Here is a 110,238-nt window from a genome sequence, read left to right as displayed (position 1 = left end):
AAAGACTCAGTAAGCAACCCTCCACCCCAAATAATTTCCCGTCCCTGCTTTATGATGACAACAGGAGACAGAAAAATGCGAGTGGCAGAAACAGTCTGTTGCAGACCAAACCGAGAACCTAGAGCCACCCACCTCGTATGGAAACACGTGCCTGAGCTGTAACAGTCTGTTGATTTCAGGTCAGCCTTGTCAGCCATCTTCAGACCCACATAAGACAATCAGGGAAGACAATCATCCTCAACTGCAGGGGATTGCTGATGGTGATGACTGTTGCACTGATGGATTCTCATGTCCTGCTTCAGGATGACCATCTTCACCAACTGGTGAGAGGCCAGGACAAAGCCTTCCCCCATCCTGAGAGGCCTTGGTTTGGTGTGTTATAGCAGTGGCTGCATTAGACCCTTGACACTACGTTAGCTGGATAACCTAGGGAAGGAAAGAGGTTCCTGTTCTGTCCTGAACTCCAAAGTACCCAGTTACTGAAGCAGGCAGTCAAGCTGCCAGCAAAACTGTCCCAGATGAGGGCAGTTGCTGTGTGACTCAACACTTGGGTTTCTCAGTCTTGTGTTGTTTCATTAAAAACCACTGTTTACAGTAGTGAGAACCCATGTGTTGCCAAAAGCAGCCTATTCATTCCAAATGTATTAGTCTTTGTGGCCTGCTAGCTCTGGGAGTTGGGTGTGGCGATGGCCCCTGAGGTTGCTGGGATATTCACAGTGTCCTGCTCTGAATCCTTGGACAGAACTGGGTTTTTTCCCGATAAACAAAGGAGAAGTTTCTAAATTGTTAGGTCCCCCTGCCCTTATGCTCTATTTGGGTGTAAAAAAAAGATTATACATAGGCATTTAACAGGAAGGGCTGTCTTAACACAGACATTAGATTACTGTGATATTCCCCATAGCAGTGCCCTGCCAGTGCCAGCTGGGAGTCCCACAGTATGATCTTCACTACAGCAGTGCCAGCTGCACATTGATGTTGGTGGTTCACTGTTCTGAACCATTGCACAGCAACAGGGTGGGTTTGCTGAATAAGCAGTAGCTTATTAGCTGGCAATATATAACAGTGGGGTGTGGCCCACTGCTAACTAACATGCCCATGGGCTCAGAACTGATTACTGAGGAAGAGTAAAATAAGTATATTTATTTCCAAGCTATGGTGCTGACTATCTGCTTTTCATGGGAAGGTGGAGAGGGATTGGCTGATGGACTCACCTCCTAAATGTGAAAGATGCTTGAGTAGACAACACCTGGGAATGGATTCCTGCTTTGGAGGCCTGTGTAGAATGTGTTGTCCTGCCCCTTCTGTTGCAGACATTTGAATCAGTGAAAAACAAATGCAAGTAAGTGCAGAACAACATATCATGATCCAGTGCTATAAATAACAGAGCAATGAGGAAGTGAACACGAGTTCCTGAGTCCTCATGCTCCCCCCCCGTTATTCCAACTGTATGTGGAACATTTCACTTCCTGTCTTAAACTGTAGATGCGAGCCATTAAATAAGTGCTGTGAAATTTGTAGAGTGGGCTGCATTTCAGTTAGAGGTATCATGATACATTATAACACCTCATGGGACCAGGAGAAAAAATCATTAAAAAAGGATGTTTGCTACAATGGGGATACTCAATGTGCTGCATTATCATTTCGACAAAGGAATTTGGGTTTGGTAAAGACAGGGTTTTTATAAGCAGGATTTGGGCTAATGCAGCTGTAGTGAAGTGCAGTGAAATATCGTGCAGTGAAATATCCCTACCTTTATCTCCTACCCATCTGCAGAACTTAGAATTGCAGGGGGCTCAATTCAGTCATGTGCTGAGCATCCCCAAATTCCAATGGGCTGTGACATACGACAGGATCAGGCCTTTCATTTGAACAGAGTTGTGTGTTCCTTCTGGTTAAATGTGATGGCTAGGAAGACATATATGGGGGATTTTGAATCTTGGCTGATTTTCAAGTATTTCTATAACTCATATACCTCTATAATGGGTAAAGGTGCAGTGCATTTTCCCTATGACAGTCCTAATTTTCTACAATATAGAATTCAGTGTGGGATCTCAAAGTGTTTGGCAAAGATGGAGGGGTGAAGACTGGAGGAAAGGGAACTGAACTGACCTGTCCCAGGTCACACAGCAGGTTACTAGTTAAGCCAGGAACAGAAGGGTGGTCTCCTGACTCTCTTGCTTGCCCATATCTTTAGACAAAGCTGGTTTCTGTCCAGTAAACCAGAGATAAGGGAGGAAATCCAATATTCCTCCTAATAGAGTTTGTTTAATTGTGAGTTTTGGAAATGGTGTAGTTCTGGTTTCTTTCCAGCCACCACGAGGCTCTTTGCATGGAGGCAAATCTATAAGTAGTTCACTTCTGGAAACGGCCTTTGCAGAAAGGGCTCTTGTGTCATCCTTACATATGGCTGTTTCCAACCACCGGGTTTAGTAATCAAACTAGGATGACATCCTGTCCCCCTTACAAAAGATCCACAGTCCATGCTGCAATCTCTAGCGGATGTGCCCTGCCCAAGGCTCAGCACGGGGAGCTCCCTCAGCTTCCTTCTTTTCCCCAGTACCAAGTCCATGGCCCTAGGATTAGTGGTTCTGGACTCCCAAGCTTTGCCCCAGCATTGTCTGCTGGCAGTGAGTATGACACAAGAGCTTGGGAAGCCCAGCCTGCCTAAATGTGTACAGTTGATACTGTGCTTACTCCTGAAGCCTGTGCTGCTCTGAGGCAGAACAAGAGGGAATTGTAAAGTGGTGGGTTGATTAAGGGCATAGGAATAAATCTTAATCAGAACCATCCTGGATTCCCCTGACAGGAAAGCCTATCAGTTGATGCTGCAAAAAGGAACATGACCCAAGGAAACTTGACCTCAGGTCATAAGACATGAGGAATTCAGTGCATCAGAAGGAGCCCAGCCTAGGTACATCAGCAGCTGACTGAACACTGGTAGAATCCAAAACTACTGCAACTCAGGGGGGAAGATGGGGCTAAGTGACTGGTGTTTCCATCTATGGATTGAGGAGGGTGCTGAGGACCAGGACTTCCGTATTCTGTTCCCAACTGGTAATGAAAGCTTGAGCAAGTCACTTTATCATTCAGTGCCTATGTGACTCTAGCTGAAAATTTAAGGCAATGATGCAGCAGCAGCCTACCTCATGTGAATGTAGAGGTGAAGGATGTTCTAGTGCATGAGGCTAGGACTTGGAGGACTAGGCTCAAGTCTTTGACTTGTTAGACCTGCTCTTTTCCTCAGTTTCGCATCTGTAAAGTGGGTCTTATAGCCATGTACCTCACTGGGTTTGTTCTGTCAGGAAGGCTGGAACAGGACAAGAACCACGAACAGGGACACAGAAACAATGCTTCCTGCAGGAAGTGTTCAAGGAGGAGTGAGTCCTTTCCTCAATGACCACTCTTGACTCAGGCTTCTAATGTGTTATGTCTATGTGAAACATTTCAACAGGAGAAGTGAGAGGGTACAGATTTGTCAGGAATATGAATAACTTTGGGACTAAATATTGGATAGACTACAGCAGTGGCTTTCAACCTTTGTCATTTGTACTCCTAAAAAATTTCAAATGGAGATGTGAACCCCTTTGAAAATTATGAATGGTGGTGTGGACCTCTTTAAATTGTAAGTGTGGGTATTCACATATTTTTGATTGATCATAGTCATCTTTCACAGACCCCTTAGACATAGTGGGTGCAGACAGAAGTGTACTTCCCTGCTGTAACTGAGAATGTTTTGCAGGAGGCATTCTGAGTTACAAGAACCCCTAGAACAAACAGAAGTTCACTGTTGGTTTGCAGGGGCGGGGGAGAGCTAGCTGCTGGCTGCCAGGCTGCAGCTAGTTTCCCCTAGCAATGGCTCCTCCTCCCTGGGAGGCTGCAAAGTTTTCAGAATGGGAGGTAGAAAAGGGAGAAGAGGGAGCTCATTCTAGGGGTTCCCCAGCTAGCTCTGGAGGGTGGGGTGAGTGAATTGGAGCTCCACCACCACCCTCTCAGGAGGGCTGCAGTACACCCAGCCCAAGGCTCCAAAGCATCATCTGCCATAAGGACTTCACTGATTCCATGCTGGAAAAAACCTCTAGGACTGAGGAGAAAGGACTGCCAGAGGTGGTGCTAGAAAAAGAAGAGGGCATGGGCTCCCAGGAAGGTAGAAGCAACCAGAATAAGTCATCATCCCCATGTGCAGTGCTTTGCCTGGAGGACAGATATGGAGCATTAGCAACAGAGGAGGAGAAGCACATTCCATTGGTGGAAGAGGCCAGGCCAGGAATCCCCAAGGTGGGGAGGATCAAGACCTGCCACAAAGAAGCAGTGATAAGTGGTGGTGGTCGTAGACTCCCTTCTGTGGGGGATGAAGAGATCCATCTCCCAGCCTGACCTGTTGTCCCAGGAGGTCTGCTGCTTGCGTGGAGCCTAGATCTGAGTTGTCACAGAAGGATTATTGAGACTCGTTCGACCCTCTGACTACTATCCCATGCTGCTCATCCATGTGGGCACCAATGATATTGCCAGGGCTGATCCTGAGCAGATCAAGAATAACTACAGGGCTCTGGCAAGGGTGAAGGGAACAGGAGCACAGGTCATGTTCTCCTCAGTCCTTCCAGTTAAGGGAAAGGGCCCTAGCAGGCAGGAGCAGACCATCCTGCAGCTGTGTCCTAGGGGAGTGAGAAGGAGGGAGCACCTGTTGCACCTCTGGAAGTTCCCCCTGCAGCTGGCATGGGCTGGCAGTACTGCAAACAGGAAGCCCACTGGGCAGCACGACCTCTCAAACCATGGCAGAGGTTTCCCTGCAGCATCTGAGCCCTCACCCACCAAAGGCAAGGAGCCCTGACAAGCCCCCACCCATGCGAGCCGTGGTCAGCAGGTACATGCAGGGTAGCTAGGGTGGGACAGAGGCAGCTCAGGAGGCATCAGCGGGACCTGCCAGGGGAAGGACCCACTGGGGAGCTTGGTGCTGTAGCCTGCCATGCTGATATGGCTTCGGACACTGAAATCTACAGCCGAGCAGCATCAGGCCCCTATAGGTCATGAGGTGTGAGTGAATGCCCCACAGGACATTATAGAACGTGGCCAGGCGCCAACTGATCCAGAGCCCAGTGCTCTTGGGAGTATAACTCCAGCACAGAAATTACATAGTGGCCACACAGGGTGCACTACACATAAGTGGGGACACCAAGAAGAAGTACCAGATGCAGGAAGCATCATTGCCCTGCTCATTTGCATCCTGGTGAGAATTTTGGTTCATGTATTGTTGACTTGCTAGTTTTTCCCGATTGGAGACATCTAGAAGTATATTAGCAACAAGAGGAAGGTCAGGGAAAGTATGGGTCCCTTAATGAATGGGGGAAGCACCCTAGTGACAGAAGATGAGGAAAAGGCTGAAATACTCCATGCCTTTTTTACCTTGGTCTTTACAGGCAAGGCCAGCTCTCAGACTACTACACTGAGAAGCACAGTTTGGGGGAGGTGAGCAGCCAACAGTGGTGACAGAACAGGTTAGGGATTATTTAGAAAAGCTGGACATGTACAAGTCCATGGGGCCAAATGCAATATATCTGAGGGAGTTGGCCGATGTGATTGAAGAGCCACTGGACATTATTTTTGAAAACTCATGACAACCAGGGGAGGCCCTGGATGACTGGGAAAAGGCAAATATACTGCCCATCTTTAAGAAAGGGAAAAAGGAGGATCCTAGGAACTACAGACCAGTCAACCTCACCTCAGTCTCTGGAAAAATCATGAAGAAGGTCCTCAGGGAATCCATTTCTAAGCAGTAAAAGAAGGTGATTGGGAACGGTCAGCATGGATTTACCAAGGGCAAATCATGCCTGGCCATCCTGATTGCCTTCTATGATGAAATAATTAGCTCTGTGGATGTGAGGAAAGCAGTGGACTTAATATACTTTGGCTTTAGCAAGTCAATTGATACTGTCTCCCACAGCATTCCTGAAGCAAGCTGTGGAAGTAGGATCCAGGGAACTACAGGCCAGTCAGCCTCACCTCAGTTCCTGGAAAAATCATTGAGCAAGTCCTCAAGGAATCCATTTCTAAACACTTGAAGGAGAAGAAGGTGATTAGGAACAGTCAGCATGGATTCACCATGGACAAATCATGCCTGGCCAACCTGATTGTCTTCTATGATGAGGTGACTGGCTCTGTGGACATGGATGTGGTCTGGTGTACCTTGATTTTAGTAAGGCTTTTGATATGGTCTCCCACAAGATTCTCACAGGCAAGCTAAGGAAGTACAGGCTAGATGAAAGGACTGTTAGGTGGATAGAAAACTGGCTGGAGCATTGGGCTCAGAGCGTGTAGTCAATGGCTCGATGTCTAGTTGGCAGCCGGTATCAAGTGTGGTGCCCCGGGGGTCTGTCCTGGGGTCAGTTTTGTTCAATATCTTCATCAACAACCTGGAAGATGGCATAGAGTGCACCCTCAGCAAGTTTGCAGATGACACCAAGATGGGGGGAATAGTAGATATGCTGGAGGGTAGGACTAGGGTTCAGAGTGACCGAGACAAATTGAAGAACTGGGCCAAAAGAAATCTCATGGGGTTCAACAAAGACAAGTGCAAAGTCCTGCACTTAGGACAGAACAGCCCCAAGCACCAGTACAGGCTTGGGGCTGACTGGCTGGGCAGCAGCTCTGCACAACACGACTTAGGGGTTACAGTGGACAATAAGTGGAATATGAGCCAACAGTGTTCCCTTGTTGCCAAGAAGGCTAATGGCATACTGAGCTGCATTGGTAAGTGTGTTGCCAGCAGGTCAAGGGATGTGATTATTCCCCTCTAATCAGCATGGGTGAGGCCATGTCTGGAATACTATGTCCGGTTTTAGGCCATCTACTATGGAAAGGAGGTGGACACATTGGAGAAAGCAACAACAAATGTTTGGAGGCTGGGGCATATGACTTATAAGGAGAGGCTGAAGGAACCAGGCGTATTTAGTCTCCAGAAGAGAAGACTGAGAGGGGATTTAATAACAGCCTTCAACTACCTGAAGTGGAGTTTGAAAGAGGATGGAGCTGGACTGTTTTCAGTGGTGGCAGATGACAGAACAAGGAGCAATGGTCTCAAGTTGCAGCAAGGGATTTTTAAGTTGGATATTAGGAAAAACTTTATCACTAGGAGGGTGGTGAACCGCTGGAACAGGTTACCTAGAGAGGTGGTACAATCTCCATCCCTGGAGGTTTTTAAGGCCTGGCTGAACAAATCCTTGGGTGGAATTATCTAGCTGGGGATGGTTCTGCTTTGAGCAGGTAGTTGGACTAGATGACCTCCTGGGGTCCTCTCCAACCCTAATTTTCTATGATTCTATGATCCTATCTGGACTGCAAAGAAATGTACTGTAAAGAGGTGCTGTCTCAGTATTATGAGTTGCTTTCTGAACCCCCAAAGGCAACTGGGAAAGCATGAAGGAATTGCCACAATTCTTGCGCCTTGTAATAGAGATGGGAAGGCAATACTGAGTACCAGTTTCTAAACTTAAAGCCACCAATCAAATGCTATCGCTCTCCTCATCATGTAGGCAAAATGTTGAGGCCAAAGACCAATGAAGCAAACATTTCATAGTGAATTTTTTTAAAGTAATTTTTTTTGTGTCGCTAGCTAAATCAGTCAAATCAATTCCAAATCCATGACTCATTCAAGAACCCAATGTGGCCCTGCTACTGGCAAACAACCTCCACTCCCACCTGGGGCTTCAAATGTTTCCAAATCATTTTGGCAGACATCCTACATGCAGGCCCAAGCCTAGAGGCTTGAGGTTCAGAAGTCCCCGAGTTTTGCTCACCTTCAGCCATATGGCCACAGGAGTAAGCTAGGGTACAGTCTTCCATTTCCATAGAGTGGGCATAAAGCCAAGATCTTCTCATGGGAAATGAATGTGGGAGGGTAACTACACATTACCTCCATAGGTACTACCCTAAGCCAGAAAGGTGATTATCCCTTGTCCCTGGGAAAACCACCGTGTTGATCATGGTATTTTCCCTGCCAGGTGAAAATATTTATCAGAGCTTATCTGGAGAATAAGTGGAGCAGGCCCCATTGGCTCTTTGGTTCATTGGCTGAGCTGAAACAAAAGTCACTTCAGGTTGACTCAAATCAATTTTTTAAACAGTCTTTCCCCAGTGGAAGAACCTCAGCCCCTGAATCATTTCCTGTTGAACAAGGCATTTTGTTATTTTTACTTTATTTCCTGGAATACATTTTGCTACATTTCAAAACAAAATGTCTGCAAAAAGTCAAACATGGAACCATTTCATAGGGGTGACATGCAGCTTGTTTGGGCTTGTTTGAAAACATTCAGCTTCCTTCAGCCAAATCAGTACAACAGATTTACTAGTGAATCACCAATCGTGTTAGGCAACCTGAATCTGCATTTTTTCATTAAATAAATTAGTCAGCCAAAGCTTATGCCCAACCTTACCATCCATTATGCATAGAAAAGGAGAGTAAGTAATCCTGAGAAAACCCCTGTACTTCTTACTCAGGAAGAACTTCTAAGAGCCTAAATCTTAACCACCCCTTAATCACAAAAACTCATCCCGGTCCTGTGAAAATATTCTGTCTGAGTAAGTACTCTATTATTTTACTTACAAAGGGGATGGAGATTTGCTTGAGAAAAGTCATCAGAGTCTGAGCTCCTTTGAACAAAGCACTCTCAGCCCATCAAACTTTCTGGGGAGATACTAAACAGAAGGAAACAGATTTTCCTGTTACATTCATTCAGTGGAATTTGTCCAGTTTTACACCAGTGCAAAAGGAGCAGAGTTTGGCCCCCAGACAGAGGCACCCTTTGTCTTTGATAGGGTCCTGTATGGCCAGGATGGTCTTATTCTCTTCTGTGTCCTGGAGATCAATGGGAATTTCTACTGGATCCCTCGTATATCTGATCTGGGAGCCAGCACCATGCTCTCTCTCTCTACAACTCTTATTCTTTGCATTTGTTTTTGCTCTCTGGATCTTTTGCCCTTCAAAGCACTGATACTGAGGTGGAGATGCCTAGTGTATCAGAAACTGCTAAAAAGACCCTTTTGTGAATTGCGGGTGAATGTAGTCTGAGTGTAGGCTGATACAGCTTGCTTTAGGCTTTGGCAAGTGGAAGTGCCTGGTTGTTGTGGCATGTGGGCAGAAACCTGCTCCCACTGAAGGCAATAGCAATTTTTAATTTTTATTTATTTATTAAATTTTCTGTGTTACAAGCCAAATTAGCCAAAACAAATTCCAGATCTGAGTGTCAGTCCATATGCATAAGTGGCCTTACTACAAGCAAACATTCTTCACCCCCATCTTGGGCTTCAGATGTTTCCAAGACCTTTGGTAGGCATCCTACTTGCAGGCCCAAACCCAAGGGCTTGGGGTTTGAATGCCACTGAATTTTGCTTGCCCTTAGCCATAAGGCCCCAGGGGCAAGCTGGGAAGGAGTTTCCAGTGTCCTACATTGAAAAAGGGCCATAGTTTCATAGTTAGTAGTGTTGGAAGGGACCTGAGCAGATCAAGTCCGAGCCCCTGCCATGGCAGGAAAGAGTACTGGGGTCAACCCCAGCAAGGTGTTCATCAAGCCTCCTCCTTAAAGACCCCCAGGGTAGGAGCCAGCACCACTTCTCTTGGAAGTTGGTTCCAGATCCTAGCTGCCCTGACAGTGAAGTAGTGCCTCCTGATGTCTAGCCTGAATCTACCCTCTGCCAGCTTGTGACCGTTATTCCTGATCACTCCTGGGAGTGCTCGGGGGAACAGGGACTCCCCCAGTGCCTGCTGGTCCCCTCTGACTAGTTTGTAACAGGCCACTAGATCCCCCCTCAGCCTTCTCTTGTGGAGGCTGAACAGGTTCAGGTCCTGTAGCCTCTCCTCATAGGGCCTGCCCTGCTGCCCCCTGAGCATGCGAGTGGCCCTCCTCTGGACCCTCTCCATGTTGTCCACATCCCTCCTGAAGTGCGGCGTCCAGAACTGGACACAGTACTCCAGCTGCGGCCTGACCAGTGTCGCATAGAGGGGGAGCATCACCTCCTTGGACCTGCTTGAAATGCATCTGTGGATGCATGACAAGGTGCAGCTGGCCTTCCTAACTGCCTCCCCACACTGCCGGCCCATTTCATCTTGGCATCAATGATGACTCCAAGATCCTTTTTTGCCTCTGCACTGACGAGAAGGGAGTTCCCCAGCCTGTAGGTATGGTGCTGGTTCTTCCTCCCCAGGTGCAGCACCTTGCACTTGTCAGTGTTGAATCCCATCCTGTTCTCATCTGCCCACTCCTGTAACCTGTCTAGGTCTGATTGCAGCCTATTCCTCCCTTCTAGCATGCTCACATCCCCCCACATCTTAGTGTCATCAGCAAATTTGAACAGGGTGCTTGTTACCCCCTCATCCAAGTCACCGATGAAGATGTTGAACAGCGCAGGCCCAAGGACCAAGCCCTGGGGGACCCCACTGCCCGCATCCCTCTAGGCCGAAAATGACCTGTCCACCACCACTCTCTGGGTGCCGCCCTCCAGCCAGTTGGCAACCCATTTGACTGTGTGGGTGTTGACACCACAGTCCCCAAGTTTCTTAATGAGAATGGGGTGAGAGACGGTGTCGAAGGCCTTCCGGAAGTCCAGAAAGACTATATCCACTGCTACCCCTGTGTCTAAGGATTTGGTGACCTGGTCATAGAAGACCACCAGGTTGGTCTGACAGGACCTGCCTCTAATGAACCTGTGTTGGCTGCCCCTAAGCATAATCTCCCCTGCTGGCCCCTTGTGGACACGCGCCAGGATAATTCTCTCAAAAAGCTTCCCCAGGATTGAGGTAAGACTAACTGGCCTATAGTTTCCTGGGTCCTCCTTCCTCCCTTTCTTGAATATAGGAACTACATTGGCCCTTTTCCAGTCCTCTGGTACCACACCAGAGCACCATGAGTGCTCGTACAGCCGTGCCAGGGGTCCCTCACTGACCCTTGGCCTGGTTGCGCCTCCCCTGGGGCCTGAGTGGGGCCTGGTGGTGGGGGTTGATCAGGTCCCTGCTCAGGAAAATGGAGGCAAAAAAGTTGTTAAATAGGTTAGCTTTGTCGTCTGGTGTGACGACCAAATTTCCTAGCGTGTCCTGTGGGGTGCCAACATTACCTGGTACCTTCCTGACTGCCCCCCTGCATCCCGGAGCAACTGCAGTATAATCCTTCCTGGTGATAGCCCCTCCCTTCCATTAGGTGTGCGCCTCCCTTTTAGCTAGAAGGCATTCCCGGATGCTTTTGGTGAGCCATGGGGTGGGGGGGGGGGGCATATTCTGCTTCACCTGAGTTTACTGTCGTGAAAGGGCTGCAGTGAATTGTGCAAGAAAAATGTTGTCCTCTTGTGTCTTCATCGTATATTTGTGCCACCCATGTTTCCCCAGCAGCACACATACCTCCTTTGGGAAAACGCTCTCATTCATAGATTTACAGCAGAGTCACTACATGGCAGGTTTATTACAAAAAGTTTCCCGCCTACTTTTGTCTGGATCTTTTCAGCATCCTTTTGTGGTGTCTCAGAGGCTCTGTGCCATGGTGCCTTATTTCCTCCAGATGAGAATCACTAGGATGAGATAACATTTGGAGACCAGGAGACATCTACAGTGAGGGTGTGTTAAAGCACCAATAAAAATATCTTCATCTCTGGGATTTAACCTGCTCTGCTTGTAACACCAGGGACATTAAACATCTCTGCATTGCTGCCCCTGTATCTCAGGCATCACCATAATAAAGAAACCAGGCAGCTATTTATGGAGAACTAAGATTATAATGGATGTATCTGGGGCAGATTTTGTGCTGTGCACTTAGGCACTTTCCACTGAGGACAGAAAAAGAAGAAATGAGCTTATACTGCAACAAGGAGGATTTCAATTAGATATTGGGAGGAACTTTCTAACTGTGAGGGTGGATAAGCACTGGAACAGTTCACCTAAGGGGACTGTAGAAACTCTGTCACTGGACATTTTAAATGCAGGTTAAGTTTGACTGGGATTCCTCCTATGGTTTTAAGGCTTACGGTTAAACTTGCTTCATAAAGAAGAAGTCCCTTTCTAATGAAGTTTCTTCCTTGTTGTCCTTGGTTAAATGCGTTTTCCCAGAATATAGGAAGATGTATGTAGAAGGTAAATCAAACATCTCAGAGTGGCAGGTACCCACCAGAAAGGTTAGTAACCACCACAGACTCCATCCCCAGGGAGTTATGGAGAGCAGTGGAGTGCTTTTCCTTAACCGCACCTCTTAACAATGAAAAAAAATGTTTAGAAGTCTTGAATATATTATTAAAAAGCTCATACAAATGCATCAAGGCTCTCTGCTTACAGCACCAGGAAATGCCAACTGGCCTGTAGCACAAACTTGTGAGAGCATGCTTTGTATTCTTGCTATGGCCATAAATGGCTTAAGAAAAACAGCAGAGTTCAAGCAGCTTTGGAAACCCGCAATGTTACACATAGCTCTGCTCCACTGAGTGATCAGAGCTTATCTGCAAAGGTCAACAGTTCTTTCAGGCATGGGCTATGTTTTATACAGTGCCTGGAAGGCTAGGCCTCTGGTCCGTATCTGGGATGCTTATTGATTATTGTCATAGATAGCTAATGTTAATAATATGACATTATTTTCCTGATAGATAAGTCACTTAGGGCCAGATTTTGGAGACCTAAGCTATGCTGACATTCCCAGCTATTCCAAACTCATGGGCTAGACCTCCTCAACGTATAGGACTGGCTTAAACAAGTATGGTCTTCTAAAAACCAAAATAATTTAGATTATTTTCTTTATTTTCTGAGCCAGGGTGGGGGGAGGAGGGAGGAGACGAGGTTATGTTTTCAAGTCTTTCTCCACCTGTAGGAGGGCTTTAAAAAGGAAAATGAAAGCTGGAACATTGTACACAGGCAGCCTTTTCCTTTAGCTCTAAAGAGCAGAAAAGCAGGGCTATTCTGATCAGTGCCTTAGTTGTCTTTTTAAATATTTATGTTGACATGAAGAGTCGCTGAAATGGTGATTCCTTTCTGATTTATTTTGAAAGCAGCTTCCTTATAAGAACTCCCCCAGAGCCCAGATCTCATTATCCCATGCACCAGCATCTCCTGTAAACTTGCAAAGCTCCTTAGATTTGAAATCATATCTCTCCAATGATTCATTTAAAAGCATCCAGCTGGTGATATTCAGCAGAGTGCTATACTGTGCTGTTTCCAACAGCTGAAGGCTTGGTCCACAGTCTGCTCCCATTCACATCAGGTTTGAAGTAACTCCATTGACTTCAGTGAAGCTGGTCTGAATTTACAGTAAGGGAAATTAGAGAAAGGTTCAGTTCACAGAAGCAGAAGTAAAGAAATGGGCAGAGAGCACTCAAGCACCATTACTGAATACAGAGAGTCAGAAGCAATAAGAGCTCAGTTTTTAATGATTTTACTCTGATCAGTAACAAAGACCATAGTGACTCTTCTGTATGTACATACACATAAATACAAATGCAGGTATATCATTGGCTTGGCAGAGTTTCTCCTGATATCCTCAAGTCTATTCTGATCAGCTTTTTATAGTCCAGGGTCTCCTGGATCACTTAAATTCCCATAGCTGGGATTTTCCTCTCTTCTTCTAACAATAGTTATACTGTACCCAGAGATACAGCTGCAGGACACACAGACAAACCTGCACTAGGCTCATGCTAGCCAGTGTGGGTAACCATCACGGTGAAGCTGGGGCAGCACAGAAGGCCCAAGCAACAGCCTGTGCAGCTGCAGTTTCTCTCCTGTTGGAACATGCTCCAGTTGCACCTCCCAAATGCAGTGTAAACATTGCCTCTGTGGCCTGCACCTGTGCATTTTAACCCCATCCACCCACCCCAACATCTGTTCTACTGCCATTACAACTACTCCTCTGAGCTCCCTCCCTGCCATGAACAGGAACATTATTTTCTATCTAACCTATGCTGCTGGATACTGCAGCATCTCTAGTTCTCTATGAAGCCAAGGCTACGGCTGCAAAGCACTTCTAACATGCATCTCGCTTCTAACCTGGAGACATCCTCACATGCTTCTAGTACAAAATATGTCTCCCTCCTACATGGAAAGGCTGCCACACTGGATTCAATGGCATGAAATTGCTTTGTCCTGGGGATATTTACCCTTGATGGGGCCAAAGTGTGATACCAAAGGCACAACACCATTTACTATGGAAAAAACAATGAGAGAGCCTGTTTCATTAGAAAACCCACCAAGCCCAATGTCTGCTGGGACAGGATTTTGGGGCTATCTCTGTAAGGAGCTAGCTCCTGATCTTATCCAATACTCAAGTCTCACATGCATGTACAGCACCTAGCACAATGTATCCTGAATCCTGTAGCCACTCACTGTCATTATCATTTACCTTGAGTCTCTGATCAAGACACCCAGGATCGCATGCCCTCTTGTTTCTGTGGCAGACTGTCCTTTCAGTGGGCCTGTGCTATGTGTCACCTCTTGAGAAATGGCTATTGCCAGAAGGACTTCCCAACAGGTCAAGCAGGACTACTTTACTCCAGTTCTTACAGGCTGAACAGTCCCCATCTTGCTAAGGGTTACTGCAGTCTGATTTCCACTGACATCCCATTGTGCATAGCTTTAGTGCCTTTCCCCACATGTGTCTGTTCTAGATGAAGGTGTGAGGAAGTCTTCGCATTTAGCTACTTTAGCTTTCTTCCATCCCCAGAGCCCTGAATCTCCCTCCAGTTGTGAACAGGGAACTGCTGAGAGTTACTTTTGTACTGCCCGGACCTGGAGGAGTTTAGTAGACTCTAAGGCAGAGTGATTGAAGGACAAAATATAATGGGAGTTAAATTCCTCTCTGCTGCATTCCCAGAAGCCCAGAGTCCCTGCCAGTTCGGGTCTTGAGGGAGTATACGTGTGTCCATTCAAGCAGTTAAATAATAAACATTCCAATAGGCAACATTTCTCCATATTGCGATTTCAGGGAAATGATCCCTTGTAAAGCAACAGGGATGTATTTGACTTGTTGAAAAATTTTCCACATGCCACTAACATCTGAAGCCCAGCCCAGATGCCCCTCTGTTGCTCACTGAACTGGACTAAGGCAAATCCAGCCTCTACAGCTGCTTCTGAACAGCACTAGGTTGGGGAATGACTTTGCCTCCTGGGGTCTGGGTTTTACATTGCAGCTTGGGACTGAAACTGCAGGTGGACTGTTTTAATGAGCACCTGGAGTGGTTAGTGGTAACCACATCTCTCCCACTGGGTATTGCTCTTCCTTTTCCTGCCCTCTGGCTTTCTCAGGCCTCCTACACAACCCAGTCTAATTTACTGCAAAAGGCAGAACTCCTGGCCCAGCCATAAAACCCCTGCCATAAAGGGAGTGGCTTTGAAAGGTTGTTCAAATGAGACTAGAGTGCTAAATAAAGATACACAGCTGTATGCTCAGAACACATCTACCCACTGGTTTCTATTCTAAATTAAAACACTCTATTAAGGCAATAGGAAATGGCTTTGGCTTTTGGACCCAGCTGGATCCTCAGATCATCTGACAGTGATACACCCATGTCAGACTAGCTGGTTTCTTATGAACACCTACATATCCTATTGTGACACACCAGTAAGAGAACTGGGCTGTGCAGGCAGCTGTTGTATTCCTGGGACGGTTACAGTTACTGAGCTACCAGCAACACCTGCTATATGCAACTATTGCTTGGCAATATAGGCTTAGTGCCAGATCCTTCAGCCCTTCCCCCTGTGAAGAACTACACTGACTTCTGTAGGACAACTCAGGGGAGTAAGAGATACAAAATCAGGCTCTCTTTGCTGCTGGAAAGTTAAGCATCTGTGAAATAGTTCATGGAGTAACCCACAGCCTGACCCTGTGTACCAAAGTGCCTGTCCCTACCCAAGCGGTAGGAGCTCATCAGAACGCTGAACTTGAGCACAGCACCGGGATCAATGTGAGACAAAGTCCGCCATAAATTCCAACAGCAAAGGCTGCCCAGCAGTGGCACATCTGAGTGTGTGATGATTGTAAAGCATCAGGACTGGATTCTGATCTTGCCTACAGGGGTATAAACCCAGCATGACTCCATTCACTGCAGTGGAGTTGCCTGAGATTTACACCAGTGTAAGAAAGAACTAAATCTGAGCCCCAGTATCTCACAATCAGAAGGACAAGTCTTAGAGTATGGAGACAGTCTGTGGTTCTCTGTCTGCTGGGTAAATAACAGGGCCCAATGTAGCCCGTACAAAAAAAGGGAGAGAGAAAAGACACTGCTGTTTGCTAGCTAAAGAGTCCCTCAGTTGGCACCACGTATTCCTGTGGAGGCAGGAAATGGCACAGGCAGAGCTTTCATAGTCACAGGACAACTCAAAGCAAAGGGATTTGTGATAGGGTTTTCACCCCAAAATATAAAAGGGAACCGATCAGGCCAAATAGTTTGAGTGTTTCTTGGGTCTGTCAGTTCTTCTGCCTGTAGAGGTTGCTTGTCTGTCCAGTGCTGGCCACTGTATACCAGGCACAGGGGTCCCGCAGGAAGCTAAGACCACTCTGAGGAACAGGAAAGAGGCTTGTTGCAGTCTGCCAGCCATGGATGGATTTCAAATCAGATTAAGCCTGCAGCTCTGCAATCATGATGGGAATTTCATTCTCAAGAAACAGCAAATATATTTGGAAATATATGGTTTCACTAGCGAGACCAAGTGAAAAGTTTTGAGCCTTAAAAAAATCAAATCAAATCAAAGGTCACTACAATGTACAGTGTGCAGCACCCCCTCCCACCCTGCCATGCTTAAGGACACCCCCAGACACTCTGCATGCTACTTCGGGTCTCCTCCAGGAAGGCTAAAATGTTACTACTTCTGCAAGCTGCCACCACACACAGGGAAACAGGAGCTGTCGGAGAAACAAGCAAAAGTGAGTCAGTCCCACCGGCAGGTAACTAACTAGAAGGAGGCAAAAATGGAAATATCGCCTCCAACACCACTTAGCTAGAAGAATGGAAATAGCATTGGTGCTGGCCAAAACAGGTTGAAAAATGGAAACATTTTCACAAAATAACTTCTAAATAATTTTTTTACAAAACATTTTCTCCTGCAAATCCAAAAATGTATTTACTGTGCAGTAAGGCATCTACACATGTATTACTGTGTAGTAACTAATTGGGCGTAACTTCGATACCTGCCTGATGCAGGTATCAAATTTATGCCCAAGTTGGCGTAAGTTGCCATAGTTACTATGCTGTACAGGCATGCACGTGTAGACACCTGTACTGTGCAGTAATTTTCTGTTACTGTGTAGTAACCTAAAGTACTGTGCAGTAAATATGCATGTGTAGACAGACACACCCAGTAATAATCTCCCAACAACTAAGGCATCCTCTCCATCTAAGAAACCTCTTGAAGATTCTGGATCATAGATGAAGCTATAATCCCTGCCAGCATCTGCATAGGAAACCTTGTCCCTTAGTCTGACTAACAGCTGCTGGCCACAGTATGTATGGCTCATGAGTTTGATACAATAGGAGTGGCCTCCATCAGACAAAAAGGTGGGGCCACGTGGCTCCCTGGTCTAACTCCATTAGTTATGCTCTACTATGGTCTGTATGAAAATGCTGAGGGTCAGACTGGGATGCAGGAAATAGTGCTGCTTGACTCAAGCTGCACCCAGTTACTGTAAACCCACCCCACAGCTCCAGAATAGCTAGATGGCTCTGTTAAAAATGATACTCTGTGAAGCAGCAAATAAACTTGATTCTGACTCATCAGTAGGCTTCACTGTGAACTGGGGCAGGCCTCAATTCCCAAGACCAAATATGATGACCTACTTTATGAAAAGTTCAGGTCAATGGGTTTACTCTAGTATCATCATTTTTGGTTCCTCACTGCCTTGTGCAGGTGGTTCAGACAAGGTTGCTGTTATTCCTACACCCCTAGAGAAGAGATCTGGGGATACCTATGGCCTCTTTTAGAGGCTAGCCTCCAGGAATGAATGCTAATAGAGATGCCTGGTAAGAGCAAGTATGTAAGTCCAAATGATACTGATGCAGAAAGGAGGAACCATTATTTTAGTTCTGGTTCCAATCCATAGCACTGTTTTGTAAGCTAAGGTCAAACAGGTCAATAGGAAATACTTACCAGAATCTGCCCTAGATTTTATCAGACTCAGGTTGACCAGTCATGTCAGTCCTGAAAGAAAAAATAACAAGCTCAGACAAACAATAAGTGGCAGGAAACCAATCAGCAAGACATACAGGGAAAATATCTGGGAGGGGGGAGGGTCATTTAACTGGTCAGCCCTTGACAGAGCTGCACTGTACAGACTCCTATTGGGTGAGTGCTGCTTTTACACTCTACTGCTGGGGCATTTTAGTACATATTGTTCCCTTCTCATTGACACAGGCTCAGAGAACTTTACCAAGTCACTACTTCCACACTGGTGCTTAAATTTTGATCTTAGTTACATTGGTGTAGCTCCAGAAGAAATCCATGGACTTCAGTACAAACTCTGCTGAAACCAAAATCAGACTTTTGCCCAGCTGGGGTTCATTGCAGCAAGCCACCATCTTTGTGGCTCAGGTTTTCAAAGCAATTTATGGGATGTAGATGCCCAATTCCCAATTGTTTTAATGAAAATAAGGAGTCCAAATCTCTGAGACAGCTTCGAAAATCTGAGCCTATTTGTCCAATAATTGTTCACTTGCTGCTGAGATATTATTACCAGGTAGTCAGAACATCAGGGATAAACTTCAGCTCTTTCTGCAAAGCACTATGGGACCTCTTATTTAGTTGCCACCAGACCTGGAAGAAGGGATTTGAAGTTCCCTGATCTTCAGCACTTGATTCAGAGGCTGTACCCCTAACCACCATGCTCAATAGCTACCAGTGGCCCTTTCCTCCAAGAATTTGTCCAATCCCTTTTTGAAACCAGCTAAACTGTCAGTGTCCACAACATCTTGTGGCAATGAATTCCACACTTTAATTACATGCTGTGTGAAAAAACTTCCTTTTGTTAGTTTTAAACTGACTACCTACTAGTTTTATTTTATGACCCCTGGTTCTTGTATTGTGAGAGAGAGAGTACATAATAAATTCTTATTTACTTTCTCTTCACCATTTAGTATTTTGTAAACCCCTATAATTACAGTGCATCAGAGCAGACATGATTAGAGTCTGTTGGAGTATGGTAATTACCTTGAGCTTTGTGTGTCTGATGTATCAGCATCCCTACACTTCAAAATGGCAGTGGAGGCAAGTTCAAGAACTCCCACCACCATTTTGAAGCACAGGGACACTGATACACAAGATGATGCAGCAGTTTAATTAGTGCGGCTCTCACAGCCACTAATTAAAATGCGCCCCTCCCCCACTGCACATGTAAAAGTGCCCAATAGGCCTACCTTCTTCAGTCTCTTCTCACACGGAAGCCTCCCCTCCCCCCCAAACCACTAATCATCCTTGTTGTCCCTCTCTAGTTCTTCTACATCCTTTTTGAGGTGTGGGGACCAAAACTGGGCACAGTATTCAAAGAGTAGATGCACCCTGGATTTATAAAGGGACATGAAGTCTATTAAATCTATAATGACACTTTCAGTTTTCTTTACAAGTCCTTTCTTAGTAATGCCTAACATTTTATTTATCTTTTTGAGAGCTGCTGAAAACTGAGCTGATATTTTTAGCGAACTGTCCACAGTGACTCTCAGATATCTTTCCTGTGTGGTAACAGCTAATGTAGAGCCCATCATTGTGTGGGTAAATATATAATTTCCTGAGTGAATGGCATTTTGGGAGAAAAGCTCACTTGGCAAGCCTTTCCAGTGACATGATCAGTGTGAGTTGATGTTATTAATCAAGGCTCCATGCCCATGTAACATGATCAGCAGTCCTCCCTCCTTTTCTGACTCTGTAGTTATTTAACTCCAGGGGAAGTCTGCCATCATAAACCAGGAGGTATTTTGTAGGTTTCAAGAAGATTACTTCAGCTATTGAGATCACTTGGAGACAGAGCTGACTTCCCCCAGCAGCCAGCTTCCCGTTGAGAATGGAGACGCTCCAGGAAGATAATTGCAGGCCCCTATATGTACATATGAAATCATAGGATGATTTACTACAGGGGTGGGCAAAATGTGGCCTGTGGGCTGGATGCGTCCTGCCAAGCCACTCTGTCCAACCCATGGGGCCCCTAAAAATTTTAGAAAATTAATATTAATCTGCCCTGGGCTGTCTGTCATGCAGCCCTTGATGGCTTGCCAAAACTCAGTAAGCGGCCCTCCACCCAAAATAATTGCCCACCCCAATTTAATAGACGCCCATTCCGCCTTAGTTTCCTTAAGTGCTAAATGGGGAATTTCCTCCAGCCCCCAGGTTCACATGGGAACAGGAGGCTTAATTTGTTAGTATTTGTATTTGTTAGTATTTGTATTGAACTTTGTTATGATTGGATGGAAGGAACTAGAGAACCCTTAAATCTAATTCTTTAATAGACTTTGCTGAACCATTTCAGTGCACCATTTAAACAGGACTCTAGCTGGACAGGATTAACTACAGCTTGACTGGCCAGCATGAACCAAGCCAAACCATATTATAAACCATCTGTGATACTATGAGCAACAAGATGATGTCTAAATGGCTGAAAACAGCAGCACATGACTCCATCAACATTACAGTCCTGTTTAACTGGTCATAGTCATACATATACGTTAATCAAGTCTGCTCCAACATGCATGTACATCTTACATGCTGGACCTATACATGTACAATGTACATATACAGTATTCTATGTAAGACACACCAGAACGCACATGTGCACATGCACAAATCAAGCTCTTACAATCATGAAATGCTATAAATGTTCTTAGAATGTATATGCGTAAGAGGTGAAGCATAACTCCTGCCATTTATTTTATATAAACAAATGGCCTGACAGTTTCTTTGTGTTTTCCCCCTACCCTTTAGCCCCTGCTTCTCCAATGATTTTCTTGCTATTCCACATATCAGATCTTTAATTTCTCTGATTTGGCTGGAAATCTTCAAAGACAGTGACATCACAATAGGATAAGGTTTGGAAAGGTGCAACTCAGGATTTAACAGAAACATTTACCTGTTGAATTTTAGGACAGTATTTCCCATTACTTAAAGGCTGGGAAAGTTGCAGATCAGGTGGCCTCACTAATCAGCTTGGATTCTACAACATTTCTGGGTTTCAGTAGTGCTCCCGACATGGTAGGCACTGCCCCCTTTGTTTGATTTGCAATAAAACTGTTCTCTTTGCAATTCACCTTAAAAATATAGTCTCGCTGTCTCTCATGATAGTATGAGATGTATAATGTAATACAGAATATCATACAGAATCTGACACAGCACATGTATACTAGACGTAACAGCGACTGTGCTAGAGTAGACTCGGAACCCAGCTAACCAGCTGTAAATCCTGACTCACTTCAGGGACAAGGTTCACACTGGTGCTCCTAAAAGTAGAATCTGTCCATTTGTACCTCAGCTGAGAAATGAGAGCCTGATTTTTAAAGAAAAGCCTATAGGCAGAAAGAATGATCAAAGCCAAGTAATGTTTTGCTGAAATATCAACCAACTGCAGCACTGAAGATTAACTTTCTCTTCTGTCCTGTATTAGGGAGAAAATGATTGTTTCCTCAATCTCAATTTTTTAATAGTAGCTGAGATACCGGCAAGTACCTGTCACCTGTTTGGAGGAGGGAGACCTCCCATTGGGAGCTACATATGACCATGTGTGTGCTCCCTGCTTGTAAAGAGACTACGTTATGTGCCACATACATAGAGCAGATGCTTTAATTATGGCAGACTGCATGCTCTACTCAACATCCATCCAACTTTCATACCACTGCCCTTGCAACTTATTTCCTCTGTCCCCTACTTCCGCACCTGACACTGCCACCTACTGTAAGCTCCCCCATGCCATACCAGCACTAAGCTGCTGCAAGCTTCCTTGCAGTCAATTTTTAAAATGATTTATCTACTTTCCATCAGTAACAGAGAAACAAATGGATGAGCTCAGCAGGAATGGCAAGTACAAATGGGCATGAAAAAGCATATGGAAGAGCCACAGATCACTACAGCCCAAAGTGTGCCCAGGAGGAATCGTCTTTACCATTGGCCCTGATGTTGCCTCCTGGGAATGGTGGGGTGCTGTCTTCTCCGCATATGTACATCTGTGTCTCCTGTCTCCTGCACTGCTTGTTCTGGAAGCAGGACAAAAAAAAATTTAAAAAAATCAAAAGATACCTCTGTTGATAAGCTACTCCTAGCCTGCTGTAACTCCTGCCCACTCCTACTTTCTCCATATGCAAGAGATGGCCTTGCAAGGTCAATCACTGATGCAGGTGAACTGCTGCTGGAGGCCAGGAGTCTTCCTACAATCCTTCTTCTGCTCAAAGGCCTGCACCTCACAGGAAGCTCCTGCAAGCTGGGTAGATAGCCTGTAATAGGGGGCCTTTCCTGGGCCAGTTTGATGTTGGCCTGCCCACCTGTCTCTGGCCTGTCTCTCTCTTCTGCAATGTCTTGATGATAAAAGATTATGATGTTATTCAAATGGGAAGATGCCCATTTACGACCCCAATGACTAGGGGTGATTTCCCCAGCTCCAAACCTTCCCTTACACTGGGGCCCATGCCTTGCAGATAGCATCCCAGGCAGCTAAGTTCACCAGTAACCCTTCACCCTCTATGACTGTGGTCCTCTCTCCAGGACCTTTGGCCTCCCTAGGCCCTGGCTTCGCCTTTCAGGCCAGTCGAAATCCCGAGCCTCTTGCTCTGGGCATCCCTGTCTTGTGGGTCCCTGGCCCTTTTGCCTCCCTTGGGTCCCGGCCCCAGTTCAGGTGCCTTGCCTTCTTTTAACCCTCACAACTCTGCTGTATCAAATGAGCCTCAGCCCTCTCACTGTTCTCTCTACTCTGAGCTGTCTCCAGCCAGGACTGTGTGGGGGATGGATGTTTTCAGGCACCCCCTACCCGCCTTTCACCAGGGAGGTTCATGGCACTGGCATTTCCTGGAGCTGCTGTGCCACTGGCAGTCCCACCAGGCCTCCCTACCCTGGTAGGGTGCACTTTCTGGTCATGCCCAGGACCTGGGGCCTCCTCCATCCCCATAGCACCAGCCCTTACCTCCATGATTTTGTGAACCTCAGCTCAGCCAGCTGAAGTCTCTCTCACTGCAGCCAGCAGCAAACTGCTGGTTCACCCTATATATAGATATATCCTGGGTCTCAAAATGGCCACCGCCATCAAGCACCTGGCTGCTTGCTGCCTGCTCCAGCCCTTAAAGTGGCAATCTCTTTTCATATTTTAATGAGGATTTTTTGGTTTGGTTTAGTTTGGTTTGGAGAGCGCTACATCTCAGCAGCCTTCTCATTCCTCTAAGACCCAGGAAGGGTGTCTAAGGCTAGGATTGAGACCAACTCTACAGACCCTTGAAAGGTGGGGTTAAAGGCTTGCAGATATAATCACAGTTCTTGTGCTCCTGGGAGACCAAGGTATGTCCACTGTGATGCTGGAGTCCAAAGTGGTGAGGGACCCATCATTCTGATCTGCTTCCCCCTCCACATAGGTCAGCAGAGCTTGTCCTACCCAAGACGGAGATAGAATATGCCACATCCTTTCAAAGAGGGTCCAGAGGAGGGCCACTCGTATGGTTGGGGGCCTCCGTGGCCCCCAACCATATGAGAAGAGGCTGAGGTACCTGAATCTCTTCAGTCTCTGCAAGAGGAGACTGAGGGGGGATCTTGTGGCTGCCTACAACTTTATCAGGGGCCACCAGCAGGGACTCGGGGAAAGTCTGTTCACCAGGGCCCCCCTTGGAGTCACCAGGAACAATGGCCACAAGCTGAGGGAGGATAGGTTTAGGTTAGATATTAGGAAGAACTACTTCAGTGTAAGGGTGGCCAGAGCCTGGAATAGGCTTCCCAGAGAGGTGGTGCTCTCACCTTCCCTGGAGATCTTCAAGAGGAGACTGGACAGGCACCTGGCTGGGGTCTTATGACCCCTGCCACCCCTGTGCTCCTTCCTGCCTGTGGTGGGGGGTCGGACTAGATGATCTGTCTAGGTCCCTGCTGACTCATTGATTCACTGATACTATGAAAGCCTCCAGCAAGGACTGTACATTCCCAGAGCTCCCACAAGGGTGGGAAATCTTCAACTGTGTAATGGACTTTCCTGAGGAATCTGGCTAAAAATATGACGTGGAAGAGGAAACCCACATAACTTAGGCTTCCTCTTCTTTAACATACCCAGCACAAATTCTCTGAAGAGCTCGCTGGGTAGTATGGTATTCATCAAACAGGATTCAGCAGATCTGCACGTGTTTTGTGAGGCTCTGGTGAATCATTCACTGGCATTCAAAATTTTACTCAACGAATGGGACACACCAACTGCTGGCCTTCTTTACAGTATCTATAAAGTATCCAGAATAGGAAACGATAAAGCTCCAAAACTAGCTACCTAACTCACTGCTAGATTTGAACCCCTTCTTCACAGTCAAACATGTATCTGCAATGGACGCCATACACATATGATGCCAAACATTCAGCAAAACTGGTTGAAATTTTTCTGCTATTGACATACAGTGGTCTTTGTTAAAAACATTTTTTCTCGGTGGACAACATTTGTTTTGCAGATACTGTCCAGGAAATATATGGAAACACAACACTGAACATTTTTTACATACTAATTTTGGAATTTTTGGAAACTAACCGTTTTAACCACAAAGTGTTTTTGATTTTTGTTGTTGTTGTTGAAAACAACTCACAGGGAATGTTAAGAAAAGCAAGTCCTTACATTTTCAATTTTTTTCCCTACAAAAGGGCATTTTTACCAGCTCCAACCTTTATCCTAATAATGCAGATCAGCCTTGAAATTTTGTGACTACTAGAAAATGAGGATGCAGTTGAACCAAATTCAGCCTCTAGTATTTGCAGAATACTGACAGTTGTTTTCTCCAGTATTCAACCAGTTTTTAGTTCCTCTGTAATCTTGGTCTCTTGGCTCAGCATTTTCATCTGAAATGAGAACTCATTTGCAAGGGCTAGAGGTTATTTGGGATCTAAAGTGAATGACATTTTTAGATCAGGCAGAACAGAGAGGTACTACATGGTGAAGGCAAACAAGCTCGGCACTCTCACACCTCAGTCAGGCAGAATATTGAGCCAAAGCATTTCCGTATTCTGGTACCTAATATTGACTGACCACAGAGCAGCACTACAGGCTTGGATCAACTGTCTACTGAGCATGGCTACAAGGACATGGGATGGAATGAGATGGAGGGAAAGCAGAACCTTTCTGGAATCACTGTGCCCAGGTGAATCCACACTTGACACAGATCCTTACTAGGCCAGCACAGCAAAGGCAACACTACACTTGAATTTCCGAAGTTCTTCCTTCTGGCTTTACTCTCCCACAGATGACTATCTTCAGAGAAACGTCCATTTGTCCAGCAAATTATGCTAATTAAGAGGAAATCACAATCTGTTGCTGGGAGGCCTAGGCACTCATGCTGCAGGAAGCAAAGCCATGTGTATTTTGTCCATTACTCTTGGCATATAAAGTGATTACACTGAGCTGGAGCAGGAGTTTTCTATAGCTGTTTTCCCACTGATCAGCCCAACTCACCAATCTCAGCCATGATACTCTCAACGCCTCCAGAAGGAGTTGTTTTCTCCTGTTTTAAAACAAAAACAAAAACAAAATAACCTCAGATGGGTGCCCTCTCACCCCGGTTCTTTGCTCCAAGTTGGATGGTAACAGACATGTAGGATTTAATAATGATGACAACAACAAACGTTATGGCCTCAGTTGCAAGGAATGTAGAAGCCGTGACCCCTTGAACTCAGTCTATCTAGCAGAGAGCAGTGATACGGACAACGGACCAATAGAGTTCTCCAGCTACGCTACTGCGCATCTTGTGTAGAACCAAAGTGCCAACTCAGGCAGACTTCTGCCAGCATGGTGGCCCAGGAAGCAACAGCTGAATGAAACAGCACACCAGGCCTGTTTGCTGCAGGGGCCAGCTCACAGCTCCCTTCAGAACTCGGTGGCAGAAGAACAAACTTCACCATACCCTTTGAAGGGTATCGTTAAAAAAATAACACATGAAACAATAAAGAACAAAATACATTCCTGAGCAGCTACTGCAAAAAATACTGGCTCTTTAAGGTCTTTGATGTAACGCAAGTCTTCAGCCACCAAGGATTTCACTACAGTTGTTATTAAGCGCTTATGCAGCAGTGAAGGCACTAAACATGGTACAAACGTTTAATAAATGACACCTTCCCCCCACAGTGTTGTGTTGCAAACGACGGCCATTTGTGGATGTAATTGAGACAGACTGCAGAACCCGCTGCTCTGAGAAAACGGACTCCTACCACTGGAGTTAGCAATTAGCAATATAGCAATAGAATTACCAACATAGAGTTTCTGATGCACAGTAAAGATATTCCAGTTCCAGCCAATAGAGGGCAGTTAGCCCATTCATTATGGCTTGTTCTGTGAGGTCAACAATTAGCCTCCTGTGCTATGTGCCTCTGGTTCAGAGTGCGGGGCATAAACCAAGAAAAGTATCAAAAGGGGAGGTGGTCCTAACTGAAGCAGGATGTTCTGTGTTTGATCAGAGTTTCTCAGAGGAAATATTCTGCTTCTGTGACCCCTTCACCCCCAACCCCATGCGCTCGTGCTGGAGCATTATCTGCTTTTTATTTGGCACAGCAAAGGTAAGAATCTGTAAGAATCTGTGCAGTTGGATCTAATTTTTAAAATAAAAAGCCCAGAAACTTAAAAAAAAAAAAGAAATAAAAAAGTCCAAACATTTAACCTACAAAACAAAACTCCTCAATTTTTCCCAGCTTAAAAACAAACAAACTGTCACTTAGTAGAATCAAGTGGATTCATGAACTGCATTCTTAGCATTGTCCACCTCCTATTTTAACTTAGAGCAGTGATTCTCAGCCAAGGGGCTGCAGCACCCTGGGGTACCTTGGGATCCTTTCAAGGGTGCAGCAGGGTGCCATACAATGCTACCACTGTGAGGTGGGCATATGATTCACAAGATAAACCCAGAGATTTCAAAGAGGAATCCCTGGTGTCAAAAGCATTGTGGCCTGTTGTGGGCTTTCTGAGTTCCTTGGAACAGAAATACTGTTCTACTATTCCTCTGTAGTCAAAAAACAAGTGAAAACTCAGAGCTGGCATTTTACAAGTGGTGCCTCAAGATTAAAAAGGTTAAGAATTACTGACCCAGACAGTAAACACTCCAGAATGGGACTGCTTCTTTCTATGTGCCTGTAGAGCACCTCGCACAATAAGACTCCAGTCAAGATTCAGCTGTCCAGTAGCATAACTAGGAGCTAGCAAGAAGGGCACCCAACCTGGGTGCAAATTTAGGGGGACATCAGAATGGTGGACCTAGGGAGCCTCAGTTACAGGGGATGCTGAAGCCACTACTTGGGGAGCCTGCACTGCAGATGCTTCTACTCTGAGACCCTGCCTGGGCAGCCCAGGTCTTTGAGTCTCTAGGTGAGGTAAGACTTGCTCAGAAACTCTTCCACTCTGCTCAGGGCACTAAAATAGTTATGTCTCTGGATATGCCTTGGCACTGCTATAATATAAGGAATTCTTATAACTAGTGGAATCTAACACTTGTGTTGCCAACAAGAACAGAGTCTATCATGTAATTGCATAAGCAATATTTTAACTATAAAATCCTTTCTGGTTTTCCCATGTGTCCTGCTTATACTGTAAGCTCTTAGGCAGTGATGCCTCCTAGAAAAGACATGGGACTGGGCTCAGGAGGGCAGGTTCTATTCCCAACCCTGCCACTGGCTGGCTGGATGAGCTCTGGGAAATCAATTTGCCACCTGTAAAGCAGGCACAACGTGCTGACCTCCTTTATGAAGTGGTTTCAGATCCATTAGATAGATGCCTTGTAGGAACTGGGTGTCCTTGGGATATGGACTATATTTATCACATAATCGGTATGAGCTAAGTCCATGACTAGCCAGGGTTCGAATTACATTCCAACTCTTGGGTGGGGGGTTTGTGGTGGTGGCAGGCAGAAGCCTGAAGGAGCCGCTGGTGCTGCTGGCTGAGCTGCTTAGAAAGGCACAGAGTGGGCCAGGGACTCTCATCTCTTATCAGGGCAGGGGGCTCTGTTCCCCCCCCCCCCGGTTTCTGAACCCTGTGATTAGCCCTTGGTAATGGTTGCAGTAGGTACATTTTTGCCTTTATAGGCCAATTCCCTCATACTATCATGCATGTCTATGGATGAGTTCAACTACTTGGTTTCCAAAGCCTTTAACAGCTTATTCCTCTTTTTGTAACAGATCTGGGGAAAGAAGTGGAAGGGGGGACTCCCCTGGAGTCGGTATTCTCTAATCTTACTCTCAGCCTGGCTATAAAAGGAGTACCTCTATGCTTGGAAAAGCTCACATTAACCCCATCAGTTTCTTTGTTTCCAAATCCCCCGTGACTAAATGGGTTTCCTTGAATGTGACTTGCTGCTGGGGCCTGTAACTCTCACTGGTGTAGGAAACATGCATAGTTAATCAGGGAGTGACCTTTGGGGAAGCGAAACTGCAGCTACTTTTGGCATCTGCCTCCTATGTTGGGTACTTGCTGATTGCTCCCTGCCACCAGGAGGATCTCTTAATCCCTGCTTATTACTCATACTATGGGCACAGGGTTTAGATAAGCACCTAGATGGATCCAGTGATAAATGGAAGTGAAACTCTGAATCAGTGCTTGCCCTGGACCTAGTGAACTGCCCTCCGGCATGTAAATCTGACTGCTTTTCTAACAGGTTAATACTGCACTGTAGGGGATACTCAACAAGGAGGGGAAAACATACAGCACAGATGGTAAAACTATAGCTAATCACTACCCCTGCTTGCATGTCTAGAAGGCCTGCTTTTGGCAAGAGATGTGGCATGATATTAACTTGACCTATATAGTTTCAAGGCTTCCAAGAGCTTTTGTATTTATGAAGCCATCAGGTTGGATATCAGATTAGATCACATCGGTGTTGCCCTGGATTCCTGTGGGGGCCTGACGGTAACTAAATATTGCCCATTTTCAGCAGGCCATATACTGCTTCAGCCTTGCCTGCAGGATCAGGAGTCCAAGATTCCTTCACCACTGCTCAGAGAACATGTGCTACTGCATGCAGCCCTTGGTGTATGGCTATAGATCACCTTGGTGTATGGCCATAGACACTGTCAGGAACAAATTTAAAGCAAGAGCTGGTTTTCAGATTTTCTCGGTCACCAGTAGATGCACTCAGGGCTTTCACTGGTGGCTTCACTGATGCGGTTAAGAATGTCAAGCTCACTTAGATAGATGCCATGTAGGAACTGGGTGTCCTTGGGATATGGACTATATTTATCACATAATCAGTATGAGCTAAGTCTATGACTGGCCAGGGTTCGAATTACACTCTGACTCTTGGGTGGGGGGTTTGTGGTGGTGGCAGCCAGAAGTCATTGTAGAAACAAACAGAGAGACTAGACTGAGGGTCAAATCACCTGTCTTTGCAAGAGCAAAATTTCAACCAGAGCATTCAAGCAGATAAAGGGCTGGAAAGAGGATCAGAAACACTGATAGTGTCAAACCTAGAATAGCAAACTCTGTATGAAGGCAAACATGTACTGAGGAATGGCAGCAATGCTCACTGATATGGAACAGGCCAGGATTACCACTTACTTTGTGCCTCATAGGTTAATTAACTTTGAATGTGCACAGGTGCAAGCCCACTGACTGCCATGGAGCTGTGTCCACCAAATCCAGTGGAGAATGTAGCCTGGAGCATTCACCCTCAAATGCCTGTCTGCCAAACATGTTGCAGCATGTTAGACACATGTGAACACAAGCATCTGTTTCTCTCTGTCCCCTCTCATTGGTATCGTCTTTGGCATGGCAACTTGGATGCCAGAGTCAACAGACTGATTTTTGTTCAGACTTTTCACTGACTTCTAGGGGCAGAAGGAAGAAAGCTGCCATCTTCTTACTGTTCCCACACTAGTCTAGAAGCTGTGGTGGTCCTCTCAGAGAGCAGATGTTACAGAAGCCTCCTCTTCCTCCCATTCAGCACTAACAGAAGGATTCCAGGGACAGGCTGGGCATTAGGTGAAGAAGGAAGCAGCAGCATCACTACTGGGCTCACCTCTTCCTAACAGCCCCCCTCCTACCCCCCGAATACGCGTCCTTCTTGACCTCCCTCCTCTTCTCTGCCTCCCTGGAGCCTCCTCTGCTCTTACTCCTCCTGCTGTCTGAAAGTAATGGCTCACTGTTCCTTTCATCAAGCTCTATCACTACTAATTGCCTCCATTTGAATTACAGACTCATTTTCTTCTATCCATTGTTCCTCCCAGGCATTTGATTCCTTGCTGAACTGCACAGATCTTCTCCATCTCCCCTCTCATATATATCTTCTCCAACACCTCATAATCTACCGAGTTTTCTCACCCTTTCTCTCTGCTTTATGGGCTCCATATTTGTTAGCCTTCTTCCCACCTCTCTAGTCCTCCTCCTGCTCCACTCTTCTCTCTTCTACTGGAAGATTTGGTCCCCCATCACCTCACCATCTCCTTGATCACCTTCATCTCCTCCCTAGACCTTTCTCAGCTTCCTCCCCTTGCTCCTGGGGAAGTTGTTCTCTTTCTGGTCCTCCCAACATGCCCATTCTTTCCCTGTCCTCCTCACTTCCTCCCCTTGAATTTCTCTGACAGGATCCTTAATCCTGTCCCCCCATTTTTCTCCATCCTCAGTATCTCACTGATCTCCTCACCTCCTGGCCCTCACCATCATCTGCTGGCCTCTCTATAGGCTCACTTTCCCAGGTACTCAAGCCACAGCAGCAGACTCTTCCTACTTCTTTGGTCACAGTCAGCGCTTCTCAGTCTCCTCTTTAAAGTACACTTCATTGGTCATCAATTTGGGTTTCCATTTTCTGCCATCCTCCTCTCCTAGATCTGCATCCTCTTTCTTAGGCAACTCTCTTCAACACCTGCACTTCATCTTGGGCAAGTTCAGTTGTTCCCAGAATTTCCAGTTGTACCACCCACACCCCCCTTCTTGAGAATCTATTCAGAGTTTCCCCTTTTCCTCATTGCACCAAATCTCAGCACCCAGTTCTCATCCTTGGAGCTCATTCTCAGTCTCCATCCCAGCTCTCACTGTTTCCTATTGTCCTATGCCTGCCAAGGTTCTTCCATTGTCTCCAAGTTTCAGCTTTGTGTTGCCCCTTCATAATGCAACCTATGCTTGGAAGGGCTCCTGTGCCTTTCTCTTAAAACACTCCTCTATTAGCCTCTCGTTGCTCATTTGCTTTCCCCTGCTCTCTGTCTCATGCCTGCACCTCATTTGTGTTAGTTGACAAGATCTCTTGAGTTTTTAAGGCTCCTTGTAAGCATCAACAGTAGCATATTAATATTTATTTGAACTGTGCCTAGAGGTGCCCACAGAGCACACCCCAAAATGATCAATGCTGGCCATACGCCAATAGGCAGACCCAGGACAGAAAGCTCATTGGGACATGCCCAGCTTCACATGCCCAGCATATACATTTTGGAGTGCAGTGTGCTGAAGCAGGCATGCTGAGCTTCATTGCAGCGCTCCTTAATGACATCTGGCAGTGGGGTAGGGATTCCTTATGTGGCTGGCAAAGGTCACACAGGGAGTCTGTGGGGAAGCTGAGAATGGACTTGAGAGCTACACAGCCTTAACTTTGACATAGTCCTTCTTCCTACTGAAGGTCATGCTTCAACTGATTCCTAAAAGGAGACCAGTTGGCTGCTGCCTCCTTCAGCATCCACAAAACATGTACTCCTTCATTCCAAAAGTCAGTCCTTCCCCATCTTGACAGGGATATCTCTGACCTGCCAAAAGGAGAAGGCCCTTCAAACATCTGCTATCCTAATCCTACATAGTCTGGTAAGGGCTTTCCTATAGCTTTACTTCAGCAGTTTGATTTCTCATCTTTCTCACTGTCAGTGTGCTGTTACAGGGCTCTCCCCACTTCATCAGCAGTTTTCACTGCTACTACAGCTGTCTAGAAGCTGAAGACAGATATATGACCAGTTGTAAATCTGTCATGATAAGTGCTAGCATCACCACTTCATTACTGCGGTTCAGATAGCTGACTGCTGTGCAGAGTGGCTTTCTGGTGGCCAGGTCTGAACAAGATTTGAAACTGGGTTTGTAAAAACCAGGTTCATTTTCATTGGCTGGCTGAAACAAACTGCTATCTTGGTTTGACCTAGAATTCACCTTATATGTTCCCTGGGACTGGAGACACTCTTTCACTCTGGCAGAAACACCAAGGGCTAAATGTCCAATGCACCTGCCCAGTCCCCTCATCTGTTCAGCTTCTGAACTGGTCTATTTTTGACTTCCCTGGCTCTTTGTAGGTCTAAGATGCTGTTTGATTTCAAATAGAAGACAGCATAACATGCACAAGGCAATACAAAGACAGGGAGCACAAGAAAGCATGAGCCTTTGTGTATAACTGTGGCAACCATCAATATATTTTCACAGCCTTCTCTTCAGTAGCTCTGGTGGCTGTTGGGTTCCAAGCATAGAGTGGTTCTTATTTTGTACGTGGTTTTCACATATTGGACCACCACAGTTTGACTGTTTTCACAGCAGAATCATAGAGTTGGAACAGTCCTCAAGGGTTGTCTAACCCAGCCTCCTGCACAGATGCAGAATTTGCTATTCCTAAAGCATTCCAGAAGGATGCCTATCCAGTTTTTCCTTAAAAAGTGTCACTGGGGTAGTCTACAGCTTCTTCAGGCAGCTGTTCCATTGTCTTGTTGTTCTTGGAAGTTTCTCCTGAACCTGGATCTAAATCTGTCTTCCTGCAGTCTACCTGCTGGGCATGCAAATGAAGCAAAGCTGGCCTGATGGGGGAAGGCACAAGAAGTGTATTGAGCTTGAGAAGTCTCTGTGGAGAAAGTCTCTGCTGTTTGACATGTCCAATCCATTACAGTACATATCTGACCAGGCAATTGGAGATGCCGAAATTAGCCTATTTTATAATAAATAAAGGATTAATTTAGCAGAGTGCAATAACCAGAAAATTAATAAAGCAATATGCATTTTCACCAGTGGCAAATTGCAGCATGTAGTCAGATATTAAGATTTAATTCAAACACCAGACTTTTAAAAATGAAAGTGAATTTATTACCTGTTTATAGGTGCAAAAATCAAACAGCCCTAGAGACTGAATTCTTTCATGTATTTACAAGGCAGAAGTAAGGGCAGGGTGGCACCTTAAAGACTGACTAGTTATCTACTAAAAAGGTATGGTATGGACTGTGGCAATTCTTCCCATAGTCTCTACCTAGATTGTCACAGGTAACAACTGAGAGGATATATGGATTGAGACCATACACATACCATGGAAGCCACTGGAAAATCAGATAGCAAACCATTAATCATTACCAGACAGCCAGGTGGTATCTGAAGCAGCCTTGAGGCTGCCTATTATCTCCATGTGATCTTTCAAGATATCCAACCACTTAGTTTTTGGCATGTTGACCTCATGGGGAAAGACTCCCTCAAAATGAAGAGTAGAAGAGAGGATGAAATCCTTCTGACACCAAAGGCAAAGGTATCAGCTCTTGAACACTATTCATGTGGTGGGCCAGTAGGGGGTGCTCCTGCGTTAAGCCACCCACCTCACTGTGCCCGAGCACCTTCCTGGCTCTGGGTGCCTCCCTAGGGGCGCCTCGCGTCTGGCTGACCCCCTTCCTGGAGCACACTCGCTAGCCTGGGGTAATGTAAGCTGCCACCACCCCGAGAAGGGACTCTCTCGGCCCTGTGTCTTTGAGGAAACACAGGCCTAATAGTCCTATGGGTACTCGACCCAGTACAGGAACTTGGGCACTTCCCCAAGGCCGGGGGCCAAAAAGGGAAGTCCCTCCTAGTCCACAGACCTAAGGGGCCTCTCAGGCATAATTTATACCCACCTCTCAATAAGTCTCCTACACCAGTCACGAAGGAGAACTTTATTGATTACAGGGGTAGGGTGAAAAAAGGGTACAAGATAGAGCAATATCATAGAAATCCTATAGAGCAAAACAGTCTGGCTGAGGTAGCCTTTTGATCACGCATCTGAGTTACTGCCAGCTAGATATCTAACCAGATCTCAAGTAGCTTACTCACAAGCATCATCCAGAGGCTGGTGGAGATTCCCTCTGGAGGCAGGCTGTTCCTGGCTCATGAGTTATGGGGGAGAGAGCCAGTTTTGGATGGTAAAGTTCTTCTCTGAGTCCCCTGCATGGCTGCTGCCCCCTCCTCCTGGGCAGTCTTAACTTATATAGCCCCTGTGACCTCATTCACCTGGTCCAGTGGAGGCCAGCTCTGGTTGGCTGTCGGCCAACCAGTTTGAAATACATCACTATTTGCCCGGCAGACTCTAGCCCCCCAGGTAGAAGCCCCTCACCCAGGTAGCTGATACCAGTCCCATAGGCAGAGGGAGCAGGTTTCCCCCCTCCCTCAGGAATGTATCCAGCTCAGGTTACCTAAAGAGATAGGGTAAAGGTGAGTCTCCTCTGCTGGGCCCATCCTAATCAAATTGTCACAGAGCAGAGATTTTGGGGAGAAACAAAGGTGGCTTCCTGCCACAGTGGAGATCTAAGGGCACCTTGGTTCATATTTGTAGCACTAGCAGGTTGAGGTAGGAGCCCCACGCTAAAGACCAGATTGTATCCTGTCTAAATGCTACCATAACAACCACAAGAGTTCTATGTATCAAACATCCTATGTTAGGTTAAAGTTCTTCTTCTAGTGTCAAAATAGTATGAAAGGAAGATATAAAAGCTCGACGGTTCTCAGTGGTAGCAGATGATGGAACAAGGAGCAATGGTCTCAGATTGAAGCAAGGGAGGTTTAAGTTGGTATTAGGAAAAACTTTCTCACTGGGAGGGTGGTGAAGCACTGGAACGGGTTACCTAGAGAAGTGGTAGAATGACCATCCTTGGAGGTTTTTAAGGCCTGGATTAACAAATCCCTGGCTAAAATGATCTAGCTGGGGACGATCCTGCTTTAAGCAGGGGGTTGAACTAGATGAGACCTCCTGAGGTCCCTTCTAACCCTAATTTTCTGTCATTCTAAGTGGCTGCTGAGGTTGGACTCCTGGCACGGGACTGCTGTCTGACCCAAAGGCCACCAAATTTAATAGAAAGACTTCCACTGTCTTCAACAAGCAGTAGATAAAGACAATAGTACTGCTATTACATGCTCTGGACAGACCTGACCCCTCCCATGGAAAATACATGGAGCCTGGAGAATGGGCAGAAAAACTCCACAAATTTTCAGGACACTTTGCAAAGAGAACTTATGATGGGGCTTCTAGCAGCAGCAGGCCCAGAATCACCAATGTTAATGTAATATTTCGTGGACAGAACCTGTTTCCCATACTGTGAGCTTTCAGAATACTAAATAGAGCACAATGAAAAGAAAACGGCTTCTAATCTTTCAACCAGAGAAAAGGACTTTTAGATAAAACCAAGAATAGATACAGCCCATGCCAAGCATTACTGAAATTCAGGAATTAATTTTAGCCACATTAGCATCTTCCATTCTTTTTGCTGATCCTGGAGAAGAGAACTGGCAAGATACCATCAGTGCAGGGAAAACTTTAGCACAACTGATACAACAGGTGCTCTTGGCAGAGGATCAGGTGGGCTGAACCAAGAAATAATTTTTGAACCCTGATACCTAAAATTATTCCTTGTGCTGCTGCCAAAAGAGTCAAAACTCCCTTCCCCTGGCTCAAGTCTAAAGCTCCAGTGCTGTACAGCTTACTCCGTCTTACACAAAGAGGATCTCAAATAAAATACAAGAGATGTTTCCCATTAACTGGAAAAAAAATCAAGCTTCTCTTTGCCTGACACTATAGCTAACTACTCCCCAAGCTCCATTTCTCCCCTCTTTTCTACCTGCTGATTTACCTTGGCCTCTAGTCTGTCACCTAGTCATTTTATTTTTACCTACAATGTTCCAGGTACTGTCGTAGTGTTAGAAACAAAACCCTTAAATGGAAGGGGTAGTACAGGCCTGTTGGGAAGTGAACTGTGATTCCCCCACAGCATTAGAGGTGTCCTGAAGAAACTAAAGCTGAGGTAAGGCAGAGCCATAATGGTGGTGGTAAACTGCACATCATGCAGAATGTATATGATGAACCTGTTTAATAAGCAAATCCACACTTCAGCTTTCCCCCATTCTCTTGCATGCAGCAGTGTCTAATCGGCATTGGTAGAGAGGGTTGGTACACATGTATACTATTAAACAGCAACAATCTAATTTCCCACTATTGGGGACCAAATTTCTCCTTTAAATGGCTTTGGACTAGCCCTGTTGCTCTTCTGCCTAGAAATTATTTATCTAGTGCCAGAAGCAGGCGTGGTGCTTTCCAGGTATAAATAAAGACAAAGGCTTGATTTTCAGAAGAACACAAACCCCACAGCTCTCACTGATGTCAACCAATGTTGTGGGTGCTCAGTGAATATTTCCAGGATATCCTTGGTATCTTAGGTCAGAGGCACCCACAATCAATGGATGCTTGAAAAAGCTTGGCCCGTACTTTCAGAAGTCCTGGAAGGTTACAGGCCCAAGTACTGTTCTTTTACCCGGAGCCTATGTTGAAGTATAGCATCTAAGAGCAGCAAGCTGAGAAGGCTAATTCTTGGAAAACATATTGAACAAAAGGTCACTTCTGACTATCTTTAGGCAGGGCTGATGTTCAAGATCTTCTAACACTATGATTATTAGGGACCTACCATGAGTGACTGGTGCCTCCTGAATCTGAGGGGGGCACCCACAGAAGCTGCCAACCCTGTCAGGGGGGCACAAGTGCTACCAACAGCATCAGTGTCAGCTGTCGGGGGGGGCACCAGCCCATCCCCCCCTACTAGTCGCCTATGGGACCTACCAAATTCACGATGGGAATGGGCTGCGTGGCTACCATCCCTGCTGTGTTCATCCTGCAGGTTCCACTGTGAGCCCCCCACCATTGATTGGTGGAGGGGCCCTGCTGCTTGCCAATCGCCGCTTGCTCCTGATTGAATGGGAGGCAAAAACCACAGTTTTAAATATGGTGGCGCCATTTTTGCCACTTGCTGTTGATTGCCTGAGGGGCCTTGGCAGCCATGCTGTTCATTGGTGACTGGCTGAGAGGCAAAAACAGAACCATGTTTAAAACCATGGTTTTTGCCACCCAGCTGATCGGGGGTGGGGGGGAGGGGTGTGCAGGGGAACCTGCAAAATAAAAGGAGCTGCCACACACCTCACTCCCACCATGAAATCAGTGGGTTCCTAACTATGATTAAAGTAATGTTAGCAAAATAGCTAGCCATGTTAGTCTGAAGTCAGTCAGAAGGCAGGGTAGATATGCACTTTTACAGACTAGCTAAATAAGATATGAAGAGTAGGGTTAACATTCTGTTCAAGTGTCCCTCTCAGTTAAATGGACTGTCATCTACCAAAGGCCCAAGTACCTAAACTTTCCATTAAAAATTTGCACAATAAACTGATAGTCCTATGCAGAAATAGCTATGGTTTGCCATGCTTGGTGCAGCCTATTGCTAGGATGAAGCTAGGTTATTTTGTCCATGTTGGGACTGGTTCCTTGGCATCAGCATGGGTTTAAATGTGCCTCTCTCAGGCCCATTTCCCCTTCTGCTGCTTCCTCTCATTTGCTGTGTCTAACGCCCAACAAAGCCAGTTATAAACAGCACAGTACTAATGTAACACATCTAAGAAACAGACTTCCTGAAATGTGTTCCCAAACCCACCAAGGAGTATATTATGCAGATTCAATCAACACCTTTTTACCTGGGGCTGTGAAGGAGTGCATGGCTGGCAAGATATTGCAAACCAATATATTCAATAAATGCATTAAGCAATTGCATGAGATGCAGCTAGACAGATAGTGCTTAACTAGGCATGTAGTAGGGCTCCTTTTCCAAACCTCAGGCCAGACCTTTGGCACAAACTCACTTCAATGAGATGGATAAGGTCTTAGCATATGACTGCACTTTTTGCTAGATGGAATGTGCAAAATTGCTGGCCAAAAGACAATTAGTCAGACAAGCATCTGTTCATGACCTTCATGTCTAGAACCAGCATGCACACACTACACTCTCATAGTATTAACCACAGCCTGCTTTTTTTAGCAGTGACATCTCAGCCAATGCCTTGCTCAAATGGCCAGCAAAGGAAACATTTAAATTATCTGGAGACCTTAACTCCAAACACCACAAATGGCTTCTGCTCTTTCCCTGAGAGAATCAGGTAGATCCTGACTTGATCATATTCTCCTCTTCTCACTACAGCTCCACTCATCCAGCCAGGAACAAAGACTAAGTTTATATCACAGCAGTGAGAGCAACCATTAGAATTTCATAGCTAACTGACTTCTATATATCTGAGTGGAAATTAAATCCTGAAATTTAAAAAATTCTTTCTTGCTATACACTAAGCTGTCCTTAATGCTAGGAAACCCAATCCATGATATTTTTAGACTAGTGATTCTCATGCAGGGTGTCACAACACCCTGGGGTGTCTTTCAAGGACCACCAGCACTAGATGGCAAGGCAGCAATGTGGCTGATCAGAGTCAGTTCTGAAGTATAAACATTGCATTGCCTTCATATACATTGAATGTTTGTTGTTTCTATATTTAAATACTTGGGAAGTGCTCAAATACTTTAGTGAGGGAAGCTACATAAGTGCCTAGATAACAGATAGATTATACCCACCTTAAAACACAATATGCAGGCTGTGAAAAGAAAAGGAAAAACCCAGCAAAATGATGTATGAAGATCTTAATTTAGATAACGTCTGTCCAAGATGCCTGTCAGCACTGTATCCAAGGCCAAGATTCTTAAAGGTTTCTAGATGCCTAGCTGCTAAATCTTTCATAATTTGGGCTTAAGTGCCTTCCTGAACTAAGAATTCCTCACTGAAAAATCAAAACCACTTGGAAATCATTAAATGTAGTTGAAAAGAAAGCCTGGTATTGACTTCAGATATGAAACAGATGAAAGATGGGACCATTCTCATGTTACAGAAAGCAATAGTGTTGACTACAATCCTTACATATTTTTCCAGCAGTTCGGTCTTTCCATTTTAATAACAGACAAATCTGTATCACTTATATATTAGACTGTATTGTGTATATATCATGTATATATTAGAGCTATATTAGACATGGTAGCATTTTTTCTGAGCACAGCTATGAGAGTCTCACATTCAGGAGAACCCTGGCCAGAACAGTTAGAGTGGCTACTTTTCTTATGAGCCCTAGGTGTTTGAGGCATATCAACAGGGGAATGGTTTTCATCCAATCTTCTGATCCGAGGAAGACACAGTCTGAATATACATAAAGCGTCCATATTCTGGTCGCAGTTATACCACCAGACAAATTTGAAGCAACTCCACTAAAGCCATTGAAGTGGTCTGGATGTGAGCTTCACTGACAGGCAGCCCAGACAGGCTATAAGCATGCTAAGGAAGTGGGATCAAGCATACTCATTCTAAACTTTAATTTCCCCTGTCATGGGGTCTTACGCCAATCTCCAGTCAAGCAGCTTGAGATGCTCCACCCAATTTATCATTAGCTAGGTTGCTATACCAGCCTGTCACCACTGCGTGACTAAATTGGCACTATCAGTTTTTAAACCCCCCGGCTTTATTAAAGACTTCCTGCAACTGCCTTGTCCTAGCAGGTGTGTGCTCTAGTATGCCTGCTTAGAGATGGCACTATGGTACTGCAGACTGGCAGACAATCTATTATCCCTGTGTGGGAGGCCCATTCCTTGTTGCCATCTGTCTCAGTCCATTTCTCCTGACTTCTAGAAAAGCAAAACTTAAGACAAACCCTGCTCTCATTGACTGCAAAGGAACAGATTTCCTCTCCTGTACTTCCTTCTACTGTTCTGATCATTGTTGATTCCATGTTTATTAGTAACCCTACAAGTCCTCTTGCCTTTTTTATTTTTGCATTAAATCCCTTCATTTTATTTTGTTTGAATGGTAAAAAATGGTTCATATTACCAGCAAGCCGTTCAGTTTCCACAAGCATAGGTCAGTGATTCTTCGCCAGGGTGCCGTAGCCTGGGGTGGGGGTGGGAGATGAGTGGGGCGACTTTCCCGGGTGCCATAGTGAAGGGGTGGCAAGAGACACTGCCCAGCCAGGGAGAGACAGAGCCACAGGTGGCTCATTTGGGGAGTGCAGGGGTGGGGGGAGGGTGACTCCTGCTGCTGCTGCATGCTCCTGGGGAAGGGGGGGGGCTGCCATGTGCCCTCCAGCTCTGTGCATGGGGCAAGGGTGGGCTGCCGCTATGGACTTGCTCAGGTGCCAGACTTCCTTGCTACGGTACTGGCTGTAGCACTCTGGGGTGCTGTGCGTAAAGCTGCTATGAAGTGCTGTGCAATAATGTCAGTTTTGCAAACATGTACATATGATTCACAAGATAAAAGCAGAGATTTCAAATAGAAATCCATAATATCATCATTCTGACCTGGTGTGGACTTTCTGAGTTCTTTACAAACAGACAAATGGCTCTATTGTTTTTCTGTAGTCAAGAAACAAGTGAAGAGCTGGCATTTTCCAAGGGGTGCCAAGGGATGAGTCTAAAAATGTTAAGAACCACTGCCCCTGGTAGTCCATGGTAGGGGAGGAGTGCTTTGGAAATGAAATGATCTTATCTGAAGTCAAAGACAAAAGGAAATTCACAAGCAAAGATGACCTGAGGAAATGCTAGAAGCTATTTTACAAGGAGGAGGCAGAGCTACTTCAAAGTTCTTACCAAGTTCAGTGAGGAAAAACTTTCTTTTAGCATCATTGCTTAAGTAGACACTGCTATAGTACAATTCAACGCTTTTACAAGACTTCAGTTTTATGTTCATAGCAACTGACAGTGTTCAAAAAACATTTGATATCAGATACTAAAGGTTGACAGCAGCTGTTCTGGAAAATTACTAGGTTCCTTGGCAGCCAACATAGCCTGATACAGGAGAATGGAGAGTGGAAGAGGCACAAGGGTGCCCCCCTGAGACTTCTGTGATCAGCTCTACTGGATGTGGGGAAAGACCCAGCCCAGTTCAGAGTAATTCACACTGCCTTTGCTGAAGTGCTAGTGTGACTGCTCAATATTACACTGAAATAATCATGGAGATAAAGCTTCACTGGAGCTTGGGACCTACAGATTACTTTTGATTGATCATCTTTGTCAACGTGACTCAATGCCTTTCTTCTGGCAGATTTCTAGCTATTATTATCCATCGCTGAATCATATATCGCTGCACATCACCAGAGCAGTTGACCACCTTCTCCATAAAACTGATAAACAATCATGAAGGTTCTAGCAGGCTTTCAGGTATTGGTTCAACACGGCTCAAGCTGAACTTGGCACCTCCATATTGCTGTCCAATAGCCTTTGGGGAGACTTATGTGAAGTGGTTTGGTCTGGGTCCAGTTCCTAGCAAACAATGATCCACATCTTAAAAATCAGCAGGACTAATGGCACTGCTGCCACCAGTATCAGGCCTAAGAGGACTATCGACAATAAACCTCTAGAGATGGCTAGCAGGCCTGTGCAAAGCAGCAAGTATTTACTTTGGATTTGGCTTTGGCCTATTTGGAAGGACAGCGATTCAAATCACTGTCCCAATTCAGATTCAGATGATTCGGATTCGGAGATTCGGCAATAAATTATAATGGGGAATCACTAAAATACCTATAAGTTTGTCTTTTTTTTGCAGATTTGGATGAAAACAGCACGAAGCCTACCATGTTTCAAGGAGATAGATGCAGGGGTTTCTGTGGAAGTGTACCTCAAACTGTTGAAAAAAAAACTGATATCACTTGCGTGTGTTAAGGCAAAGAAGGATGAATGCAGCAGGGATGGTAGCTCCTTATGCGGGCATGAGGCCTGCCAGGTTTCAGGCAGAGTGGTGCAGAGGTTTCTGTGAAAGTACATCTCAAGGCTCTGAAAACAAATTAAAAAAGCAAATAGGTGCAGAGTGAGGAGAGTGGCACTCACTCTGTCTGAATGTGGAGCTTGGGGAATCCCAGAAGTGGGAGGTTCACCTTGAGGAACACCAGCTGCTCCACCAAACCAGGATCCAAGGAGGAGCAGTGGGGTGTCACAACATCACCAGCGATGCTGAACACCCTCTTGCTTAGAACTCTGGTTGGTGGACAGGACAGGTGCTCCCAGGTAACTGTGGCCAGATTCTGCCATACCTGGCTGCAGGTTGCCCAATAAGCCAAAGGGCCACACTACTGCAGCTCCACAGCCTCGGCAGATAGGTAGCCACTAAGGCCTCTGCACTACCTGCTGGATGGTGGGGTCTGGTGCTTCTGGACCCCAACATTGAAGCCATGCCCTTGGCCCACATTGACAGCTGCTGTGGTGGAGGAGATTGGTTGGTGGTTGGAGTGTAGGCGTGGGAAAGTGAACTCCCCTTTTCCACCTCCCCCCGCCTCTGCCCTTCTGCCTCCCTGACTGTTCACCAGCACCTCCATCCAGTGTTCGAGGGTTTTGCTGCTGCAGATGCTCCCCTTCACCCTTGGGTTGCGCATGCCTGCCAGCACATGGACCATACTGGACTGCAATGGATCCAGCCATTTTTTGATCCCCTCCTTCAGCTGCTTTACCAGTGCCTGAACCTCTGGTGAAAGTGACTTGCCCCAGCCAGGAACACTGACCCCCTGGAACTCCTGTTTCATTCTCAAGCTCCTTCACTACAGGGACACTTGTCTAAGGAGGTCATTGCCAGTGCTGAAGCTCTCATTGGCCTCAAGGAATGGCTTGAGGACCACCAAGATCTGGGAGATGGTATCCCACTCCATTTTGTTAAGGGGGCTGCTGATCCCAATCTCCCCGACCAAGGCCATCTCATGGATGGCCTTCTGTTGCTCAACCAGTCTTCCCAGCATCAGACATATGGAGTTTCACTGAGTCTTCACATCCTGCATGATTTTGTGCTGCAGGATGCTCAGCTCTGCCTGTTTCTCCTGCAGCATCTTGCCCCACCTTGATGCTCCGGTGGAAGTAGCTCTCCACCTTCCTGCATTTCGAAATTAGCTGGCTAGTAGTGATGGCACTGTCACTGGCAGCCCTGTCCCCCTCCAAGGCATCCCGGACTACAAGGTGGAACTTGTGTGCCACACAGCAGATGCCAACAAAGTTGGCATCATGCACTGCCTTGACCATATTGGCTCCATTGTCAGTGACCATGAACCTGTGGGTGAGCTCGCCCTGCCCAACGAGCCACATCTGCACCATGCAGTTCAGGGCCACTATGATCTCCCTTGCTATGTGGGACTTATCCATTGCCTCCACTTGAAGGAAAGCCCGCTGATGCTCTGACTGATTGCACCAGTTCCTTGTGAGGGAGAGGTAGGCATGATCTCCATACCAGCTGCTCCAGATGTCTGAGGTGAAGTGCAAAGCTATCTGCGGACGTGCCTTCCACAGCGCCTCCCTCAAGTACTCCCTGCATGCCTCATATAGGGAGGGTGCTACCATCCTGCTAAAGGCATGCAGGCACTTGGTATGATGAGGTCATGAGTGCCATGAGCTGCCTGAACGCTGGATGCTCAACAAAGGAGAAGGGCTGGCTATCCAGAGCAAGCATCTCCCCAGAGCAAAATCACCTGCTCTGGGTGACTTTGCTTGCCTTGGGAATGTGCCCCCCCCCTTCTCTCCGCCTTTCCCTCACTGGTCCAGGAGTGGCCTGCCTCTGCTTCTTGAGGACAGGAGCTTTGAAGCAAGAGGGGGACTTCTTTTGGGCACGCTCCCACTGGTGCCAGGCTGAAAAGGAACAAGGACAAGGGAGTGCTGCCTCCTGAGATGCAGCAGATAGACTGTGGTGGTGAAGTGTTTCACCTACTTGCCCTGGCTGATCTGCCTTCATCAGTGCTAGTAGGTAGCATACCTGGGATCATCTGCCACCTCAAAATGAACCCACACCACACCACCCACCTGCTTCTGGGTTGAGGATGTGGATCCAGCCTTATCCCCCTCCTCACCAGGCAGAGGCACAACAACAGGAGGAGCTGAGCCACCTGCCCCCACAACCTCATCCAAAGTGCCTTCCAGAGAAGGAGACCTGCCTCTAGGGGCACTTTGAGGGGTGTGGAGCACAAACTCAGATTCCCCTTCATTCCCCAGAATTTCTTTCGCTATGGCCCTCATCTCCTTTGCTTCCAGATCCAGCTTTTCCTCTGGCACTGAAAGGCTCATGCTGGGAACTGAAATTGGGGTGGGGACTGTCATGCTACTGCTGATTAGTGGTGTTAGTGCAGGTGCAGGCACTGCTACCACCTCCTTGCTCCCATGAGCAGCAGAATAGTCATTGCTGCCAGGAAAGAGGGTGTGTCTATGTTTGGGGAAGGGAGAACTTGCAGGTCTCCCTCTTCCCCCTCTCTCTCTGCTGTCAGAAAACCTGGCGCCCGCCTTTCCAGCACGCTTCATAATGTTCGGTGTGCTGTGAAGTGTGTGTGTGTATAATATATGTTGTGCTTTCTTGCATGGTGATGACAAAGAGTCAGGGAAAACACAGATTTCTTTTTGTGGAGGAAAAAAAATCAAGATAGACTAACAAGAAAAAATAAGAGGATTTAGGGGGAAGAATAAGTTGAAAGGAATGGATAGGGATAACAATAGGGATTGCAGGCAAGGGTAAGTAGGATACAACTTCCAAGAAGAGGGACTAGATAGCAAGAGACTAGCTGGAAAGTCAGAGCCTTTCAGACACTGCTGCTCCAAGAGAGACAGCTCACAAAAGGCACAGATCACTTCAGACAGTTTTATATGTTGTTTCTATGTCCCTCCCCCAGAGCACTGTGATCTTTTGAGTTCCCTTCCAATGACATCTGTAGCTAGCCAGTGATTGTGAATCTCAGAGCAGTTCCCCCCCCACCTTTTCCATATAGAAAGATCACCCTACGCCGAATCCCTCTTCTCAGTTTGTTTGCTGCAAGCCTTCCAAATCAATTTGGAGGCTTCCGATTCAGTTTTGACCTTTTAAAGGGTCTCCTGATTTGATTAGCATTTGGAGACTCGGAAACCAAATTGGGCTGAATCTCCTCCAAATTGAATTGGCTACCAAAGCTTCGCACAGCCCTAATGGGCAGCTCAGGGTAGGACTGAGGTGCACATGACAGGAAGCTTGTTTTTCTGTAATCAAGGCTACCATTGTTCTGCAAATGGAGATTTCAGTCCCAGAGCTCCAAATTTAGCATCTTCCATAAACAGCAAAGCCACTTAAAAGCATCAACAATTTTCATGGGAAAACAGCATTACTCCTTCCTCCAGCAACAGAAGGGTTAAGGCATCCCTTACCATCTTACACTGAGACTCAGAAGCCTTCATCTACCTGTGCTTTCTTATGCATTTGAAACACCCAGAAATCAAAGCTCTAGAATTCATTAAGCTATCATGCACTGCATGCTGTATGCCAACTTCAAAGGTAGCCATTGGTAATGCTGGGTCAGACATTAAGGACTCAGGACTTCTGGCCTAACAAACAAGGGCCAAGCCTGACAGTTTGGGACCTGTTCTCACTCCAGATGAGACTGACAGCAGTCAGTTTGGCCATCTACTTCAAAGAAGTGGAATTAGCTACCTCCATTTACTGTGGGGTAGGAACAGGCAGTAATTTAAGTGGAGTAGGTGAAGTTCAGTAAGCTCACAGGTTATTTCATCTTCCAGTAACTTGTTTGCATGCCCATGGCTATCCAGCACCCAGACAATGCTGATTTACGGAAAAAGATGCATTCCATTTTTTTGCACAAATTAATGGAATGCAAAAGTCTGGAGAACGTTGTTATTTAAGTACACAAAAAGGAGCTGACAAAGTTCATTTCTTCCCAATTCTGATTGCTACTAATAAACATGCTTACAAACAACAAAATTTAACCCCATTATTCCACTGTATGACCTACAGTACTTCAAATAAAGATCTTTGACATTTTTAACTTACAGATGACATCACAAACCCAACAATGCTTTCTTTAGTCAGTAAAACAAGTCAGGAACTGTGTGGGTGGCTGAATTATTGGGTGCCTCAACCTTAACATTCTACAAAAAATATTTTTACATTTTGGATATTCTTCCCTCTCCTTTCAGCTAGATGCTAGTCCATAAATAGTTATTCAGTCATCTGCTAAAGACTGGGAGGATTTCTTAGTCAGCTCTTCAGGGCCCAGCTAACTAAAAAGACTGAATGCACTGGTGACTAACAGCTCCCCTCATCCCAGGGCATGTTCCTTGTTTGACGAGGAAAAGTTATTCTCAGCAAGTGCCTGCATATTCCTTTCTTGGCATGCACCTTAAGCAAAGAAGGTGTTATCAGACAAAGTACGGGACTGGCAATGGAAGATGTATCTCAAGAATGAAGAATATAAACAGGTGCTAGCATAGAGTAATAGAGCCTTGCAAACTTGCCATGAAATTGTCACCCCAAGGACAAAATCTTATTGATGAGGATAATGATAAACATAAGGCATGTTCATTCCTCCTTCCAAAAAGCTCTTTGTCCAAGGCAAGTAAGATTCTGCTAGTCTATACCGAGTAATTTTGCATTTTTGTTCATTATGATGCATATTATCACTGCACATAGAGAAAATAAAAGTGTGTGTGTGTGATTTCTCACTGCTCATTATTATAGACCTGTACAGGCTAGGACAATGGTCACAAGAGCTACTAGGCACAAAGCCAGATCCACAGCTGGTCTAAATTGATGCAAATCTATTGTAATCGATGGAGTTATGCACACCTGGGGATTGGGCCCCTTATTTCTTACAAAATCCTACTCATTTGTTTGATTAGTAGCCAAAATAATCATTTATCATGCTGACACGCACACAGAGAAAATGTGTATACCCAGTACATGCATATATGTACATATAACACATTGTGGATCTCATGGCTGAATCATTTGATCACAGTGAAATATGTATAAATCAAGTGGGTGTATGTATTATACATAAACACCTCCTGTAGAAACATTCCCCTCTCTTCCATGCAACCCCAGATACATTTCACCAGGATTCAATAAATCATTCAGGAACTTCATGCAATGCTGACCCTGAAATTCTTCATAGGCCTTGCACCATACCTGAACCCTGTGCTGGCTTGACTGATACTGGGATTGTCCTGGCCCCTTTCCTGTGATGTCTTTAGTTTCAGCATCGGCTGCTCTGTGATGGTGGTGAGACTTCTGCTCGTGATGGACCTCCCTTTTTCTAGCTTCTGAATCGAACAAGATGCTACTTAGCTTCTCAAAAGATTTCTCCATTTCTTCTTCAGAGTATTCCAGATGTTTGCCTGGAGTACTGGGATAGTAAGTGGTTGGTGGTGGAGAGCTTTGGCTTTCCTTTTCTTTCTTTACAGCCTCCAAATCAGGGTTTTGCTTCCTCAAAATAAGAATCAAGACAAGCAAGAACAGGCACAAGTAGACAACCCATACTTCTTCCATTGCAGCAACTAGGTACCAAGGTGACAGGTGCCTTTAGATATATGTAAAAGAAAGAGAGCTGCCAACCAATAAAGTGAGTATTCAAGGCACGAGTCTTAATAGTTGGCAGGGTCCAAGACAAAATTCTATTAAAGATGAAGCGCACTTGTAATTAAATCTGTCCAGAAATCTACCTAGGACAAAAGTTCAATTTTTTAAAGCACCTGAGCTTAAAAACTTCCCTTTGAATGAAAGGATTGCATAGGAAAATAATATAAGCTTGTGAACAAATATTTTTGAGGACTTCTTTCTTTAAAAAAAACCCCAAAAGATGCACAGCTTTAGTGGAAAGTTACAAAAATCAGTCCTTTCAGCTCCTTATGATCTCAAAACGTGTACATGCTTTCTCTTTTGTTTTTTTCAGGCTTTTAGTCAGGGTCACTTTGGTGCAGGGAGAGGACGACTTCAGGAGGTAGAATCTAGAAGAATCCTAGGCACCTCACTGCCAGAATCCTTGTGAGATACTGTCACTCCAAGTCCAGTTCTCCTTCAGTGTCCAAATAAGATTTTTCTTTGATAAAGGTTGATATCAAAGATCAATATTTTTCTCAGCAAAAATTCCAATCCAATAAAGGATTAAAAAAAACTGTAATTCAAGGTTTCTTTTTATTTTAATGGAAAATATAAAATAGGTTAACCCCACTAATCATTAGATACCGATTCCCCCACCCCTTACTATTCAAAAAAAGATTATATGGCCAAAGTGAACAAGCAAGTCATTACTTGAGTTAAAGATTCAATGGGATTGAGTTCGGCAGCTTCTCTCTCTCGTAGCTTTAGGGAGTGGCAGTCCTAATTGGTGGTCCTAGATGCTGGGGCTCCAGAGATAACACCCAGGTAGCAGTTTGCTGGGAGCCCAAGATCCCGCGCTGGTGATTCTTCAATGTCCAAGCACCCAGGCACCCAACAGCCCTACCAGGTTACTTCACATACCACATGGGCAAATCAAACATCTATCAGTCTGCTCCCTTCAACCAATCCCAGGGGAAAAGGGAAGGAGGGGACTGACTGGCCAATCAGCTCTCTGTATTAAGCATAATAACCAAAAGGGAAGCAGGGCTGAGGGTCTGTCTGTACAGACCCAGTAAGTGGGTGGGGAAAACTTGGCTGGAGGTGCTGCTCTCTCCCCATCCGGGCAGAGGCTGGCTGGAACAGGATTGTGTTTCACAGACTTCCAGAGGATCTTGTTACATATAAGTGTGCCAAACCTAAAAGGAGCAGACACTGTAGCCTGGTGTCTGCTGTCTCTGCCATAAAATCCTCTTTAGCTCAGCAGCTGGTGAACAACTCCAGTCTTTTCCAGTTTGGTCCCAAACCAGAAGTCTACCCCTCATTTTGCTGTAAAATATCCACAATGTGGAAGAGCACTGTGGCTTCTCATCTGTTACTGACTCTATACCATAGTGGATGCTCACCCCATGCACCAGGTAAAACCTGCAGGCACCGCTTAATGTTGCCACCCAAACATGGCCTAACGGCTTGACTTCCTTCCATGCAAAGAACAATGGAGCAAAGACTTCACACATGAATAGCTCCTCTTTTCTTGCTCATTGTCTTATCTCATTAGTGCTTTCAGGCTGGAACCAGTGTCTCTGCTATAAACGTTATAGTTCTAAGCGCAGCAAAGCCCTGATCCTAACTGTGGACTCTGGACACTACTCTGAATTACATTAAAAATACTATAAGAATAAAGAAGCATAATGTGGAAAAAATATTATGTGATTAGGTGATTTAGAACTGTCTACACACAAGGGAGCTGAATTTTTGCATAGGCAAGCTTCACGCTGTCCTTTCCTAACTTTTTTCTGCTTGGTCTTGCAACCCCACTACAAAGATGCTTTATAAAAAGTTAGCAGCATTCATTCAGAACAACTACCACAGTGAAAATCTGTGGATTAGGTGAAGCCACTCTCTTAGCAGTTTAAGCATTATTGGTAACACAGCACACTTAATACTTTCCACTAGCTACTGGAAAGTTCTTTCCAGCAATCCACATCAATGGGTAGTTGGATCATTATCTCCTGGTAAGAATTTTGATAAGCACAAAATTAGTTTTTTATAAAATAATCCATAAAACAACTCAGTACACTAGAATGAAAACTGGTATATGACTAAAGCAATGGAAACATGGAAACATTTTCTCCAGTGTTTTTGTGAATGGCCTCAAAATGCTAGAACTATTAAGTGTTTTCATATTTTTTCATGTGCAACGCAAAACAGTCACACCTACAAGGAGTTTCAATAATACTGTGTTATGGTGTTCTACACAGTCTCTATGATGGATGCACTTCTCAGAAAACACAAGAATCATTTTCCAAGTGTTAAGTCCTTAAGATAAAGGCAGTACTGTATCTCAAACATTTATCTGACTGTGCATCTTCTTTTTACCTAGTGCATTACCAAAATCTCACAGCTCCCAGGGACACACCTATTAAGAACTTGGTTTTGCAAGACTTGACAAAGATACACAAACCACACATTCCAAGAGGCAATTTATTATACTAAAGTCAATATATACAAGAATTTTCTTGTTAAATTCAGTAACAGTTTCTTGAAGTCCTCTCCACTAAATACCCTCCCTTCTCCTGCAGCTGTTTTTAGTACACTACAGAAATCTAGTCATGCACCATTGCTGCTCACCCAAACAACATGATTTATAAGGTTGTCAAATAGGAAAAAAACCCAGTGATCCTCCAGGGACCTACTACTCCAGGATTACTCCAGTGCTCCTCCAGAGACCCACCACTCCTTTAAGAAGTGGAATGTTCTAATTTTTTAGATCTTTTCCAGAGATGTTATTTTTCATAGGCATATTAGCCAAACCATCATCACAGTTTTGGAAATGCACTAATCAATTGTTTGGAAAACAAAAGGGTTGTTATTTGATACATGTCAAATAGATACTTTTAACTCAAAGGAACCCATTTTATTTTGCACCCATCCAAGGTTCAGTATGGAGCTGATGCATACTTCTGGTAAAAAAAAGAGCTAGATACGGTGAGGCACAACTGCTTGCCCAGCTGGCTACTCAAAGCCTGCTTCTTTCAAGGTTTAGCTGTGCTTCCTCCAGAGCTCCCGTTGCCTGGCTAACCCAAAAAGCAAAAACTGCTGATTCAGAAACTAAAGTCTTCACTGGATAGTTGTAGCTGGTTCTTCCTCTACATCACTGACCTGGTTTAAATCAATCTTTACAACTTCAACACTGCTGCTAGAGTTCACCACTGACACAATGCTGTTTAGTGAAAGAAAGGAATGGCCAGTCACCTATGGCTCACCCACTCTCTCCCCCCAGGATGCTGAGTATTTACATGTTAAACAGGACAGAAATCCTCCAAACCAGCAAAGCCTGGAAGCTATAGGATCCAAAAAGGCCTAACAGACAGCAAGGGTCACACTGCCCAATATGATGCTGCTTTCTCCTCCTGGCTTTTCCATTCTCCAATGCGAGCCTGGATTCTCTGGCTAACAATGTTACGTACTTTATGTTTTGTCTCCTCCATAATATATGTAGTTTGTGCTATTTGGGGTGGGGGGGAATTACCCTATCAAGAAAATTATTCCATGGAACTAGCACTGAGCTAAGATAAATTCAGTGACCACCTGATTCCATGCTGGTTGCCTGCAAAGGCACCTTTCTGAGGGGTGAGTGAAAAAAGGGGTCCAACCAGGAGACTTGAGTCTGGAAGCTATATGCACTGTAGGTAGAGCTGTTACCCTAAGGCATTTTGGAAGTCTTCTCACTATGAAAATATGTAATGCCTTGCTTGGTATTCTTCCATCCCCTAAAACTATACAAGCTTTGGCAACATTTTCAGCAATTACAAATCAAATAGACACATCCAAGAAACGTACTTAGAAAAAATTAAAGCAAAACTCCTCTTGGGAACTTGTAAATACAAATGAGTCCGTGTCAGATGCCCTGGGGGACTGTGTGTAGCTGAGAGTATCAGAATGGGATTCTGCTGGATGTAGGCTTTTCCTGGAGGATCCTGTATGCTTCCTGAAAACCTGGCTGCTCTTTCGGCGTGTGCTCTCACTCACTTCTGTGACCTTAGCAGACTTGGCAGCTTACAAAAGGGAAGAAAAAGAGAAAAAACACATGATGTTATGGCTCCTTATGCATTAATATTCTGTCCTGTTGAGCTACAAGGAAGAAAGCATTCCTGCCCCCTCTCTCCATAGACATGTCTTCCCGTAGGTCCATAGATTGCAAGGTGCTGGAAGGGACCTCACAAGATCATCTGGTCCAGTCCCCCTGCACTAGGCAGGAAAGACAACTGGGGTCAGGTGACCTCTGTGAGGTGATCATCCAGTCTCCTCTTGAAGATTTCCAGGGTAGGTGACTGCATCACCTCAGGACACCCTGTGAAGAAGTTTTTCCTAGTGTTAAGACTGAAATGGTCTTCCAGGAGTTTGTAGCCATTACTCCTGGTTTTCCCCAAGGGTGCCCTGGTGAACAGCTGGTAAGTCTTGAGGTAAGTCTATTAATCATACCTGTATGCATGAGCTTCAGCTGCTTCTGCCTCTCCTCCTCCATCTTCTTCCTGTAGTCTCCGAACATAGCTCGCATGACCTGGCGTTTCTTCACTAGCACAGCTTTGTCACTGCGCAGTGTCCTGATGGCATGCAGGGCCTCATCAACTGAAACATTGGAAAGGAGGGAGATACAAACACAGCATAAATGTCTCCTTTATGCTCTTAACCTTCAGCAAGATTCTCTGTGGTCTGCTTGCTTGCTTACCTTGCTTTGGAGTGGATTTCTGCATCTTCAGGCCTAGTTCCAGCTGCTCCACACACCAGTCCACTTCTCTTCGAAGCTGTTCATCTGACTATGATGTAAAATAGAACATAAAGATGAAACAAAAATTAACTATCCAAAAACTGAAGTAATAGTGCTAGTCAAAAACAAATCAAACGACCTATAGATTTAGATGTTCATTCCCTAGGACAGGAGTGGCCAATCTGTGGCTCTGGAGCCACAGGCAGCTCTTCAGAAGTTGTCTCCTTGAATCTTTGCACAAGCAAATGGTGACCAGCTTCCAAATAGTCCAAATGGAAACTGGTCACCGCATGCTTGTGCAAAGATTCAAGAAGACACATATTAATTTCTGAAGAGCTGCCAGTGGCTCTGGAGCCGTAGGTTGGCCACTGCTGCCCTAGGAAGTAGCTTTACAGACTTAATAATGTTTTGGCTGTAGTACCTTTCATTGAATAGAATCCTAGGGCTATCAATGACTTCCAGGGCCATCTAGTCCAAACCCTTGCACAGATGCAGCATTCACTAACCTGTCCCAGACACACGACTGCCCTGCCATTTCTGAAAACCTCCAATGAAGGAGATTGTTTAGTTTCCCACGGCAAACTGTTCTTTTGTCCTGTTGTTAGGGGTCTACATAACTTGTGGCAAGACAAAGCAATTTTCACAGCTTGGTTGCAGCATGAAGAAATGATTTCACAGGCATTTCCCAGTGACTCTGCCCCTTGCAGCTGACTGACAGAGAAGCATATACTGTATAATTTAATAGCAAATTCAATGGGAAGTAAGTTATATTATATAATGTATATTATTATAAAAATAAATATTACATTTAAATTGAAAATGTAAATATATTAAATATATAAATTTATATACACTATGAACTGTAACTTGTAACATCATAATTTATTACTATAAGCAGTATTCACAAAAAGTTTAGAAATACTAATTAATGCTAACCTTAACAGAAAAATTTTTACTTCACTGACTGGCATCTTCACTTAGTCTACATCACTAGTAGACAGTAACTCTGAATCATGTGATCTACGGCTACAGTCTTTCTGTAGCCTGGGTTTGTACTTCCCTCTCTAACTGAGGGAATTATTGGCTGGGCAGCATGCTGTGGAGGGAGATAGCAGCCCAGCAGCTGCCTCTGTCCCCTATAGTCAGGCCCCATCAATCAATTACTTAACTATATACAAATTTATTATTACAACAAAACCATTAAAAAGTAAGGAGATAATTTTAAATATATATGTATAAATTTACAAAACAATAAACCGTTTTTTCAAGAAAGAAACTAAGCCTACACTTTAACTATGGTATAATAACTTTTAATATTTTAACTATAAGAAATAATATAGTAAATAGTAATACTGTACAATTACTGCCCCTCAAAGGTTGCCTCAGAACGTGGCTCTGCTTCAGAGCATGGCTGTTCTTGAGGATCATTAGCATCAATACTAATATCTGATCCTTGACAAGCTACCTGGATCTTTGACACAAGCTACAGAAGCTCTTTGAAGCAACCCGTGGATGTCTGCCTGCCTGGAAGTCAGTTGCCTTTTTTCAGGAAATAGTTGTGAACAACATGAAGTTGTATCACTTCCTAAGCAGAATAAGAAGACTGCTGGCTCAGCAAATTTCAAGAATTTTGAAACATTGTGCAGCAGTTGCCCAAGCCACTTTAGTTTCTTCACTGTGGTCTTTTTCTTCTGAGTCTGGCTCGGGTGCATTAGGTCTCTCAGGATTCACAACCTTTTCTATAATTTCAGCATCAATAATGGTTGTGCAACATCAAGGTCTTGCTCAATGTTTACCCACTCTTCAAGTTCAGTATCTTTTTGAGTTTAGTGAGTGGGTTTTTGAGGTCAGCATTTTGAAGGACATCAAGAATCTCTTTTAATGATTTTTTTCCTGTCTGACACTGAAACCTGCAAATTCTTCATCATCAAAGATCCCTCTGCAAACATGACTACTTCCCACAATTTTCTCCCAGCCTTCCTTAAAGTTGTACTCTTCACAGCAGACCAGGTATGTCACATTGAAAACTGCAGCCTTAATGGTGTACTACGACTGAAATCCTTGGAGAACGTCTTCATAGTTGAGTAGCTTCCTCATAAAATCCCGTCTGTAGATAGATTTCAGCCTTTCGATAATTCCCTGATCCATAGGCTGTATGAGTGAGGTGACATTTGCAGGCAGGAAGATGGTAAAAATATTTCCAGACACTAACTCTGCTGGTAAGTTCGACGGTCGTCTAAAATCAGAATAACTTTTGTGTCTTCTGGCTTTCCAAGTTTCTTCAGATGCTCTTTCACTGATCATACAAAGAAATGGTGAAACCAGTGCAAAAATATTTCCTTGTCCATCCATGCATTAAGTTGTGCCTTGTACCCAACAGGTAGATGAACGACACCCTTGAATGCCCTTGGCTGCCTGAATTTTCCCATCACTAGCAGCTACATTCTGCGTGTGCCTGCTGCATTTGCACACGTAAGCAGAGTCAGGCGGTCCTTGCTCTGCTTAAAACCAGCTGCAGGAACCTCACCTGCACCAGCCGGAGCAGAAGTTGGCAAACAGTGCCAAAAAAGGCCAGATTCATCAGTGCTGTAGATCTGCTCTGGGGTTACACCATGCTCCACAACCAATTTCTGGAAAAATGCACAATATTTTTCAGCAGATCTTTTTTCTCCAGACACATCAAGCCTTCTGATACCATGGTGAAATTTGAAGCAACACAACAATCCATCTGAAAAACACAGGCCTCGGTCATTTCCATTTGTTGATAAAAGTCTTTGCTTTTTTGATCAGCATTGGGCCAGAAACTGGAGCTCCCTCTGAACATTTTAAGACAAACCATTTGTACAATATCTTGTCTAATTGTTCCAATTTTGGTTTGCGCAGAGTATGGCACAGCTCAATTGCTTTACCTGTCTCAGAATTTGTCACAAACTGAAGTAACTCTGCCCTCTACACCTTGATGTCACAGATCGCAGACAAGCCAACACTGAATTCCTGCATCATCCTGTTCTTGTTCTCTCCTTTCTCCAAGTGCTTAATTATATCTAATTTCTGCATAATCCTCAAAACAACATGCTTTGGCTTCTGTCCTCTGCTTGTTGATGGAGTATGGGTAGCCATAGTTGCAGGACAGGCAAGATATTCAGCAATATAGTCACAGCACAAGCACAAGGTCAACATGATCACAATGGAGGATGAGACTGCCGCTAGTGACACTGCTCAGCAGAGTCCTGAATGGCAAGATACTGTCTATGACAGGTGCTGGTTAATTGCTATTCAAAAATACAAGTGAACAATACAACAACCCAGAACAAAGGATATTGATTGGGTAACCTTATAATTCTATAAATATACAAACCATTACTTCAACTTATTCACATAAACTATAAAGCACAGTCTACATATATAACAAGCAATCCTTAGACTACCTGGGTGCCCTCCAAGGCAGGGGCCCCACTCCCAAGGTATCACTACAGGAAAGGAGGTGGTGGGGGAAGAAAAGAAGAAGGAGACCCCAAAGGCTCCTAAATCCCTGTTATCACCCAGGAGCAGCCCCCATGTGGTGCCCCTTCACAATGCTGGGGGTTCCTCCCCTGTGGGGACCCTCTCTCTAGGGTAACTTACTACTCCACAGTCCCAGAGGTTGCCTCCTGTTCTCCAGGTCGAGCTCTGCTCCCCGCTGGGCTTTCCTGGCATCTGACTCTGCTGCCACCAGCCTGGCTTAGGGCCACATATACCATTGTGTATAGCAGGTGCTTCACCTTGTACTAGAGACTGGAGGCCCAGGCAGCCTTCTGCAGCACTGGGGCTCGGTCTGCTCCTGGACCCTCTGTGCAGTGTCATCTGTACTGAGCCACTGCCCCGTGCCAGCAGCTGTGGACTCAAGCCACCTCAAGCAGCTCTGAGGGTCCCTCACCCTCTGTGCAGTGCCTGATGCACTGAGCTCCTGGCCTCATGCAGAGGTTGGGAACCTGAGCCACTCAAGTGGCTCCAAAGATCCTGCTCCATGCCTATGCATTGTGTCTCTGGCCGCATGCCAAAGGTTTCAGACCTGAACCACCTCGTGCAGCTCCCAGGGTCTGGATGCCGTGCCTGCACACTAAGAGCCTAACTGCTGGAGTTGTCCACAGCTCCCCGCTGATAGAAGTCTCCAGGGGCACTTCTGGGGTACTGCTGAGCATCTCTCCTCAGCCATGCTCTTCTCCATCCCTGACATCTCCCTCATGCTGGGCACACAGCTCCTTTTATACTGTCCAGGGCTCTGCCCCTGAAGACTTCCAGACCTGACAGTGTTGCAGTCTTCAACCAGGTCTGGAAGAGCTCCTCTCCCCTCCCCTCAGGAAAGGGGTGCAACTTCACTTTTCTTGCTGCCTCCTGATTGGTGGATGCACTCCACCAATCAAAACAGCAGAATCTCAAGCCTGCGACACAACCCAAGATTTGAAAGGTAAGCCTGGTACATTTGTACTAAGCACTAGGCCATTATAAAACAGCATATTATATGAATAATACATTGGGGTTTTCCTTTTAGGTTGATTATGCAGGAAATTGCAGCCAATGCAATATTTCTGGCAATTGTGGATAATGCCATTTTTTCCTGTTTCCACAAAACTACGAATTAAGTAGACCCCTACCTATCGTTCCTACAGCTAGAATGAGGAGAGAATGATAAAGCCCTGCACACTTGCTCATTAAGACTCTGAGCCCATCCGTGAAGTACGACTGTATAGTCAGCTGGCTTTCAGTGGTGCACTTATCCTATGCTTATAAAGAGCTTTGGACACCTTTCATATAAAAGGAGCTTTACACACACAAATCATTTTACAGATATAAAACTGAAGTACAAAGAGGTGAAATGACCTACCTGAGGTCACACAGCAAGCACGGGACAAAACCAGAAACAGTTCTGCTGGCCTGGCTCCTTCAGCCTGCCTCTCAGAGTATAGAACTGGGGTGGGCAATTATTTCGGGCGGAGGGCTGCTTACCCAGTTTTGGCAGGCTGTCAAGGGCCATGCGGGTTGCCCTACCTGGTCACCATCTTGGGACCAATGTCCCAATGTCTTTGGTCCCAAGACATTGGGATGTTGGTCCCATGTCCCAGGGCCAGCACCGGTGGGGCCCAAAGCGGGGCACAGGCTGTCAGGGGTCTGTGGAGTCAGGCTGGGCTGCACCAGCAGGGAGAGGGGGGAGCTGGCCTGGCTCCATAGAGTCCCTGCCAGCTGGGACCCCACACTCCTGCCACCCTGCTCTGGGCCCCGCCGGCACTGGCCCAGGGACAACACTGTGGGCCCCATCCTACTGCTGGCTCCCCACCTACTCACTCCCAGTGCCCCCCAGCCCTGCAGTACAGGCAGGAGGCAGCGCACGCCCCCAACCCCTGCTTGCTGGCAGGGAAGAAGCTGGTGCTGAGTGCAGGAGACCCACCCCATGGCCAGTGCTCCCTGCTGCAACCACTTGCAGCCCACATGGGGCTGTCCAGAGCAGGCGCAGGCAGCCCCATGTGGGCTGCAAGCGGCTACAGTGCGGGGCGCCGGCCACGGGGCAGGTGAGGTGCTGCTTTTTCCTGCACTCAGCACCAGCTTGAAACTCACCCCCACTGCCAGCCTGGGTTCTGAGTGTGCCAGGGGACATGGCCCCTCGATGACCCCATGCCTGGCACCCCGCACTGCGGGCACGCACAGCCCACCTGGGGCTGCCTGTGCCTGCTCCAGACAGCCCTGCATGGGCTGCGAGCGGCTGCAGCGCAGGGTGTCAGGCACAGGGCAAAGAAAGGGCCACTCGCCCCCCCCCCATAGCTTTTCCCTGGGCTCCTTCCCTGCCCCCCACCTTCCCTAAGGTTCCGGTGCGGGGCAACCGCATGGTCCCAGGCCAGAAACCCCTGCTGGGGGGGGGGGCACCAGGCCAGGCCCTGCCGGGGCTTCCCCTGGGTCCTACTGCCCTTGGCTTCTGTCACTTTTGATAGGAACCAAGCGCAGAGAAATATTAAATTTTCTAAATTTTTTTAGGGGGCCTGCAGGCCGGATAGAATGGCCTCACGGGCTGGACTCAGCCCGCGGCCCATATTTTACCCACCCCAGTATAAAAGGATTAGCCAGGCAGTGCCAGCAAAGGTGAAGGCAGAAGAAAGCAAGTACTATCCAGCTTAGTCAACACGCTGGGGACTGGCAGATGGAGTAGCTCATTTGCCTCCTGCCTTCTGCCATTATTTAGATCCCGCAATATTTTCTCTGTTGTTAGCACCTCATTGTTCTGACTAGATGGGCTATAAATTCCCTTCAGGTCCTTATTTCACTGTGACCTCATATCTGAAGAATGGATGCCTTGGGAGACAGGATAATGTCTGTGGGAGCTTTTCACCTCAGAGATGGGTCTGGTCTAGGGTGGCTGTTGCCTCTTCTGATGTTAGCTTATGGGTTCAGTCCAGTTCCTAACTGTCAGCTGCCCAAGTCACAAGAAACACAGTGCACTTCAAGCTTTTAGAAGTAAAAGGCCTGATGGACAGAACACACCTCTCACCCAGCATGAGGTGACTCTCATGACCCCAACAAGCCTAGCACAAGTGGAAGCATGCACCTGCTGCTTTCCCTGTTGAAGGCTCCCCATTCCAGGGCTTCTGATTTAGCATCAAATTCAGAAAAACGTAACAGAGACCCTGAACTTTAGCACAGCATTTGAAAACAGTGAGGTGTGCTTTGATGGCCCGTTAACAAATGTCCCAATGTATGTTACTATATTATGACAATGTTAACAAATCTCCCAATGGTATCATTTTGGAACCAAGAGTTCTAGTTTTTTGTATGTCTTCTTGTCTCAGACCAACATGGCTACCAAATACACCAATGTATCTGGTGCCTTCACTTACGTTCTGTGACCAGGAATGGGACACCAGTGTTTTTCAGGACTTTACACCTGGGCTTACCACAACTTGGATCTTGAGAAAGTCAGTTAATCTCCCTGCATCTTAATTTTGCCTTTTATTCCAAATTAATACTATCTACCATCCAAAGACATAAAGAGGTCTAAGTCACTGAATGCCTGCAGAATTCTTTTTGTGTCCAGTCATACATTAAGGAGGAGGGCCGAGGTGAGCTGCCCATCTTGTTAGGATTCTGATCCAAATAAGCTCAGGAAATGAACAGAGTAAACTTCTTGAAATAAGCCTGCTAATGCACTGATTTCGAAAATACACTAACTCTCCCAACCGAGAATGGGCTGCTAGCGCTAACAGTGAGATTTTGTTTTCTTATTAGTCAGAAGCTCACATACCTGTGGGGTCTGGTCCTGGGGAGGTGCACTACTATCTTGATGCCTACTGGCTCCCATCTTCACCTTCTTACTGACGTCATTCTCTTCCAATTCTTTCTTATTGTTTGATGGTTTCTTTTTCTTTTTTTTCTTCTTGGATGTTCCATCTACTGCTGTTTTCTCTGCCTTAGTCTCACTTATGGAGACTGTCTCTAGTTTTGGGGTCTTTGATATGGGAAGGTCTCTCCCTTCTTTTACATCCGTGCTGTCCATAGTTTGGGAAATATTAGTGTCTGGCAGGACTGAACACTCTAGTGTCAGTGCTGGACCTGTGGAGGGTGAGCTACTTAATGTCTTATCTTGTGGTATACTCTCCGTGGTGTGCCCTGTAGAAACAGATGGAAGAACAGAATTGTCTTTATCTGAGATGACAAAATTGAAAGCAAACTCAGGTCCTTGTCCAGAGACGGAGAAGTTTAATGTTCCATTCAAATCTTTTACTTCCGAGGAACTGGTGCCAATCTGCTTCTGTTCAGAGCCATTTGTCTTGTGTGCCTCTTCCACAGTTTCACTGGTTGTTTGTGTTTCTGTTTCAGGTGTAAAGCTGAACCTAAAACTGTTGTCAGATGGTGTGAACCAGTTTGTGTTTACTTCAGAAGTCTGGTTAGATCGCTTCCTATACACCATGCTCCCTGAAGCCTTTACGTTCCCTTGTTGTATCTGCACTTTCCCAGGTTTCATAGCTAAAAAAAAGAAAATATTGCCACGTTGAAATCAGCTAAGTAGCAAGTCACCTCTCTAGGGGATACACAATGCCTGTATATGCAGAATATGTCTGTATAGAAGAAAGAGAGTTAGAACTCTGCTGGCATCTACAAGGAAGGACAGGGAAATTACCTAAGCAAAGCAGAGCTGTCCCTACACTGCCTGGAATTTGGGACTACCCAGTGAGCAGGGGAAAAAGGGAAGCAGCTCCTGTTTATCTACACCTGAGCACCGTTCTCCATCCTATTAACCTCATGCACAACTACAGCCAGGCAGCCTTAGCAGGAGTTCCCTTTTCCGCACTTTCTTTCTTCTCAGAGCCTCGTTTAGCCGTAACTTCAGCTCTCACTAGTAGGGCTCCAAAACTACCAGCTCTCCTTAACACTGAAGGCTACATCAGGGCAATGCCAGACAGTCTGCACTGACAGTCATGACTTTACCTCCTCACCTCTGGGATTACATGTGCCTAAAACCCATTCTGCTTTAAAGGCTTTTGGTTGCCTCATGAACAACAGGACTTGAAGGGAAGAAGGTTGATGGCTTCATGGGAAGTATTTGGAAGAAAGCCCTCATGAAAGGCCATTTGTTAATGCATAGACACCACAGAAAGAACTGGATATACTGTACATCCCAGGTAAAGCCAGGCCTCACCTGCTTTCTCTGCCCTTTTCCTCTCCTCAGCCATCTTAAGTCGATAATCTCCAAACACACGATTCATCACCTGTCGCTTCTTCACAAAGGGTGCCTTGTGGGAGCGTAGGACCTTCAGGATCTGCTGCGTTTCCTCTGCTAAACTCGAGAAAAAGATGAACACAGACATAAGAAACCAGGATGACAACAGACCCCATAAAGCACAGTGAGGGAGGAAAATGATTCTATTTTCTACAGATAAGCTCAAAGCACCATTTTAACTGGACAAGAACTGGAACAGTCACTGACTGGGGTACTGAGTAGTCACAGAACACACAGAACTGGTTCACTGAAAGGGATCTTCAGTACTTTTACAAACTGATATGCAAAGTTGTATTGGCACAAAACCTATTCCTAAGCACTTATTATGTACCTATTTCTATCCTACCTGTCACCCTGGTATCTGGCACTAACTACATGATACTGTTTGATGAACTGGTAGAAGCAGAAATGCTCCAATGTTTGGGGAATAAGCCTAATGCTTTCAGGCGTAAAACAATTGCTAAAGGGCTCCATATATACCAGAACACTCAGCCAGATGGACTGCAGTGAAGGTTGCACCTTCCCTTGCAGCATTCAGTATTGGTCACTACTGGAAGGGGACATGAGGATGAGCTGAAATTGTATGGAAAAAAATGTAATTCCCTTTATAAATCCCTCAGTACAGTTGAAGCAGTATTTTAATAAGAAATCAAGATTCTTCTGTGAATTTTCTTCTTCAGAAATGATAAATGTGCTTAAAGAAATAAGGCTACAAACATTTACAGGCTTGATCATGCTTTGATGCACTCTTGGTACTTATTTGAGACTGTGGGACTATAGCAAACCTGAACTAAAAGTACACTATGCAAGTGGGCCTAGAAAGAATAAGGCAGAGACTAAAAAGAAAATAAGGACAGCAGAAACAAAGCTGAAGAAGGGGGAAACTCAAGATCATACAAGTAAATCGTAAGGGTGGTTAGGCAGAAGGAATTTGAAGTGGAACAGAATACAGCATCCCATTATTTAGTTAAGTGAGCCTTAAGGCAGTGGCTCCCAACTTCCATAAACTCAAGGTATCACTTGAAAATACCAGCTGTTTCCACTCATTTTTGACTGCACAAAAATAATAGAACAATCCTTCTGTCATGAAGAACTCAAAAAGACCACAACAGGTCAGAACATTATGGGTTCCTACTTGAAATCTCTGGGTTTATCTTGTGAATCATGTTTGCACACACAACATGTGCATCTAACAGCGTTACAATTATATGGTACCCTTGACAGGATTTCATGGCACATCAATTGAGAATCAGTGTCCTAAGGTCCAATGTTTCACTTCATTTCACATTTAGAATGAACCTAATTACAAGCTAACAAGAAGAGAAGGCAGAAGGGTGCTGAGAACCAAAAAAGGCTTTTGGATTTACTGAGCCAGAAGAAAGTTTAGGATTAAATGGCAGATCCTAAGGGAAGCCACATACCTTGTTTTGGAGTTGGGTTGAGACGAAGGAGGCCCATCTCCAGCTGTAAGATGCACCATTCCAGCTCATCTTCAAATGTCCCTTGAGGAGCCTGGGATATTGGGATACACACACCACTTTTAGAAAGCCTGGGTGCGCATACACACACCACCATCCCCAGCCATCTTGGATCTGACATCAAAGAAATGTGTATTCTGAAGTTGTCTCTCCTGTGTTATGCAGGAGTTCAGGTTATAATAATTTAACAGTTTCTTCTATCCTCAAATTCTCTGAATGAGGTTCAGCAGCTCACATTACACTACAAAGCAATGCAGAAGCAAATTAGCATGGGCTGTAGCACTGATTTACCTCATTCAATACAGGTTCTGGCACTGATTTATCTGATTCAATACAGCCCCATCATCTTTGTGGTTAGAGAAAGAAAAGATTTATGAAAACAGACTGGCTGCTTGACTGTCAGTGAGGACAAGCCATTTCTTAAAGTACTTTTTCTATTGTTTGTTTTTTTTCTTCTCCAGTTTTAAAGGTCCCAAGTGATGGGATTTCCTTTTTGGAACCAGTCCTCAATTTAATAAGATTTTTTTTTCTGTCAGGAAATTCAGCTCCTTGCATACAACTCTGATGATCTGGGCAGTTTATGTCAACTTAGAAATTCTTCATGATATTATGAACTGTCTGTATGTTTAACCTCTCAACATGATTTTTGCTGTTCCTACCTCATGCTCCCTGTGCAATGGAGCAAAGGAGTAGTGCCTGAAAGACTATCATCAAGTGAATAAGATTGGCCCTAACAGAACAATGGGTAAAATAATAGTTTGGGTAAAATATATTTTCTGATGGAGTAGAAAAGGAACAGAGTGAAACAGGGATGTAGTGTTAGTGCAGCCCTTTAAAACTATACATGTTAAGCTGAGAGACATTCACAGAACAACACAGCTTTGGCTTTTGGAGCAATTTGGGAAATGTTTTTGACTGCTGCATCAGTCAGGATCTAGAGGGCACCAACCGTCAGTCAGAGAATGTGACTTGATGATTTGGGGAAAAAAAGGCCTGACCTGGAAGAAAGCAGTCCTAGAAAACCTGACAGGACACTGGGGAGGGGTGGTGGGGAAAAGGGTGGAAAAAGGCAAGGGGAATATAGGGGAAGCAGGCAGAAGTCTTGCAACTGCATGGCAGAGAACTGTGTTAGCTGTACCAACCAGCTCAAGTGTAAGGACACAGAGAAGGGTACTTCAAGTTCTTACCTCCTCCATTAGGAAAGTTGGCCGGGCTGACTTTCAGCTCTGGAATCCTCCTACATAACCTTATTCCCTACAGACACAAAACAGCAAGTGAGCTCTTATGCCCTTTCCATAAGGGGTGGGTAGAGAATGAAAAACATTAAAAACTGCTGGCTGTGGTGATGGATGCAGACTAGAGGTTTTGTGGGGTACAGGGAGAAGTGGTAAGATTGCTACCTAGCTGCTCATTCCAGAGCCTTCTGTTGGGGAACATTTCCAAGCATAGGAAGAGAGGAAAGGGTCAGAACTGGTGTGTCCCCCTTGTCAGCTAGTGACTGAGGAGAGGCAGAGAGACAAGCTTTCAGCTGTCCATCCTACAAACTCCACTCCTTTGACAGCCAGCATGCAGTGTTGTCATCACCAGGGCAGGCTGCTGCATGAAGGGACTGATTTGCACTGAATGCCAAGCATCTTTCAATAACTACCCAGTCACAAGACAAGGGTCAGCACTGACTTAGCGGAATAAAAAGATGCTGCATAAGAGATAGACTCAAACAGCATTATTACTGCTCTATTTTTAAGTGTAATGATGCACTGTATCACACTCCAGGCATTTGTACAGTGATGAGCAGATAGATTAAAGACCCCCAGTGTGGACGAATGCCCAGAGACCTCCCAACCCACAACAAACGAAGCACTTATTCCTCCTCCTCCTCCCCCCAAGTAATCGCATTTCCTTCACTTCATCTACATGGGGAAAAGGTAGCAACTGGTTACATTTTCCCAGGTGCCCCAATGCTCCCCGGTCCAGGCTCCTCAGGCCCAGGTCCCAAGGGGCGGGGAGCAAAGCTCCAGCCACATAACCCCCGCCCGCCTGCGTACCACTGCCACCGCCGCGGCTCTGCCTTCTGCCCCCTTCACGAGAGCGACCCCCCGCCGGGGCCAGACAGACCGCGAGACCCGGCGCAGCGCCGCGCCTCACCTGCTGCCCGGGGCGGGCGGGGTCCGACACCGAACACCTTCCCCGCCGCGCCCCGCCCCAGCCCTTCGGTTCCGCGCAGCGCTGGGGCCCGGGCCGGCCCCTCGCTCAAGCCGGACACACGCGGGGCGGCGCTGCGCCCCTTCCAGCGGGAGCTCGGCCCGGGCCGAGGTCACCCCGGGGCCTTGCGGGGGCTCGGGCCTGCCCACAACCAGTAGCTATGGACGCGGCAGAGCCGGAGCCACGTCCCGAGGGCTTCCGCTTCTCCCCCCCGCCCGCGCGCTGCCAGGAGCCCGCCCCGCCACACAGCGCCAGAGACCTGCGCAAAATACACACTGTTTATTAAACACGGATCCCCTGCCGGGCAACGCCGCCCGCTGCAGCTCTCCCGGCCCGGCCCGGCCCTCCTCTTGCCTTCAGCGAAGAGTCGCCCGCGCCCGACCAGCCTCTGCGGCCTTGGGACTGGAATAAAAGCCACTCACCGCGGCGCCGAGACGGCAGAGCAGCCAAGCCGGGCCCGGCGGCCAGCTCTGCCCCTTCACTCCGCCGAGGTGAATGGGGAATCCCAGGCGGCTTCCTTCCGTGCTTTAAAATTAAAGCAGCGCAGAAACGTTTGCCAAGCAGAGGCCTAATTCCGGGAGAACGCCTGCACCTCTGCTGCTTGTTCCTCCCACCCACCCTTGCCCAAGGCAAAAAATGCAACTTGTCCACAGCGGATTCAGTTTCCCAATGGGTTTTCCTTCACACAGACCCTAAACACAAGCCCTAGGTGAAGGCAATGTCCACACCTAACCTAATGCTGCCCTCCACTGTCAAATACCAAATCCCACCACATCATTTGGAATATATTCATTTCCAGTTCAACAAACTACCCTCTATCAAGTGCACCACAAAGGAGACAGCCCATGTTGCAATGTGCAGCCTTAAATCCAGCTGTTAAATGTCCCATTTTGGTATACAACATACCACGAACATAGGTGGAACAGAAGGCATGGGTGAGTTTCAACAATACATATATAAAGGTATGTTTGAACCTGCATATTGGATAAGCTACCCAACCATGCTGTAAGCAGATTTCCTTTTGAGCATTCAGTTTTTTGGCTAGGGGGAAAAAAAGAACGCTAAGAGATTAAGTGAAATGTGTTTTTAAAATGAAAGTCTGTCTGAAATAGTTTTTGTCCTAGCATTCCCTTGATTTTTGGGCAGCAACCCCATGGTTGTCAGAAGTTCTGTTAGCGAGTCCTGTACTGCCAGATTAAGCGATATTTCACAGCACAATATTTGATGTCTCTTTCAAATGTTGCAGTCTTGGAGGTTTTAGTTTTTGCTGACCTAGGCACCAGATGCTAGACACTTTCCAGGGCTGTCAGTCATTCCAGCAGGGGTTATAATTGTCCAGAAGGCTCTTTTAAGTATTGTTCTCAGAGGTTTAAAAAAGGTACTGGAAGCCTTTACTTGGAAGAACAAACCCAACTCAACTCTTTCAGACTTTAGGGGTTCTATATCACCTTTAAACTTGGTAAGGCTCATCACATTTCTTTAAGTCTCATCTCTACCAAAATTCTGATGGACCAGAAGCTTCTCGGACATCATTTCTGACCTTAGACATTTTCTTGGCTATAAATTCTGAAATGCTAAGTCAAGATCAAACTTGGGCTGGAAATTATTTCACAGCCTTAATTAGGGAGAGCTGTTAAGTGGCAGAAAGCTGTTTGACAAATCCTTGAGGGGATGATAACGAATATGGGAATAATGAACAGATGAACAACCATCTTAAAAGGGCCTAATTCCACAGAGACTCTCCGGGGCATAAACCATGAAAGACCCCACCATCCTGATAGGCACAGTAGCTTGCAATTGTATCTCTGCCATTTCCAACACATGCTGGACAGCAAAAGCATCTCATAGCTGGCACCAGGAAACTAAAGAGGCAATGCAAAATCCTCTAGGGAAGCTGTATGTTAAGATACTGATGGGCATATATATCAGACCCTGTCAGATCCATTTTGCATGTGTGTATGGTTTAAGAACTTTGCTTTCTGTTGCAGGAAGTTGTCCATGAAGGCAACAGAGGCCACCTGAAATAGACTCAATGCCCAAGCAGAAGGAAGGCACAAGGGGCCAGGGATGCCTTGTTTTTCTGGATTTGGTGTACAGTGTTGAGGCCTGCTCCCAGGGGGAAACCTGCCCTGCAGCATGACACCCTAGACACTGCATCTGTCCCAAGACCAAAAGTGCATGGGTGGAGGTACTGCTCTGGGTAACGTGAGCAAAAGCATGATGGGACCTTGGAGCCCCTGGATTACAGTGCAAGGCAGAGGCACCGTCTCCTCCACAGGCTCACAATTAACTCCTGAGCTTCCATCAGAGCAGTTTTACACAGGGCAGAGACACTTTTATAAAAGTGCTGCACCTTAGGAACCAGGTGCTCTTGTGTGGGGGGCTGCCACAGGGAGAGATCAAGGCAGTGTGAGGGACAGAAATGGCTTTAGCTTCTGGGAGCAGGTGTGTGCACTGGAGCTGACTGATAAGTACACAGGGCTGTGCAGTTTCAGACTGGCACAGGACAGTGCTGGCAGCCACTACGGAACTCGGCTCAGGTGTTCCAGGAAGGACAGCTGCCCCATCTTTCCAGCTGGTCCACTGTGTGATGATCCCTGCCATGCTCACCTTTGTCAGCAAAGCACTGATGAACTCGTTGCAGGCATGGCTGGAGACTGGAAGCAGCAGCTGCTCTAGAATGAACAGCTCTTTGGTGCTAGATTCCCTTCAAGGAAAGCCCCAAATAGGTCTTTTAAAAAAAATGTTGCATTTGGAGGGAGAGGGCGATGCAGCTGCCAGGGCCCAGTGACCAAGGCACCTGGAAGAGCCAACGGTTGGCACTAGGGCTGTGGGGAGCAAAGCCAAGGCCAGGCGAGTCTCTGGTTTCATGTAGTAAAGGAGTCTTGTCACCAGACTTGCTCACCTGCGATGTATGTGGCTTGGACATGCAGGCTGTCATCCAGCATCAGGAAATCTGCAGACAGCCAGGAAAGCAAACAGGAGTCAGAGTGGCAGCCAACTGGGAAGAATGCCCTCCATTAGCAGGAGCTGGGATGGCAAAGGACTGGATTCTAGCAGAGTCCCACTAAGGATTTGCCATGAGGACTGCAAGGGTCTCAGTTTACAATTAAAACATGTAACCCAAGCAGAAGACCTGCTCCAGGCAACTGAACAAACATGGGGTGCTGGAAATGCCTACAGTCACCTCTGGCTTCCAACCTGCCACAGGGATCTGATGGTACAAGAATAATTAGCTCAGAAAATAGATATCAAAGAACCAATAAGTCCCCCATTCCCATGGAGGAATGACAGGGCATCCTGCTACTGAGCTTTTGCCAGAAGCAGCCAACATAGGAAAGCCACAGCTGTGCCAGCCCCATCCTACCTCCCATGAAGAGGAGAAGCACTGACAGTGGTGGAGTTTGCACCTATGCCTTCTCAGGTCCTTCTACAAGGACCAGAACAGGGGACAAGAAGCTCATGTCTGTCTGGTCCCAGCCTCACCCATCAGGAGGTACTGCAGCAGCTGGTTGGGAGGAGCTGTCACCCTTCCCTCATATCCATACCTGCATCTGAATCATAGTCCAGGGTCCCCTTTTTGTGTTCAATTCCTAGGAGTTGGGCTGGGTGGAGAGACGCAGCCTCCAGTGCTGTCTCCACCGTGCACCCTTGGGAATAGAGAGACACAGAATGCAGACTTTTCTTCTGGGGAACACCCCCCATGCATCCCAGCCTGTGCAGCCCTTCAGTGGGAGCAGCAACAGGCTGACTGAACCAGGACTCTGCAAGACACTGACAGCTACAGGGCTGCTGGTGGCTGCCCAGCCGTGGACTTAAACTAAAGCCAGTTGGACCTACGCAGTGTCCCAGACTACCAAAGGTATCCCCAGCATTCTGCTTCAGTTCCCATTACAGGCTGCAGTCATGCTATGATGCTTTACTGAGCCGTCAGGGATGAAAGGAGCCTGCAGGTGAGCAAGATTACTGCAGGCCCTGCTATCTAATCATTACTGGGATGGGGCTGGGAGAATGAGATCCCACCAGTGGGGCCTGTAGGAGTAAGGAGCAGTTGGGGGCAGGGTTCTTTGCTTTCAGTCCCCGTAAAGCCTACTGTCTGTCCCTGATAAAGTGCAGCCATGCCTGCCAGTGGACTTGGGACCAGCCAGGGGCTGGAAACTGACAGTGTATCTAATCTCATCTAAGGTGCTGAACACCCTTTGGCCAGCCAAAGAGACCTTTGCCTTGGAAAAGGTGGCAACAGTAGCGAGCAGCTTTCTCCACCCCGAAGTCCACAAGTAGCAACAAAGAGCCTGGGCTTACCTGTAGCTTCTAAGAAGTGTCGAACACATGTATCCATGGTTGCTACGCTGCCACTCAGGGTCTTTGTCCCTGTGGGGGACAAGGAGAAAAGACAGGAAACTGAGCAGATCCACCTGCCATTTAAATACAAGGAAGGGAGCATGAGTCCTAGCTCAACCCACTGGGGTTAAAAATCCAAGGAGTGGATTTTTATGAGGGATTTCAAGCCAATAGAAATTTTGGCTCCAGGGAAGGCCAGGGAGGGCAGTGGGTATGAGAGAGCAGGACTGAGGGGCTATGGCAGAGCTGGAGAAGGGGGCTAGACAGATGACTGACTGCTTGAGATGTGTTACTGGAACTAGGCAGGGGAAAAAGCATATTCAGCCCCTGCTTGCCTCAGTGCAGTAGGCTGCCTTGCTCTCATGGGCACTAGGATCCTGGGAAAGAGCAGGGTTTTTAAACCAAAGAATGGAATGAAATGGTCCTTATTATATTACTCGGTGGGAGTCCCTCCCCCTACAATCACAGGGAAGGCTGCTCAGAGCAGCCCCAGTCAAGATGTGAAAACTGAGCAAAATGATGTCTTCTTGAGCCTTTCCCCCACAGGAGGTGCCCGACTTCCTCAGGTGGGGGCTCCATGGAGCCTCTCAGTGCAATTCTTTGGAAAGCAAGGAAGAAAGCAGTAGAAAGCAAAGCAAAACAACAGACCCCTCTGGATAGGAGGGGAAACCAAATACTTTCCTTCACAGCACCACCAGTCTTCCTGGGGTTAATGCGCACAGGGCTCACATCTGCTCTGCAGCCCATGGGGCTGTTGGGAGTGCTGCAGGAGGAAGAGCACTCACCTGCAATGTAGGTGTTCAGCCCATCTATCTCGATCACCTGCTGGCCCAGGGTGTGCCTTCCTGGAGCCAGCCCCATTCCAGCAATGGCATCTGTCACCAGCACCATGCCTGAGGAAAACAAGGAGTAGCTCCTGTTAGCTCTACAGCTGCTTATATCACACCCCACATAAACAAATCCTGGTCATACCACTCTCTGGGATATCTAATAGCAGCAGTTGGAGAGACTTATGAAACAGCCAGAATGATGCACGCTTACAGAGCAGATGCTAATAAACTGGAACACATGGCAGGTGTCTTCTCAGAGCTGCCATACCATATTGATGGAGCTCAGGACTACAAGTGAGTAGGAAGAAGAACAAGGACACTGCACAGGGCAAGAGGTCTGGGTGAGAGGATCAGGCCATGGGCTGGGTCATTCATAGACCAAAGGGAAGCCACAGACTGAAATACAAACTCAGAAGCGAGGATGATGGGGAAAGTTGGGGGAACTGAAGAGCAGCACTAGACTGGACTTTGTGGGAACATCGATAAATAGGAATCATTTGTTACTCTGCTGGAGAAGGATGTAGGACTAATGTCGTTGGAGTCAGAGCCCTTAGTCTGTTCATAGAACAGGCTGTGACAGCTTAAGATTCACCCTTTGCTCCACCTTGGGGAGGTCACCTCCACAAGAAAAGCCAGAGCCATTCTTTTGATATCACTACTGCAAGGTTGACGTGAGTGATATGTGATACTGACACCCATTTACTGGGAGACAGAGGCAGCCCTGACTCATTTCACAGAAGGGGTGTCTACTGGATCCACTGCAGGAATCATTACTCAACAGGGAGACAGCCTCAGGAAGCCAGCTAATCCCAGTCCCAACCCCATACAGCACTTGGGCAGCTGCAGCAATCACTTGCAAGGAAATATCAACAAAGCAACTCAGGTGTATTAAGTTTCTTTCAATGGAAACAGAGGAGCTGCCAGCAGCATGTGCCACAGCTTGAGAGTCAACATCAGAGGCCATTGAAGCACTGTTCTAGATTGAGTTGAGGGCCTCAGATATGCATGGCTCTTAAGTAACAGTAACCTGTCCAGCACCACTGGAGGAGGATACCGTATTTGGCAAGGAGGTTAGTTCCTACAGATCCAGTGTTTTGGGAGAAGGTGCTGTACTGTGCAGACAGGACAGGACTGCAGGGACACACCTTTGGGATGGGCACGATGTGCGATCCTCAGAGCAGCGGGGTTGGTGTGGATGCCATCCGATATCATGCCATAGAACACCCTCCGCCCGGTGGGGATCTTGTCGCTTGTTAGCAGCCCAACAATCCCAGGGTCTCGATGGTGGAACTGGGCAAGGGGAAAGGAGAGAGAGAGAGATGGTGGTTACCTTGCAGAAAAACTTAGGTGGCCAGCTCCCTACAGTTAGGTGTGCTGCCATGACAGCCACAGCTGGATATGAGTGAAGAGGGGAAGTGAGTCTGCCTATATGTAGCTGGGGTACAGAGAGGCTGGCAAGCCTGCTATGGCCTTTGGCTAAGAGACCCATGTCCTTTAGCTCAGGCAGCAGAGTCTTCTGTTTAGATGTAGAGATCATGTTTAATTCCCACAGACAGGGCATAGCACATGGGAGACAAGAATATGTCTCAAGGGAAGCACGACAGAGAGAAAAGGAGCAAGGAAGGTGATGACACCCCCTTCCCCAGCTACTTACAGGTAACATGGCATTGAACAAGTGAGTGATAAAGGTAGCACCATGCTGGACAGCTTCCTCTGCCTGAGAGAGATTAGCCACAGAATGACCTGTAAATAAAGAGTGCCACATGAAATCTCGGACTGCTTTCTCCTCTTTCCATTGACTTCCAAGAGGAAGGTGTGCTTACTTCACAAGCTGCAAGTTTGCTCTGATGCTCCAGTGTTGGAAAGCCACCTGGGGTACAGCTGAGAACTGGATAATGGACTCTCCAATGTGAACTGGAGAATTACACCTAAATATGCCTAGAGGCACTGGAGGCTGAGATGAATTTGGGTCAATACTGCAGAGTAACAGACACATAAGTTGCTTGGCTTCCAGGGACTTCAGTAAAGGATTCTGATTTTTGGTCAGGTTAGGGCCATAGAAGGACGTGGTCTCCTGGTGTCTGTTTTCAGGAACTATTACTCAAAAACTGAGTTGTTTGTTTGTTTGGGGGTTTTTTTGGGGGGGGGAGGAAGGGGGTGTGTGAAGAAACAGTGGGGGAAGGAGAGAGAAGATATTTTCTGGATATTTTCTTTGATGAGGACTGTGGGGTAGTGAGCACTGCATTCAATCACAGTTCTATTACAAACCCTTATTTTAAGTGGCTCAATTTCAGCACTCGAGGGCATCTAAAATAGCTGGTTTGATCTCAGCACAAAGAGGAAAATGTGGGGGAAACGTCAGCAAAATCCAGCCAGCTCAAAGTGCAAGAGTTAAAAAGTCTCAGACCTGGCTTCCACTTTGAAATGACACTATCCTAAGTTCTGCAAAGAGGTTAGGATGCACATCAAAAAGGTGGAGTTTCAAGAATCCCTGCTTGGTACTGTCTGGGAGCCTGACTTCCTTTAGGTTCCTCAAGCTATATGCCCCAAATCCACTCACCTTGGATGTTTTAGTATTTTTGTGAACAATTTCATATGGTTGGCCTCACTTAGGGCCTTTAAAGGAAAAACCATGGATCAAATTCTGCTCCTAGATACAGACCCCCATCCCTTTACTCAGTTCCAAATTGCTCATTCATGTGGGAGTGAATCTGGCTGTTCATGACAGAACTTTAAAACACTGCCACTATAAATTCAGGGTGAGCTACTCCCAACTAGTTGGGAACTGTGCTGCTGTTTGTGGCTATGCAGCCACCTAAAGACAGAAGAGCACTGCTGATATTTACAGAAAAGTTCTGATACTGCTATTTCAATGCAGACCTCCAGAACTGTGCAGGATTTTGACTTAGCACAGCTACACAAATAAGGAAAGGAAGCAGAGGGATTTTTTTTTTTGTCTTTAGGGAGAGGGAAGGGAAGAATTTGGAGAGGGAAATTAAATACTAAAGGCTTCAATTCATGCCCTGTAATAGGGGCTACTCAAGTACCACTTTAAATCAGGAAATGCATCTGGTAAAGGAGAAAGCTTTCTGTATTGCACTCAGAATGAACCAGCCCAGTTAGCAAAGGCAGTTCATGTGTGTTAAATTTTGCTATCAACATCAGTGTACTTTCACCCAAGTACTGACCAGTGCTACAGAGTGAGTGATGCCCAGGATTTGCAATGTAAGTAGTACATATTAGGATCTTCAGGGACCTTCTGGACCTGCCCTCCCACTCTGTCACCGAGCCTTACCCAGCGAGACACAGATGCCTCGTTTAGTGAGTTCTTCAATAACCTCACCACTCCTCTTCATCTCGGGGGCCAGAGTGACAATCCGGATGCAGTCTAGGGCCCCATAGGTGGCAAGCAGGTCCTGGAAGGCTCCTGATTCAAAGGTGCGAAGGCAGTGCTCTGGATGAGCCCCCTTCTTCTCCCTACTTATAAAAGGCCCCTCCAGATGGGCTCCTGCCCAAGGGAAAGGATTTAAGAACACCCATAATTATTCCTGCTCTCTGAACACACAAAAATAAAGCACCCGTTGTGGTATCCTGACCCAGCCATAACACCACCCTCCCAGATGGCTTTGAGAATGGAGCAGGCAGCTGCAGGGCTGGATAAACGTCAAGGCACTCCCCCCTCCCTATATTAGTCATAAAACTATAATCTTTACTCTCCTGGCTTTGGCCTCACCAAAGTCACCATGCTGCCCCCATTTCCTGCTTTCTACTCCACACAAAGTTTACAATAACTGAGATTTGAGGAAAATACCAAGGCCAATGAAAGGTGACTCTTGCCCCAGTGACTTACCCCTAGGTTTCAGATAGGGCTGACCCTGGGGTGCCTGGGTGGTCCACCCCTTAAAAATGAGGGTCTCTAATGGCTGTACTCCATAAGAAGAGAGAGATAGCATCACTACCAGCATAGCCAACCTGCTGACCTTGGGCCACACACTACCAGCAGGGTCATTTTGTCATCGCTTTGAAGCAGTCTGGAGGACTGTGGTAACTTGCATATCCCAATGGAGATCTCCAGGAGCCCTGGCCATTCCATTTCTGGCCTCCCCAAAACATGGTGCTTCAGGCCTCTGTCAGCCATGGTCAGTGGTTTCCATAAGAGTTCGCCTCTGCAGTGGTCTCCGCCTGCTGCAGAGGCAAGAAGCCCTATACAGCGGGGAGGCTACTGGGAAAGAGAATACTAGGAGGTGATTTTGCTGTTTACTTACCCAGGACACCTGCTCCGTGGGCTCCTCCATTTCTTATGCTGATCTGAGGAAGAACCTAGCAGAAAGGGACCTGTTAGAAACCTCACAGACATGGTACCCCTCCTGCTTGTAGGAAGGTCCCTAGTCAAGGCCCATGGGTATGGGTACAAAAGAGAATGATTTTGCCCCTGCTGTTCCAGGGCAGGGTGAGAGGGAACTGTTCCTCAGTGGAACGGTGCCACCTAGCACAGAGCTGCTCTTTTGCTGTGTAAAGCTTTCAACAGCAATCCTGACAATGTGAAAACCCGACTTGGCTAATGTTAGGAAAAACCTTGATCTTCAGAAAAGATCCTCCCCAGAGCCCCCTTGCTTCAGTCTTCCAGTGCCTTGCCCTCACTATACTCCCAAAGAGACCACCATGTGTCACTAACAACATATCCCTCAGAGCAGGCAGGTCTCAGTCCCCATTTGCTTTTGTCAGCTGCCTGAAGGGACCCTAGGAATGCTACTGCATCAGCTGTCTGAAGGTTAAGACCAAGTGACCCAGGTCTAGAGTCTAGCTCCTCCCATCCATGCCACACACATCCCAACAGGTAGCTGCCAGCCCAGGTCTCACATGCCACCACTCTCCCAGAGGTTGAGGTATAACGGGCTGGGGCTGACCCAGCTTCAGCCTCCTACACTATGGGAGCTAGCTCCACGGTCTCCCCGTACCTTGTGGTAGACTGATGGGGGGGAGGTCACCAGGGTGGGGCAGAAGGAGGTCACTCCATGGGAGAGAATCTTCTGACTAACCAGGTTGATTCCTGATTTGAAGTCATCAGTAGCCAGGGAGAAATCTACCCCAAAGCCTCCTAGATCATAAAGAAAATGAGGACATAGAATTTACCTTGTTAGGCCACTCTCTGTGCAGCTGGCATATCTACCTCTGGCAGTGCCCAGTACTGGACAGCCAGAGTAGACCTTGTTGAAAACTGCTTGTTGTTTAACCCCAGTCCTGCCAGTAGGAGAAGGATGAGAGGAGACGATAGAAGAAAGGAACCCCTGACACATGCCTGATGGATACCAGTCACAAGAGAGAGGGACTCCTTCTGCCACCATGAGAACACCAATCTGTTGCGGGTCTGAGGCCTGCACTGGGACAGCAGGACAGTCAGCACTGAAGGCCAGAGCTTAGGTGTAGCCACTAGGGAGAGGCTACCGGAGTCAACTCCAAATAAGATGTTACCAAACTGACCCACCTTACAACGTCTTACCATTGATCTGCACATCGATAAATCCGGGAGCAATGATGCTATCCTTACAATCCAGCTGAATATCAGCAAACCCCTTCTCATCAAAGAAGAGCTTTTCTGGGTTGAGGATCTTCCCTTCTCTCACCCACAGGTCCTCCCTAAAAATATGGCCATGCATGTAATACATCTACCGTCATTCCCAAGAGCAGAGAGGGGCCCAGACAGTGATCATTCTCTTGCAGTGGTTTTGGACATCAGATGGGCCATCCCTATATCCCTGGAGCCTAAGCCCCAGGTGCATTATGGACAGTGGAGGCAAGAACAGCTCAGCACTAAGCATGCTCTCCCCTGTCTGTCATCCTCAGAAGGTTCCTATCCTGCCAGGCCAGTGCCACCAACATCTATATTTTTCTATTTAGCAGGTCAGGAACCCATTGGGTTCTTTCTCCCTGCAGGGAAAGAATGCAGAAAGAGCATAGTGCAGATGAAATGATCATGACAGGAGTCTCCTCCTCTTCTAGTGGGCTGCTACATAGGTAACTCAGCATATGTGTTTGCTACAGGGCTTAGGATGTCATAAGTATCTGGGATTCCCAAGATTAGCGTTCCGTTTTGCCATACAAGAGACCTAGGCCCAGCTCCTGGAACTTTCCTCCTCTAAGCAGCAGCTCTCTGGGGTCCAACATCACTTTTCCCAGGCACTCGATAGACACAAATAGGCAAACCATGCTGCACACTCACCTCTGCAGTTGGCTATTTCTCAATATCCGGCAGTTTGTGAACTGGAAGATTGGGGCATCTGAGACAGACTTATTGGATGGCATTGTAGGTGCTCTGAGTGACTGGACCTGAAATAGAGAAAGGGAATGATGCTGAGGGCAGGTTACCCCCAAAACACTTCATAGGGACACATATGACAGAATGAGAAAGGAAAGATGAGGTCTGGGATTCAGATCTTGATATGATTCCTGCATTTGTTAGTGGAAGATGAGAAAAAGATGTGGCTTTTCAAAGAAGGAAGCATAGAAAATGACAGTACAGGAGACAGAAATCAGACAAATGAGTTAGGGATGTTCATCTGTGTGGGTACAACACCTAGTACAAGCTGATAAGAGGTGTGCATGCAAATGGGGGTGATGCAAATGGGGGTGATGCAAATGGTGGCATGGTGATGGTAGGGACTGAGTTGGAAATTAATGGAGAAAACCTGAGTGGATGAGAAAAAAAAAAGGTGAAAAAGCAAGGAGAAAGAACTTGAATTTGTGAATGTCATCTTTTTAGGGTCCCCCAATTCGCTGTACTTCCCTGGAGCAGGCCCTGTTAAGTCAGCAGGGCTGGGCACAGGAGCAAAGTGTTGCCGGCATAAAGCAGCTTGCAGGACTCATGTGTAAGACTGGCAGAGCAGGGGTGGGGAAGGCTGCTACTTGGGAGCCCTAGAGCTTCTGTTCCCAATCCAGCTATTGCTGCTGGATTCTCAAGTTAGAGATTTGCAGAAAGACAAGACCACCCAACCCAAACACTACCAAACCCTACACGACAGCTGGCTGGGAGGTCAACATATTTCAAGCATTTTCCTGAGGAAAAGAAGTTTGAAGTTGCTTCCAACTAAGCAGGGACCTTTGTACCAGCAGTCACCCTCCACCTCTCTAGCAGCAATGGGGCAGGGAGAAGACGAGCCAGGGGAAAGGAAGAACCTTTAGGTCACAGCCACACTATTTCAAACAGCCACAGCGCAGCTAATGACAACCAGCTGCTCCCAGCTACCGTTACAGCACTGGCCAGTAGCTGCCCACAGCTTTATGTTAACACAACACGGACTAATAGGGCAGGAGGTGACTGTAGGTCTAGTCCAAGCACTCCAGGCAGGATAATCCCTGACTGCACCATGCAATCAAGTGTGCTCTTACAAACGTGGGGGGCAGAGGCTCGCCACCCCTCTGGGGAGCCGGGGCCAAGGCGCCCCGACAACTCCCGCATCATTTTGGTCCTGGGGGATTTAAAGCGAGCCGTTTAGCCGCGCTTGAAATGGGGTCGGCCCCGCAGACTCCAAAGCCACGGGTGTCAAAGGGCATCTTTCCGCCGGCTGCCGCGAGCTGCAGGAGGGGTGCGACGGGCGCTGCTGGATGCAAGCCCTGCGGGTGCCGGCGAGCTCCTCTGAGGGGCGCGGAGCCGAGACGCCGCCAGGAGCCGGAGCGGCAGCGCGGCCGCCTCCTGCCCGCGCTCACCTCGGCCGCGGCAGGACCGGATCTGCCGGCAGCCTCCGCCCGGTCCGCGCTGCGCCGGGGCACAGAGTAGACCCCGGAGAGACAGGCCTGCCGCGGGCCTCTGCGGGAGGCTCGGAGCCAGGCGGGCCGGAGCAGCTCGGGCGCTGGGTCCTGGCCTTACCGGGCTCCGCTACCCGTTCCGCTGCCGCAGCGGCGGCTCCGTTCCTGGTCACGTGAGACCGGTCATCTGACGGGAGGGGGAGAGGGCGTCCCCGGTGGGAGCACATGACCGACCCCAGGGCGTCGCCACGATGGGAAGGGCGGGGGCTGCGACCGCCATCTTGGGGAGGTCGCCCCAGCCGGGCCAATGGGGGGCGGCGCTGCTGGCTTCATAGCCCTGGCAGGAGCTGGGTTGCGCATGCGCACTGTGTAGCGGGCGGGCGGGGTCGCCGGCCGAAGCCGCCTCCGTCCTGCGGGCTGCTGGGTACCGCATTTTCTTGTGTGGGGGACGCTCATTTACCGCAGCGTTTTGCTTTCCAAGGCTGAGCGCGCCCCTCAGCACCGCGGCTGGATCCTGCCGGCGGCGCCTGCCTGGCTGTGCGGGTGGGGCGGAGGCCACGCGCTTCCTCTGCACTGCAGCCGTTTCCCTTCTCGTGGGCTCTCGCCCGGCTCAAGCAGCGCTTCTCAGCCCGCGGTCATGACCCGAAAGTGGGTGGGAAGAATATATCTGAATGAAAGGGCCTCGAACAAACTTCAAATGGATTCTCCTTTAAAGGAGAGAAAGGGGGACGGGCGGGTTTCCTCTCGCAGGCAGGCCGCAGAGGTCGCCCTGCAAGGGGCTGTGGCCGCGGGAGGAGGGCGGTCAGGTGCGAGTGACACATGCATGTGCACAACCACAACCCCCTGCCCCTGTGGAAGATGAAGTTTTGTTCCTAGCTAGGAGAACAACTGCAATCCTTGAATCCTCCTCTGCCTGAAGAAGGGTGCTTGGACCTGAAAGCTTGTGAAGAAGCTTTAGGTTGGCCACGGGAGTCAAGGACAGTAAGAAGTCCTTCTTTAGCTATGTAGGCAGTAGAAGAAAAACAAATGGAAGTGCGGGACCCCTGTTTAACACCTTGGGGCACCTGGTAACTCAGGTTTAGGAAAAAATAACTGAATACCCACTTTGCTTCGGTATTTCACCAGACCAAGGGAAAACATAAGTGAGGTAAGGCTCATAGGGGGCATGCTGGATTGACAGCCTCCCCACTGTGGATGCTGAGCAGGTGCAATACCACCTAGAAAAGCTAGACATTTATAAGTCAGCAGGACTGGATGAGCTTCATCTGAGAGTGCTGAAGGAGCTGGCTGAGGTCATCGCGGAGCCCCTGGCAAAGCTCTTTCAGAGTTCCTGGTGCACAGGGGAGATCCCAGAGGATTGGAACAGGGCCTACATTGTGCCCATCTTGAAGAAGGGGAAGAGGGAGGACCTGGGCAACTATAGGGCAATTAGCTTAATCTCCATCCCAGGGAAAATCCTGGAAAAGCACATTAAAGAATCTATGTGTGATACACTTGCAGAAGGTAAGATTCTGAATGACAGTCAGCATGGACTTGTTGCGGGTAGGTCTTGTCTAACCAATCTCATCTTCTATGGCCAGGTCTCTCGCCACCTGGACAAGGGAGAGGAGGTTGACATTATATACCTGGACTTCCAAAAGGCTTTTGATCTAGTATCCCACAATATCCTTGTGGGAAGACTGAAAGATTGTGGGCTCAGCTGCTCAGTGGTTCAGTGGGTGGGAAACAGGCTACAGGGTAGGACCCAGAGAGTTCTCATTAATGGATCTGTGTCATCCTGGCGTGAAGTGGCCAGTGATGTCCCTCAGGGGTCCATGCTTGGTCCAGTGCTTTTCAACATCTTTATCAATGATTTGGATGGGGGAGTGAAAAGCTCGCTGGCCAAGTTTGTGGATGACACCAAGTTATAGGGCAGTGTGGTCATGTCCAAAGATAGGCTGCAGATACAGGTGAACCTGGACAAGATCAAGAGTTAGGCAGACCAGAACCAGATGAAGTTTAACACTTCTAAGTGTAAGGTGCTCCATCTGGAGGCAGATAACCCTCAACATACATACAGGCTCGAAGGTAACGGCCTGACCTGCACCACGGCTGAAAGGGACCTAGAGGTAATGATTGACCGTTGCATGAATACAAGCCGTCAGGCAAGGCAGTGGTCAGCAGGGCAAACAGCGTGCATCAACCAATGCATTTTGTATAAAAATAAGGAAGTGATACTCCTGCTGTACTCAGCACTGGTGAGACAGTTGGAATATTGCATCCAGTTCTGAGCACCGCACTTCAATAAGGACATGGAAAAACTTGAGAGGGTCCAGAAAAGAGACACCCGTATGACACAGCAAGCCATACAAGGAAAGGCTGGGGGACATGGGCCTCTTTAGCCTAAAGAAGAGAAGATTGAGAAGGGACTTGATAGTGGCTTACTGCTACATCAGAGGAGTGCATCAGGACCTCAGTGAACAACTGTTCACTAGGGCACCCCCAGGGAAGACCAGGACCAGTGGATACAAAATCCTGGAAGGCCGCTTCAGGTTTAATACCAGGAAAAACTTCACAGTCAGGGTGTCCAGACTGTGGAATAAATTCCCTCCAGAGGTGGTGCAGTCACCTACCCTGGAGATTTTCAAGAGGTGACTGGACAGTTACCTTGCTGGGGTCACCTAACCCATTGTCTTCCTGCCTAGAGCAGGGGGGGGACTGGACCCGATGATCTACAAGGTCCCTTCCAGCCACTAACAATCTATGAAAGAAAAAAATGTTTTTTTGCTATTTAGTTGGTTTAATAAAATATATCACAAGAGTTTTGTCTGCTTCTTAAACCAACAGGGCTATAAGCTATATCCCTCAGATGCATGTGACAGCCAGGCAGCATGAGAGCAGCTCCTGCAGCTCCCTGCAGAGAAGTCTATACAGTGGGCAAGGGGGCACAGGTAATGATGTTTGGGGGGTATGTTCCCCTCAGGTCTGTGCACCCACAGTGGGTATGGGGCTGCAGCCTGGCTGCCTTGGCACAGGCAGGACCCACTGCATAAGGGCAAAGCAGGGCAGTAAGACTCCACTGAGGAGTGAACAGTGTGAGGAGTAGCAGGCGAACAGACAGGAGGATTATGCTGCCTTCACTTCCTCCCACTACCAGCATCTCATGTCAGGCTACAGCTCTACCCCACCACCATGGCCCAGCTGCCACTGCCACTTGCCTCAGGCCACAGCTGCACCCCAGAGGGGAGGTGGGGTAGCAGTTAGCACGGGAGCCTTAGTGGAGTGGTGGCAGCAGCCAGGCTATGGCAGTAGGGTAAAGCTGTGGCCCAGTGCATGAGTGGCTGGTGGCAGGAGGAGTTGAGGGCAGCATGGCCTCTACCCTCCCCCACATCTGTTACTCTTTGCACTGCTGGCAGCAAGGCTGGCATGGGGTCCTGCCAGCAGCAGCAGCAGCAGTGATGGTAGCAACAAGTCCCACAACCTAGCTCTGCCATCCCACACTGGGTTCCACCTGCTGGGCTGTGGAGGTGGCTCCTGAATATGCAGGTCTGGCCAGGCTGCAGCCCCATGCTCAATGTTGGCACAAAAATTGGGGGCTGGCACGTACCCCCCCATACCTCACCCCACACATCCATCCCCTGCCTTACACACTGAGGGGCTGAGGCCTAGGAACAGCAGGTCAGGAGAGAGGGGCACCAGCAGGTCTGGAGGATGGGACTGAGGGCACTGGCAAGGCCAGGAGGCTGTTTTCTATTTAAACTATTTACTAGGTCAGGACTGGCCATCAACATTTACAAATGGATCCTGGTACAAAAAAGTTTGAGAACCACTGCACTAACTCATGGGTTAGCAATTTTGCTTTCTGTTAGCTACCCCTGGTTTCTCTTCCACTGTTTCACAGACCCACAGACTGGTCTTGGCTCTTTTAAAATCCTAGAGCTGTCCATGGAATCCAGTCTTCAGCAGCAGCTACAGTTTCAGCTTTTGGCTGAGCAGCTAAGAGCTGCTAACAGTTCAGCTGTGAAAGGGTTAAGCCTGTTGGAAAAGGAGGGCGAGCCAGCTGAAATATTAGGTACATCCCTGCTGTATGGAAAAAAACCCTGGAAAAATATTTTTTTTCTTCTTCATTCTGCCTTTCCAAAAAGATGCGTGTCTTATTTGGGCTGTATAGCGTATGAGAAGATCCAGTGCTTATATAGCAGAAAAATAAACTACAACTTGAATGGGAACTAAAATATCAGCACAAAAGAGCTCCTTATACAACATCTCATCCTAGCTTTGTTTGCTAAGTGCCTGCCCAAGTAGAAAGATTGTACAGCATTTCCAGAAAATGGTTCCAGCTCTGCCACACCTTGAGAAGAATGGAGTTCCAGAGCTGAGGGGCAACTGCTGAAGATGACCTCCCATGCACGTTTTCGCCAAGTGGATTCAGCATGTTTGTGATACTTGCAGGAGGCTGCTCTTGGCTGACCTTAAGGATTGTGATGGGGCATAAGGAAGAAGGCAATCAGCGCTGCTGCATCACAGTTTGGGTATTCCTGGCTCTCCCCTCAATTTGGCTGATGTCAGAATTAGCAAAAGAACATCACAATTCTTTTTCTTGACAGCTTTTACATTTGCAGAGTGTCTCCATGGACTTACTCTGTGTGAGTTTTAATTACGCTAAGCATACCTGGAAACAAATGAGTAATGTTCCATATAAAGACTGCTAAGGGGTTTGGCAATATTGATTGCTGAGGAGTCTCAGTGCAATATAGTGCAGCAAATTCACAATGAAACCTTGGAAGAATTTTCCTAACTCTGCTTGTTTCTGTAGATTTATTTTTTTCCTGTCTGGTTAACTTTTATTATATTTTAGGTAGTTCATGGAAAAGCAGATGCATCAAACAATAATGAACTGCAATACGTTTAGCTGGATAGTAAGGGGAAAAAAGATGGGAACAGAGGAAATTGTTACAGTAGAAGTAAATCCATCATGTGTTGACCACTGCTTATTGTACTCATTTTAGTCATCTGTCTTGCCTCCATTTTGTTATATCTATATGTTGTCTCCTGACATACTTACATTGTAAATGTTCTGTGGCAGAACCGTCTTCATTATATATTATACAGCATCTAGTAAAAGAGGTCTTTATTCTTAAAATCATAGAAAAGTGTATTTGGAAGAGATCTCAGGAAGTCACCTAGAGTTCAGCCCCCTGCTCATAGCAGAATAATCCCTGTCTAACCTATTCTAGTCTGTCTGACCTGATTTGAAAATTTCCAAGGATGGAGATTCCACAAGCAATTTGAGTAGTCCATTCCAATCTTGAACCAGCCTCAGTGTGGAAGTTCTTCCTAATAGCCATCCTAAATTTCCCTCTCTAATTTGAGACCATTGCTTCTAGTCCTCTCCCCTACAGTCACAGAAACAGTCTTCATCCTTTTTATAACCACCCTTCAGGTATTTGAAGACTATTATCTTATCATCTCTTAATCTTTTCTAGACTAAATAATTCTAGTGCTTTCAGCCTTTCCTCTTAAGTCATGTTTTCCAGACCTCTAATCATTTTTGTTGTTCTCCACTAGACTCTTTCTAATCTGTACACATCTTTCTTGAAGCCCAAAACTGGATGCAGTATTCCTGGTGCCTAATGAGTGCCAAAAGGATCACTTACCCTGATTTGCAAATGCTCATATTAATATAATGCAGTATGCTATTGACTTTCTTTGCAATAAGAGCACACTATTGGCTCATGTTCTGTTTATGGTCTACACTCAGATCCTTTTCTGCAGTACTGCAGCCTAGCCAGTCATTCCTCAGTCTGTATTTCTGTGTGCAGTTGTTCTGTCCCAAGTGCAAGACTTGTATTTGTCCTTGTTGAATTTCATCTAATTTATTTTGTGCCATTTTGTAGTTTATCCAGGTCATTCTGAACCCTAGCCCTACCTTCCAAAGAGTCCACAACTCCACCCAACTTGGCGTCACCTGTAAATTTGCTAAGTGTGCACTCTATCTCATCATCCAAATCATTAGCAAAGATATTAAACAATACTGAATTCAGGACAGACCCCTGAAGAATGCCACTTGGTAACTGGCCAACTAGACATTTAGCCGTTGATGACTACTCATTCAGTAGAGTGATCCAACCAGTTCCATATCCACCTTACAATCCTTTCATCTAGCTTGTGTTTTCTTAGCTAGTTCATTTCTCTAAGTAATATAATAATCTGCTTTAAAATACCTCAATTTTCTCAGCTCATTATACTAGAATAGGGACAAATTATTTTTCCCTTTACAACTTTTGTCTTGACAGCATTACTACCATTTTCCAGAATATCCCAGACCAGAATCTTGAAGCACTCTATAAGAATCCTCTCATAAGGAAACTGTTATTATTGTAACATTTATTTGTATTATATTATTCAAGAATGTTTTTCATTAAGTATCTAGGTCCATCTCTGATTTGGAATCTTAATTTCAGAGAAAGAAAAAATGCCACGTTTGAAACTTATGTTCAGAGATCCTGGTTTTCCCTGATAAAAAAATTCACAAATTCTCTGATAAACACCCCAAAATCTGTGATTAAAATGAAAAGCCCCCCACACCCTCCTTGGCCCTGTTGGTGCCCTTCACTCTCCACCACAGCCCCCCAACCCTGCTGGTGCCCCTTGCCCCCCACCCACAGCTCCCGCTCCCCCAGCCCTGCTGGAGGGGGGTGCCCAGCTGCCACGGGTACGAGGCCATGGACCCAGGTCTGCAGCCGCCTGCCTCTGGCAGGAGGCAGCAGCTGCTGTAGAGTGGAGCCCAGCTCCCCCCTGCTGCAGCCTGGGGGAGAGGTGAGGGGCTGCTCTCTGCTGTGGCTACACTCCCAGCAGGCAGGGGGACCTGCCACCTGTGTGCAGGGCAGGGGCCCCACGCTGCCTAATGCGGACTCCCACACTGCTGCCCTCCCAATGGTCCCCCAGCCGGGTGTGTGCAACTGGCGCTGCAGGGAACAGCAGGGCCACACAAGAAGCAGCCTGCTGCTGAGAGCTTTGCACTGCCCTAGCTAGGCATTCCCTTCCTTTGTGGCTGCAGCAGGGGCAGGAACATGGGGTTGCGTGCAGGGGACACAGGCAGTGCAGAGCTCCCCGCAACAAGCAGCTTTCTGCGCTGCCCACTGTTCCCTGCAGTGCTGGGTTGAACATGCTGGGCTGTGGAGGCCCTGGGGGAGGGCAGCAGGGTGGAGAGCACAAGCCTGAAGTGGGCAGCACACAGCTCCTGCCCAGTGCAGAGCTCTGGGGGGTGCAGGTCCCTCCTGGGAGCGTGCACAACAGTGGGGAACCGGCCCTACCCCTCCACCCCGTTCTGGATGGGTCACCCCCTCCTACTTCCCGCAGGGGCCCTGCAGCCGCACACTGTGGTGGCTCCAAGCCCCAGCCACTGCCCGGTTGAGCAACAGTCCCAGCCCTGCTCAACTCTTCCCTCCCTCCCTATGGGGGGCCTCAATCCCACCCCCCACCAACTTACCTGCTGGAGCTGCTCTCCAGGCTGCCTGGGGCCATGCACACTGCGCCCCCTGCCTGACTGCCCTCCTCCCGCTTCTTCCCAGTCTCCAGCAAGCTGGACTTCTGCCCGCCTGCAGAGGGCTCCCAGCAAAACTCTAAAATCCACAGGTTTCTCTGGCAAAATGAGAAGTCTGCAGTTTACCCCGTTTTCCCATGGAAAACAGAAAACCCAGATCCCTGCTTATGTCTATAAGGGTCTACATTGCCAGGGCAAGGCAATCCGTTATTGTTTTTTAAGTATTACTTTAAATCTGACAATGTTCCTTTAAGGGTCACACTATTCCAGAGCAATCCAGAATCGATTGTAGGAGTCCGGAAGCCAAGTTCTGTTCTGACCATGAATCTCCCATGCTGTCCTCTCCAATAATTACATATGAGCCCTTTCCCCTGACTTCACCCGGGCTTTAGTCAGGTTTCACGTTCATGTTCTTCAAACAGCTACATTAAAACTTGAAAATTAGGGCTGACAAATGATTTAAAAAAATTAGTCACAATTAATTGTGAGATTAAAAAAAAAGATGTAATCAATCACAATTTTGATGGCAGTTAAATAAGTCAGCACCCCCCACCCAACAGCCTAGAGCCTGAGCACCCTGTAGCTCCTTCCACGCCAGCACCAACAGCACACAGCCCAGCCCCAACCATGGCTTGCTCTCTGCCCGCTCCAGTCTTGTGTTGGCTGGAGCAGACTAGGCCCTTCTTGCTGCTGCCAGGCCCTTCCTGCTGCAGTCGCCTGGAGCCCACACCTGGGCTGCTCTGTGGCTTCTCTGCACTGCCACCACTACCCTGCTGGGCAGCTCGGAGGGAACAGTGACACTGGCAGAGAGGAGCTGCAGGGCAGCCTGGGTGTGGGCTCCAGATGACTGCAGCAAAAAGGGCCCAGCAACAGTGAGGGGAAGGGGCTAATTTTCCCTCTTGCCAAGCAGCAGCTTCTATCCAGCTGCCAACGCTGTTTGCCACTGCTCAGTGTGGGCAGGTGAGTCTGGAGCAGGTGTGGGGTGGGCTGGGGTCAGGGTTGTTCGCATGTGTTCTTGTTGGTTTGCTCCACTGGGCTGTGTCCAGAGGGCGTGTTACAGACAGGCTGTATTCTGCCCACCTCTGGTCAAAATGGATGTGTGCAATGAACACTCATTACAAAAATTAACACGTCAACTTGTTTTGTGTTAATTGCATATGTTAACTGTGATTAACTGACAGCCCTATCAAAAATCTTTGATGCTATCCTTTGAATTTAAGCAAGTACCCAAGATAATCCACCCAGTACCAAAATAATCTCCTTGCAATCTTTTGTTCCATAACATTCTTCTTGCCTCTCAGCTGATGGGCCCCAGCATGAGATACCTGCTACGGTATGTAAGAATTTTAATGTACAACTTGCTTCCTATTTACCTAATTCAACAAATAACAACACTGCAGGGAAAAACAAGTTCCTTATCAAGTACTACATTTATTCAGGGTGCTGATGTGAACTACTGTCTGATGAATCATATTAGATACAGACAAATGAAAGGAAACTTGTGCATATAAGTAGCATCACAAACTGGCCAGCAATCTAATTTAGCTGGGCTTTATGATACACTGAACAGCAGAATGATGTCAAAGGCCTTATTTATCTGACCCACTGACAGTAGAATACTTTCAGCATCAGAGGCACTTCAACTCCTTTGTAGAACAAATTGCACTAATAAAAAACCATGTTCAGTAGCATGTCAGTATTTCAGGGCTAGGAATTTCTCAGATTTTATCGCAAGTGGCTGAAACAATATGGAATGCAGGGTTGTCCATGCTTACCTGTCTAGCTATGCTATGTTCAGCTGCCCTACCACAGATCTCTCAGTTACAGTTCATTTTCATAATGCAGGCAAAGCTGAAAAAGCAAGGTGGCCACTTGGAAGGGAGAGAAGGACTTCCACAAATCTGTTCCTAGAGTTGTTTCCTCAGAAAATTCCTTCAAGGACAGTTTTTTCAACATGTTAAACTTGAGTTTACTCATAAAATTATAAGGCTTCAGGAATCTCCTAGCTCTCCTAAAGGATTGAAAGGACACTGAGATGAACAAATTAATGTTAATAGATTTGTTCTAATTCCGTTGCCAATTGGAAAAGAACTTGTTCAGGTTGTAGAAGAGAAACTCATTTAAAATGTAAACACTCATTACTGAAAGCTGTTTAACTTCCATTTCAAGGATGTTCTGACATGAGGCCTGGCACACCAGTAAAGATTCTTTTGATACTTTCATGACAAAGATCTGTAAGAGGAAGACACAAGCCAAAAGGTGAGTCACTGAATCAAAAGAAGAATGCAAAATGGACCAACCCTCATTATGCTGCTGGGAAGAACAAAGTGGCCTGTGCTTAGATGTCAGATTTTGAATCACGTGGAGTCACTGAGTTGTAACTAAAATCAGGCAGGCTTTGCATAGTCTCTAGAATATTAGGTCCTGCCTAAATTTTACCCCTTCGGATTTTTTTTGGTATGAAATAAACTGCCTTATTTGAGAAGATCAGAACTGCTGGCTGTTTTGGGGAGGTAACTGTCGCTGAAAAATTCAAGATTAACTTACCCAAGGCAGCCCAAGAGACAGGGTGAGTATGAGAATGTGGCCAAAAGCAGGCAAGGGGGCTCATCTCCAAATGACTGAAAAAGCTGCTGGCTGTGACCTGTGTGGACATGGAGGAACTAAGGCTCTGGAAAATGCCAGACTGGTGCAAGTCGGGTATGTCCCAATTGCTTCACATTTTGTAACATCTGCTTTGGGTTGCTCAAGAGTTGTCGGTCTTTAACTTAGATTATAGGCAAAATTTGAGACTCTTAATGATTTAACGGGGCTTCATCTCTACATATAAGACATCACCAAAGGGAGCAACATCATTTTTTTCAGGCATTAATTATAGTATTTGGCCACTTGAGGTCACTCCTCGTCTCATACAGAAGTCAACCAGGCTGAAGGTCCTGTTAGCAGCTCCTACGGAACAGAATAAACATGAGCAGGAAGAGCAGAAAAGGTGCCATGACTGAAGCAGTCAGCAGTAGGGCCAAACAGGCGAGGACATAGGAGTGAGGATATGAGCCCGCAGTAAGTGTACCTTGTTATCTCTGGCATACTCGCAGTAGTGACTAGAGACCACCATGGAATCAGGGCTGTACAAACTCACAGGAACTTTATACTCTAAGGGCCATCAAATCCATACCCCTCCATTCACAGGCATCCTTTTGTTCAAGGGAGTTGATGAGCACGTCTGTTCCAGTCCCTCTCACATACCAGTCAAAAAGCACCCTTTAAAAAACCTACAGCATGTTCTAGGGAAAAAGAAGGGCAAATATGGGCAACGTTAACATTATCACCACTGCAATGATAAAGAATGTTAGGTTAAAGAATTTGTTAGAATTTGTCTCTAGCGCTGGCCAATGCCCTGTGCTTCAGAAAAAAGTGTACGAAAAATCCTTCTCCTTTACAAAGCAAACTCCTCCTCTCCCGCTAAACTAAAAAAAAAAATCATCACAAGAAGCCAAACAATGCAATCATTAGTGGTGATGGGGAATCCTGTGCTCCTACTGGTGGCCAGCAGAGGCTCTAAAAGACAATCCTGGCCTGAAGGGCTTACAGTTAATAGACAAGACAGATGCAGGAAGGATTATTGTCCCCATTTTAGAAAGAGGGAATGGAGAGATTAAGCATCTGCCCAGCATCCCAACAGGAGTCTGTGGCAGAGCTGCAGACTGGACCTAGCTCTCACTAGTCCTAGCCCAACCAGTGTAACTGAGAGAGATGGGCTGGTACAAAACTGCCCAGTTATACCTGTTCAGGCCAGTGTCACAATCACAAGTCCATTCTTCCTCTTATGCATGCACATTCCTGCTGCCCTTAGTGTTTGTTTTACCCTCTCTACCCCAGCTACTGGGCTTCTACTCAAGTTATAGCCAATACTTTTAAGTTTTGTAGTTTGTCCAGTGGAAAAAGGCCCTGGCCCTCATTTCCCATCTGCATTAATACATCTCCCATAGGGGCATCTATGTATCTATGAGGAAACTATGAGCCACTCAACTACATAGGAGACTTATGTCCTTACAGTTCATTTTAACATAGATTCTAGGTCAATGAAAGGGTCCTAGAAAACAGATGGTAATAGGCCCTGGTCAATCACTGACCAAACATCTATTTAGCTACTCCAGCAAATCACTGACGTTTTTATTTGCCTGGTCATCCTAGATCTCTGAGGGGAGCAGACAATATCAGAGTTAAGGGAGAAGAGGGAATATCAGCTAAACAATGGTATTGTTTATGGGGGCAGCATTTGATATCAGGCACTTACTACCCTTTCCTAGCCTGAAAGCCTGGCCTGACTGCAGAGGGGCACTTCTCCCTTGAATGATGCAGCGGCACCATTCTATCACATTCTCGCTCTCATTCCTCTGCAGGGCTGACTCACCACTTTGCAGTATGCAGAGGATGTCTGAATTGTTGGGTAACAGGCACACAATCTGCTACATGAGAAAGCACTACTTACAAGCCCACATTCACACCCTCAGAATTGGGCAATCCAGCTCCTTGTGCTTTTCTGGACTCAGGACACCTTGGTTCAATTAAGTCAGCCCCTAGTGGGTAGGGTCAGGTCTCTGATGTAGTACATTGCTTGAAGTGAAGGAAAGACTGAATGATCCATGATGTTCTTAATGATCTGAATCACTAGTGACATCTGCTGACATGACACACAAAGGATGTGAATAGCTCATTCCTGCCTGGGAATCATAAACAACAGAACCAGGGCCAACAGTGGAACTCTGCAGGCCAGAAATAAGTTCAGAGCCACTCTATGACTGTTGTTTAATTTAACAATGCACCTTCTGCTTGTAGATACGTTACCTCAGCTAGCATTCATTTGATATGTGCACTGTCCATACAAGCAGATGCTTTGCTTGGTGGTCCATTAGGTGTAGACCACAATATTGGTTACATGATCACAGCTGCATTTTGTTATGTAGGAGTGAGGCCTGTGAGAGATTCTAAAGCCAAGTATCCTGGGCCTGTAGCTTGCCATGTGGCTCATTTCCCTTATAGACATTTGAGATAGTAATGGTAGGTGCTGATAGTAACCATGTTGTGTACAGCTTGCTACTATTCTTTCAAGTTGTTGAGAGAAGCCTGACAATAGGTTTTTCTGGAAGAATGTAATAGATTTTGCATGTACATTCCCTGACTACAGTCTGGCCCTTCTCCAGCTCTATGTGATTTGCATAATCTCTCCCTAACAGAGCTGAAGCATGTTTATTTTTAGAAAATACAAATTTAAGTGCTTTGCTTTCAGGAAACTGCTAAAAAATTTTGCTTTGTTTACAGCTATGCATTGAGTGACATCCTGTGCAGAAGTGTTAAGACACTATTTAATACAGTCTCATACCTAGAAATGTATATTCTAGTTTCTAGACCTGTTTAACACCATTTGCCCAGCAGCAGAACCATTTTCTTGCTTGAGCTGATCAAGAACCACTCATTTTATTTAGCGAATCATTCCTCCTTATGCAATGTGGCACAGCAGGTAGTACCCCACGCTTCTAGACATTAACTTTTTTTTGTGCACAGAACACAATGAATCACCCCCAGGAAGGTTGACACATGTATGAAGCTTCAACTGCTAGTAGAAGCTACTCATTTTAATATGTGAAATGAACAAAAGACACCAATTGTAAAACATTATTAGGGGCACCAACCCCTGAACACACATTTAAGAGAGGTATCCAGTCAGTTAGCTGAAACCGAATAAACATCAGCTTTTTGGCAATAAAAAGAGGAACCCATTAAGCAGTTACTGACAAAACTATAAACTTGCACTAAATTAAGAGCCGTTAAAAAGCACCACACCAGCCACCTATATGGAGACTGTCATTCAGATGTAGTGCATCTCAGTTTAAACCCTTTACACACAAGATGACTATTCCATTACGCCTTGTACCACAGTCACCTTATTATTTCTAAGTTAGTCCCAATGCAGCAGCCTTTCCCCCCCCAATAGCTGGTTCAGAAACCACAAATATCCTTGCTGTTGAATAGGCTGCATGCAGCACGCATTGGCTCAGGACAGTTCACAAAGGGTATTTGACATGTTAGATTATACACAAATGTCTCCGGCAGGATCAGCTGTGCCAGAATGTGTCCCAGAACAGCCAATCCAATAGGTAGGCAGAGACCAGCAGCACCTAAGGCCATTGTCTTACAGGATCAGGCTCCTGCTACTCAGAGCCTGATCCTGACAGAATGCCAGGTGCGTGGCCCCAACCTCACAGGTAATCTGCAGAGAATTCCAGGACATCTTGCACTGCAGACCAAGCATGAAGTGCATGCTTCTTAGCTCTGCTTGCAAACATACACCCCAGGCCAAAGCAGGGCACCCAGGGCTGCCATCCCACAGGATCATGCCCCTGAAGGGCAGGCATCCAGAGCTGCCTGTACCATAAAGTGAACAGGCAGCACAAAACTACTATAAGTAGTTGTTATGCTCACACTTTGGGGTATTTGTAGTGTGACTGGGGGGGTGGGGGAAGGATGTCTGTTCACTCTGATACCATACTTTCTACGGTGTCACAAATCCAAAGGTGACATCCCTTTGCAGCCTTAGGTACACTGCTACAAAACAAGACCTCAGAAGTAGCTTGATTTAACCTCTGACTACACGGGAAGACCATACCCACCGGGGGGAGTGATTTGCTGGCTGTAATAGGAGGCCAGTCGATAAGCAGCAACCCACAGCAGCAAGAAAAAAAAGGTTTGGGATAGATTCATTCTTGTTCTTTAAAGTATCAGTACATTTTTTTTTGTTTAGAAGTTAGTTTTGCAAAGACCATAATGTTTTACAGAAGTTTGAATCTGTAGTTTGGAATAAAACAGAACTTTGCATTTGCTGGAAAATCCTGCAAGAATTCTATTCTGAAAAGCAGGGCTTGAGCCTTTTGTTGCTAGCTACTTGGACATCTTAAACAGATTTAATTTAAGGCAGCTTTACACTTCCAGAAGACGGCTCTACACCCTTACAACACTTCAGAGAAAGCAGCATTCTGACTTAATGGCATTCTGCAGTTAGAATCCTGTTCCAAAGTTAGGCTTCCATTAATCAAAATAATAAATCTCTATGCTTGATAGACTGCTTATCCAAATGATGGGAAGTCATGTCATCCTACTGACTACTAAGCTAAAAAAAAAATCACACAGTTGATGTTCTTGTATCGCAGTAAATGAACAAAGGATGATATAATGAAGATATTTCACTTCCCTCAATCCACCATTATGTTTTGTAATATCAGGAACCCTCCACCTGTATTTTTATAGCGCATTTACCTTACATATGATATTAAGCGGTCTGTTTTTTCTACAGGATAGAAGATGCTTAGTCTATACCCTTTCCATTAGTACTCGCTCTGACGTTAGCTCCTCATAGTGAGGTACAGTTAAGAGCCAACCTGCACTGAGTACCTCAACACCCTTTCAATTCCTTGAAATGAAAAGCAGCCTTCTGTTTTTCAAGTTCTTGTACAGCGTGAGAATTTTTTCCACCTTTCCTCCACCCCACCTTAGACATTTTTAACCCTCATGGATACTTCCCCCCCCCCCCACTGTACAAAGAGTTTGAAGCACCACAACATAAAGCAACTTCCATTATTAACTACTCAAGTTACCTTGGAATTGTGCCTGTCCCTATGTTAGGGGATTCCCCATCCCTATAGAGGGAGTGGGAGACTTATTTCAGATGCACTGAATTAAGCCACAAAAGTCTGTTACAGTCATTTAGTGGAGGAAGTTTTATTTGGAAACATTGTATAACTGCAATACCCAGCACTGGGTGCACGACTTTGATGCCGGAGCATACATTATTACTACTGGAAACACAGGAGTGTTTCTGACATTTTCTGTAAAACACAAACAGAATTCTCACACTCCAATATCAGGACACTACAGCAATCTTTAGATTCAAATTACATCCAAGGAATTCTCTGCACTTACAATTGACCCCACAGTGTAATAATCTACCTATATATAAGATTAATATATATAGCATGGGAAATTGAAAATTCTTGCTCCATAAATGTATGAACATGTCAAGTCTTATAAATAAACATCCAGTGAAGAGAAAAATTACAAGTCTAGTTCATATTTATACATAAAGTACTCTAACGGCAAAAATGGGTGGAAAATTGCATGTAGGCAACCCCAAGCCAGGCAGCAGGCTTGGGAAAGCCCATCCAATTTAATATTGAAGTACACACAGGACAGACGAGTCACTAACATACATTGCGCATTTACAAGAGATCAACTACCAAATTGAGACAACTGTACACATTGGAGAAACCATTTTCATTCTGGAGCTTGTCATTTCTTTTTTTAAATGTGGTTTTGTTTCTGTTGCATCTCTTTACATCATACTATGGTGTTTACTTTGTGGAAAGGATAAGGGCAACAATGAGGCCATAGAGACCCAAGACTTCAGCGAAGATCAAGATCAGGATCATGCCCACAAACAACCTGGGCTGCTGTGCTGTCCCCCGTACACCTGCATCACCCACAATGCCAATGGCAAAGCCTGCAGCCAGACCACTGAGGCCCACACTCAAGCCAGCACCCAGCTGAAGGAAGCTCCTGTAGGTTAAAAAGAAAGACATTTCAATTTCAAGTGATAGATAACCAAACCTTTAGTACTGGGGGAGAGAGAGTGTGATAATGGTCTCTACTCTATGCAGAGCTAGCATTTGGATCATTAAGGCTTTCAAAGACAGCTTCTTAGAGACCAAATTTCTCATTATGGATTAAAAAAAAGTTGCTGAAGCAGACTGTTTGACCAAGTTGAATTTAGGTGATTTTGAAGTCTACTTTGCTTGCATTAGAGGCGATAGTTCTATGCTTGGAATGAGGCTGATGTTAAAACAAAAAACCAACCCCCTGCAAAGGCAGGGATGGGGCATAGGGAAAAAACAAAAAACAAAAAACAAAAAACTGTCGGCAGCTCGAAGGGAGCAGCTCCTAGCCACTGCGTGCACCCCTGGGGGAGGCATGGAGGACCATGTGCCCCCTCCTCCCCCCGCCCCAGATGTGTGCGCAGAGTGAGGGCAGGCTGCCTGCTGTGGGCTTGGGCTTGGCCAGGGGCTGTGCTGGCCTCTTCTTGGTAGAAGCTGCCCCCCTAATATGAGTCACCTGTGGCTCCATCCCCCACCCTACCCTAGCTGGGCAGTGGCTGCCCCTGCCCCACTCCCTCACTGTGGGGGGCCTCATTCTGAACCCCCCCCCCCCCAATTTACCAGCCAGATGCTACTCTCCAAGCTGCCAGGTTGTATTCCTTGCCTTATGTATGCTTTGGCTGTGTGCATGCAGCATTTGTCAGTGACATTATTGGCTACTCTGGCCAAAAAAGCAGATTGCTAATAATGTTAATTTTCCTTTTCGGTGCTGATCTTATATGGACCAATATCAGCGCACCTCTAATTATAGACATGATGCATCATCTCATTCAGTCAGCCAATCATCAGTTTAATTTTGACAAATCTTAAGCTTGTTCCAGCTTTTCTCAGGAACTTAGAGCAGATTGGGTTTCATGCTGTACCAGGTGCAAGAAAGCTTCTAGGTGTAGCCAGAGGATTAGTTTACTAGTAAGATGACATGCTCTGGGATGAGTCGTCATTTCTTGAATTATTCACAAGCATCTCCTTGGTGACTACAGTACATACAGAATTTAAAGTTTTGCTCATTTACTCAGAAGAGTTAACACCTAGAAGATGACTGAAGAGACCTTCACCGACTCAGGAGTTTAGCAGCATGAAGCAGGGACTGTTCACTTCCTGACAGCTTAGAAAAAAATTTTCTAGGCTGCTTTTTCAGGGAGGTATTAACAACTGGAGCATTTAAGGACCATGCACAAAGGCTTGGTTTGCAGTATTAACTAGTGGTGTTAGACCACTACACAGAAGTTCAACTAAAAAGACTTAAGTTTAAAATATGGCCAGGTGCTGCCCAATGCATTAACAAGGTCTGGACTCTGACCTCAACTGTACAGGATTACAGACTTGTTCCATATTTAAACATCTCTTGGCATCACTCTCACAATACCCATAGGGTTTCTAACTGTACTTTAAAACACTATAGTGAAGACTAGTTTTGTTTTAGGTGGTGCCCAGTAGAGGTCTGCAAGATGGGCCCCATTTGATTCAGATCTGGATCACTGTCGTTGATTCAGTTCGGCCAAATCAGAATCTGACAATTTGGCAAATCATCAATTCAGACACAAGTACAATTTAAAAAAAAAAAAAAAAAAAAAAAAAAAAAAAAGTTTTTTCTATACACCTTGAGGTAGCAGTTCAGCTCGTGATTGCTGCAGTGCTGGGGCAGATGGACCATCCCACAGCAGCAAGGGGGGGGGGGGGCTCTCCAGCATGCTTGGCAATAAACGCAGAAGTAGACTGTAAGTACCTCCAGATCTGCCAGGGAGCATGCTGGGCCCCCTCCCCCCGATCAGTGACTGGGGACAGGGGGACCCTGGGTGCCCCCCCAGATCCAGGAGGCACCAGTTGCTGAGGCAGGAGGGTACAGGGGGGTCCTCCCACTTGCTCCCCAGTAGACCCAGAAGTGCTTCTGGTCCACTTCTGGGTCTGCTGCCAAGCGTGCTGGGGAGCCCCCCCGTGTTTCTCTGGGATGTTTATCTGCCCCAGCACCACAGCATTCAGAACTCCTGCTACTTTGAGGTATGTAGGGGAAAAAAAAGCATTTAAGAAGATATATCCAAGTCCAAATCGATTTAGAGAGATTAAAGGGTCCTCAGATTCAATTCTGGATTCAGAGATTCAGTGACCGAATTGGTCCAAATCGAAATCAGGGACCGAAGCGTCGTACAGCCCTAGTGCCCAGCCATCTGACAATCTCTCTGAAGAGCAACTGAAGTTGCTGTGGGGAAGCTACCCCCACTCTCCCCCCTCCAAACAAACCAAAACACATACAACTCAAGGCTGTGATTAATACACATAGCAGGAACTTACTTGTATAGTGTGATGGTAGATGAAAGAGCATTGGCAATAAGGACTGCCACTACCAGACCATAGATGGCTATGATACCTGCCATGACAACAGGGATGATTGATTTCATGATCAGCTCAGGCCTCATGACAGACATGGCTGCAATACCCGTGCCACTCTTTGCTGTCCCATAAGCAGCTCCCAAGGCTAGGAGAGACAAGAAATCCATGAGGTTAGAGGAATTTACATGTAGGACGCTCAGAGCATAGTTAAAAACCTATCACCACATCCCTGCATGGATTTGAAAGTCTTTTTGTGGTGCACTTCCTGAAACTGGAAAGACTTAACAGTTATGTGACAAATTCCATTTGAGTGTTGGTGGACAAGGCAGATGGATATGGTAGAAACAGTAGAGTGATTTGGCTAAGGTCTTTCTGCAACAACGGAACAGATCTGCAAGATGGTCTAGTCATTAGACAATGAAGGCAACCTCTTAACTGCCATAAGGCTACATTCCCCAACACTGCAGCACAAGTCAAAACTTGGGGGAAGTTCTCACCCAAATGTTGTACTGTCCTGTAGCTTAGCAGAAGCAGTTATGTCAATTCACTTTTGACTCGGTCTACAGGAGCTGGGCATAGCCGACATCTCTAGAAACTATGACATGCATTCAGTCATGCATGCATGCCAGGCTGGCTCTGTGCTGCGCTACGTGGGTCCTGGACTTGCATCCAGGAACCATAAAGTGCAAGAGAACCAGCTTGGGCCAGCCTGCCCTGAAAGCACATGGTTCCCAGCTGCAAAGCTGGGACAAAATGCAGCACGGCATGGAGGAAGGCTAGGCCATGCAGTCCCTGGCCTTGCAGTCAGAGTCACACTATGTTGGGCTGGGTTGTGCGACTGTCAGGGCTGATGGGGCTGTTGTGCTTCCCTAGTCTTCAGCCATGGCTGCTGCTGCCACAGCCACTCCTACCCCTGTTGTGTCACTCTGGGTAGCTGACAAGCTCCAGCAGGAGGCTTTTGCCCAGTGCATGGAACTCTGGCTCCAGCACCTGGCCACCTTCCATTCATTCTGCCCACCTAGGTCAATGAGCAGTCCCTGCAGGCAGAACAGGTAGAAAGCAGCTGGGAGTTGAAGCTTCCACTTGCTTGAAGCAGTGCAGCCTGACAGCAGAAGCCACTGGCTCCAGCCAGCACATGCAGCTTCTGGTGGAGCTGTCCCAGTGTGGCTGCAGCCAGCTGGGTGCTACTCTACTCCCCTTGCCTCCAGCAGCCACTCCTCCCACTCTGACCCCTGCTGCACTGGTCTGCTTCAGCCTGGCCGCTCCCACTGGAGGTGAGGGGAACAGAGGAACATCCGGCTGCCTGCAGCTGCATTGGGAACAGCTCCACCAGAAGCTGTGTCCTGGCTGGGGCTGGGGGAAGTACAGGTTCAGGCTGCCTGGGTGGGAGCAGGAAGGGCTCAGCTCAAAGTGGAGTACCACAGGGGCAGCCATGGGCTGGATCTGGCCTGCCCCTGGGTCTAGAAGATTTTTCTACAGAATTTGCAAGCTGAACTTTATTAGTCACCAGACTTATGTTAAGGTGGTATCCTGCAAGTCTGGACACTAAAGCAGTGAATCTAAGCCACAAAGGCTGCACAATTATGTTTTATGCACCGAATAGCCAGTACAGAAGCTAAATTAGCTTCTCTATATTAGAAATGCATTTTGTTTTAGACCAACCAGATATGACCATGTCCATTAAGCCAGGTATGTCCTGTGCCCCAGAAATGTTCCTCTTTTTACTTTTCACTCTCAGTTTGCATTAATGCAATGTAGGAACTACCAGAAGTATTCTGTGGCTTTGTCTACTCTTGCACTTCAGAAACAAAGGCTAAATGAAACAGAGGTCTTCAAGTAAAAGGGCCCTCTGATCAATTATACACCATTTAAGAGCCAGAGGAATATGTTGCTGCTTAACAATTAGGTGTTCACAATTTAAACCCAAATTTAAGCTATCTAGGGTTAGAGGCCTCTTCCTGGTAGAACTTTCTCCACACGTGATATTTCATTGTTAAATTATAGAACAATAATAGCTATTCGAAACTGATGGCCTGTGGATTATGAAGTAGAAGTGCACCGATATATCAGTTCATACTGCATTGACACCAATATAAAGAAAATTGACTATCGGCTTTTTTTTGCCTGATAATGTTGCCAATAAATGCTGTGTGCATGGACATAGTTGCAGCATTCACAAAACTGGGAATGCAGCCTGGCAGCTTGGAGAGCAGCTGTCAGGATAAGAGTACGTGCGTGCATGCGTGGAGGGGGGGTGGGGAAGAAGCACAGTAAGGAAGGGAGCAGGCTGGGTCAGGTACAGGGGAGGCCCACAGGGAGGGAAGAGTGGCTCTTGGCACTATGTATACCTCCATGAGAGGCATGGGGGGCATGTGCCCCCCAGATCTATGTATGGGTGGGCTAGAAGCTGTGCCAGGCACTTCTTGGCAGCTGCACCCTGGTCAGGCAATGGTGCTAGGAAGGGGTTATGGAGAAGCTAGTCACCCCAAAATGTGCTGTAGCCCCTCCCCCAGTGCCACTGCCCGGCCCAACCATGGCTCCTGGGAACAGCCCGGCCCAGCCTGCCCTTGCCTTGCACAGATCATATGCTCCCTGCCCCACAATGATGAGCAGTGGCTCTGTCCCATGCCTCACCCCAACTATGCAGTGCCTGCCCCTCTCCCTCCCTCACTGCAGGGGGCCTCCATCTGCTGCCCCCCCACCCCACCAGACTTACCAGCTGGATGCTTTTTTTTTTTTTTTTAAATTGGAAAGAGAGTCAACAGCCAGACTGGTATCTGCCAATATGTCTGGTCAATAATTGGCCATTGGTATCAGCCTCAAAAATGTACATCAGTGCACCTCTATTACGAAGTCTCATTTTTCAGTGTAGAGAAAGTTTCTGAAGCAATGTATTTCAGAGCCAGTCAGAATCTCAGTGCATTATAGAAAGAGTCATCTTCCAAGACAGATGCAACTGAAACCCTGGAGGCAAATCATGGAAGCTGTACGCAACAAACCCACAAGTCAAGATAAGTAAATAAAGTTCAGTCTACAGTCACTTAAGGATAAAAATCCATCTTGTTCTACGAAACAGTTTTAGCAGTGCCATGTAAAGGAATGCTCCAACAAGCTAATCTAAAACAGTCATTATTAGATGTGCCACCACCTGTACAGCTTAAGAGAGTTTCATGAGGTTATACCTTAAATCTTGGTTATTAAATAGTTCCTAGTCAGATGAGTGAATTTGCTCCACTGAAGTTTTAAATGCTTGGCCTTTGTTTCTAGCTTCTCCATTTCCTACTGGCATAGTTCATAAGGAGACTTGATACAAGTGTCACCTCTGGTGTCATACATACTAAAAACTAGCATGGCCATGTAGATAGGGCAGGTACTGGCTTGTTTCACTTCAGTTATTTGGTTCAAGTACAGCTAACTCTGGTTTCAAGTCTAGAAGAGGCTATATAGGTTGCTATGCAACTAGACCAGACCACTATAAACTGAAGTCCACGGCAGAACACAAAGCAGATGCCCAAACTTCTACCAAACAGAGCTTCTTTAGCCTCTCTTTTTATTTTGAGACAAGTGATTCTTTATTGTATAGTTCTGACAAAGGAGGTATGCATGTGGTTGTTTGTGTTTTTTTTTTTGGGGGGGGGGGGGGGGGGGGGAGGCACAGGGAAGTAAGGGTATGGTTGCAATATGCTGGTGTTAAAATGACTGGCTGCATGCTGTGGAATTGTGCTATGCTGGCTTAGTCCTCTAGGCTGCTTAGAGGTGTTACTCCCCCCCATTTTCTTTTAGCTTGGTGCGCTCCTGAACCAAGCGCAGCATATTCCCGGAAGTAGCCCTGCATTAGTTTTTGGTGCTTTTATCCAGTAGCCAATTCATCGGCCGCTAGACAAAAAGAGTGCTAAAACACACCCTGCTGAAGTGTGCCATACACGCAGATGTTGGACAAGCCAGATCAAACTGATGCAATACCTCTTCCAGTACAGTGCTGGTCCCTCCCCCTCAACTCTGGTCAGTGGCCCTAGAGACCGAGTGGCAAAGCCTTTAGGAGGGAAAAAGAGCCTTTGGTACATGTCCCTCAAAGCATTAAGAAATGCTCTCTGAAAAACCAAAAGGAGAGAGAAGCAATGGCAAGAACCCGCCCCTCCCACATTTTGATATACCAATCAAATTGAATTAACCATGTTGGGCATCACATTCAGTTCTGAATGTAACAAACTCAGATTCTGGCAAGTTTTACTAGAAAAAGAATGGGGGGGGGGAAAAAAAACAGGACTTCACTCCATAAGAGGCCACTTCAGACAGGGCTGAGCTAGACTAGATTTTGTGGTAATGCAGGTAGTACTTTTCCAGTAATTTAGCCCCTGGAACTGTACTTAAAAATCCTCCAGAACTTCTCTTGATGCTGAAGGACTTGGCAACTCCAGCTCAGCTGAATAGCCAGCTCTAAGGAGGTCAAATGGGAAGATTTTGCTAGACTAAGCTACAAGTAGTGTTGAGGTTTAGCAGTCTTTCAGAGACTGACTGGATTTGCTCCCTCTCCCCCAAGAGAATCCAGTTCATCTAATCACTTGGAAGAGCTGTACCAGCATGGCTACATGAAAGCATTTTAGGCATGTGGCACCAGTTTATCAGTTATGTTAGTATCTCCTGTAGTTCCAGTGTCCTAATGCTACCAGTATAGTTACCATAAGGTATTAACTTGCTTCTGTTTGAAGACACAAGAAGGCACAGAACTAATTTAATCACATGCACACTTCACCATACAACTTTGTAGGTTAGCAAGCTTCACTTGCCAGAACTATTTTGCGAGCATATTGCCCAGTCACTTTTCACCAAGCTCTGTTAACACAATCTAGGGTCACCAGACCTACTGCAAAACCAACTAGCAGTCAAGACATTTTGAGTAAGATGTTATTTGGAGTCACCTCCCCCATGCTGGGGTAAATCTTTGCTACCTAGTAAGAACTGGGCACCATTAGAAAGACAAACCCAAAACAGATACTGATCCTAGAGCTAGAGATAAAAATCACCAAACAGACAAGATGCAAAAAAAAGTTGAATTAAAAGAAACAATCACTTCAGCAATAGGCTGAAAAAAGGTGCTGGAGCCCCCTTCTGGACTTTTATAAATAAGAGCAACTTAAAAGAGTATTCAGGACTTGGTAAATAAACTACAAAGCCTACCCTTCAAAAACAGTGATACATAGATATTAGCACAGATTCTGTGACTAACAGACTAGACAGTCATGTTCAGCAGCATTCTCACAATGACAAGCTTGCACACTGCAGAAAAGCAGAAGTTTGTAAGACTGAGGAAGGGAAATTGACAACTGTGGAAAAACACCTAAGAACCAAACAGCCACCAAAATCTACTTTCCAGTTCCTGCCAAGTCCATGGGTAAATTAGAAGGCATTACTGGTTTGACAACACATCTTTTCCAATTCTTCTGGTCTCTGTAGCAACTTATTTGTTGCTTCAGTTATTGTAGCCACATCTCCTAGAGCTCAGGGTTCAGAGGAGAGTTGGCAAGAGCCACAACTCTAAAGCAGGACAAATGCAAGAACTGAAGCAGCCCATTTTTGTATCGAGACCAATAGTGTGGACAAAAGTAGGGTGTAAAAAAAAGTAGGACTGGGGAGTTCTGTTAGGGCATATGTCAAACAGATACTATGCATCCATACAGGGTTCTCATATACCAAAGTTGCATCACAGACATCTCTTAAAAAAGTTAGCTTTTTATAGAAGCTATTTATGGTTAAGCAGTTTGAAATGATTCAAGTAATATAATGAGCAAATACTGCTGTCAGTCTGCAGACAACAACTCGGAAGCTGCTTTGAAAAAGAGAACAAACAACAAACACACACTATTCTTTTCAATGACTAGAAACTGCCTGGCTGGTGCTGGTAGATCAGAGGTGTGTGTGTGACAGGACAAGTGGGTAGAAGCTGCAACTCACCTCTGGTATCTTGATAGCTAGGTTCTGTACTGGGGAATTCCTGCTGCTACATTTCTGATGAGCAGGCATCTGGGTTTTCCATTTGTACTGGAAAAAAAAAAAAAACACCCCATGGATTTTCTCCTTTGTAGGAGAAAAGCCTAGGAAACAGCAGGTTTCCCCTTGCAGGCTGGCAGAGTTCCAGCCTGCAAGGGGTTGCTGGGTGCTGGGAGGGGGTGGACACACAGATGCACTACATGCATGTGTGCATGCAGACATGAATGTGACAGCCAGGCAGTATGGTGGAAAGCAGTTCCCTCCAGGTAAGTCTAGAGGGAAGGAGGGGAGCAGCACAGATAATGCGTGGGAGGGCATGTGCCCCCTCCCCTGATTTCCACACTTCTGGTGAGCAGAGGGAACAGGAGTTTGGTTTTTTTGTTTTTGTGGGGGTGGGGAACAAAAAACCCAAAGCACCAAAATAAACTGCTTTAAAATTGTAAATATCAATAAAGTAGTGTTCAACAAGCATGTACAAATAAAATTCATGTACATATACACACAAAATGAAGTGGCATTTCATTTTAATTGTGGGGAAAAAAAAATTCAGATTTTGGATTTCTCCTAAAAAATACAATCAAGTGAAGTTGCTTCAGAGAAATCCAGGATCCCTGCTGATGTATGAGCCCCTCTGCTAATTTTACAGCTCCTGAAGACTGGCTGACTGAGCTGTGGCTTAGCCTGCATCTATGGAAAAGAGTATCCTCTGTCACCAATTACAGCAAAGCCTGCTGGGAGGGGGTGACACTGCTATCCCACAATTAGGCCAGATTTGGGGCTCCAGATCTGGGGCTCCAGATCATGCCTAGCATTCCTAGACTAATGCTGTAATAACCTTAGTTTAACAAAATATTACCCATTTGACAAAAGTTTAACTGACAATGTTTTGCTGAAAAAACGCGAACAAGAAGACTTAGCCAGAGACTCTCCTGATGTGAACATGATAGTTTTGCATATATTTCTATAGATCTAGTGATAAAGTTGGCTAGCCAAGGAGTCAGGAGTTTAAGGTTTAGATTCTACTGACCATCTCCCACTAGCCTGAATACTTCACATGGTCAATGACGTGAAAAGTCTGCTGGTGGACTCAGTGTCCCAAACTTGCATTTAACTTTCTGCACTATCCAAGTTCAACTTGACACAAATTGCACCAGGCTTCTATTAAAAAGCAGCCTTCTTTGAGAAAAGAATCATAGTCTATACTGGTAGAAAGACAGAGGAAGATCTAGCTTACAAAAGAGTTTATGGAGCAAGGTAGACATTATAGCTGTTGAATTCAGTGGGTACATCCAGATGATCAGGCACGAGGGGTATGTGGCACAGCAGACTGTACATGCAGGTGTGACCTACACTGCTAATTAGCAGTGAGGGTTTTTTTTTTTTTTTTTTTTGACACTGGGAGATACCAGCACCAGAAAAAGCTTATGCTAGGGGGAAAAAAGTGGGGCAGTGCACGTGACAGCAGTATGCACTGCCTGAAACCAAAGCCTGGCAGCTGGTGCCATGCTCTGACTGTTGGAGCCCCCAAGAAGTTCTCAGGTAAGGCTGGTGGGGCCAGCCCAAGTACCAGCCCCAGCCTCCCCTAACCCAACCCAGGGCAACCTGTCACACACCAGAGCATGTGTACACAGACAGTGCCCAAGGACAAGGAACAGCAACTCATACTGTGCTACTGCTATTTGTCCCCAGGAAAATGCACATGTGTGCTCATCTGGGCATAGCTCTCTGGGTATACTAGCTACTTGGACAAAAAGAATATGGTCAGGATTACTTACAGTAGCTTGTTACTCAAGTGAGGAATGAGCACCAATCAGTTTAGTCCTGTCCACCTCTAGTCAGAGAAGACCAAAGTTATAATGACTCGAAGCTTGAGAATCTGCTAAGAGATTTCCCCCTTGGCTACCTCAATATAGTCAAGAATATCAAAGTTTGTATTTGAAAGAATTTTCTTTGCAACTATGGAATTCAACAATATAGACTGAAAGCTATACATAGAATTTAACTGTATTTCTGAAGAACTTTAATATATGTAACTGTTTAACTGAAGAGCTTTTATTGCCTGTGTTGTTGTAATATTACTCAGCCAGATACTTTATTGTTTAGCCCTTAAAATTACAAAAGTATTAGATTACTACAAGATTATCTAAATTTGTTACCCATTACAATGTAAAAGCACAAGGATGAGGACGGTCTAGCCCTGCCACTTTATGAAAAGCACATATACTTGTTGTCAACAGCAGGTCAAGTGAAGTAGTAGCTCCCCCATTAGATAAAACCCATTACAAATATAGAACCTTATGGGCATAATCCTGGTAATCCACTGCCATTTTCTTAATAACTGTTCCCCAAATCTTACAGATATCAGCTGCATGTGAACTTAAGCAAGTTTAAGGGGGAGGAAGGAGACAGACAAAGCGTTACAGGTAGCCCCCAACTTAGCACCCAATTGGTTCCTGAAAAAAACTGAGCATTAAGCAAAACTGAAAGTATTTGATGACCCAAGATGGCAACTGCAATTGTTTTTAAATGACCCAAGATGGCAACCATGAGTGTTGTAATGAAACTTCCTGAGCACCAAGTGAAATCAAGTATCAATTTCAAGTCAGCATTATAACAAAATTGCTCTCAGTGAAACAGTGTTAAGTGGGGGCTGCTTGTAATGTTTTAAGAATCCAATATTCAACACCATGTTTCAGTCTGATCAATCCTGCAAACTTAAAAAGCAATCCAGTATTTAGGAGGGGTATGTACTATGCTATTCTAATAGATATGGTGTATAAATAACTCAAGACTTCAGCTAGCCACTTCTTACACTAAGGAGAGCCCTTGCAAAAACGTTGTACCATCTTTTGTACAGAAGTGCTGGGGTTGGGGGGGTTTTTTTTTTTTTTTTTTTTTAAGCAGATACCAGATAAGTGTCCAATAGTAGACTATGCTACCTCTTGGTCACATTCAATGTTTCACTCAACAGGTAAAGATACCTTTATTCCACATTCTAGGAAAACAGAGTAGGCACCCTTGGTCTAGACGAGAAATAGCGTTTAAAGGAATCTTGGTGCCTTGCTCAACTCTTTTAAATTATCTCAAAACTTGTTTAGTCTAACTTCTTTAATTCTGCCTCCGAAGCAAGGATCTTCCTGAACAGGTCAGATCACTATTCACCACCATAGTGCATCGATTAGTTTCCCTGACAGAAGGGCAGATGTTTGTGATAAGCTGCCTAGTCACTTAAAATACTGGTTAAGCAGCTAGTATGTATGTGCGGCTTGTGACAAACACACTCAGTAGGTTGAAGGTGCATACCAATTTGCATATGCTCTTAGTTTCTTTCTTGTAGCTGCCTGCTCCCTAACCAAATGCCCCTTTACTGCAAGTCATGACTTCAAGTCACAGAAGTTGCACCAAACTTCATTTTTTCTGTAAAATGAATGACATGCCGAATTAGCACTGAATATTTTAGGACTTGATCCAGAATACAGACATTTGGCATGAAGAGAGACAGAAGGCTGTCAAGACACTAGTGGGTCAATACTCTCTTCAGCTGAAGAGTCATGATCCCCCCCTTTGCACTCAGCTGCAAAGCAAACATTAAGCATGATTTGAACTCATGGAGAACATATCCTCAAATATATGAAAGTTACTAGAGGGACCAAAGCACAACAAGAAGGATGAAGAAAAGTCAAGTAGTCAGCATCTTTGGTTCCAAGCTACCTAGAAGCCTAGAACACCAAGACCTAGAATAGACACGGCACCTCCCCACCAAAAAAGGGGACAAGAATGCGAGGCAAGGATTGAACAGCTACAGGATTGGGATAGACTTCAACAAGCTTTTGGAACAAAGTTTGGGCCCCCAAGCCTTGAAACCAGAAGTATTAGTATGGAGATGGTATCAGGCTTAGGTCAACCAGGTCACAAAAAATGTAAATTGTATACAAAGCCATGTTTTCTAGCAAGTTGGAGATTGAGTGCCCTGGGCAAATAAGGCCCTCTGACTGTCCATTCTGGATTTGTCTGCCATGCCTTCCCCTATCCACTCATCACAAAGGGTTTTAAATAGGTGTGCACACCAATACATTGGTGCATATTACATCAGCACTGATAAAAGGAAAAAAAATTAAATTATCAGCAATTGGCTTTTTTTGGCTGATGTGGCTGATAACTGTCACTGATAAATGCTGCACATCTGGGCACAGTCTCAGCATGCATGCGCCTAGAAGTTCAGTTCAGCAGCATCCAGCTGGTAAGTCTGTTGAGGGAAGGGGCATGGGGAGGGTAGAAGAAGGCCCCTGAAGTGAGGGAAAAAGTGGGGCTGGGGCAGCAGCAGGCACTGCCCAACCAGGACAGGCATAGGACTAAGCCACGAGCAGCTCGGGGGGGGCGGGCACGGCACATGCCCCCTGGATCTGTGCATGCAGTGAGGGTGGGCTGCCACTATAGGCAGTGCTGGGCACTTCCCAGCAGGGGGCTTTGGCCCAGGGCTGTGCTGGGAGGGGTGGCTGTAGCCTACCCTATAGCCCCCACCTTCACCCTGAGTGCAGCCTCAGCCCAAACCCTCCTACCAGGAAGAATACAGTGCCCCTGGTCACAACTCACCCTCACCCTACTCACAGATCTGGGGTCACACACCCAATGTCTTCCCTGGGGGTGTGCACAGCAGTAGGAGCTGGGAGGTGCCCCCAGATCTGCATGGGGCAGGCAGCAGAAGGCGCTGTGACTGCCCTCCTGCTGCTCACCTAGCCGTGGTGCAGCAGAGCTGCTGTTCTGCCTGCAGATGTGCAGCAGTAGGAACCACCCTGGCCTCTCGGACTAGCAGCAGCTTCATCCTGCACCCCACTACCCCTGGGAGAGCAGCAGCAGAGTATGGGGGGGCATGTGACCTCAGATTGAGGCAAGGTAGGCAGCAGAGTGGGGGTTATGGGGCACTACAGCTACCCTAAAATTCACTACAGCTCCCCCATAGCCTCCTACCCAGGGCAGTCTTGGCCCCGCCTGCCCTGGGGGCACATGCCCCATTTCCCCCCTCCCCCCCCCAAAAAAAAGCCCTGCTGCTGCTCACCCAGCCAGGGGCAGGGTAGTGTGGGGTGGGTAAGCAGTGCAGGATGAAGCTGCTGCTCATCTGGGGAGGCTGGGGTAGCTCCCACTGCTGTGCGCTACTTGGAGGCGTAGCCCCTGCCCCTGGTGCCTTCTGTTACCCACATGGAGTGCGGTCTGGCCCCACCTAGCCTGTACCCATCTGGGGGCACATGCTGCCATCTGTGCATCCCCCTGCCCAATACCAGCAGCAGCAGCAAGAGCTGCCAGACGAACTGCTCCCAGACTAGCAGCATGCAGCAGTGGGAGCTGCCCCACTTTCTCCCAGCCCCAGCTGGGCAGTTTTTGCCCCAGCCCCAATTCCTCCCCCACTGCAGGGGCTTTGATTCTCTCCCCACTACCCCCACAGACTTACCAGCTGCCTCCAGCTGGTTTGAGCATGGTAAAGGAACCAGTCCCCCTTTTATAACATTTTTCCTATGGGAAAATTGTTCCAAGTTATGATCTTTTGACTTCAGGTGCCTATTTCAGGAATAAGCTGCGCCACAAGTCTGAGGATTACCTATAGTTGAAGGCTGCTATTAAATCTTTTCAGTCTTCTCTTTTCCAGACTAAATAAATCCAGTTCTCCAGCCCCTTAAATCTTTTTTTACTGCTTTCCACTGGACTCCCCAATGTATTCACATCCTTTCTGTAGTGCCCCCCACCTCAAACTGGACAAAGTATTCTAGATGTGGTGGCTTCAACCATGCTGAACAGAAGGGAATAATCACTTCCTTCATTCTGCTGACAATGTTTGTACTAATGCAGCCCAGTATGCCATTAGCCTTCTTGGCAACAAGGGCACACTTTTGATTCATTCCTGCTTACTGTCCACTGTAACCCCCAGGCCCTTGTTTGCAGAACTGCTGCTTAGCTAGTTGGTTGCCAGCCTGTACCAGTGCACAGGACTATTCCATCCTAGGCGCAGGACTTTGCACTTGGCCTTACTGACCTTCATTAGATTTCTTTTGGCCCAATCCTTCAATTGGTCTGTCTCTCTGAACCCTAGACCTACTTTCCAACACATTTACTATTCCCATCTTGGTGCAATTCAGAAAGCTTGCTGATGGCACAGTCCATCCTATCTTCCAGGTTGTTGATGAAGACACTGAATAAAAACTAGCCCTTGGACCAACTCTGGGGTATTCCATTTACTGCTAACTAGACAGAGCCATTGATTATTACCCTTCGAGCTAGATGATCCAGCCAGTTTTCAGTTTGCTTTACAGTCCATCACGAGACTACTGTGGGAGACCATATCAAAAGCCTTACTATAGTCAAGGTATAAACTTAAAGCTGAAAAAGTAAATTCTAGCTTCAGGGGTAATATTTTCCAACAACAGATATGGGCCCCACAGGCCCCATCCTGAAGTCAGAGTATTAGCTTAATCCCCATATTTATTCCAATCTGTTATTTATAGGTTTTACTGCTTTTTAGCCAATGCCTAAAGCTCAATTTCTGTTCAAAGTGTCCTAGTGATAAAAGATGTTATAAATCAAGAAGTTTTACTCCATTAAAAGTTACAGCAAGTAATCCTTTAGAGGACAGGTAGGCCAGCTGCCTCTGACCCAGTGTGGGCCATTGTGGCCCACAGCTGAAAGGGGTTGCCTATTCCTGATCTATTCAGTTGAAGAGAATGTGGCTTTCTGTTTTACTGTCTAGGCAGTGCAGCCCCAACTCTTTTGCTAGATTAGCCTCATGCCCTCCAAGGGCCACACTGATGCACTTCCTCTGCTCAGTCTATGCTTAGCTTTCTGTTCCCTATTTGTGCTCTTGCCTGATCTCCTGCTCTGCCTTCTTCTTCCTTCCTCACCTGCTGTGGTGCTTTCTGTCCCATCCCTGATTGGTTGTGCACCACACATGGCACTCATGCTGCAGGTTAGCCACTCCTGGTCTAGGGAAAGGAGACTGTCCACAGACCTTCTGCTTCAGTCATAAGAGGAAAGCTTCATTTATGGGTAGAAGAGAAAAGGCAAGCTGCATTAAGTTAAGTGAGGCATCATAACAACCCAAGACAACTGGAACTCAGAGCTCTTCACTTACAGCACTGCAAGTTCTCTGGAAGCTCTAATCAAGGCAACAACAATATTGACAATAGTTAGACTGGGATAGCAACTTCAGAAGTTAAAGGATAAAGACAGAGTACCCTCTTGAACTTGGTCAAAATGGAAATCTCAAAAAGACTCAGGAAAGAGCAACTTTTCTTCTGTACCCCCCCACCCCATGATGGCAGCAAGTTTTACTTCTGAGGTTTGCATTTCTGCTTCACTGACAGCCAAAGGTCCATCTTCCTTTCTATTCTGTTGGTTGTTTTGATATAATGTGTAGGCCTACTCTGTTGGGGCATTCAGGACTTTAAATTTAAGATGGTAGCCATTGTTTACTTTGCATATAATGTGCACATTTTGCTTTTAATGCTGAATCAACCTATTGCAGGTGCAGTTGTAATCTGCCCTTCCTGTATTTCCTTGCCCTTTCCACACATGCTAGTTACTATTTCACATAGTACTAGGTCAATATGCAATGGTCCAAGTACATAACTAGCTCCGCCACCTACATGGCTAATAGATAAAGGAATAGAGAGTCAGCTACAGACCCTCACTCCCTCATGATGGTACAAGGCATCCGTTACCCCTTCAACAAGATGCAAGGTAGAACTGTACAACAGCCCAGAAAAGCTACCTACTTAATTACAGTCACATGCCCATGCAGTTAAATTTGTGGATTTAGCAAATTTAAGAGACACAGGATACACCACATGCAGTGCTGCCAGAAGTCACTTGACAAGTCCTAGACAGGACTATTTATTGTCATTTAGCCAGCAGGCAAATTCTGTGACAGCTAACAAGTCCAGCAGAAATATGTAGCAGTTTTGCAGCAGTGATTTGAAAAGGGGGGGGGGGGGGGAAAAGAGAGGGAGAAATGGGAACAAGAACAAGACTAGCCTAGCCTAACTAAAATATACTTGACAAATCTCTTTATTTAGAGATCGTCCAGC

General features: G+C 46.3%; 4 protein-coding genes across 5 annotated transcripts in view; all 4 read right to left on the bottom strand.

Annotated features, from left to right (window-relative positions):
- Positions 1-13,358: 13,358 nt before the first annotated feature.
- On the bottom strand, positions 13,359-48,447 carry LOC149854828 (uncharacterized). Its single transcript, XM_090024242.1, has 5 exons — positions 47,105-48,447; positions 25,590-25,638; positions 22,080-22,170; positions 18,092-18,142; positions 13,359-16,850 (listed from the first exon to the last, which is right to left on the bottom strand). The coding sequence occupies exons 1-4, from the start codon at positions 47,462-47,464 to the stop codon at positions 18,103-18,105; spliced, it is 540 nt and encodes a 179-aa protein (XP_089880368.1). The 5' UTR covers positions 47,465-48,447; the 3' UTR covers positions 13,359-16,850; positions 18,092-18,102.
- Positions 48,448-49,982: 1,535 nt separating this feature from the next.
- On the bottom strand, positions 49,983-64,721 carry C12H8orf33 (chromosome 12 C8orf33 homolog). Its single transcript, XM_090023749.1, has 8 exons — positions 64,650-64,721; positions 63,692-63,758; positions 62,448-62,538; positions 60,946-61,083; positions 59,551-60,272; positions 52,245-52,332; positions 51,998-52,144; positions 49,983-51,570 (listed from the first exon to the last, which is right to left on the bottom strand). The coding sequence occupies exons 2-8, from the start codon at positions 63,698-63,700 to the stop codon at positions 51,356-51,358; spliced, it is 1,410 nt and encodes a 469-aa protein (XP_089879875.1). The 5' UTR covers positions 63,701-63,758; positions 64,650-64,721; the 3' UTR covers positions 49,983-51,355.
- On the bottom strand, positions 62,474-77,937 carry AMDHD2 (amidohydrolase domain containing 2). Of its 2 annotated transcripts, XM_090023751.1 has the most exons (14): positions 77,582-77,937; positions 76,098-76,204; positions 75,378-75,514; positions 74,836-74,975; positions 74,143-74,197; positions 73,173-73,385; positions 71,532-71,620; positions 71,023-71,167; positions 69,833-69,940; positions 69,009-69,077; positions 68,255-68,356; positions 67,612-67,662; positions 63,692-63,758; positions 62,474-62,538 (listed from the first exon to the last, which is right to left on the bottom strand). In XM_090023751.1, the coding sequence occupies exons 2-13, from the start codon at positions 76,178-76,180 to the stop codon at positions 63,742-63,744; spliced, it is 1,209 nt and encodes a 402-aa protein (XP_089879877.1). In that variant the 5' UTR covers positions 76,181-76,204; positions 77,582-77,937; the 3' UTR covers positions 62,474-62,538; positions 63,692-63,741. The 2 variants fall into 2 exon arrangements, with proteins under 2 accessions (XP_089879877.1, XP_089879876.1); XM_090023750.1 differs by lacking the exons at positions 62,474-62,538; positions 63,692-63,758 and having other exon boundaries at positions 64,971-67,662; positions 77,582-77,935.
- A 14,964-nt stretch (positions 77,938-92,901) lies between these two features.
- Positions 92,902-110,238, bottom strand: part of ATP6V0C (ATPase H+ transporting V0 subunit c) — a 22,228-nt gene continuing 4,891 nt past the window's right edge. The window contains exons 2-3 of the mRNA XM_090023515.1: positions 96,140-96,323; positions 92,902-93,755 (exon numbers count right to left, since the gene is read on the bottom strand). Of these exons, the coding sequence (XP_089879641.1) occupies positions 93,551-93,755; positions 96,140-96,323 (389 nt within the window). The 3' untranslated portion in view covers positions 92,902-93,550. The remainder of the gene's footprint in view (positions 93,756-96,139; positions 96,324-110,238) is intronic.

The sequence above is a fragment of the Crocodylus siamensis genome, chromosome 12, assembly GCF_052110815.1.
Source record: "Crocodylus siamensis isolate JL-2025a chromosome 12, ASM5211081v1, whole genome shotgun sequence".
NCBI lineage: Eukaryota > Metazoa > Chordata > Crocodylia > Crocodylidae > Crocodylus > Crocodylus siamensis.
The sequence above is the reverse complement of the archived record's forward strand: the minus strand, read 5'-3'. Positions and strand labels throughout refer to the sequence as shown.

Excerpts from the sequence above, each read along its gene's own strand:
- LOC149854828 (XM_090024242.1), bottom strand. The coding sequence starts at position 47,464 with ATGGAAGAAGTATGGGTTGTCTACTTGTGCCTGTTCTTGCTTGTCTTG. Across the intron at positions 25,639-47,104 it reads CAAGCCAGCACAGGGTTCAG|GAGAAAACAACTCCTTCTGG; the intron begins GTATGGTGCAAG and ends GTTTTAAAACAG. Across the intron at positions 22,171-25,589 it reads GAGTATCATGGCTGAGATTG|AACAAGCAGTGCAGGAGACA; the intron begins GTGAGTTGGGCT and ends TCCTGCTTCCAG.
- C12H8orf33 (XM_090023749.1), bottom strand. Across the intron at positions 61,084-62,447 it reads CAACCCAACTCCAAAACAAG|CAGAGGAAACGCAGCAGATC; the intron begins GTATGTGGCTTC and ends TCTCGAGTTTAG. Across the intron at positions 51,571-51,997 it reads GCTGAAGCTCATGCATACAG|CTGCCAAGTCTGCTAAGGTC; the intron begins GTATGATTAATA and ends CCCTTTTGTAAG.
- AMDHD2 (XM_090023751.1), bottom strand. The coding sequence starts at position 76,180 with ATGCCATCCAATAAGTCTGTCTCAGATGCCCCAATCTTCCAGTTCACA. Across the intron at positions 74,198-74,835 it reads CCCCATCAGTCTACCACAAG|GTTCTTCCTCAGATCAGCAT; the intron begins GTACGGGGAGAC and ends CCTTTCTGCTAG. Across the intron at positions 71,621-73,172 it reads AGGCATCTGTGTCTCGCTGG|GTCATTCTGTGGCTAATCTC; the intron begins GTAAGGCTCGGT and ends CTTTATTTACAG.